We start from the raw sequence: 144,179 nt of genomic DNA on the forward strand, positions 1-144,179 counted from the left end.
CGAAAAGATATTTTACAAAAATTACTTGATGTATTCTATTAACATGGTCAATAATATACAAAAATTCATTCAAACATAAATATATAATATCTTAATAAACATAAATGAATTAACTCAGTTATACAGTTGACTCTTGATTTACTCAGGTGGTGACAATAATTGTAAATTGTTATCATACTTATCGTTTTTTTGCACTTACTGAGAAGTGTAAAGTGATCCGCTATTATTATTATATTTTTATGGATAACGTATTTCTTATCAGTGTGATCAGCCTGAAAATTGAGTAAGAATATTGTATAGTTATGAATATCTACACCGATAAATTGAGAGTCAATTGTATCAATCTGTATTGAATAGTTTCATCCTAGTCGTAGTTTCTTGCGATCATAAGCCTCAACACTTCTCAGCCCCAATTATTCAAACCATTGTCTTTGAATCGCTTCCAATATCACCAGTTTTAATTAAGTGCAATTTTTCATAGTGCTACAAGGGACTTCTACTGATGGAATTAAATATCCTATTTTATAGAATTTAATGAAGATTTATAATAAAAGTGTTTCATTAATCTTTTCTATGCCTCCATGATATTACTAGAATTTTAAAGACACACGTTGAATGTTACTACAATTACTGTAATGTGGTATTATATAATTATTCAAACAGATGTCACTGTGTGTTTAATTTTTTAGATTATGCAAATCAATTGACGGTGGCTAGTAATTTGAGTTTAAAGTCGGGCGAGATAACTCGCTGAAGGCATAGAACCGGTTAATAAAATTAGCTTTCTTTGAACGCTTTTATCATATTCTTGCATATTTATTTTTAACATTGAATTGTATTTTGATATGCTATGCTGATGGTATAGAAAATAATTTTGAATAATTGAGGATTGAAAGAACACAAGTGCACTGTTGACTATGTCGACTTCACAGTTATATATTAAATTCTACATATGCAGCAGTTTTCACCGTTTTATATAGTCCAATGTTAGTAATAAAATGCCGATAACTTTTTATACACAGCAGTTACTTGTTTGAATCTTGGTTTGAATGTGGTGATTTGAAAATTGAGCCAAATAATTTTTTATTTATGTCACTCTTTAAATCCTCGGCACCTCAATTTAATTTTTAAAATTGAATTTTTTATGTATTCAATATTGAGCTTCTGGATGATATGGTCCCTAGTACACTACACTCTCATCTAATTCAATTTTGTCATCAATCAATGAAAATATGTCTGATATTCTTCGTTTAATTTTTAGCACACTGCTTTACATCTAATGGTTATAATGATCCTAATTTATTCTCAATCATTCAATTCTCATATTATGTTTCATGAATATTTTTTTCTTCACTCCGTCGCGTAATAATATTTGATGATTGAAGGGTACAACAAAAGAAATTTTTGCACCATTACATACCTATCTATCTATGCATGAGAAAAGAATCACACACGTAACTGCTTTTATGTATATTTATATAAAAATACTCCCAGCAGCCCGATTTTTGAACGGGCCACTACAAAACTCGCTGCATGACTAATGTAGGATGTGAAATTTTTAGTTTTATAGGAAATATTGTGCATTATACAGCTTTGAACGGTATCGAGCCATGAATAAAAATGAACCATAAGTGCGAGTGAGCAAGCATTCGGCATGCTTATACCTCCGCTCTATGCGTTAGAGTAAGATGGAATTTTTACAGAAGAAACATATCAACACGGAAAAAAAAAACATTTTTATTCATTTTGGTAATGACTTCATATTTAATCAGTACTTACCCGTTAACGTTGCATTATTAAACAATTGATTGTTAAAGTACGTAGCTAATTAATCCTTAGAAGCTAGTTACGTCTCCAATATTACAATATTCAATACAAGAATCTGAACGAAATTTACGATGTATTTTACAACTAAACATGTGTGATTATGATTACATAATCACAATAAATACTTAAATGAGAATTTAAACACAAAATAACACTTTCAACGGTAATTGTTATGTAAAAGATAATAGATGAACAGCCTTCTACAATATTACGTACGACATTAAACATCTGACGTTTACCATAATGTCAAACCGACGATTGCGAGCGGCTCTCCCTTCAAAGCATATGTACTTAAATTCAATATGCACTCCACACTGCCGGTTGAGAAAATATATAATTTCTCGTAGGTACTTTAACTGAAGTAGGTTTGCGCAACAGGTCCATAGTGCTTCGTTCAAAAATCGACCTCCATGAAACTACCAACTATGAAGTTGATTTACTCTACAATGTCACTTTTGCACGTGGATTTTTTTAACCCTTATCTCCCCAAGTTATTCTTGTTTACTAATTATTGTAAATAGTATTTTCTTTATTATTAGTAAGTACTTACCTATTCTGTTTATATTTTTATTTATTTTTAAATAAATACAATAATAATATGAAGTTAAATTTTTTACACCCATGTTTACGAGGTGGAATGCTAGTACCAAACTTTTTGGATCAAATATTTATATTATGATACACAAATGAATTATGTAATATTATGTTTATAAAACTCAATAATGTGAAATGGCAAAAATTTATCTGTCTCCCGATGCTATTGTATTATTACATCATACCAGTGACGAAGGTGTACGGGACGCAGTGAAAATTCGACATAATTAGTCATTGATATACTACTGGATGAACCATATGCTTCTTAAAATGACGCCCGATTTTCAGCGACTCGACCAGTGTTAAAACTTACTGTTTTAATATCAGCGGACTTAACTCGATATAAGCTCACTTAATATTTGTCTCGAAAACGACCTGGCAATAATTATGAGTAAGCCCGATCTAGCTTGCATCTTACGCTAACTAATAGTCAGCGCATGACGACTTGCTCTGTCCGCTCAGACATGAATTTTTGGTAGCTTGCAAGCTTTGGGTTGCAGACACCCTTAGGGTCACTATTCCAAGAACGCAAATTTAGTTTTACAGCCAGGGCAATACTGGTGAAATTCGGGAATCCATGTTAACGGTCTTAACGCATTATACCTACAAGGAAATATTATAAGACGATATTCGTAATATCTTCTTTTGTGGTATATTTTTAAAATGAGACTTGTATGGGAACTCCTCATCTAGTAGTATATCAATGTAATTAGTGCACTCTTAATTTTGTCGTCATACTTATTTATTTTCATTGAACTAAGAAGACTATATATGGTATTGGTTAGTTTTTTTAAATTCAATTACACCCTGCTTAAACCAAACCATAAATAGTAGAGGTGGGCTGTGGAGAAGTGACAAAAATAATGTACATTTTGTCAGTCGTAGTTATTTGTTTTCAGTGAACTAAGAATAAAAATTGCAGATGGTTTTTAAAATATGGTTAAACCCTGCTTATAATAGATAAAATATATTCTTCTATCTATAAAATATCTAAAACTATGCCATTAACTCATACACGGTAGAAGAATATTTTTTATCTAATATCTATTATGATTTGCTTTAGCATTTAATTAAATTTAAAAAACTAACCAATACCACCGGCAAATTGTATTCCTAGTTCAATGAAAACAAATAAGAATGACTGACAAAGTTTAGTATCCACTATTTATCTCGGATATCCAAAACCTACTTCCACCCTTCGCCGCTCCATTATACCATTACTGTGAGTCTATTCTATACACAATGCGGCTATTGACGGCTAAAGTGATAAATATTACCACTTCATCATAATTATGTATTGAGGCCGTTAATTGTTATAATAAGTTAACTGTCGAAACTGTGAAAACTGTCTATCTTGCTATAAAATTTAACACAGCCAAGATAGGGGCTGTTATAGGGCAACATAGCACATTTTGACAATTTAGACGGAACTTATTGTACAATTAACCACCTCAACACACAAATTGTGATAAACTACCGTCGATAGCCGCCTTGTGTATAGAATAGCTTCGCTGGACACCAAATTATACGCCATATGAAATAAAATAAATCCAAATCATTATTTACCATCCTAAAAAAGATTATCACAATAATTAAGTCAATGCAGAGAATCATTTATTCAATTGATTTAAAAAATTAAAGATTTACGAATACCTTTTTTTCTTTTCATTGCAAAATGCAAATCATTCTGTGGTATCACAGAATTTTCATAGATATAATAAGTATCATTTAACTAAGCCATCGTCGACCAAAGCAATAATAAATGTTTAATTTTTTTGTTACAAGTTATTTTCCGGGAGTAGAAAAATGATTTTAAGTTTTTGTAAATATTTTTTTCTATGCTAATGTTATTTATTGTTGATATTTTTATGCAAATTATTAAAAACACTCGATGCCTGTAAATATAAAATTGTGAGTGTTTAAAAACCTATTCAATGTGTAAATAAAAATAATCGATATTATTTTAAGACGGGAAGAATTTTCGCAAACTCATTCACTTTGATGTTTTTGTATAGAGGTTTATTGTTACCTTTATTGTTACTAGTATTTACATGATTTTACGTCTCATTTATTAATAATTGAATATGTTATAGAGTTGACGTAATTTTTTTAAAAAGTTATTACGAGATTGGCTGGTAGATGCAATATTGTGTTGTTGGAATAGGTTTATTAGTGTTTGTATGTGTCAACATTATTCTGTAGTGATTGTTACCGACAAGCAAATAATGTTTTTAACTTTTTTTTTACAATGAAACGCATTCATCTATAATACTTATAATTTTTTAGCAATCTTCTTTTCGGTCGTTGAGCATCCGAGACTTTCCACCCCTCTCGATCCTCTGATTCTCTCAGGGCAAAGTGAAAGCTGCCCAATTAAACTCCTTCACTCGGTAGCTCTTCCTTTGCTTCGCCTTCCTTGAAGGCTACCCAAAACCGCCGGTCTCTTCAGGTTATCTGCCGAACAATATGTCTAAAAAACTGCAAAATGCGCCTCTAACATATTGTCAGTAGGTTATATATAATTAATGCATTTTTAAATTTTAAATTATTACTATTTACAGTAGAAAGTCAAAATTATTAAATTAAATTAACTTTTTTGCTGTTGCAGATACAATTTTCATCCGGTCATTATCAAACAATAATCGTATATAAAAAATATATTTTTAGTATTATGTATGTTACTGAGGTGTTCTAAATTACATTATGTTCCATAACGAAAGCCTCATTATTATAATAGAACCATTTAATCATGAATATGCGCAGATCTGATTTATTCTCCTGCGCAGGATTTAGGCAGGGCTGATGACGTGACTATTGCATCGCCTTCTATCGTTCGGCACTTCTCCGACTATGTCTTGTTTCAAACCAAAATTTTCTTACCTCACAGTAATGTGTTACATTTATAAATCTTATGTATTCATTCAATAAAAAAAAAAGTTTAATTACAAGTTATCATTTGATTTTGTAAAGTATTTTTTTTATTATCCTACAAAACGTTGCTTAATATGTATTTATTATATTATTGTTGTCATTGTTGTTTGATTTGAGGACCTCTAATTATAAAATACCTGCTAAGAATATCGTATAGTATGCAAGTTTCCGACTACCTAGTTGTAATGGAGTTTATTCTGTATTCCGTTACTGGAATCACTTACATATTGACATTCTTACTGTTTAGGAATATCATATTAGCAACTGTGCCTTCCTGTGCTCCCGTGTCTTTTGGAAATATACGGAGTCTTTATACTTAATTTGTATGATTTTCAATATTCGACACTTTTTTGTTTATTCACTATTAAAAATTGTGCTTCCATTCCAATTGTTTTAAGTTACTACCTAGAGCTAGATGAGTTTCCGATGATTTGTTAATAGTGGAATAGATAATAATATGTTTTTTTAAAGGAATTGTTATAGAATTTGTTACATTTGTCGTTTGTGAGATATGTATAAGTATCCAACTCTATTGTTAATTGCTCAAATGTATATGTCCATTAGATTAATAAAGATTCTTCGTGGGAATTGAACATTTTTCTTTCTGTCCACACCCTACTAATGATTTTCTTGTACAGTGAGTTCTCGACTTACTACGAACAAAAAAAATCGTAAAAAATCCATTTTCTTAAGTTTTTACTGGCTGGCGTAAATAAGATGTCGCAATCGATTGCGTCATCTATATTTTTTTTTAAATGTGTATTGGTTGGTTTTTTAAATTCAATTACATCCAGCCTTAAGCAAACCATAATAGTTTTAAAGATAGACTATGGAGAACTGACAAAAATAATGTACTCGTCAAGTCATATTTGTTTTCCTTGAACTAAGAATATAAATTGCAGCTGGTTTTTTAAATTCGATTGAACCTTGCAAAATAAATCAAACTCAATAGATAGAAAATATCTAAAATCATGTATGATTAAAATGGCACAATTCTAGAAAATTTATATATACTTTGAAGAATATTTTTATCCAATATCTATTATGGTTTGTTTTCGGCAGGGTTTAATTGAATTTAAAATACCATCTCCAATATGTATACTTAGTTCAATGAAAATAAATAATTAGTATGACTGACAAAATTTAGTGTGCACTATTTAGGTCAGATCTCCACCCTTCGCCACTGATTGTATACAGGCCCGCCCAAATACCCCGTTTACACGTGCATGGATTTCCTGTTCACAGTACGAAAATGTATAGGTAAACATGTATTATCCTGCAGTTGGCAAGATTGCGTGCATGAATTAAACAAGTTTGGAAGCTTCTGAATTTAATGTGCAAGTAAGATCTGCGCCTGCGCAGTAGAATGATAATGACGAACCTGCCGGTAAAAAAACGAACTACTCATTTTGAGATTAGCCGATTTTCAATACGTCCTGTCAAATAGTACTATAAAATGACAACATCGCGTCTCGCTTAGTCTTGAAGAATGAGATTGGAGAGACAGTCAGCACTTTTAAATGTAAACAGATATTGTCACGATAGTATAAAATAAGCACTATTGCCGACAGTAATTCCATGCACATGTACAGGCGCTATAATGCCGAGTTCTCACATGTAAATTTTTGTTGCACAATATTATATTGATAGTTGAAATGCAAATTAATAGAATGAATGTTTCTACATATCGAGTTAACCAATAATCGTAATCAAAAGTGTAAGTGAATCAGTTGGTTTGTTAAAATTATTTCATTGAGATGGCATACTTGATTCAGAAACTAAAACAATAACGCAACTCGAAACAAGTTTTATGCACCAATGCGAATTGTTATCAATGTTATCAGTGTTATCACTTTGATTGCTGTAAACAACTTATCAAGGCAACCATTTGACTCGAATGATGATTCACGGTTGAATCTACAAATTTTTACAAGGCGTAAGAGACTTGGAAAAAGCCGCTCCCCTTCACCATTCATGAAACCCATGAAAAACAATATAATCAAATTTTAAAAGTTTAATCATCATACTCTCCCAGATATTATAACAATATGACATATTGGTAAATATTCCTACGCCAACAGTATTGTAAAAAATATTATCTAGTTTGAATTTGAAACAAAGATAGCAATGCATCCGGATCGGTATGGGGACAGAATATGGGAAACATTTTATTTTAGTACCTAACTAATATTATAAGAATTACTATGGAATGATCTGGTAAAACAGACGTTTCACGTGTAGTGTATATTATGTTGTATAACTTTGCACTTTTTTGCAGTTTTTACTACACTGATATGCATCTTTGCCTGATTGCCTCGCATAAAATTAGATCAAATGATATTCACTTGTATATATTATACCAGGGGGGGGCAAACTGCGGCCCGCCGGGTATTTCTTTGCGGCCCGCCATCATTAATTGTACTTCTGATTACGAATAACTTTTTTATATATTTTTTAAAAAATATTGACAATAGATTAAAATTTGTTTAGCAATAGTACGCAATCCGTTTTCAAAAGATATTGATAGTGTACCGACAGAGCTACAACTTGAGATTATTGATCTGCAGTGTGACACTGATTTAAGAGAATTGCATCGTCGTGAAGAAATCTCCAAAATTTTCAATCCCTTAATTCAGACAAATTCGACCAACTTAAAGATTATGCAAGAAAAATGTTCGTTATTTTTGGATCAACCTATATATGTGAACAAACATTTTCGATCATGAACCTCAATAAAAATTCTTTACGATCAAATATCTCCGATGCCCATTTACAAGCAGTTTTGAGAATACCAACTACAAAATTAATACCTGAATTTAAAGAAATGTTAAAAAATGTACAACAGTTTCATTCTTCTCATTGATTATTTTGTAACGTTTATTTTTCGTGATAATAAATAGTGTATAACATCTAAAAATGGTATTTTACTTGCGGCCCGCCGCTCATTTTGAATTCTTAAATTTGGCCCTCCATCCAAAAAATTTGCCCCCCCCTGTATTATACAGTACTCTGTCAGTAATCTCTATATATATAAAAATCTCGTGTCACGATGTTTGTGGTCGAACTCCTCCGAAATGGCTCGACCGATTTTTATGAATTTTTTTATGTATATTTATTAGGTATGAGAATAGGTCAACAAGTATATTTCATACCGCTAGGTGATTAGGGTATCTCTATCCAGAAAATTTTTTCTTTTATTTTTTTTTAAATTTATTTTTGTATTTTTTTTAATATTTTGCATCAAAAAATACCTATAACCTCAAATTTTCACCCTCCTACCCCCACCCTCCCATTTTTTAATCGCGATTTTATTATTTTTGTATGAACAAATTTAACCGTCGTTCGTATTTCAAACAGAACGAAATTATTTATGTTGTTGAATGACAGATGGCGCTACGTCCGAGAAGAATTCAAGAGAAGCGTCGCGTCATTTTGACATTTCATTCGGCATATCACAACGCAGTGCGTGCAAAATTTTGTACCATTTATTTTAATTTATCTATTTTTATGTGCGTGTATTACAGTGCATAATGCCATCAAGACGCAAGGGGGGCCATTTGGGCCGTCGAACGAATAAAGCAACAAACATGCAAAATAGTAGAGCAGAAAGAACAGACGAACAAATCCAACAAGATAACAAAAACGTGCGTGTAAGCATGTCGCAATTGCGTGCATCCCAATTACAAGAGGCACGAGCTGAACGAAATCAACAACGACAATTGGAACGGAGCCAAGCGCGCCGGTTCGTAGTTAACACACGCAGAGCAAATGACCGACAACGCCAACAAGTACATCGAACATTTACATCCGTTTCGTTCCTTTGTCTCGCATTCGAGTACGAGCCAGATATTGAATATTCCGCTCATCCGAAAGTGCTGATTGGTGCTATGGACAAAGAATGTCCCCATTGTCATGCGCTCAAATTCAAACATGAGTCAGCCGGGATGTGTTGCGCATCAGGAAAAGTGCAACTACCAGAAATTGAGATACCACCAGAACCATTGAACGGCTTGCTCATCGGCATGGTTCCAGATTCAAACCTGTTCCTGAAGTCCATTCGCACATTCAATTCATGCTTCCAAAAGACTTCGTTCGGAGCAACAGAAATAGTTCACAATACTGCGGCAAATGGTCAACAATTCCATTCTACGTTCAAAATCAAAGGCCAAGTATACCACAAAGTAGGCTCATTGCTGCCAATGCCAAACGAACTACATAAATTTTTACAAATCTACTTCATGGGCGGTGACATCATTCATGTGAATGCACGTTGCGGCTACAATAGCCTCAATTCGCCTAATGCCAGGCGCATCGTCGGCAAACTGGACGCCCTGTTGAATGAGCACAATGAATTATTGAAATTCTTCAAAGCACACATGCACGAATTGCAAAGTGACAATCACGCTATTGTCATCAATCCTGATAAAACACCAGCTGGAGAGCACGTGCGTCGATTCAATGCGCCTGTTGTTGACGACATTGCTGGAATCATGGTTGGCGACCGCATATCGACGCGAGAAATCGTGATTCGAAGAAGGAACAATAATCTGGAGTTCATCGCTGACACACACCGTTCATACGACGCTCTCCAATATCCGCTAATTTTCTGGAAGGGACAAGACGGATTTTGATTAACATTAAACAACGAGATCCTGTCACAGGTAATTCATTCTTTATGAACATCATTACTCATTTTGAATTGAGAAAATGAATGGTTGATGTTTTTTTTGTTTTTATCGGCGGTCATCGTCTACAGCGCTCTATTCCTCTTTCTGTCATATATCCCATCCCCACACACTTACGATACATTCAGTCAGCTAGTATATTATAATATATTATGTAAAAAAATGTTTTTAGAATATATTACATCATTTTCATTCTAGAGCCGGAGTGCTAAGTTATGAAGCGTATACCTACTCTTTCTACATTCCTTTTCATAATAGTTATAATCAATGTTCCGTGTAAGGTGTGCGTGTGTGTGCGCGCACACCTGCCAAGATGTGTCCGCACACATGTTTTCATCCCCCGTACAGTCCTCACACAAAAATATTGTAAAATAAAGTTTCCTTTGCCAGATTTTAATTTTGCTCGAATGCACGAAACCATCTCTCAGACTTCTCGGAAGGCGAAGGTCAAGTGCGACTATCGGGAGCACAAGTGAAATTTTACGTCGAGCGGGATCATTATATCCGTCCCGTTCTATCCCGTGCCAAAGTATACAAAAAGAAGATAAGTATTTTGGTGATCCTGCGATAAATTTAAATTGGATTGGCCCTCTGAAATCGTCGAAATGCCATCTTCAATGCATTGGCATTCGCAAAAAGTAAGAATTGGTGATAAGTATATTTGTTTATTCGGAAACAGATGATTGTGTCTGTGAAAGAAGTGGATTGAATGGAGGTTGTATCTTTTAAAAGGGCATTTAAGTCAAAAAGTACACCGGAATTTGAGAAAAGGTGGACTTTTGAAATTGATCGCTGAGCGTTTAGTATTTAATACATTTATTTTATCAATGAATACTTTTTTCTTTATTTCCATTTTTTATTTACTTAAAAAATTATCGTTGTTAGTGTTATTATTATATAAAATCACTAAAATTAATAAATACCTTAAAAATATAAATGTTAATGAAAAATTGTATGTGTGTTTGTGGGGGGGGGGGGTGTAAATTTAATTTACCGCACAGGGTGGCACCAACCCTGCTCAGATGCGTTGGTGATCTGCACACACAATAGAAAAATTAGAGGGAACGTTGGTTATAATATGACAGTTTTTTTTATTGCTGTTCGGCTGGGAGGATATATGTGATATTTAGGAGGACATTCGATCGCCCTCCTATTTCACATATAATAGGAACATTTATTGTATGTATAATATTATAAACTTTGTGTTTTCTTATGTATATTGAAATATTTTTACAATGCTCAGGGCGAAGACATATAACAGTGCAGTTGCCTCAAAGCAAGTTTTGATTCAAAATGTATTCAATAGGAATTAGGGAGGAAAAAATAAAAGATAATTTTGAAAAATTAAATTTGTTTATTTATATACTCATAGATTTTTTTTTACATCAATGTTTATTAGCATAATTTATATAGATACAGTGACGTCCCGTGTGGGTAGGCAGGTCATGCGTTGCTTAGGGGCAGCATATGAAGGAACGAATATAAATATTACAACTTTTGAGATCAGTGATAGTTTTCCATGAAGCAGGTGATGCGATCGCATCCTTAGAAAGTGCCGACATCTTAGTTATAACAATAATATAAGCATTGAACATACATAATTTTGATAACATTCCTGAGAAAATTTCACCGTTCAGGAAAAAGCCACCAACCCTCAAAAAAGCAGTTTTGAGTTGAGTATGTCACTCGAAGTTATAACCAATAGAAAAAATCTTTTTGAAAAAAGTTAGACACCCGGCGGGAATCGAACCCAAGAGATGCAGGTTCAATTCTTGCGGGGTGGGGTGTCTTACCTTTTTAAAAAAGAGTTTTTCTATTGGTTATAACACATTTTCTCAGAAGTGTTTTCAAAATATGTATGTTCAATACTTAGAATATTACGTTCTTAAATCTTGTGAATTATTCGTTGAATAAAAAAAATAATCAATTAATAGTATAAGCATAAAAAATTCTGGTAACCCATCGAATGTTTATACTGCAATATCCAATGGAGGTTTATCGCAGAAGAACAATTTTCAATGGGGGGCTTCCAAACATGTCAGCACCTCAGACCTTAACATACATAAAATACTTTGTCTGAGAATTCGAGAAATGTTCTAATCTTCGGTAGATGTTTTATCATCATTTTTAAAGATTTTTGTTGGATTTTTCTGTTTAAGATAACCCAAACCGAATAACATATTAAATAGGTAGGCTAAGTAGCTACCTAACAAAGTTGCACACAATTTGAGACTACAACTGGAAACTGACGGCATTCTAAGTCTAGGGACGTCACTGGATAGTTAGATATTTTTCCAAACAGTTACATTGATTACAAATATGAATTAAAATAGATTAGAGATTAAGATATTGCAACCAGTAAAGTTTCCATATATAAATTATAATATAGTAAAGCCTAACAAGATATTATAAATTAATAAGAACATAAAATAAAAAGAAATTGCATACGAAAAATAAAAAAAGAATAATGAAATTTTAACATTTTTATCAAAGGTAACATTTTTATAATATATATTATATACTTATTATTGTTTAATTATTATTGAAATTTATATATGAGTAATCTAAGCTAGAACAGAAAAAGAGAATAGTAAGGAAAGATAAAAGATATACATTTGATATTCGAATAGTATCAAAATTTTGGAGATGGCGTGTTTAAATGAAGCAGGTGAATTATTGAATTGATCAACGGTGGAAAAATAAATTTCATAGTTTAAACAAGAGCGCCAAATAAAGGAGTTTCGTGTAAAATTAATTAGAATCACTATGACTGATATGGTACAAAGCTTGGTTTCGCGTAAATCTTGATGGACAATAAAGACTCTTCCTTTGGAGTATGATAGACAAATAAAATTATTCAATAATACAAAAAAAAGGTAATTTGTTCCTAAGTGGAGCATAGCCATTAACAAAAATATTGTAGATTATTAGAAATTTAAACATTTTGATATACGGTTCGATAGCCATCATAATGACGTAATGTGTTATTATCATTTGTGTTCTTTAACATATGAAGAACCCAAATAAACGCTATTACTAATATAATTACTAAAACAATAGTATAGAGCATAAACTGTCCAGCCGTCTTGTGTAATAGGGACCAATTTGTATCAGGTGTGGGAGGTACATCGTGTGTCATGCGCTTCACTCCACTTAAGATGGCTGCCTGGACTGCTGCACCATATGCCACGACCTCGTCAGGATTGATTGAAACGTTTAGTTTTTTTCCACAGAAATAATTTTGTAACAAGTTTTGTACTTTGGGATTTCTAGTGGAGCCTCCGACGAGCACGATTTCATGGATGGCATTCATGTCAAGTTTGGCATCGTCGAGGGCTTTCTTCACTGGTTCTACCAGACAGTTGTCAAAGTCTGCTCCTCTGTGATAAGTATCACTAGCGGTAGACAGCACCTTGAAGGGGGAACCTTCGTCGATTTTAAGCACGGAAACATCAACTGTGGCAACTCCCAAATTGAATATGAGCACGTTATTCTCACCTTTCAAGTTTTTATCAAATCCGTACGCGAGGGCGGCGGCTATCGGTTCATTGATGATTCGAAGCACGTTAATTCCGGCATTGGCCGCAGCATTTTTCGTTGCTTGACACTGCGACTCGTTGAAATATGCCGGCACTGTTACTACTGCATCTATCACGCTCACTCCCAGATATGCTTCTGCGGTCTGCTTCATCTTCCCCAGCACCATCGAGCTGATTTCCCTGGTGCAAATGTCTTCGTCTCTCCCTTGAACTCCGCTTGCAGTTTTGGTTTGCCATTGTCCGATACCACTTTGAAGGGCCAGTGTTTCATGTCATCTTGGATCTTGGGGTCATCGAACGTGCGACCGATGAGTCTTCTGGCGTTGAAAACTGTGTTTCGGGGATTCATTGCGACCTGATTTTTTGCTGCATCTCCCACCAACCACTCGCTGTCGGTGAAAGCGACATAACAGGGAGTGGTTCTGTTTCCTTGGTCGTTGGCGATGATCTCCACATTTCCATTCTGCAACACTCCCACACATGAGTATGTTGTACCCAGATCTATTCCAATTGCCAGCATTTTGATTGTTGTGAATTTCTACTTTTTATGTCGGGTATACGCCTTACGTATATTATCTATGACGCCTTATACAGGACTAAATCATTCCTTACTTACTTAGGGTATGTGCTTTATATATTTGGGCCACCTAGACGGTTTTTAGCGCCTATCCCCTTCATATGAAGTGCCTATCTGGAGTGAAGCATGATTGTGAGTGAGAGGACCCGGTTTCGGCGGCTTCGCGACCGACCGAGACCAGGTTTGGGATCTGGGTGAAGGAATCTCTAGTAAGTATATTTAAAAAAAAGTATTTCTTCTGAACAAACAACAATAAGGACCACCGCCGCCACAGGCCCCCAACATCTCCCCACCCCACATCTCGCTTCTGTCCGGTTCTGCAGATATCAGCATTCAGTCATGGGGTCTGGCGTTCGTCCAATCCGAATCCAGAGCCGGGGTCATCTTCTTCCGCACCAGATGAGTGCTCCCAGGAAGACTGAGAGAAGGCCAAAAAGCAAAGATCGGCATCCATAATCGCATCTTTATCGTGTGTTACTTCGGGTCTTAGCCCGTTTGCTCATCAAAATTTGAGCCGCAGAGGGGGGGGAAAACTCCGGAGGTGAGCAAGCCCACAACCGGCCAAAAACCCCTCCGCTGTGGTTTTAATCTGTAGGGAGAGAAGAGTTAATAGGTCATCGGGTCATCTTAGGTGGTGATCGGTCTTGGTTGAGTGGCAAGGGATCTGTAATCATAAGGAAAAATACAAGAAGAGAAGAATACGGTGAGTTATTTAGGGGAGGGGGGTATTAGTAGAAGTACCCTCCTTGGTCGGTCAAATTGATAGTGAGCGTGTATGTCGTAATGTAATAAGTCTTTGATTGTCGTGTTGGGATGGTTGTTGATGGAGCTGTAGAATTGCTTCGTGAGCTTGAGGATGTGGGTTTGGAGGGTTTCCAAGTTAAGATCGCTGTGGAGTGTGGTGTTCCTGACGAACCAGGGAGCATTTGTGATTGCTCTGAGAGTTTTGTTCTGTACGATTTGTAGTTTGTTGATAAATTTTAGGCCTGCGAATGCCCGACGGGGCACGCGTAGGTCATGATGGGGCGAACGATAGCTGTGTATAATAGCAAGTTGCTGCGATTGGCGAGTTTGCTCCTATGTCCTATCATGGGTTTGAGCTTGGCTAAGACTATGTCGGCTTGGCGTCTCTTATCGCTAATGTGTTTCGAAAAATTGAGTTCGGTGTCTAACGTTAGACCAAGATATTTGACCGTATTGGTCCAAGGGATTTTAGTCTTATGCATTACCAGGTCTGGAAATTTGCGCTTGCGTTTGGGAGGACGCTTTCTAAAGTTGCGCGTGAAAAATCATTCCATCATATTGCACCTCTTATATAGTAGACCACTATCTAGGTCAGCGGTGGCGTACCGTGGCACTCGAGAGAATTCTGCTGGCCCGCAAATTATTTGTATATAAAATCAATTTTATTCTACATATTATGTTTAATATAATATTATATAGATAAAAAATATTTATTTATTTAATACAATAGGTATGTTGAAAGTTATTCAAATATTATTGCAGCCAGTTATGTTACCTTCAATATTATTTATTACTACATTTGGAAAACCATTATAACAAATTGAAATTAGTATTACATTAGAAACGAAGATAAACATTATTACAACAATAAAAGATTAAAATTACTGTAAAAGAGAGCATTCTGAAAATATCGTACAATAAATTGTATGTGTTTTGGAGAGGTGAAACTTATTGCATGTAAGTATAATAAACAACCAAGGAATACAAAATTACTGGGAACTGGCTTTTTACCGGTGTATGTCATTTTGAGATGGAATATTTGCGTGTAATATTAATAGTTAAACAACGCATTTATATAGATTTTCACCAGTATGTATAATTTTATGTGTTGCGAGGATTTAAATGACCATAATTATATGTAAGTATTTCATTTATTTTGTATTGAGAGTTTGGTTTTATGTTTATTTACATATTTAAGTAAGTATATATCGGAGTAATGAACATCAACGGGTTTTCATCAATTTGTGATTTAAGTGATGGTACATGTTGCTTGTAAAATGTAAAATCGCTTTCATACCTATTTAATTTTCAAAAAGTATATTTCATTTTTGACAGACTTTATTGGGGTAAGGGAGGGGATAACTGGTGAAGCATGCATTACTATAAATGTATAATAATCAATCAGTAATACCAATAAATATAATGATGTTGCTTATTTATAACTTCTATAAAAATAATAGCCGTTGGCACGCCACCGAATGCCACACATGTTTTGTTGGATTTTTATCACGCCGTGGGTCCCAGGTTCGAATCCTGGGTCTGGCAAATACACATATTGTTTTTTTCAATTTGTGTGTGAGTCAGGTTGGGACCTAATAGTCAGGACCTAATAGGTTGAGCAAGTGGCTGACATCCATTTCTCGTAAAAAAACAAAATCTGTTAATACAAACCTCTACTCCGTGGAGGCCCATATGATCCGATTATGATCGGATATGGTCGGAAAAAAAATAATAAAAGGTTTGCCATCGCCGATCTAGGACACTCTAGAATATTCGAGATCAATGGTTCTTATCTTTTTCAAATTCACAGAACAGTATCGATTATAAGAAAAAAATGCATAATAAAAAAATGCATGAACATAAATTATATTAATAAATATAGAAATACTCTAGAATATTCGAGATCAATGGTTCTTATCTTTTTCAAATTCACAGAACACTATCGATTATAAGAAAAAAATGCATAATACCATAATTACCAATATTATGCACAATAAAAAAATGCATGAACATTATATTAATAAATATAAAATCAAAAAAAATGTTATAATTATAAAAACAGTACCTAACTAAAATAATTGTTTTATAAACAAACTAATTTTAAAAAACCGTTTTTCAAATTTTAGACTATTACTATATATTACATAAGTACCTACTGACATTGTAATAATATCTTACTTACGTAAAACCGAGAAAAAATTGCAAATTTCAGTAATATCAGGGCTTGTAGGAGTAGGTAATAATATTATTGTGATCTACCTAGTAATAGCACTACCCTCATTTATTCGCCTATAAGTCTTTAGCGTTTTTAACTCTTATTATAATATATAAACACGTAAATAAACAGATGGAGTGTTTATACATAAAATACTAATAATACCAAATAAAAAAAAGTGAAAATATGACAGAAGTTAAAGAAAAGTTGAAACAATTATATCATTGTCATCAAAATTTATAACATATTTTACCTTTTAAGTGATATAACATTGTGAATGTAAATCATAATGGAGCACGGAGGCATAAAATCGTCTTAAAGTTCATTGTATGTAAATAATTAAGTAACATATAGGTATATTTTAACATACTTAATCAAAAACAGTTTTCGGAATTTATTACATACAAATTAAATTGTAAATAATATAGAACAAATGGAAATTTCGCGAAATGTCAAACTATTTTTTTTAAATGATGCTATCGATCTGAAACCTTCGCCAATAGTTCCTCATGGTTGATTTCCACATAAAAATACGTGTGTCGTCGATCTCGTTTCCGAGATATATTGAGTTTAAATACCAAATTTTCACGTTATCAATTGACAATAATTTCCTTTGAGCGGTACCTAGGTAAGTATATGTTTCATGTGTTGGTCTACATACGCAATATTAATAATTGTTATGCAATAGTTACTTACACAAATAATTGTACCTAATAATGATACTTTAATGATATTTACGTTTGCTATTTTTGATAAATTCAGAATCAAATAGAAATGTCACAACTTTATATAAAATTAAACCGACTCAAAGAAACCGCTCTCGTATTTATTGATAACGTCGTGTCGGCTTATAATGTCATGGGTCCCGGATTCGGTAAATTCACGTATTTGTCAATATGTTTTTGGACCATTGGACCCAGAGTATAATTAATAGGTTGAGCAAGTGGCTAACATCCATTTCTCGTAAAAAATATCTAATAATACAACCACTGTGGAGGTCCATATGATCATCAGGATCGTGAAACATGGTGATGTAATATTATAATGATGAATGACGAATCATTGTTTTGGATTTATATCGTCGTAGGTAATCTTGATTGAACTTATTCTGAAATCGTACCAAGTATGTACCTACCTACCTATCTATCGATTCAATCAGTGTGTACCATGGCCCCCACAAAGGGGGGGGCTGACAGGGCTCTAGCATGGGGGCCCGGGCTCAGAAAGGGTCCGGCGTGTCGAATCGACCAGATACACGAATTCTCTCTAACAGTATAAAAAAGACGCCTGCGGCGCAATTTTCCGTCATTAATATATATATATATATTTAATTATGTGGTTCAAATGTATTAAAAAATAAAAAAAACACTAAATATATAAACCTAAACATATATTTTCAAAAATAATTTTGAAAAAAGAAAGATCATTTTTCATAACATTCCCTAGTGATTGTTTTCCATTTCACAAAATAGTCGACGACAATAATTATTATTCCTTGCGCAACATTTTAAATTATTGTGCAATAAGGGCGCGGTGTCAGTGCTGCCAACCGTACTATAACAATATTAATTATGCTATAGTTTTTTTGTCCGCGGTCTAAGTACTATAATTATTATTATAGTACGCTAAAAATGCTATAATTTCAAAATAAACCATAAAATTGGCGAACAAGAAAAAAAAATATTTCGTATGTTGAATATTGAATGAATTAAAGAAATCCCGGGAGAAAAATTGTAAGCAGGGCTCGAAATGTACCGAAACGCACCGGAGCGCCGTTCCGGTTCATAAATTCCTCAAAATTATCGTTTCATCTCGTGTAAATATTAATTTCACCGTCTGAGCGAGATATGTCATATAATAAAAAAAATCTAACACTTTCATTTTTTAAATACGAACCTATACAATTAGAAAAAAATTTAATATTTTCGTAAAATTATCGTGCGCTCCGGTTCGTAAAATTTTCCATTTCGAGCGCTGATATAGTAGGTACTAATTAATGATAATTTTATATTATTCTATAAGAATCGCGCTTAGCAACCTGAGTTTCACCTTCCGTCATGTTTTATCTTATATAAATGAAAATGACACACCATTGGTAATTTAATTACAAATAATGCTATGTTTACGTTGTTTGGATGACTTGAAACTTTTATTAGATGTAGGTACGGCCTTATGCCCCTTATAGTGGACAAGGTTCAAAATAAATCTTTGAGAATCCTTTAAAGCTGTGTGGATAGTGGATACTATCCATGGTTTTATCCGATTGATTTCTCAAGACGTATGCTTACATACTGTATTCCGAAAGTTAAAATAGAACTAGGTATTTAGGCTACGTACTTTTTCCAACTTATATCTACCCAGTACAAATGAGAACTCTGCCATTATTAGTACTTAGTATTGGTTTTATTATATATTATTTTATAACTTTCTTGATAATCTAAGTTGTTTGTTCTGCCAAGGTGCAATAATTGCTAATGATAATTGGGCAGGAAATAACTATGTTCAACCAAATCGTTTCGGATAATCGTATATTCCACCTGCGTGAGAACGAGTTTATGTGAAGTTGTTTTATAAATTCTTGGTATAGGTAGGCACTTACTGTTTTTTCTAATACTATTTCTTTATTTTTTAAACACTATTTTAATACTATTTCTTTTATGTTTGATATTCTGTGCTCGTATTTAAATGGAATTTGTAAAATTTTCTATAAGTACGTAAATAAATTTTTAATTTGAATCTATAAGGTACTTATGTGGATATGTTGTTTGTTATGACTAATTAATTACAAACTTATCTATCCCAAATGAGACAGTAATATAAGTTATAATCAGTGACGAGTGGTGGTAAAGGTATCATGCACTGGTTATAGTGGTAGATAAAGTAAGAATAAAGAATAATACAATTTTTGACGGTATACTTTGTTAAAAAAAGATTATTTCGCCTGCGGCGCTGACAATCCTTACCAACCTGCCCAATATAGATCCACGTAAGAAGTTTAAAGTTTATTGTTGCATTTTTATATCAAAAGTACGTACGTACGTAAAGAAAGGATTAGCATAAGTACTTAGTTTCGGAAAATTATACAGAGTTCCTGTTCGTGAAATTTTCCATTTCGAGCACTGATATAATGTGTGTTTCAATTTCGTAGAATACTCACACATTCAAAATAATGCTTCAAAATGTAGTGTATTTGGGTAAATCCTATCTGAATACTATTTAATTATCTATTCTGTGGTTCACATATAACTATAAAATAGGACATTTTTTTTAAGTTGTCTAACTTATGATTTATCATTGTTTTGGATATCAAAATGTATATGTAGATAGTAATTGAACTGGTCATTTCGAAAACCCCATAACTAACAGAAATCAAATTTTTCAGGAGATTTAAAAAACCTTGTATTTTTTTTGTTTAGTGACGTACGTTAAAAAACTCATCGAAAGCTGTAGAATAATATATGGAGCATTTGAGTTCTAAATTAAATATGAAATTTTATCTAATTTAACGGCAAAATCTGTTTTAATTTCTTGTAATTGTGTTGTTTTCGAAATGAACATGTGGAATACCGTTATAATTGATAATTAATAATTATTTTCAATTTAAAAATAAAATATTTGATACAGATTATGCAAATTTAGTATTTTAGATAATAAGTTTATCAAAAAATCAATCAATCGTCATTTTCAGTTTCTATGGTTTGCCACTGGAAAATTGTTTCATAAAAAAGGATATATTTTTCAGGAATATACTGCCGAAGTTTTTTTAAGTCATTTAATTTTTGTTGTACTTGATCTTTCTATGAGAGAAGAAGACTCATATGGAGTATTGATCCTATCTTGACGCCGGATTAAGCGTTTTGCAGTACCGAAATCCCTATCATAGGGAAGAAATGAGTGACCCCGCATTGGTACAATATGAACAATACTTTGAAATCTTTTGTGTCAGTCAAAGTAAGAAAAAATCAAAACCACAGTCTGAAAAAATGTACAGTTCTGTAATTTGCTAGAGTACAAATCGATCAATGTAGTCCATCAAAAATGTGCACACTTCATTGGGTCCTTTTTTGCTAGTCCTTCGTGGTAGCAATACAATCCTGCCTTATTTGACTTAAGGTTGTGTATAAAAAAAGAGTTTACCCATAGCTGGCGATAATCAAAAAAATTAGCACAGGAATATTCGGAAGTGAAAGATTTTGCATAATATGCATCGACTATATTATTATAGTCGGTGTACGATAGCTAAGGATAATCCGTGCGAAAACAACATAACTACTGCATTTATGTTATTTTCGAACTGACTTGAAATTTTGACTTGAAATAAAATCGTGTTGCATATTCACAATTTAGTTGTTTTCGAAGAGAATGATAGGTCTACCCTCAATAAACAATAATCCGCAATAAAAGCATTTTGCCATTTTGTATCAATTATGGGGTTTTAGAAATGACCAATTCAATTAATCTTGATTTGATTTGATCATAATCGGTATTATCGATTCAAACATTCTTATTATAAAATCTTTGAATTTACTGATCTCTTAGTCCCTCTGGCCTATAAATAGGCAGTGACGGCCCTAGGTATAGTGCCACCCCTATGCAGTCTCAAGCAGTGTAACCCAACTTTTTGTCTTAATGCTGATGTAAATTATTTCCCTACTATTTTTTATTATTTTAATGGACGCATGCAAAGAAAATCTTATCTATATAACATATCTACTAAAATTTAAAGTAAATGGTAGGCGTAAGCGCCACAGGCAAAAAATTCTCGTCTTTGCAGAATTTATTCTAAAAGGTTGTATTATTCATATAATAGTATTCCTTCCTTAATTTGCCGCCCTCTAAGATGTTCCGCCTCTAAGCAAAGCATGGCCTGCCTGCCCCGTCACTACAATATTATAATATGAATATTTTAAGTTTGTGTTTATTTTAGTTAACTTACCAAGGTATATAAGGTTACATAAGGTTATATAAGGTACTCAATTTTTATAAGTTGTAAAAAGTGCATGTTTTCATAAATTAGTGACTGGTATAACCTACTATAACCTAATAGTTATTATTCCTTTAAAATAAATATTTTTGGCCTTGTCTTGATGAAAGATATAAAATATAATATAAAGTTACAATATCCAGGTTATACATTTGATTTTTAAAGATTACGGAACACTTTATTAATCTGTTCTGTGACCTAGGTCCTAGATCATACTATTATTTGGATTTGGAAAAATTAGACAAAACTCTTTACACAATCACTGCTGACCTTTTAATTACCACATTTAAATAACACGTTAATTATATCTAATGACAAAGTAGGTACTCCAAACGCTAATAACATGTTCAATCGAAATTATTTTCTCCCAAATTAAGTAGGAAGGTAATGACTTGAGTAGTGAGTATTGGCTGTTTCCATGGTGAACGTTGTAGGTATAATAAATTTTGTTTAGGTATTTTAATTGTGTTGTAGAAGTATGGAGTGACGTCCCGTGGGGGTAGGCAGATTGAGCGTCGCTTGGGGACGGCGTTATTCGAAGGGCGGCAAATCGAGGAGAATCATTTGATGTTGTAAAGAAATAGTTTACATATAATAGAAATTTGTTTACATGTTGTACATTAATAGCATAGGCAAAATGATGTGAAAATAATGTGTATTGCTAAATGGCACAAACCAAATGTGTCAGAAATATCCACCAAATAGAACCTCAGACTTCTCGTGATTTGGCTAAGTGTCTAACATAATTACCTATATTTTAATATTTATTTGCTTTTTATAATATGTATAAATTTAATTTTGTATGTATTAGTGGTAGGTATATATTTTGTTAGTAATGTATCCATACAACACATTTCTTAGATATTGGAGTCATGAAAGGATGATAAAAAACACTGTATAAAAAATGGGCGGCATTATGTCTAAGGACGTCACTGGAAGTAGGTTATAATGTTTATATGCATAGCGAAAATAAAGTAAAGAAAAGACAAGTTTCGAAACTTAAAGTTATATATTTACGAAATAAATAATACCTATTTACAATGAAGCACAAAATTACATCTATCTTTAAAACTATAAATTATACAAACGATTATTTACAAGAAACAGTCTTTTTACTTAACAAATAATGACGAGATAATAATATATTATTATAGTAAAGAATTATACATAGTAGGAATTGAATGTGCGATAAAAGCAACAGTTAATGATCTTAATCAACTTCTTCAACTGTGGGACCCTGTCTTGTGGAAGGATATCCCTGATTGGCCTGCTGTGAACATCCGGTAGTGTTGGGTTGCTGCTGGTGTAACTTGGTCATGATGGGACTGCAAGCGGACGTAACTTCTTTTAACTTGTGTTGATATTCGTCCACTTCCGCAAGAGAGTTGGAGTCCAGCCACTTGACTGCCTCTTCACAATGACCCAATGTCTTCTTCTTGTCCTCCTCTGACAGCTTGTCTCCTGCTTCTTCGACGGCCTGCTTCACACCGAAGACATAACCTTCCAGTTGATTTCTTGCACCCACTCTCTTCATTTGCTTTTCATCTTCTTCCCGGTATTTATCAGCCTCAGCCAACATGCGGTCAATGTCTTGTTGAGACAGTCGTCCCTTGTCGTTCTTGATGGTTATCTGTTGACTATTTCCAGAGCTCGTCTCTTTGGCGGACACATTGAGAATTCCATTAGCATCCATGTCGAAAGTTACTTCAATCTTAGGGACGCCTCGTGGTGCAGGTGGAATACCAACCAAATCGAAAGTTCCCAGAAGGTTGTTGTCTCTAGTCATTGCTCGTTCACCTTCAAATACTTGCACGCTGACTCCTGGCTGGTTATCTGAGTATGTTGAGAATGTTTGAGTCTGTTTGCAAGGGATTCTGGCGTTCCTTTCAATGATTTTGGTCATAACACCTCCTGCAGTCTCGATACCGAGGGACAAAGGTGTGACGTCCACTAGAAGTACGTCCTGTATCTTAGAATCCTTCTCACCACTTAGGATAGCTGCCTGGACAGCTGCACCAAACGCCACTGCCTCATCAGGATTGATTGAAAGGTTCAGCTTCTTTCCGCAGAAATAATTTTGTAAAAGATTTTGTATTTTTGGAATTCTAGTAGAACCACCGACGAGGACAACCTCGTGGATGGCGCTCTTGTCAAGTTTGGCATCGTTGAGGGCTTTTTCAACCGGTTCCAATGTACCTCGGAAGAGGTCAGCGCACAACTCTTCAAATCGGGCCCTCGTCACTTTGGTGTAGAAATCGATTCCTTCGAACAGTGCGTCAATTTCAATGGTAGCTTCAGTGCTAGATGAAAGAGTTCTTTTGGCACGTTCAGCAGCAGTTCGCAGTCGTCTCAGCGCTCGTGGACTGCTTCGAATGTCTTTCTTCTGCTTTCTCTTGAATTCATCTGCGAGATGGCTCACCAGACGGTTGTCGAAGTCTTCTCCACCGAGATGAGTGTCTCCGGCGGTAGACCGCACCTCGAAGAGGGAGCCTTCATCAATGGTAAGCACGGAAACGTCAAATGTGCCACCTCCCAAATCGAAGATGAGCACATTCTTTTCGCCTTTGAGATTCTTGTCCAATCCGTATGCGAGGGCGGCGGCTGTCGGTTCATTGATGATTCGAAGCACGTTAATTCCGGCAATGGCCGCAGCGTCTTTTGTAGCTTGGCGCTGCGAGTCGTTGAAGTATGCCGGCACTGTCACCACTGCGTCTTTGACACTCACTCCCAGATAAGCTTCTGCGGTCTGCTTCATCTTCCCCAACACCATCGAGCTGATTTCCTCTGGTGCAAATGTCTTCGTCTCTCCCTTGAACTCCGCTTGCAGCTTGGGTTTGCCATTATCTGATACCACTTTGAAGGGCCAGTGTTTCATGTCATCTTGGATCTTGGGGTCGTCAAACTTGCGACCGATTAGTCTTTTGGCGTCGAAAACTGTATTGCTGGGATTCATTGCCACCTGGTTTTTGGCTGCGTCTCCCACCAGCCTCTCGCTATCGGTGAAGGCGACATAACTGGGAGTTGTTCTGTTTCCTTGGTCGTTGGCGATGATCTCCACATTTCCATTCTGCCACACTCCCACACATGAGTATGTTGTTCCCAGATCTATTCCAATTGCAGGCATTTTGACAGCTTTTGATTCCCTTATTTCAGCTGATTATTTTTAAAAAATCTGTTGAATATCGGATTACTATCGGATAACTCACTTAATATTTTCAATTTTAATTAGTAGGTATTAAATATTTTTAACTGATAATCTAGCACTCTGATTTAAATAACGTTCACTGCTTTGAATATTATTCACTTATTTGACGAATACTTCGCTTTGGCAAGAAATAACTTGTCGTTTTTAGGTTCTCTCACTTTGGATTCTGTTTTGAATATGATTACTTGCCGCTATTCCCCTTGCTTAAATAGCTGGCACGCTATTGGCTGACTTCCAGTACGTTCGCGAAACTTCGGGAATCGGCTTCTAGAACGAGGTAGAAATTAATTGCCACTCAAAAATATTTGATCTTTCAATAATATTCTCGAAAACTCTTTACGTCTTGTAAAGAACTATACATACATTTCAAATTAAACTAATTTAATTTTATACATTGATAATTAATTTAATGATCTTTTATTCTTAGTAACTCTAATATTTGACTTATTTATTCTTCAAGTATCCCACCAGAATATATTTATTTTTACATTAGAAACATTTTTCAATTTGCCGGACTCGAATGTCAAAAAATGAAAAATATAAACAAACACCGACGAATGTGAAATTTAATTTGACTAATTTTTCCCTAACTTCATTTACAATTATATATTTATTCTCAAGTGGCTTAATTGGGTAATATAGCCTTCAAAGTACATTGCCTTTGGGGAAAAAACTGACAACAGACAGTCTTGTATAATCTTTTGGGTAGGTGCCTATCCAATGTTTTAAATTCATTGATTTAACACTGGAACAACCTTTTGACCAATATCAAATCGGTTGCCTTTCATATATCAATTACCTTCGGTTTTTCACAGGACTGATTGGGCGGATTATACGATATCTCCGAAAACTATGAAAATGTTTAATTAGGTATTTATCATAATATGACATAAGTAGGTATTTTATTATACTCAACTAGGGTCCCATTATTATTCTTTAATCTGAGGTTCCCATATTTGATGATGATAAAAAGAGGACATATTTCATAATCAGCAGCGACCCCATAGTCCAATGCCGTACGGATCTCACAATACATACAAATAATTTTCTCAACTCTTGAGTGTTTCTCTGATGTATTTTGCCATTGTCATTGAACCCGTGGTATGCTAATGGCTAGACCCCGAATCACATTTACTAACAGACTAAAATATTATAGGTATTGTCAATCGATTTTACAAAATAGGAGCATAAAATGTTCATAGCAGAAAAAGAGGACATATTACGTACTTCCCGGGTCTTTTCAGATGTTACTATATAAAAAATTCTTTATAATTCCTTAGTAAGAAGCCGGCTTGAGAGTGGGTCGATTGTTTGGGCCCCACTTTTGTTGAAATATGACCTTATGGTGGAGCGAGTTCAAAAGAAATTTTTGAGACTCCTTTATTTGAGGTTATATGGATACTATCCGTGGCTTTATCCAACTGACTTTCTCTAAGGTATGCTTAAATGCTAGAAGATATCAATATTCGGCCACATATTTTTTTTGACTTTTACGTGATGTAAATGAGAACTCTGCCATTCTTGGTAGTATTGACTTGTGTGTCCCCGAGGAGCAGAACTAACCTGCCATTGGTGATGCCAATTGGGAGGGCAATAACAATGTTCAACCAAATCGTTTCTGATGTTGATATATTCCATCTACGTGAGAATGAGTATAGGTGGACGTTGTCTTATAAATTCTTAAAATAGAGTCCAATTAGCTCATTCGATGTGCTTCCATGCTTCCATGCTTTATAATTTATATTTTTTGTATCTAATTTTTTTTTTTAATTTTGTACCTTTTACTTTACATTTCATACTGCTTTTGTGATACTGCATAATATATTTATTTCTTCTTTACACTGTTTCTTTGTTTTTAAATGTTATATTGTGAACGTATTAAATTTGTAATTTGTAATGTTCACGGTATATAAAAAAATAAATAAATTTGAATTTGAATATTCGATAAAAGTGAAAAAAGATATCGGACACGGACATTGACCTCAAAAAAGAGGATGTCTTGGAACCTTATACAAAACGTATATCCACTGTGTGATTGACACAGCTATTTAAGATAAGTGAATCAATTACGAATTAATATAATTTTGACTGTATGTAAGTATGTATGTAAGTAGTGACATACAACCTTAGCATTTTAAAATGTAGACTGTACTGCGCTCCTGTACACCTGGTTCACACAATGAATTGGTTGTAATTGATATTGTAACCATATTTTGTTATATATTATAGGATGGATCAGTTTATGTATTATTAAACCTTCACAGAATTTGAACTCAAATTATATCATTCGTACATAAATACCATTCTTAAATAATGCACGGACCTCCACAGGTCCTTTTCATTCTGTACGATGTTTAGTTGTCATTTGTTCAACCTTTTTGACAGTGATGTAGCCGTCTTATTAGAACGGACTATCTACGGAATAAGGGGTGAGTGGTGTGGCGTTTACGTACTCCTTGATGGGTGCCAAAGCTGCCAAGGAAATATTTCTACATCAATTATTATACAAATAAATAAAAATGAAAATAAGAAAAACAAATATTTCTAAATGTAGCGGGTAAGAGTTGGAGTTTTATCATTTCTTTTTGAATGTGTTCGCAGCCCTGGATTTTCGGTTGCAGAAATTTCTCAAGTATTCTAGAATCGGCTCAGTATTCCAGAATGTCACACATACTTACCTATTCTAGAATGTTTTCCTTTACCTACTCCATGGTTTCCCAAACTATGGATCGCGACCCACCAGTGGGTCGCGAGCGAATATTGAGTAGGCCCTCGCCACTGTATACATGAATTTAAAAAAAAAGGAAGTGATAAATTTGATATTTCATTCAGCTATTTAGAATTCCTAAAAGTTTGATTCTTTGCTTTGGATTTGTAACCCATTTCAAGACGACTTACCAACTAGTATGTCAACAAAAGCAAGTGAAGAACTCATTGATTTATCAGAAGATACGTCACCGAAAAATAGTTTCGATTGTAAAAAGTTAACGAAATTCTGGCTCTCAGTTGCTGATAATTATCCTTGTCTGCTCGATGAAGCTATGAAACTCCTCCTCCTCTTTACTACCTACCTCATATCTATGTGAGGTCGGATTTTCGGCTATGGTTAACATTAAAACTAAATACTGAAATAAATTGGATATATCAAACTCACTGCGATTAAAAGTAACTAAAGTTGAAGTTGATGCTAAAAGTGTAATGAAGAAAAATAAGAAACAAATATATCCTTCCCATTGAAATAACTTTGTAAAAAAACCTTGCAGGTGTAGGTATTTAAGTAATATTTTTTTTTTATTTAAGTTGTGTTTCTTATTTCAACAGTCTTTCATTCATATTGGTGACACATATAAAACATATTTCTTTTACTTAATTTAGAACAAATAAGACAGCATTAAGTAGTTCCACGACTCGCCACTAGGGAATCTGAGCATTACCAATATGTATGCCCTCTTTTCTCTAAGACAGCTAAGAGGTGGGTCCCAAGATTGGAAATTTTTGTTAGATGGATCGGAGCCCAGTCAACTTTGGGAACCACTGACCTACTCTATAATGTTATCTAGCATCTATTCTATAATGTTCTCCAGTATTGTAGAACATAGTTTCTTAACCGGTGGTCCACGAAGATTTTTGGGTGGGCCACAAAAATTTTCTGCAGTTCAAAAATAGTTACCTAGAAACCCAACATTTGAAGTGGGGTTGTATTATATTTCGACAATAGTTTCAAAAATAGTGTAAATATAAATATTTACTATTTTATTCCAATGTTGACGGTCCGCAAAACATTTTTTGATTTTTTTGTGGTCCGCAGATGTAAAAAGGTTATGAAACATTGTTCTAGAACATTGCTTTTCAATTTTCTTCATGTTACAAAAAATACAATCCTCCACCCTGTGGAAGCCCTTAGTATGATCTTATTAGGATAGGACAGGGGTCGGCAGTTTGTCAAGTGAGAAGAGTTTTTGATGGCTTTACTATATCTGGCAAATAGGTACTTACCTACTTATTTTTAATTGAATACATGATTGTAAATTTTCATCCGTTATTCTGCTTCTACGTTTATTTTTTATTTGGTTCATATATGAGAATGTTTGTTGTGAGAATACCAAAAGTTAGTTTTTTTAACGCGTCATAAGTTTCAGGCAAACTATTCCATGTATCAAATATTATTGTTTCTATTTTAGGCAGTTGTTTTATAACTGTCCACTTGTGCTGAGAAATCAAATTGGATTTCTCTCTTTCGAGTTATTCCAAGCGGCTGGACACATCTGTTCTTGCTCCACAGTTCCTTGCTTTAAATCTATTAACTGCATCTGGATTGAACTAGCATCTGTGTCGAACGGTGTCAAGTTTAGTTCATTGACATTTATTTTGAGAGGACGTACGATAAAAGCTAATGTAGTCTTATTTGTTCTGAACTGTTCTTCATTTTTCTAAATACGCTGCTGAAATAAATTGCATCAAAACAAGTGCTTTTTTCGTCACTATACTGAAGTAATTCACCTCTCTCTATATTATTATTGTTGGGATAATGGATCGTTTAGAGGATGTTAAATTATGAACATGGTTTTCTTCATATGATTAACTTTATTATTATCATCATGAATAATAATATACAGAGTAAAAGATTACATTGATTTTGCGACCGTTACAATAGACCTTCGATTATACACTAATGTCACGCCGGACACTCAAGTGAACATTTTACTGTAATTAGTATTAATTAGTATTTAGCATTGACTGACAGCCAGTGCCGTAGTTAAACATATTTATAATATTCTTATATTATTACTTATAATATTTAGTTATGTTATTATATTAGACGGCTATATATATCAACACGCCTCTTAGCCGTTTAATTACTTTTGTACTTGTACATTAGATTAACTTCAGTCTTTGACGATTTTCCAGGAAGCTCGTTTTATCCAATGCTTTGGTAAAGATGTCCGCTATATATATTTTTTGAATCAACTTTTACTATGTCAATCGTCTTGTTTTGGTAATGTTCGTTTACATAATGAAATTGAATTTCAATGTGTTTGGAGTTTTTTGTAAAATTTCCAAACTTTGCAATAGCGACCGCTCCGCTATTGTCCTCGTGAATTTTGATTGGTGTATTTATTTTTAAATCAAAACTTTCGTTACATATATTTCTCACAAATATAACGCATAGTCCGAGTCGACGTAACAATCAATTTTATCGTTCTTTTCGTTTTTGCCATATCTTAATTTTAGATCTTTGGTCTTTAATAAGTATTTTAGAATTCGCATCGCATACTTGTAATGGGTTTTGTCGTAGCAGTTTTGAATTTTCTAACTGATATTTAGAGGCTAATGATTCGATATATTTTGTCTGGCTTAGCTTCATGTTGTTTTGATCTTTATTGTAATCTATATCGATGCCTATATAACTTTTAACCTCATTAAGGTCTTTCATCGTAAATCTTTTCATTAAACTTTTCTTAATTAAGTCAATTTTTAATTTGTCTTTCCCACAGATCAACAGATCGTCTACGAATACCAGGAGATATATTGATTCCTTATTTTCGGTTTTTACATAAAGACAATTATCGTATTCGCTTCTCTTGAAATCTAATTTTTTTACATATTCATCGAATGTTTCGTACCACGCAAGTGGACTTTCTCGCAAACCATATAACGCTTTCTCTAGTTTGCAGACTTTATTTTTTTCTTTTTGATAGCCTTTTGGCTGGTAAATATAAACTTCGCTTTTAACTGGTCCATTGAGAAATGCGGTCTCAACGTCCATCTGGTCAATGAAGAGATTATTCGTTGTGCAATAACTCACAAGAATTTTAAAAGTTAACATTTTTCCCACCGGGGAATAAACGTTTTCCAAGTGTTCACTTTGTTGAAAGCCGCGTACTACTAGACGCGCTTTATATGTATCATCGCTCTTTCTTTTAAATATCCATTTAACATCGATTATTTTCTTATCAGTCGGCTTATCGACTAGACACCATGTTTTGTTTTTATTTAGACAGTTAATTTCTGAATCCATCGCCGCTCGCCAATGGTCAGAGTCTTTTGAGGTTAAAGCTTCCTCATATGTACTTGGCGCATTTGCGTTTATGTAATTAACGTATATACAGTGAGCTATAGGATTTCCGTAACGCTCGACTGTCTTTTTTTCGCGTGCGGATACTCGTCTAGTTTTAACTTTGACCGATTCGCTCGCCTGTTCATTTTCAACAAATACTTCATTATCATTATCATTTTCACGCTCATTTTCACTTTCGCTTAATTCGATCTCCGAGCCCTGCTCATTTAGATCAATGTTTACACGGTTTTGTGATTCGTTACTTCCGTCGAAAGTGTTTTCATTAGTCTGATTTTCTAGGCATATTAGTCTTGTACCTTTTTCGATAACCTGCACATGTCTTGCCTCGATCACCTTATTTTTAACCAAAACTCGGTACCCGAAATGTGCATATCCTACGAGTACTCCGATTTGTGACTTATCGTCCCATTTTTTTCTGTTTATTTCCGGAATTCGGACAAAAACTCTTGAGCCATAAATTTTTAAATGTTTGGCTTTCGGCTTAACCCCGAAAAATATTTCATAAGGCGTTTTATTCTCGCACGTATTTGCGATAGTTCGATTTTTTAAATAGGCAACTGTATTTATTGCCTCGGGCCAATAAATTTTACTTATGCGCGCCTCTTTAATTAAACATCTTGCTATGTCCATTGCTGATCTGTTATAACGTTCAGCGACTCCATTGAGTTCGTGTACGTTTGTCGGACATGGTAAAATTTCGATTCCCTTTTTGTTTGCAAATTCGTATATTTCTCGATTTAAATATTCGGTCCCCTTATCGCATTGCAATCTTTTTATTGATTTCCCGAATTGATTCTCTACAAAGTTAATGTGATTTTTGAGACACTCGGCCGTTTCTGATTTATTTTTTATACAATAAATTTTTGCACATTTGCTGTAATCGTCTATGACAGTCAAAAAGTATTTTTCACCTTTATAGCCCACAATATTGTGCGGACCGTTTAGATCGGTGTGTATTATTTCGTTTATTGCTGTTGTTTTCGCGCGATGATTTTCAAAAGGTAAATTTGCCATTTTACTTTCAATACATGTCGCGCATTTCATTTCTTGTTTTTCAAGATGGTCTGGTAGTCCATCAAGTAACTTATATTTTACTATTTTTTCTAGATATCTAAAGTTTACATGGCCTAACGCTCGATGCCACTTTTCCTTTTTTGTTAATCTCGTTGTATTTGTGAAGGCTTCATTTGGATAATCATTGTATGTACTAATCTTGCTTGAATCTTTAGGAATTTTTACAAAGCTAGTCATGTAGTATAAATCATTTATTTTATTAGCCACTGCTATAAGGTTTCTGGTTTTTTTATCAAAGATTTTGGCGTTTGAATCGCGCGCTACTATTGTGCAATTTTGTGTTATTTTTGAAAAACTTAACAGATTTTTCTTTAAACCTTCTACCAAATAGACGTTTTTTAGTTCTACTAGCTCAACATTATTATGGTTTTTAAAGTAACTTACAATATTTCCCACTTTTGTTGCTCGCAACTTTTTGCCGTCGGGTAGGTTTACGTCGATTGGCTCTTTAAGCTCAACGCAACTTGAATAGAACTTATCGCTTTTCACTAGGTGATCTGTGCACCCGCTATCGAGTAGCCACTTTATTTCACTCTCACTTGTTTCTTCACTGTTTACATTGAGTTTATGATGATTAACTTGAAGAGCCCACGTCTTCAAGTTTTGTTGTGGTTGCTGCTGCTCGATGCCTCTGCCTCGGCTGCCGCCTCGCTGGTATCTTGTGCCTCTGCCTCTCTGATATCCAAATTTCTCGTAATTGTTTTTGTTCGTCGGCTGTTGTGATGTATTGCCGCTGTTTCTGGTGCTGGGCCCATATCCCTGCTGTAGATTGTCGGTTTGATTTGCGAACCAACACTGTTGCTGCTTGTGTCCTTGCTTATTGCATATATAGCACAGGGCTTTTGTTTTTGTTTTTGTATTGAATGTGCTTACATTCGTCTTTTGTGGATTTTCCGTGTTTGTTAGGCTTTTTTCCTTGATTTTCGATTTGACATATTCCATTGTTTGTTTTTCCGCCGGAACTATGTCAATGAAATCACCTATCGCACTATAGCTTAACGGTAGTGCCTTTATTAAATATCTTATTTGCTCTTCTTGTTGAAGAGTACCACCTGCATTTATATATTCATTGCAGGTTTTCTGGAAGTCTAAGAAGAAATCATCGACAGTTGCATAGTTTTTCATTTTAATTTCCTCGATTTTTGACCTGCAGATTATCTGCATCGGCGTTGATTTCGTTGAGTGTATTTCATCTAGTTTTTTCAGCATTGTCAATGTCGTGTCGCAGTTCTTGATAAATTCTAATTGGCTATCTGAAACTGCACTAATTAGAATGGTTTTGGCTTTTAAATCTAGTTTTTTCCATTCCGCATATTTTTCTGTTGTTTCCATTGTTCGGATTGCTGGCGCTTGACACTCGTTGTATTCTAGAATGTTCAGCAATCTGTATTTCCAGCTATTGTAATTCCTTCCTTCGAAGATTGGTATATTTACCTCTGTGATCTTCGTTAGATTTGCCATTTTCGTAATAATAATTTTATTTATTATTTATTTATTTTTCTTTTTTATTGAATTATTTTGCAGCCTTACGCCGCCACTGCGTTTCACTTAACCAAGCGGTCTGTTTTCTGATCCGCTGTGATCGCACTTTTATTATTGTCACCGGGAACCCGCGGTACAATTTACGGAGCACTGGTTTTACGTTTTTAAACCACGTTGCACTAGTTTTATATTTAAACCGCGTTCTGCTACCATGTTGGGATAATGGATCGTTTAGAGGATGTTAAATTATGAACATGGTTTTCTTCATATGATTAACTTTATTATTATCATCATGAATAATAATATACAGAGTAAAAGATTACATTGATTTTGCGACCGTTACAATAGACCTTCGATTATACACTAATGTCACGCCGGACACTCAAGTGAACATTTTACTGTAATTAGTATTAATTAGTATTTAGCATTGACTGACAGCCAGTGCCGTAGTTAAACATATTTATAATATTCTTATATTATTACTTATAATATTTAGTTATGTTATTATATTAGACGGCTATATATATCAACAATTATCTTCGTTGAGAACTTGTAGTTTATTTTCAAAGCACTCTACTCCTTCCAATAATGTATACCTATGCGATGTTTCCTTTCCCTTGCAACAATATATTCAAAGCATTAAGATAAGATGTGAAGTAATGTCGACCATAAAATGTAATTTTTGTAGCCATGTGTCTTCTTCCAATTCCTAATGTTTGATGTTTTTTTCGCGGAGGAACAATTTTATTTCTTCTAAACATGAAGCAAAGCATTTCAGTACATTACCTCTGGAAAGCCAGTGAACCTTATTGTGCAGAAGTAAATCTAGGTACTCGCTATCCATTTCGTCCAAGTGTACCTTAAATTGACGATGATAGAGTGGTTTGGCCAAGATGCTGTTAGTTACTTTGATAACGAAGTTCATTACTGTAACCATTTCTTTGGGAAATGTTTGGGTGCAAAGCGCTTGCTTCTCGATGTGAATATGAGTAGAGTAAAGAGTGGCAGAGAGTATGCCGTATGAGTCTAAGTTTGTTCGGCGGCTCTATCTCATAAACTCATAAGTTATAAGGCTGCTTGAGATAAGGTGAAATTGAAGTTTATGTCTGAAGAGCCGCAAACGTCTATTCAAAGAGCCGCTTATTCCGACCCCTGGGATAGGACATTTAATTCAAATACCTACTGAAATATTTCAACGTTCTCTGGGAAGAGACGAAAATCGTACATTGAGAATCACATTTCTAGAATTTTCTTCACTCTTTAAGAATATCATCAGAATGCTAGAATATTCTCCAGTATTCCAGTAAATTCTGTAGTACATATTCTGGAATATATAAAAAGTAATCTAGTAGACTTGGCAGAGACAGTCAACTATAGACTATAAAAAATTCTATCGTAATATTGAATTCTACCTTGTAAATGCCGTCTCAAAATTATTAATAATCTGGAGTAATTTAAATATTTAAGAAAAGAATTCACTTTTAGGAAAATGGTGCAATCAACCACATTAATAAACTATTTCTTATACGCAACGAATAATTCACAAGATTTGAGAATATAACATTCTTCATATTCAGTATAGATAATTTGAAACCCTCAGTTATATACTTACTAGAAAAAATCTTTTTTTTTTTTAAATACGACGGTCTACGCTTTGAACCTGTAACCACTGGATTCGCACTAATGTGCTTTACTAAATTAAGCTACGGGCGTTCTACTTAATTAAGACATAGTTCTTACATGAAATGATAATTGAATCGTGTTAATGTTGTCTATCAGTTTTTGTGTTTTAAATCAAGGTATCAATTGAGTACCCTATTAGATTACTAATTGACGCCCGGCCACCAGATATTATTTTACCAGTATTATTTTAAATTTCGCATTATGTTTAACTAGTACACTTTTAAATAGTAAGTACATAGCGATATATTTTTCTTTATATTAATTATAAATCTTCATGACTTTTATCCAAATATTACTGTTGCTCTCCAAATATTTTACACTAGTATGTCGAGTGCAGCTCCACTGAACTATTCAACGTATCAGATGATAAGGAAAAGTTGCCCTGCCCTGATGGTGGTCGACCTCCGCTAGGGGATGGCACAATAAGAAGAAATATCAAAGAGAAGGCGTCTTTGTAAATCTATCCTAATTACATCTTACATAGGGGACTGTTTCTCAGTGTCGAATTAATATTATAATATGAGGTTGGGCATTTTCATAAATTCTGAATTAAATAAAAAAATGCTACATTAACACGATGATGTATTTTCGATTGATTTACATCTGAAATGTATATTAATCTATATTCACCATATAATGTGGTCACAATCACACATATGCTTCAATTGGACAATGGATTCTCTCGGTCAACACCTTTTTGCTTTCTGACGTTTTACAAACTAATAATTTTATTATTGTATGTATTAAATTGAAAAACAAAACATTGTAGCTTCAGAAACGAACAAATTATAATGTGAAGACCTTTCTACATTGAAAGGCTTTATCAATTCAAATCCTTGAAATTTCGAGTTGTTTCCCTATAGAACTAGGGTACCTATCAAAATTATAATGTAAGGGGTCCCTCCTAACTAAAATCGCTAACATATACCATAAACATGCATCCCATACAATGTTCTTAAAAAACGAACATTTTTCTTAGTGTTGCTGTCTGAAGTTTTCTGCAAATGATACCTTGGTTCTTTAGTTGAAATGTGTCGCTAAATTTCAAAACCCGCTATAACACTTTTTCATTATTTTGAGAAAATCAATAAAAACTATATGAACTAAAAAGGTTTTTGAATATTACAGTAGTGTTATAGCAGGAATTTTAATTTAGCGACACAAATGTAGTAATTGAGGCATACTGGTATATATTATGTCCTTTTTGATGTGATGATGTGACAATCTGTCACTTTTAGTTTGCATGAAAAAAGGCAATAGAGATGTGTGTGATCAATATGTTATATTTAATCAATTTTAATTGGTTATTATAAATAAGTGTAATTAATTAATAACACTGAATTTTATGACTGGGTATTGTAACTATTATTCAAAAAGTTGAGTAATAAAAGTAAAGCTTATTGAAAATCAATATGTGCGAATAGCATTACCAATCATTATTCTAAAAACAATTGCAATATTATGTACTTAAATGTGTAAGAAATCTGTGTTTTGATTATTTTGTAGGCCATATTGTATGTAAAATAAAACAAATTTATGTAATATTAAATTGTATTTATTTATTATATAAATATTAAACATGTATAACACAAACAATTAAATTATAGGGCTTAATTAAGAAATAAACATGTAGTGAAACAGAGATTCAGTCTTAGACAAGAAAAATAATACGTATTCTTAAATAGGAAAGATTCAATGTCAAGTATAGATTATGCAGTCCCATTAGTGATTGGTGTTTTCAACTCCCCCGTCGCTGTAATAGGAACTGTTCTTTCACCGCCAACTTGAAGTGGAACTCGGCGAGGTGCAGTGATTGTCAACACTCCGTCAGAAGATAGACTGGAGACCACGTCTTCAGATTTATGGTCATCGGGTAGTGCATATTTCCTTACAAAGTGTCTCAAAACATATCCATGTTCATCTTCCTTGTCTTCATGTTTTGCTTCAACGACTATCTGCTTTCCAACCGTCTTCACACTGATTTCTTCCGGGTTGAAATGCTGTACATCTAACGATACTTCAAACTGGTCTTTGTCCACTGCTTTCTTAAATTCAGGATCTTGTTGGGAAGCAGGCTGTGCCAAGGTCTTATGTAGATTCATTTTCTTCTTATTACAATTATGTGAATGTCTTACGACTCTTGGGCATCCATTGATAGCTGCTATTAAAAATTCAGCAGGATCCATTCCCAAGCCAAAATGTTGATCAAACATTGGTTGATGGTTAAACTTAAGTGGAATGAAAGCCATTGTAGTTTTTCGATTAAATTTTTGTTTGAATAATTATTTTTGGAACACTAGAGATGTTTCTCAGTTTGTATCAAAATTGATTCTGCCAGTGAAATGTATTTACGGCGCTTATATAGTGCAACGCCATCTATCGTACAACATATATAGTAAAGCTCTAGAATATTCGCGAATTTTCTAGATGTGAATCACTGACATCTGTCTAAGAATAGTTTAGACTTTTCTAGAAGGCGTATTCAAAATAATTATACTTGGTACGTAACTGTGCTAGATTGTTCTGGAAATTATCCACTGCAGCAGTATAATTTAATGACTTTCTATTTTTAATAATAATTGATGAAAACTGTTTATATATTATATGCTTACATATTATTAAATTGTTTTAGTAGATAGCTAGTCCTTTAGACTTACTATAACTAATATAAATACTAATCTATGCAATTACAAAATGTCCCTAATTATTTACATCCACTATTGATTATTATTATTTTGTAGTAATGCCAAAAAACTAATAAAATTATCGAATTTGCATCAGAAGTATGTATTTTGAATTTTTCAAAAACTATATTATTCTTTATTCAGCATAATATTAAATATTATTAGCTTTATTACTATATTTAAAGCCACAAATAAAATATTAGTCACTCATAGATTATACCGTACGTTATGTCGCCTGGGTCGATCCACTGCTGGATGAAGGTTTCCCTTAGCTCCTTTCACTTTTCTCAGTCCCTAGTTCTTCGCTACCACATACATCCACCGAACTGTATGAGTTTGTCAATCCGGCAGGTTTTAGAGTCGTTTAAGAATATACCAACAATTAATTTCAAGATATTTATTTTAAAATCAAATTAAATCAGATGGAAGAATAATCATATTGTAACTAATTATCTACTAATTGCCAAGTTTCCGTAGTTTTTTTCTGTAGGTATGTAAATAATATTTTTTACTAGTGTTCTAGCTTGCAAAAATTGTTTTAATCATTTTTCCATATTGTAACGATTCTATAACTGTCACCTGTATGCAGAACCCATTAAATGCCGGGAGGCATATAAAGACGTGTATTTCAGTTAGAATTTCAACATGTTTCCAAGAGATAGCAGTGTGTGTACAATATATTAAATTATTTAAAACAATTGACCGGGGCGGGGCTAGTATAATGACTGTAAAGTACAGCGTGTATAGGTACACGGTCTTTTTCTATAGCCAGCCTGTGCGCACGGAATTGTAGAACATGTAAATGCATTTGTGGCATATAATGTTACATAATATAATTTACATGTTACAGATATTATCTGGCTAAGGAGTTTAGAGAATGTCAAGCGTATAGCAATGGCGAAGGGTGGAGATAGGTTGTGAAGATCTGACATAAATAGTGCACACTAAACTTTGTCAGTCGTACTTATTTGTTGTCATTGAACTAGGAATACAAATTGCTGATAGTGCTGGTTTAACTTAACTGCCTACCTCTACTTTTCGCCACTGTCGGATCCAGCGCTCGAAATGGAATAGTTTACGAACCGGAGCGCTCGACAGTAAGTTTTCTGAAGATATTTAACTAGTTATCAAATAGTATGTGTATTTCATAAAAATAAGTTTTTTGGATTTTCTATTATATGACCTATCTAGCTCAGACGGTCAAATTATTTTTTCCACGAGACGGAGCGATAATTTTATCGATTTCACGAACAGGAACGGCGCTCCGGTCCATTTCGAGCCATGGTCGGATCCCTTATTATTTTTATTATCAGCAAGACACCCGCAGCCATGATATAATAGTAAGTTTATAGTTTTTATCGAATGCTGGATGCATATTTTGAATAATATGTTGTTTTTTTGATTTCAACGTCGTTACAGGCTTAAAAAAAGCTTTCACATATTTTCATCAAAGAATCTTTTGAATTTCATGGCATATCTAAAAATGCTAATCGTTTTTCATCATGAAGTTTTTCCACGACAAAAAATGGCGGCTGCAATATTTTGTTTCTTTTTCTGTAAAATGCAGCATTTTTAGTCTGTCTATTCGATTTATACATATTTTGTGTCATTTACCCCCTTTGGACCTTAATAATATGTGTCACCCAGATAGGGGTTGAAAGATCTTCAAATAATATTAGTCTATGGATTCCGCTAACCAAAAAAATAATGGGAGTCTCTGGTAGAGTACAAAATAATATGAAACATAAATCAATGCAACCAAATTAATTATTATAAAGGAAATATAGTATTATGTGTGTTATTCATACTATGTACGGTATTGATTTATTTAGGGCATGGTTTCCCAAACTATGGGTCGCGACAATATTGAGTGGGCCCTCGCCACTGTATACATGAATTCAAAAAAATAGGAAGTGATAAATTTGATATTTCATTCAGCTATTTATAATTCCTAAAAATTGATATAAACTTAAATTACGGTTTATGAAAAAGCTTATGTTGTGGAAAAGTTGTATTGAGAATGGCAAGTATGATTGTTTTGAAACACTTGAAACCTTTATTATTGAAAACCAAGTGCAGCCTAAGATGAACGTACTGTCTGAAATTTCCAGTCATTAACCACCACAATAACTTTGACGACTATTTTGGGGAAGAGATGAAAAAGTTTGATTCGTTGCGTTGGATTTGTAACCCATTTCAAGACGACTTACCAACTAGTATGTCAACAAAAGCAAGTGAAGAACTCATTGATTTATCAGAAGATACGTCACTGAAAAATAGTTTCAATCGTAAACAGTTAACGAAATTCTGGCTCTCAGTTGCTGATAATTATCCTTGCCTATTCGATGAAGCTATGAAAGTCCTCCTCCTCTTTACTGCTTCATATCTATGTGAGGTCGGATTTTCGGCTATGGTTAACATTAAAACTAAATACCGAAAAAAATTGGATATATCAAACTCACTGCAATTAAAAGTAACTAAAGTTGAAGTTGATGCTAAAACTGTAATGAAGAAAAATAATAAGCAAATACATCCTTCCCATTGAAATAACTTTGTAAAAAAACCTTGCAGGTGTAGGTATTTAAGTAATAATTTTTTTTTTATTTAAGCTGTGTTTCTTATTTCAACAGTCTTTCATTCATATTGGTAACACTTATAAAAAATATTTTTTTTATTTCAATTAGAACAAATAAGACAGCATTAAGTAGTTCCACGACTCGCCACTAGGGAATCTGAGCATTACCAATATTTATGTCCTCTTTTCTCTAAGACAGCAAAGAGGTGGGTCCCAAGATTGGAAATTTTTGTTAGATGGGTCAGAGCCCAGTCAACTTTGGGAACCACTGATCTAGGGTATTGATACTTTGAATATACGGTTAGGTTTTCAAGAATATTTCAAAGACAATCACTGATGTTTACGTCGGTACAAGATCCGTCTGAGAAATTGATCAAAAAATTACCTCCTTCAAAATTACTTTCTCCAAAATTAAGTATGTAAGCAATGAGCATTGAACACTTCCTATTTCTATGATAAACATTGTATGAAGATATTTTTTGTACCCATGTATTTTAATTATATTGTGAAATATTATGTTTCTGTAATGCATAGCGGAAAAAAAAAATCAAAGACAATTTTCGAAACTTAAAGTTATATATTTACGAAATAAATAATACCTATTACAATGAAGCACAAAATTACATCTATCTTTAAAAATATAAATTATACAAACGATTATTTACAAGAAACAGTCTTTTTTACTTAACAAATAATGACGAGATAATAATATATTATTATAGTAAAGAAATATACATAGTAGGAATTGAATTTACGATAAATGCAACAATTAAATGATTTTAATCAACTTCTTCAACTGTGGGTCCCTGTCTTGATGAAGGATATCCCTGATTGGCCTGCTGTGAACATCCAGTAGGGTCGGGTTGCTGCTGGTGTAACTTGGTCATGATGGGACTGCAAGCGGACGTAACTTCTTTTAACTTGTGTTCATATTCGTCCACTTCCGCAAGGGAGTTGGAGTCCAGCCACTTGACTGCCTCTTCACAATTACCCAATGTCTTCTTCTTGTCCTCCTCTGACAGCTTGTCTCCTGCTTCTTCGACAGCCTGCTTCACACCGAAGACATAACCTTCCAGTTGATTTCTTGCACCTACTCTCTTCATTTGCTTTTCATCTTCTTCCCGGTATTTGTCAGCCTCGGCCAACATGCGGTCAATGTCTTGTTGAGACAGTCGTCCCTTGTCGTTCTTGATGGTTATCTGTTGACTCTTTCCAGAGCTCGTCTCTTTGGCGGACACATTGAGAATACCATTAGCATCCATGTCGAAAGTTACTTCAATCTTAGGGACGCCTCGTGGTGCAGGTGGAATACCAGCCAAATCGAAAGTTCCCAGAAGGTTGTTGTCTCTAGTCATTGCTCGTTCACCTTCAAACACTTGCACACTGACTCCAGGCTGGTTGTCGGCATAGGTTGAGAATGTTTGCGTTTGTTTGCAAGGGATCCTGGCGTTCCTTTCAATGATTTTGGTCATAACACCTCCTGCAGTCTCGATACCGAGGGACAAAGGTGTGACGTCCACTAGAAGTACGTCCTGTATCTTAGAATCCTTCTCTCCACTTAGGATGGCTGCCTGGACTGCTGCACCATATGCCACGGCCTCGTCAGGGTTAATTGAAAGGTTCAACTTCTTTCCGCAGAAATAATTTTGTAAAAGATTTTGTATCTTTGGAATTCTAGTGGAACCACCGACGAGGACAACCTCGTGAATGGCACTCTTGTCAAATTTGGCATCGTTGAGGGCTTTTTCAACCGGCTCCAATGTACCACGGAAGAGGTCAGCGCACAACTCTTCAAATCGAGCCCTCGTTACTTTGGTGTAGAAATCGATTCCTTCGAACAGTGCGTCGATTTCAATAGTAGCTTCAGTGCTGGATGAAAGGGTTCTCTTAGCACGTTCAGCAGCAGTCCGCAGTCGTCTCAGCGCTCGTGGATTGCTTCGAATGTCTTTCTTCTGCTTTCTCTTGAATTCATCTGCGAGATGGCTCACCAGACGGTTGTCGAAGTCTTCTCCACCAAGATGAGTGTCTCCGGCGGTAGACCGCACCTCGAAGAGGGAGCCTTCATCAATGGTAAGCACGGAAACATCAAATGTGCCACCTCCCAAATCGAAGATGAGCACATTCTTCTCGCCTTTGAGGTTTTTGTCCAATCCGTATGCGAGGGCGGCGGCTGTCGGTTCATTGATGATTCGAAACACGTTAATTCCGGCAATGGCCGCAGCGTCTTTTGTAGCTTGACGCTGCGAGTCGTTGAAGTATGCCGGCACTGTCACCACTGCGTCTTTCACACTCACTCCCAGATACGCTTCTGCGGTCTGCTTCATCTTCCCCAACACCATCGAGCTGATTTCCTCTGGTGCAAATGTCTTCGTCTCTCCCTTGAACTCCGCTTGCAGTTTTGGTTTGCCATTATCTGATACCACTTTGAAGGGCCAGTGTTTCATGTCATCTTGGATCTTGGGGTCGTCGAACTTGCGACCGATTAGTCTTTTGGCGTCGAAAACTGTATTGCTGGGATTCATTGCCACCTGGTTTTTGGCTGCATCTCCCACCAGCCTCTCGCTATCGGTGAAGGCGACATAGCTGGGAGTTGTTCTGTTTCCTTGGTCGTTGGCGATGATCTCCACATTTCCATTCTGCCACACTCCCACACATGAGTATGTTGTTCCCAGATCTATTCCAATTGCAGGCATTTTGACAGCTTTTGATGTTATTTATTTTTTAAATAAACAGTGATGATACTGATGATAGATACAAAATATATTAATTTTTACTTTTAATGTCTTAACGTCTCTTACAATTGTTTTTATTGTGAATTTTAATGTATATAGACTGATAATAACTTTGGTTTATTCGCGTGTAGCTCACGATTATTTTCACTTTGAATTCCGTTTCAAGTATGAATGCTTTTGCCGCGATGTTTGGCGTTTATATAGTCGGGATGCTATTGGTCGATTACCAGCATGTTCGCGAAGCTTCTAGAAAACTTTTCTCGAAGCATCGACGCGTATATTTCCACACTAGAAAATAATGGGCCATTCATGAACTCTCTGGAATCACAAAGTACGATAAGAAATTAGTAAATAACATTACATTACAATTTTTACAAATAATGACAATATTTTCTGCTCTCAATTTTATTAGATTGATACATCATTTTCCCGCATTTTAGATGTTTTATGAACAGGATGGATCACATAAATTAATAGGTAAGTACCTAAATATTTGGGTATTCACACGAAATAATATCGCGTAGGTATAAAAAATTGTTATTAGGTATATTATTATAATATACGTGTTGAATATTATATAGGTATTATTTTGCAGGTGTAATCAAATAAATTCATCTAGCTAGGTACCTACCTACAGTCCTACAATCTTATGTAAAGAACTGTCAAAAATGGAACTACGAACTACTACTATATGGACGCCATTTTGAAAACGTCATTCGTGTCATGTCAGATTCTGTCCAGTTGCGAGTCGTGATTACCTAGTTTTCGACTGTGTTCCTACCATTATTTAGATAAGTTTGTAGGTCTGTACATACTTAATTGCAGAAAAATAGTTTGGATGGTCCATTTTGAAAAATAACTCAGTACCTACATATTATTAAGAACTTATAATGATTTTTTTTATCAATTTTTAAGGCGTAGGAAGGGGGTAGGGTTGAGAAAATCGAGCAGTCGCCACTGATTATCAATGATTACCATATTAGCCACTCCACTCCGCCTATTACTCATAGCTTCTCGTCGTCTCAACTGTGGAATACAGCATGTTTAGAGATGTATATAATATATATCTCTATATAATATATTCCCCATACCCAGACACTCCAGTTTACCTGTGTAACTAAGGGTATTCACCCCACCAAGTTATTGCAAACATACGATAATGATAGTCCACGAGTGGTTATCGTATGCGCGTGGCTTAACGGCCATAATTATTGGGTTCATCAGTGTCCATTTGTATCTTCCGCTCCGCCTTATCTTTTAGACATGCCGTGTGGGAATATTGAAGTAAACATTGGATGCCCCAGATAGTTCCCAGAGATTCTCAAATCTCTTTCTAGGGGACCCGCGAAATATTTCAGAATTCGGAAAAATTATTTGATATACTTACTTGGGCGAGGATATAGATAGGCCGTTAAGATTCGACATAGAAATAGTGTATGACTTTGTCAACCATATTTATTTGCTTTCATCGAACAAAGGATACAATTTGCAGATGGTGCTGGTTGGTTTAAATAAAATTAAACCCTCCATAACATTTGTTTTTCATTGGCTCCACAATCCGACGGGAATCTCAGCTGCCTCATGAAGATGGTTCTTCACATAATTATATAATAATGTATGTACGTCACTTGCTCAACCTATTAGGTACATGCTCTTGTTTCAAACATACATGTGATTTTTTTAGCCAAAAACCTGTGATTTTTCTAGACCTGGGATTCGAATCCGAGATCCTCCACTTTATAAGCCGACACATTATCACTCGGCCATCGCCCTCTCTCTATGAATTCACAAATTTGTTATATGTAACTAATAAAGTGTAATAATAAACAATTATTTTGTGTCGATTTCGATTGCACATTTTATTTGGTCAATCAGATTGTATCTTGAAAATTGACTGACAGTAAAGTTGTCTCCGTTAAAAAACTACACATCTTATAAGTGATCTATTATTTTGTATACCTACCTACTATTTCTTCAGATTTAAGGAGCGGACGATATAATTGCATCTATTCTATCATAGGGGCATTGGCGCGTAGTGGTGAAGAGTGGAGGTAGGCTGTTAGGACGGAGGTAGGATCCGACATAAATAGTGCTTACTAAACTTTGTGTGATAAACATCTACTCTGTGGAGGCCATATGATCCTATTAGAATCGGAAATGGTCGAAATAAAAAAACTTTGTCAGTCAAACGTATTTATTTTCATTGAATTATGACTACAATGTGGAGATAGTATTTGCAGTTTTTTTTTAATTCAATTAAACCCTGCCTAATCCGAGCCTTAGTAGATAACTAGATAATAGTTAAACAATATTCTTTTAGAAAAATATTTTTTATCAATTTATTATGGTTTGGCTTAGGCAGGGCATAATTAATTGAAAAAAAAATAACCAACACCATCTGTAATAATATGTATTCTTACTTCAACGAAAACAATTAATAGTATGACTGAAAAAATGTGCACTAGTTTGTCGGATCGCATATAGCATATCTAAACTATTATGATTTCGTTTAGGCAAGGTTTAATTGAATTTTAAAAACTTACCAGCACCATCTGCAAATTGTATTCTTAGTTCAATGAAAACAAATAAGTGTGACTGACAAAGTTTAGTGTGAACTATTTATGTCGAATCTTAACAGCCTACCTCCACCCCTTGGCACTGCCTAGTGACGTAGGACCCGATGCATTGACTGATTTTGAGCCCCCTACGATAAATACCCCCTACGATACGCCAGTCGCTGATGACACGCTCAACGGTTACCGCCGTTATGCCTCCGATTTAATAAAAACTAGGAGAAACTGTACAAATATACCGCCGTGTATTGTGAAAATATGTAAAAATAATTATGTGAAGAAGAAAAAGAGCCTATGGGACTAATTTACATTCTCCTCCTTGCCCCCCCAATATTAAATTCTGGGTGCGCCACTGTCCAGCATAACAGAGAATTGGTTCATTAAGTTAGTGCACTTGATTAGAACATAATATTATATATTGATAGACAAAATGAACATGTGTTTCAAATTAAAAATTTCTTTATTTTGACATTAGTGAATATTATAAATTATAAATTCAAGACGATCACCATACATACGGTTAAAACAAGAGATTAGCATTATAATTCATGCCCTGCGCCATATTGATAGGAAAGGACTATGTAGTTAATTTCAAACACATTTTATATTTACAATATAATATTTTAGTTTATTAAATCAATTTTTTAAACTAACATCAACATTTTTTCAACATAGACAAATAAATGTTTCACTTTCACACTTTAAAATTTAACCTAGATACCTAAGTATTCAGTCAACATGAACTAACAACTAAATACAGGAACTTAACAAGATTATTATTATTATTAGCTTCTCCGGGTGCCTTTTAATTCTCAGGGACATTTTTGAGAATATTCTGCTCATCCATCACAATTGGTACATCTCTTTCCTGGTTGCCAAGAGTTGGTTTGTTCGGAGCTGAAATAGTCAGGACACCGTCTGATGATAGACTGGATACAACATCTTCAGCCAGATGTCCATCAGGAAGATTGAAAGTCCTTACAAAATGTCTCGAAATAAATCCATCTTCTTGCGTTTTTTCTTCGTGCTTTCCTTCGACAACAATACTATTATCAATTGTTTTTACGCTGATCTCCTGCGGCTTGAAATGTTTGACGTTCATTTCTACAGAAAATGGCTTGTTGGATTTTAATTCTCTGTTTGCGTTTTCGATTAAATTGTTGTTTTCTTCATTGGATGGTTCTTTCCATTCGATGTGCATAGTAGGGCGCACCATGAAAGACGAATTATTCATAATGGCGTCCATTTGTTTCATCATTCTCAAATTTTCCTCCATCCAGTTAGATGGTCTCATTGCACGGAAAACCACAGGGAACAACGACATCTTCGAAATGTGATAAATAAAATATATCCTCCGAGTATACGATCTCAACGTTGATTTATCCTCTCGAGCAAAGCTTCTGATTTTGAATGGCATACGATTGCGCGCCTAGCTTTTATAAATACGTTCAAAATCAGCTTTGCGCATGACAGCTATGTTTACGTCGAGCTTTTTCTACTATGCTCGCGAAAGTTCTCGTTGTTTATTATATTATTGTAGTAGGTACAACACAATATATTATTTCGCAATGTTGTTGCTGTGTGTTAGAAATATTACTAAACAAATATTTGTCAACAGAGTTGTAATCTGTCGACAGAGCTGCGTACCTAACTAAATACCTACAATAAATAAAATTGTTTTCATAATAATATTATATTGAAGAAAAGCCATAGAGTAAAGGCTTTTGTCATGGACAGTGTAGCCAAAATAGCGTTTTTCTTGCAAGATCCAGCATTTTCGAATAGGCGTCTATAGCTTGCAAAATTCGCATCTGGCGTATGGCGTTAAATCCGTCGTTTTTTGACACCGCAAACAACTTAAAATTTCTCATAATAAAGCTATAAATATTGCGGGTCCGTACCCCCTAGAAACGGAAAAAATATAAATTATTTAGACAATTTAAATGTTATTTGTCAGTATTCAGTCTTCTGAACGGATTAACCCCACTCGCCTGATCATCGTTCCTACGACATGGACGCCTGTGACCACTGAAAGACCCGTGGAAATCATAAATAGGTGTAATGCATCCAATTTTTGCTTTAATATTCGAGAAATGCAAAACAGTGCGGATGATACAAACGGACACGTATGATCCAAATAATTATTATGACCATCGACCCTCGCGCATTCGATAATCACTTGTGGATGCGACAGCGTAGGTGAATACCCTCATTTGTGCCTGCAGGCTTGGTGTTTATCACTAGACTAAAAGTGAGGAGTGTCTGGGTATGGGTAATGCACTTGTCAAAATACGCTATTCCGCCGTCAAAGCGTCGAGAAACTGTGGTTAGTAGGCGGAGTAAACATGAAAGTCAGCGGCACCTGGTGGATTTTTCAACCCCACCCCCTCTCGCCGCCTTAAAAATCATTGATAATATATTATGGATGTTCATTTCATAATGGACCCTCCCGCACCTGTTAATATATAATGTTAATTCATTTCTTGACATACGCATACCAACAATATTCTTTTAGTTTACCTATGGTTAATTCCACATACACAGATCTACAAACTTATCTTAAGAATGGATGGGGGAGCCACTGTCGAAAACTACCCAACCAAAACTCGAGAATCTGACATTCGAATGACGTTTTCAAAATGGCGTCCATATGGTAATTCGTAATCCCATTTTTGACCGTTCTTTAGATAAGTTTGTAGGACTGTAGTTATTACGATTCGAAAACAGTATAATTTTATTAAATTTAGGCACTTATCTAACAGAAGATTGTTATACAATATTCCCGATTATACTTACATCTCTATATATATAAAAATCTCGTGTCACGATGTTTGTGGTCGAACTCCTCCGAAATGGCTCGACCGATTTTTATGAATTTTTTTATGTATATTTGTTAGGTATGAGAATAGGTCAACAAGTATATTTCATACCGCTAGGTGATTAGGGTATCTCTATCCAGAATTTTTTTTCTTTCATTTTTTTGAAAATTTCTTTTTGTATTTTTTTTTATTATTTTGCATAAAAAAATACCTATAATCCTAAATTTTCACCCTCCTACACCCACCCTCACATTTTTTAATCGCGATTTTATTATTTTTGTATGAACAAATTTAACCGTCGTTCGTATTTCAAACAGAACGAAATTATTTATGTTGTTGAATGACAGATGGCGCTACGTCCGAGAAGAATTCAAGAGAAGCGTCGCGTCATTTTGACATTTCATTCGGCATATCACAACGCAGTGCGTGCAAAATTTTGTATGATTTATTTTAATTTATCTATTTTTGTGTGCGTGTATTACAGTGCACAATGTCAGCAAGACGCAAGGGGGGCCATTTAGGCCGTCGAACGAATAAAGCAACAAACATGCGAAATAGTAGAGCAGAAAGAACAGACGAACAAATCCAACAAGATAACAAAAACGTGCGTGTGAGCATGTCGCAATTGCGTGCATCTCAATCACAAGAGGCACGAGCTGAACGAAATCAACAACGACAATTGTAACGGAGCCAAGCGCGCCGGTTCGTAGTTAACACACAAAGAGCAAATGACCGACAATGCCAACAAGTACATCGAGCATTTACATCCGCTTCGTTCCTTCGTCTCGCATTCGAGTACGAGCCAGATATTGAATATTCCGCTCATCCGAAAGTGCTGATTGGTGCTATGGACAAAGAATGTCCCCATTGCCATGCTCTCAAATTCAAACATGAGTCAGCCGGGATGTGTTGCTCATCAGGAAAAGTGCAACTACCAGAAATTAAGATACCACCAGAACCATTGAACGGCTTGCTCATCGGCACGGTTCCAGATTCAAACCTGTTCCTGAAGTCCATTCGCATATTCAATTCATACTTCCAAATGACTTCGTTCGGAGCAACAGAAATAGTTCACAATACTGCGGCAAATGGTCAACAATTCCATTCTACGTTCAAAATCAAAGGCCAAGTATACCACAAAGTAGGCTCATTGCTGCCAATGCCAAAGGAACCACATAAATAAATCTACTTCATGGACGGTGAGGACATCAATCGTGTGGATGCACGTTGCGGCTACAATAACCTCAATTCGCCTAATGCCAGGTGCATCGTCGGCAAACTGGACGCCCTATTGAATGAGCACAATGAATTATTGAAATTCTTCAAAGCACACATGCACGAATTGCAAAGTGACAATCACGCTATTGTCATCAATCCTGATAAAACACCAGCTGGAGAGCACGTGCGTCGATGCAATGCGCCTGTTGTTGACAACATTGCTGGAATCATGGTTGGCGACCGCACATCGACGCGAGAAATCGTGATTCGAAGAAGAAACAATAATCTGGAGTTCATCGCTGACACACACCGTTCATACGACCCTCTCCAATATCCGCTAATTTTCTGGAAGGGACAAGACGGATAAGGCATAAACATTAAACAACGAGATCCTATCACAGGTACCTAATTCATTCATTATGAACATCATTACTCATTTTGAACTGAGAAAATGAATGGTTGATGTTTTTTTGTTTTTATCGGCGGTCATCGTCTACAGCGCTCTATTCCTCTTTCTGTCATATATCCCATCCCCACATACTTACGATACATTCGTTATTTTTTATTTAACAACTAAAATATTCACTAGAAATAATTTATATGGCAGAACAACGTTTGCCGGGTCAGCTAGTAATATTATAAAATGCTCATAGAGGAGATCTATATTTTCTTTAATATTATTGTCACAGAAGTTCTAGTACATTCTAGAACACTTTCGAGCTTTGTAGTAAACTACGGAAAGTTCTCACTTTGGTGTTGTCTATCAAGATTCTAGAATCTAAATTCTAGTATCTACTGAATATAACTTCGTATTCTATCCCTTTCTATTAGGCACGCACACAAGGGAGGCGGGGTTTAAACGATTTCTCTATGTGCGCACCTGCTGTACGATAGCTGCTGTAGATATAGATCTATACAGATGGAAACATACATTAAATTTAGTATGATCCACTGAAATGAAATATGTTCATGGAGGAGTAGGTAGGTGATAAATTTACCTACTCAATATTTTTTTTCGACCATGTCCGATCCTAATAAGATCATATGGGCCTCCACAGAGTAGAGGTTTGTTGTATTGACAGATTTTTTTTTTAAGGGAAATGGATGTCAGCCACTTGCTCAACCTATTAGGTCCATACCCTGACTCACACACAAATTGAAAAACAATATGTGTACTTGCCAGACCCAGGATTCGAACCTGGGACTAGAAAGTATTAAAAAGATAGGCTAAAAACGGGAGCGTTTTTGAGTTATGATTTTCTGTCCCACTCAAAAACTCTTTTTGCGTACTTTCCGTATACCCAGAGAGTTAAAATTAATATGGCACAAATTTACTGAAAAATATTAACATTTTACAATATGTGGCTGTGCAATGTAATTTGATGAGGTATGGATTCATGTATCTAAATATTCTAAATGATAATTCATGTGTAGAATTTTATTTTATAATAATGTGTGTTTCCTGACTGATACCCTTAACCTTGGCGCTAGATAAAGGGGCCTGCCAAACATTTTGTTGTTTGTTAATGATTTTATCAATCTGAAACTGTCATTATAAGACTCCTCATAGACGGGTTTCAGATAGGAATAAAAACGATGATGTCTTCAATTTACTTTTCAAGATAATTGAACTTTTTTTGAACTGTTTTTCGCATGTAAGGGAGGGTAGTAGCTCGGGAGGACAGGGCGAGTAAAGTCTGCCAGGAGAGGAAGACCCCTAACAGGGGCTTAGGTCACTAAAGTTGGCCAAGGGACGTAGCCTCACTTCTAAGTTAATTTTATATATATATTTTTTAATATATCTTTATCTTTATCATAAGATATCTTTTTTGTCTGTTTTCTTCATTAGCCTCTTACATTTTTACATCAATATCCTGTCTAGTAAGTATAGTATGTGTACGTATACTTTATATTATTATAAATATTAATATTGTAGAAATTTTGGTGAAATGAAATTATATAAAATTAAACAAAACGTACGTAATTTACATAATTTTTAATAACAATCAGTACCGGCTCAGTCGTCAGTAATCAATTTAGCAAGAAACTAAATTAGATAGGACCTACCTAGATTTTTTTTCTTTTAATTCATTTCATCCATTTCCTATTATAAAACAATAAAAAAAATAATCATTTCGCTTGTACCTACCGTTATTATTATTTGTATCATGCCCCAAAAAACAATTAATAACATAATTTAACCAGGTAAGGTGATTTTTCCAAAGTTTTTTTTTTAGTTCTTCAAGAGTAAAATAAAATGTACATACCATAACAATACGTTTTCCACATTGTTTAATACCAGGGCCAGATTCACCCGTCTAGTACAACATTCTCAACTGATGGACTTAAAACTTTATCAGTTGAAAATATGCTAAGCAGCTAAGCGGATAAAATCAGTTCTGCGTGATATTTTAAAATGTGAAATATATATTGCATAATCTTGCGTTTAGTTTTAATAATTGCAATACCTTTCCTAACCTAACCTAATACTCACCATTAAATATCAGTATACGTCATAATGTGACTTTATGTTACCTTTATATATTATATTATCATGAAGTATCATTTTTTCTGTAAAACACAAATTACTTCCAAGGAGAACCCCATATGTTGGAAACTTTTTATCTAGTGTTCGTTTCATAAAATAGTGAATTTTATTTAGGTACCTAATTTATGGATTTACACGCAATTATATTAGTGATATATCAATAATAAATAAATGTGTTTTAGTTTTCATTTTATTATTTAAATTTTCATTTACGAATTATAATATGATTAATGTTTTCAGTTTTCTGTTTTACAGTAAACAGTAAAAATTAGTGTTTGGAAATAAAATTATGTCTACTAAATTATGTATACATACAACCCAAATAGAAACATATTATTGTGTATGAATATTTTAGGAAATGACATTAGGATATATATTTATAAATCAAAACATAGAAAAATGTTTGAGAACATTTATTTCTAATTTCACATACATGGGAATGACAAAATTGTTTTTAAGAATTAAATGTTAACTTAAAACTAATAGGATCGTAAAAAATACACTAATAATAATTGAATTACAAAGAAACCAGTCTTGAAAGGTAATACACGTTAATTAAAATTAAACTCGAATAATTCCCTGAGCAATCAGATTCGGAGTTGCAGCAGTATTGTTGGGAATCTGCTTATGAGCCTGACCGGTAGCTGTTATCGGCACGACACGTTCGCCTTCCAATTCGCCGCTTCGGTGACGAGGAGCCGTGATACTCAGGACTCCATCAGACGACAAGCTGGAGACCACATCCTCAGGCTTGTGATTCTCAGGGATTCTGTACTTCCTCACGAAGTGTCTCGAGATATATCCATGTTCGTCTTCCTTCTCTTCATGTTTCCCTTCCACGATGATCTCACTTCCGACGGTTTTCACGGAGATTTCATCCGGGGTGAACTGTTGCACATCCAGAGCCACTTGGAATTTTTCCTTATCCATGGTAACTTTGGATCCAGAGTCGTAACGTGCTGTAGAACGGTCCATTGAACGCCACGGTCTGATGTAGTGAGAAGACATCCGCGGGATAGATGCCAAAGCTGATAGGATGTCTTCAGGATCCAATGCCAGCCCGAAATGTTGGTCCAATACTCTTGAAGGGGTCTCGAAGAAAAACGGTGGCATCGACATTGTTATTATATTATTGTTAAAATTTTCACCAGATTATAACAATTAATTCACTTCGTAGTCGACTTCGCTCGTTACGATGTTTTCAGTTTCGTATCAAACTTGATTCTGCCGGTTTATTCTGGCGACCGTGTTTATATAGAGTACACTGCCATCTGTGTGTACTAGTCTATATGATTATTCTAGAAACGCACCGAAACTACTAGAAGCTTGTCGATGATTCCCGGGCTTTGGCGCGAATTATCGATTAGAATGAGTGAAAGAGCTGCATGCACAATACGCAGACAAAACTGTATATAAAACCTTGCTATCTCACTCTGGCTCAGCTGTAATGTAACTGCCAATACAGAGTCTACAAAAATTTATGGAGTTTTTATTATATTTTATACCTTCGATTAACATTACAATGATATTATTTTGTTAAAATATTACGGAATATAATTCGATCGTTCCACATAGCAGTAGCACCTAGCGACAGAATACGAAGCTTGCAATTTAATAAAAAAAATCTGATAATTATTTAAATTGTTTTATTAATTAATCAAAAAGTAGGTACCTGAAAACATTTTAAACCAAATTAAATATTTTTTAAATTCCAACATAATTGTACAATTAAAAACCCTCGTTACTGTTTGCTATGTTCGTTCGTTGAACACCCGATATTTATTATTACAGTACACTCTCAGTAATCCGCCGCTCGATTATCCGACAACTACTATAATCCGCCGTTATTTTTGGACAATCGAATATTATATCAATACCTTAGATTATAGAAAAATATTAATACATTCTCCCTTTCGTTCCTTTGAATACACTTCTTCGCGAATATTCGTTATCGTTCGGGAGGTTTCTCGAAATTCTTTCTCTTGGCGCTATATTTAAAAGCATTGGTCGGCGTCGTGCGGTGTTTATTCCGCGAACAGCTGTCCCGCGATACAGACAAAACCAACGCAATTCGACGCGCGGCACCTGCCATACAGATAAGAAAATGTCAATGCTCCCGTACTTGTTTCCAAACATTGCAAACCCGAGGAGATATCTGGGGGACCCCTTCGGTCTGGACTTGACATCTGAGTATTTCTACGTACCTGGAATGTCGCAGCCTGTCCACGTGTCCGAGTTCTTCAGGCCGGCCGCACGTCAAAATTCGCGCCAAAACAATCATAACAACTCCGGCAAGTTCCAAGTGTGTTTAGACGTGCATCAGTTTGCTCCAAACGAAATCAAAGTGAAAACCGTCGGAAGATACATCGTCATTGAAGCGAAGCATGAAGAAATGCAAGATGATCATGGCTACATTTCAAGACACTTCGTGAGGAAGTATCCAATACCTGAAGGCCACGAAGCGACTGAAGTGACGTCGAGTCTATCGTCTGATGGAATATTGACCATCAACGCTCCGAGGGACCCAATTATATTGCCTGATAAAAATGAAAGGATCGTGCCTATCGTGCAGACAGGACCTGCCAATGCCAGCCAATCTTCGCGGGAGATGAGCGTCGAACATGTGAAGGATACTCTTCATCACAAGAAGGAAGTTCCTGATGATTCCAAAAAACAGGAGAACGGTGTTCCTCTAGCCATAAAATACAACGTTTAAGTTTATCTATACAATTATCAGGTTTACCAAGTATTTTTATTACCTACCTACTTTGTGTGTCGTGAAAATTTAAGTAAACAATAATAGAATAAATATTATTGTTCGTAGGAATACACGTTGGTACAACTGTAGTGTTGTTGGTTTAGAAAAACGAAACTTTTCCAGGATCTTATGTCACGTTTGGTAAAGCCTAGGTACCTCATTGTATTTATTTATGTAATGTGTGCCCAATTGTTATACCTTCATGCCAGCTAGGTAAAACGCCCAGGTACCTTCATAATATTATTTTGTATTGTTAATAAAGATTTTTTTTGAAGACTGAATAAATTTTAAACTATTGTCGTGTTTTATTTAAATCCCTACGTCAATAAATTGCTCTTTATCAAACACAAATATTCTGTACGCAAAAATATATTATAACTGTATTTAAATTGAATGTCAGTATGTAAGAAAATAAACCACGTCTTATTCTGAAAATAATAGAACACAATCAGAAAAAAACAGTAAGTAGTATTAAGGGGGGACATGCTCGTCGAAGGTCAAAATTGAGTTTTTATTGTATATTCAAACCATGATCCTGGACACTCCTTAAACGTTGTAGATGATCTATTTATATACTTTTGAAGCCTTATTATCCTTTATAGTTATTTTAAACATTTGATGACTGCATGAAGTATTTTTGTTACATAAAATAGTATTCTTTTAAACCTCTCGCTCTAATGTTTTAGAATATAGTCATATTTCGGTACATAACTGTGCAGTGGTGTTAAGATATTTTACATTTATTAATTTTTAAACGCATTTATAAAACCATTAGCATAATTTATTACGAGATAATTTTTGTAAAATATTCACGATAAAAAATTATATTGATAATCTCTGTGATCCCAAATTTGACAAGAATTAGGCATTTTATTATTCAAAAAATCGGCAATATTAACACATTTCAAGATGATTCTAAAGATATTTATTATAAGCTATGTCTTTGACCATTCAAGTGTGATAAACATCTTATGAATATTGATTGCTTTATAATAATTATTGACCTAAGAATAAGGTAGTGTTTTTTTGAAATACGCCATTTCTTTTGTCATTCCCCAGTGGTTAAGCTACAACATACGGCCGTAGCCATAAATTAACAAACTATAATTGAAGTAAAGAGTAAAATGATATTGACGCGCGTGTTTGAACATGTACCGTTTAAAAAAAAATAAAAATAAATTCGGTTAGGTACATGTTCAAACACGCGCGTTAACATAATTTTACTCCCTACTTTAATTATAGTTTGTCATTTTATGGCTACGGCCGTATGTTGTAGCTTAACTACTAGGGAATGACAAAAGAAATGGCGTATTTCAAAAAAACACTACCTTATTCTTAGGTCAATAATTATTATAAAGCAATCATTATTCATAAGATTTTTATCACACTTGAATAATCAAAGACATAGCTTATAATAAACATCTTTAGAATCATCTTCAAATGTGTTAATCTTGCCGATTTTTTGAATAATAAAATGCCTAATTCTTGTCAAATTTGGGATCACAGAGATTATCAAAATAATTTTTTATCGTGAATATTTTACAAAAATTATTTCGTAATAAATTATACTAATGGTTTTATAAATGCGTTTAAAAATTAATAAATGTAAAAAATCTTAACACCACTGCACAGTTCTGTACCGAAATATGACTATATTCTAAAACATTAGAGCGAGAGGTTTAAAAGAATACTATTTTATGTAACAAAAATACTTCATGCAGTCATCAAATGTTTAAAATAACTATAAAGGATAATAAGGCTTCAAAATTATATAAATAGATTATCTACAACGTTTAAGGAGTGTCCAGGATCATGGTTTGAAAATACAATAAAAACTCAATTTTGACCTTCGACGAGCATGTCCCCCCTTAAAGTGTCCTAGCTACAACATATTTATAAATAATAATTCATATTAATGTTACGCCGAATGTGCGAAATTGAATATTACATGAAATGGGCAAAATTTTGCCTAAATCATGAAAAATGCAAGCCCGTTGTCTTATTCATGAATTAGACAAAATATCTGGAGAGTGCGTGAAATCGGCAGTAATTTTTCTGCCTACTTCATGTCTTGGACAAATTAGATACTAGCGCTACGGTGGTATTTTTTGCAACTAAACTAAATGTGTGAAATGCTCGTCGATTGGTCAAAATATACGTATATTGTCTATGGTCGAAATAGGTGGTCGCGCTCCGGTGGTATTTTTTGCAACTAACCAAATTTGTGTCAAATGTCATTGATTATAATATAAAAATATACCAATCAATAACTAAAATGACGTTCATGTCCATTTACTATGCGCAAAAAAACTAGAACTATAATATGATAACGGATGAATTTTATTTAAAGGTATTTTCGCGATTTGATTCGTGCTTGGGTATCGTACATGCAATGGTCGATTGTATTGTTGACACTTGTTAGCTAACCTCAAAATGGACATTCAGTTGAATAATTCAGAATTTCAAAACCTAATCTAACCTAACCTAACCTAACCTAAGCCAACCTAACCTAATAATATTATATTATGTCCAATTATAACTAATAAAATCATCCGTATTATATTTACTTTTTCTGCTGTCATGTTGACAGTTTAAGAATTCCATGCCCTGGCGACTTCATGTACTCGGCAGAAAATTTACCTTATTCATGAATAAGGCAACAGGCTTGACTATTACATGAATTAGCCAAAATTTAGCCCATTTCATGTAATAGTCAATTTCGCACATTCGGTGTAACATTAATAATAATTAAAATAAAACACAATGATAAATTTTAATACACAATGTCTGTGTCGAACATGTGTTTTATTTTGATTGATCGCACTAGGTAGGTATTTATCTATTACATAAAATAATATTATTAATACCTAATAATTATTAAAAATTCAAACTGGCGATACCATTATATTTTTGTATATCTACCTAAGTACCTAAATCTGTTTCAAATATTACAAGAAATAATTAGTTAATTGAGTTTTGGACCTGGAAAAAATACATTCAAATACGTGAAAGTGTATTTCGACCATTTACTGATTATGTATTTCATGACATTCACATCCTGAAGCGGGCCCCCAGGCTAGGATCTTTAGCAGCCCCCCCCCCCCTATCGCTACGAATAAAGGCAGTGTGACGTATATTTGTGTACGTAGTGTGTGTGTGTATATTTAGTGTTTTATTATACCTATATTATACATACATTTTAATTATGGAGATGTCGAGTATAAAAAATTAAAATTATATCGTATGTCCACATAATTGTAATAATAATAATATTATTGAAGGACAATAGTGCCGCAGGCGACTTTTTTACTGTTAAAGCAAATCTGTTGTGAGTTTATCTCACTTATCAGGTCGATTCGCCTCGCCGGACCCCACCTGAGCCAGGGCCCACAGGCTAGAGCCCTGTCAGCCCCCCCCTTGTGGGGGCCATGATTGTAGTTATTACCCAATTATAAATATTTCTCAATATTCTGCCCGTTAATTATTATAGCTCGATGACGTTGAGCTACTTTACAATCTGCTTTTTGATGTTCGGCTATTTTCGGCCAGTACACGAGTGTCTAAGAAGGAAACAGCCCGTATTACACGTAGAAAATCGCCAAAGTTACTTTCAATATGAATAAAATTATTATTAAACTACTGCCCACAACAAGATCTCGGCGATAACAGATAGTCGCGTGTAGAAGATTTTTTGTGTTGTCATTTTTTGAGAAAACCAATCTGGCGAAATTAGGTTTTTAATTGATAACAATTCTATTCTCAGTTAGAAGCCCAAATTCGATAATTAACAATAGAAAAATAAATTAAAACAATTTCACCTCCTAATTATTGGTATTACGATAGTTAGGTTAATTAATACTTGGTAATTATTGAGTTTGGAAGGAATAAAATAAATCATTAAACCCACATTAACTGATTATATTGCTGCAGGTATTTTTTAATTAAATAATTAGGAGAATACAAATAATTATGACTTAATACGTAGAAATGAACAAACAGTACACGTATACGTCATATAATAATATCGATGACCCATCACATTTTTTTTATAATTTTCAAATAATGTCTTTTAATTGGTATTTTTAGTAAGGTTGTTATAAAAACGCATACTGTGAAAATCGTTTTAAATCAAAATATAATATATCTACCTATCATGTAGGTACTGTTTTTTCATCACTTTTAAAAAATATTCGGTCACATTAAACAATAATAATTTCTCGTGCTTGCTTTGTAAAGGTTTTTTGTAATACCCCTATCGAGATGGGGTATTCATTGTAAAACTGTAAATGCATACATAACAGACTTTCACACACAGACGCAGTGTTTACACACCTACTATATGCGCACGAAAGTAAAAACTGTGCTTCTGCGCAGACGGCGAGTTTAAAAGCGGGCGAGTCAGCTAATGCGATAGTGATGACGACACACAAAACTTTCCACTCGTCTCGCTCAGAAGCATCTCAGAAGCCAACAAGCTAGCGAGTTGAAGCCACGTGTTGTTATTTGCTAATCTTTTCTCGGTGTTCTTGCGCTAAAAATGAAGTGGAACATACATAATATTGTGGAATTTCTTAACATCTACCATCAGTACCCTGTGCTATGGAATTTGAAAGACAAAGACTATTGCAACACAAAATTTAAAGAAGAAATTTTTAACTGTCTTTTTAGTGAACTTAATGAAAAGCAGTTAATTGGGGGAATGGATGTGAAGCAATTGAAGGCTAAAATTAAATCTATTAAAGATGTGTATAGACATGAATTAAACAAAATTGAAAAAAGTAAGAAAAGTGGCTGTAGTACCGAGGACATTTATTCGCCAAAGCTGGCATGGTTTAACGAAGCAAATTATTTAACAGCGATTTTCGTTAATAGAAACATTAAATCAAATTTGGTGAGTAAAGTATTATATTCATTTTAATGTATATTTATTTACAGATCATTATAAATACAGGGTCTTGTGACTAGCTGTTCTCCTCACTCGCGCACTGCCATCCCATCAGCTGTCAGTGAACGCCAGTGTTGCCATCCTTTCAAAGCGGAATTATAGTACAGAACCTCCTAAATTATAGTATTTGGGGAAAAAATATATAGTACTTACGCGTTGTCATATGTTGAAAATATATAGGTTTTTTGTTTCTCAGAAAAAAATAACCGATAATTTGAGAAACTCCGAGACCCCTTTTTATTTAGGTACCTCTTCCCTTTTTTCCGTTTTTCCTGCTCTGAACAAATGGCAACACGATGACAAACGATGGGCAGAGTATTAATTCAAAAAGAATGAAAAATCGGTCGAACTGATTGTGTCTTTCATTTAATTTAGTCCATCCCTGCGAGTAATGCTTACCCAGAAAGAGTATTTAGTCATATAATAGTTTGTGGACGAAGGCCATGAGGAAATAACATGAATATCGACTTAGTAAAGGCGGAATTGCAAATACGACTTAATAGTGAATCGTGTGCAAAATTTGCGAACTTTTTAAATACGGACTCATTTGCGAAAGAATTGGTGATTGCAGCAAAAAGTGAGAAAAAATATTGGAAAAAAAGATTTAAATTTTTTATTATGTAATATCTATATGTATGTATATATATGATATGTAATAAATTTTCTATAATAGTTAAAAAAATAAATTAAAAAAATTTTCGTACATAAAAAGTTTCCTCAAAAAAATAGGTAATGGCTGACTGATAATGATGCTGATATTCAGTTGTGAGCTATTTGTCCCGGAATCGTCACAGAAAAAGTTGGCAACCCTAGTCGTAAGAGGGCATCGGAATTTCTCGAATTATCCGTTATGTGTGAGAAACAAAAAACTTGCTCAGCCATTTCCACCTACGTCAGGGATGGCGAATCTATGGCACGTGAAATGATTTTGCATGGCACGCGAATGTTTCATTTTGAAGAGAATATAAATTACTGTCTTGTATATATTTAAAAAGTGTATTTTTACAAATAATATATTGTGTAATATATAATATTAAAAAAAAAAATAACGACATAGCCATGCGTACTTTCTTCGGTTTTTCATAGTATGTTTACCAATCGATGCGCAAACGGAAACAACAAAACTCATGCATAAACGACAAAATCGCATTGTATAAAAAATAGCAGGTAAATCCTTTTCAAGAATAATCATTACTTACATAAATTAATTATCGGCAGTCATTCATATATATAAAAACTGCTTGTTATTTTGCGTCAAAAATAATCTCTAAAAATGGAAAACCGTTCAGTGATGGAGAATATAATATGAAAGAAAAATTGTTTAGGTAAATGTTTCCACGACTTCTTTTAGAAACTTTAAAAGAATGAAAAAATATTCAAAGAATAGAAGATATGGATTCAGCTAGAAATACGATGAAAGATAGAATATCAAGAAGTCAATTGTAATTTTTAAACTTTTTAAATAGATTATTAAAAATCTATTGTTTCAGAAAACTTTTTTTTCGCCATGAAAAACTGCTTTGCATGTCAGACAGTCGAAAAATATTATTTGGGAAATTGTGGCACCCGTACGTAAAAAGATTTGCCAACCCTGACCTACGTCGATGTAGATAAAGCAGTAATCGGCATCAACCATAGCAAATAATATGATACTATAAGTTTTTTTGTAATTGAAGTAGGCTAAACCGGAACATGGAGGTCTTTTAATGTGACGTATTCCCGTCGATGGCTCCAAAACATCTAGGAAAATTCCAACGCTAGAAGAATTTCTTTACGATTTCTTTCCATTCATTAACTGTTTTAGGTACCTGCAATCAATAGAAGTAATAAATTAAATTAAAGTAATATTTTAAATAAATTGAAAACAGTAATAGTTTTGTATTCTTTCTAGGATCTGTCACAAAACATTAAAAAAATAGTGCCAGATGAGGGCAGTGAAAGCTGTAGGGAATCTGTTGAGTCCGACAACGACAACAATTGCCCAGAAGAACGCTACAAGAAAAAGTCGCCTGCAAAAATGAGACCACCAACCACGCCAATGAAAAGGGTTAAAACACGATCAGCATCCGAAAAATATCCTTCTAAAATATCAGAAGCGATTCACCAAATTGCACAGAATGCAGCTGATGAGAAGCCGTATGACCATTTCGGAAATTTTGTTGCATCTGAGCTTCGTCAGCTACCACAGCGACAAGCCATCTTACTCCAGCAGGAAATTCAAAACTCTATCATTCGTTCTAAGCTATCCTCTTTGGAGCACGTAGTTTATTTAAACCCAGAACAAGTTGTCGATGGTGCATTTTCACCATCTGACAATTCACTTGCTTCGCATTCTGTCTCTTCAAACGACGATAATGACATTTTCCAAAATATGTAACTATTGAAAAATTTTAATGTGAAGCGAACGATCGATATTTTAACAATGTTAAGATGTAATCATAGATAGCAGATTTTTAAGTTATAAATCAATAATAATATACATTATTATTATGTACTATTTTCATAATACCTATGTCGTTTGCGCTCTTCGATTTGCCGTCCTGTCGTAAGTGCCGCCTTCCGGAAGAATACAACGTACAAATATGCACTTCATAATTATTATATTTCATTATTGCAGTTTCTGTACCTAATTGAATAAAATTATCATTAAAATTAAAACATTTGTTTTTCGGTCTGAATCTGAATCCCACTGAATCATCCACTCTGGTGTTTTTTCACCCCCATAACCCCGCTTGGCGCGTCCCTAGATATTATATTATTATGTACCTACTATTTACCTATTCCATTCCTTTGCCAAGTAAACAAAACGCCTGTTGTACGCATCATTTTCGTCGGATGGCGCCGTATTATATTATTATCTACGGCAGGGGCATTGCTCGATCAATGCACGTTGACTCTGTATTGAACAAGCCGTCGTATAATGTAGCTCAGGGTTAGCGAACCTTTTTACGCATGCGTGCCAAAGTTCCCAAATATTATTTTTCGACTATCGGACGTGCCGAGCAGTTTTTCATGGATTAAAAAAAGAGTTCTTTTAGGAATTCTATTAAAAATGATGATATTCTAGATACTACTCACAAAACATAGCACACATATTATAGCTTTATCACTTTTTTCAATTATTTCATACATTTAGGTCCACCACTTTTGAAACTGTCGTCAGAATTATAAGCTCCACCAAGTTTTGTTTATTATTTGGTACACCCATTTTATGGGTAGAAATGACTTTTTTGTTACTGTTCACATGACCCACAGCTGACGTTGACGGATCTAACGACCTCAAGTGTGAGCTGTGGATGACAGAAGTCGGCCGCAAAGGCCATGATAATTATAAATATTAAATATAGATTTCTATCATAATTATAGTTGTAAGCTTAGGCTTTAAAATAGCGTGTAATTAAGATATCCAAAACTCTGAGAAAAAAGTAGAGGTATGTAAAATGACCGTAGTTTTGTAATTTGATATCCTGTTAGTTTTAAGACATATCTGCGGGTCTCAATTTTTTTTCTCCTGTGAAATTTGACATCTGTCTGACACACTGACACGAATCGATGATATATGGGTGGCCCAAATTCCCAGGAATTATCTATGATCGACGCTGGGAATTAAAATAAAATCAGTTTATCGCCAGGCTCCAACGGACGAACTGCGACAGAACGCAGTGGCTTCATGGATGCTTGTTAAAATCTATATTTTTTCGAGATTTGTGTTACTTAGTTCGCAAAAATTCAATGTTTGTACTCGCTTTATTTAAATTGTTATTTGGTGGTCCCTAATGCCGTGCCCACACTGGCAACCTCATTAAATTTCACGATAATTATCAAAATTTGTTTGACCAAAAATTATTTTAATCGAATTTTAATGAGGTTGCCAGAAATTATGGCAATGTGAAAACGGCTTAAAACTTACGCTGTACAACCCCTCACCCACTGTACAGATTTCTGAATTTTCTTTGTGTTCGTGTTTTTGTAAGATTACTTTGCAAACTTTTACCTATAAACTTTAATGTTCTGCACTTATAGATACTACTTTATAACTTTTGACTTTCCTACATGTGAACCTTGTGAATGTGAATTTTGTGTTTTATTAAGCTGGTATCTCCAGTATTTGTGACATCATCTCCCTACATTAAACGTAATGCTAATTGATGATGCTTGAAGAGTATTTGCCTGCTATTTTTATACAATGCGATCTGTCATTCATTATTATTATAGGTATATTTTTTCTCTTCAAAATAAAATAATCGCGTGCCATGCAAAATCATTTCGCGTGCCATAGGTTCGCTTTTACTGATGTAGCTTGATGTATCTAGGTACTTACATAAAGTAGGTTACTCAGCTTTGTTGCATACGGCTATATTATGTAGGTATAGGTGCGGGAATATCTGCTACGTGCCAGGCTGCACGTCACCCACCCTATATCAATAGGTCGGAGATTCTGAGTCTGCGCACTACCAAGTTTATAATATCATCGTAGGTAACTTAGAATCAGTGCTGCCATCTTTTTCTATGCTGATTATAGTACAAAGGCGTAAAAATTATTGTATTTCTGTAAAAAATATAGTACAGGAACACTTTTCAGCTTAAATCCTTTAAAATTATAGTATTTTACATTTTTTGCAGAATCAAAATTATAGCATTGTACTATAATTATTGTACGGTTGGCAACACTGTTTGGAATCATCATATAATTACTTTTTGGTTGCCAGAGACGAGATATCTCGGTAAATGGCGGAGTACCCGTATAACCAGAGACGAGATACGAGGATGGGTCAATAAGTCCTTAGAAAAGCCAACAGGTGGCGCGACTAGTACTGTAAGCGGTTTGTTTTCATGCAGCGGCACTACCGATTCAGTATGCTGCGAAGTTTCAATCAGATTGGTCGGGTTGTTGTGTGTTTCTCGTACATTTAAAAAAAAAATTTGCTTGTTTACTTTTAATTACGTTAAATTGAGTTTAGAGCTGTTATTAAACATTTTAATATAAAAGGGTTAACAGCAAAGGAAATAAAAAATGAGTTGGATTTAGTTCACGGCACATCTGCTCCTTCACTTGCAACTATTTATAACTGGTTAAATGAATTTAAACGTGGTCGTACATCAACAAAGGATGAACCACGCTCAGGACGTCCTGTAGAGGTGACTACACCAGAAATGATCACTAAAATCCATGATATGGTGTTAAGTGACCGAAGATTAAAGTTGAGTGAGATAATTGAGGTTACAGGGATCTCAAAAGGTAGCGTCATTTCTATTTTACATGACAAATTGGGCATGAAAAAAATTTCTGCAAGATGGGTGCCGCGTTTGCTCACAGTCGACAATAAACGCAATAGGGTGGTGGCCTCTAAAGCCCTGTTGTCGCTCATGCAACGCAATCCGGATGAATTTTTTCGTCGCTTTGTGACTGTAGATGAAACATGGATACACCACTATACTCCCGAGACGAAAGAACAGTCAAAGCAGTGGATTGCGAAAGGCGAACCATGTCCAAAGAAGGCGAAAACCGTAAAATCAGCTGGTAAGGTTATGGCTACTGTATTTTGGGATGCACGTGGAATTATTTTCGTTGACTATTTGGAAAAAGGAAAAACAATAACAGGGAATTATTATGCATCTTTATTGGACCAGCTAAAAAACAAAATTGAAGAAAAACGGCCTCATTTAAACAGGAAAAAAATCCTCTTTCATCAGGACAATGCCCGTGTTCACACATGTTTACGATCAATGGCTAAAATTGAAGAATTGAAGTTCGAATTGGTCGACCACCCACCGTATTCGCCAGATTTAGCCCCCAGTGACTTTTTCCTTTTCCCAAACTTAAAAAAATGGCTAAGTGGACAACGTTTTTTTTCAAATGAAGAAGTCATCGATCGGACAAATGCTTATTTTGAGGACCTTCCGAAAACTTATTTTTCTGACGGTTTAAAAAAAATTGAGAAACGTCTAACCAAGTGTATTGAGCTCCAAGGAGATTATGTTGAGAAATAAAAAAAAAAAAATAATAAAAACTGTTTTAATGCTTTTTTCTAAGGAATTATTGACCCACCCTCGTATCTTGGAAGTACTTTTGGCGTCGTATTCTTGCGCCGTATTGACTTTTATTGACAATTTGGTAAAAACGGAACATACATTGACATCTGACATTGAAGTTCTCAAAAATGTTTTATAAAGTTTCTAAATACTTTTCTGCGATTTATCGGTAAATTTCGAAAACTGTTTCAGCTGATAGTATACAGATGTCATATGTAGGGCTGCCATTTGACTTTTAAAGTATTCATTATTTCAATCGATTGTTTTGAATGCGCAGGATTCTATTTTGCTCAATTTTTGTGTGTTTTTCGTTCTATTTTCAAATATTATTACGAAAATATTTGTTATTACCTGTTTGCGTTATATTTGTTGCGATTTTATCAGTGTTCTGCTAGTGATATCGGTCTCTTTTCATTAACGTAAAAAAAATTACCTATTCATTTATGCTATGTGTTTGTGAATCAGTGCTGCCTAGTCAAAATTTTTAATTTCAGTAGAATGTGTAAAAAAAAATCAGTAGATTCGACAAAATATCAGTAGATTTCTGTTTTAGGAAAAATATTTCGCCACGGGCCGCAGGTTCCCAATTTTTCATAGTCGGCTTGTTTTTTTTAGGAGAAATATTTCGCCGCGGGCCGCAGGTTCCCTAATTTTCAAATTTTTGTGGACTTTTGTAGAATGAAGAAATATCAGTAGATTCAGTAGGTATATTGCCAAAAATATCAAAAAATATCAGTAGACATGGCAACACTGTTGTGAATGTTGCTATTTTTTAGTAATTCGTATTAAGTTTCGGTACTTGTTCTATATAATAATAACATTTATTTATTTACGATATTCCTCTAAAAATGGATGCAGAAGACTTATTGAGTGAGTTACAAGATCTTGGAATTACATTAGAGTCAGATGACAGCGATGTAGAAATGGATGAATCAGAAGGCATTCCTCAAAACTTTGATCAGTCTGCTGGACAATCTTCAGATTTTCAATGGCAGACTGGTGATTTTACTCCGAACATACATCAGTTTGATTGTTCATTATCAGGTGCAAAACTTGGTGATCAAGAAATGACAGAGTTGGATTTTTTTTTAAATTTTATGGACACTACATTGGTCACAGGGCTCGAAATGGACCGGAACGCACAGGAGTGCCGTTCCAGTTCATAAAATCCACAAAATTATCGCTCCGTCTCGTGGAAATATTAATTTGACCGTCTGAGCTAGATATTTCATATTATAAAAAAATAACACTTATTTTTATAAATCACATTTACAATTAATGTAGTACAGTATAATATAGTTGTTATTTTCGTAAAATTATCGAGCGCTCCGGCTCGTAAAATTTTCCATTTCGAGCGCTGATTGGTCAATTTTATAGTCAATGCAACAAATAAACAATTTCTATATGTCAAAAGCCAATGCGAGACATTATCATGGAGGTTGGTGCAATGGAAGGAGACTTCCTTGAATGAGATGTATTTATTCCTCGGAGTGTGCATGCTGATGGCTGTTAATTCAAGAAACAGACTAGTTGACCGTTGGTCTACCGATCCCTTTTTATACAGCCCGATTTATTCAGAAACCATGTCGAGGAATAGATTTCAGCTCATTCTTAGAATGTTGCATTTTTGTGACAATAAGGAGCAGGTTCCTGGTGATCATCTTTTCAAAATCCGTTTTGTAGTTGACCATTTAAAAAAAATGTTCAAAGATGCGTTATACCCCTACATGAATTTGTGTATAGACGAAAGCTTGCTTTTGTTCAAAGGGCGTTTAATTTTAAGACAATGTATGCCATCTAAAGCAAGCCGTTTCGGTATAAAAAATCCTATCTATGATTAAATCTGAACATTGTTAAAATATCGATCGTTCGCTTCACATTAAAATTTTCAATAGTTACATATTTTGGAAAATGTCAATATCGTCGTTTGAAGAGACAGAATGCGAAGCAAGTGAATGGTCAGAAGATGGTGAAAATGCACCTTCGACAACTTGTTCTGGGTTTAAATAAACTACGTGCTCCAAAGAGGATAGCTTAGAACGAATGATAGAGTTTTGAATTTCCTGCTGGAGTAAGATGGCTTGTCGCTGTGGTAGCTGACGAAGCTCAGATGCAACAAAATTTCCGAAATGGTCATAAGGCTTCTCATCAGCTGCATTCTGTGCAATTTGGTGAATCGCTTCTGATATTTTAGAAGGATATTTTTCGGATGCTGATCGTGTTTTAACCCTTTTCATTGGCGTGGTTGGTGGTCTCATTTTGGCAGGCGACTTTTTCTTGTAGCGTTCTTCTGGGCAATTGTTGTCGTTGTCGGACTCAACAGATTCCCTACAGCTTTCACTGCCCTCATCTGGCACTATTTTTTTAATGTTTTGTGACAGATCCTAGAAATAATACAAAACTATTACTGTTTTCAATTTATTTAAAATATTACTTTAATTTAATTTATTACTTCTATTGATTGCAGGTACCTAAAACAGTTAATGAATGGAAAGAAATCGTAAAGAAATTCTTCTAGCGTTGGAATTTTCCTAGAGGTTTTGGAGCCATCGACGGGACACGTCATCATTAAAAGACCTCCATGTTCCGGTTTAGCCTACTTCAATTACAAAAAAACTTATAGTATCATATTATTTGCTATGGTTGATGCCGATTACTGCTTTATCTACATCGACGTAGGTCAGGGTTGGCAAATCTTTTTACGTACGGGTGCCACAATTTCCCAAATAATATTTTTCGACTGTCTGACATGCCAAGCAGTTTTTCATTGCAAAAAAAAAGTTTTCTGAAATAATAGATTTTTAATAATCTATTTAAAAAGTTTAAAAATTACAATTGAGTTCTTGATATTCTATCTTTCATCGTATTTCTAGCTGAATCCATATCTTTTATTCTTTGAATATTTTTTCATTCTTTTCAAGTTTCTAAAAGAAGTCGTGGAAACATTTACCTAAACAATTTTTCTTTCATATTATATTCTCCATCACTGAACGGTTTTCCATTTTTAGAGATTATTTTTGACGCAAAATAACATGCAGTTTTTATATACCTATATGAATGAATGCCGATAATTAATTTATGTAAGTAATGATTATTCTTGAAAAGGATTTTCCTGCTATTTTTTATACAATGCGATTTTGTCGTTTATGCATGAGTTTTGTTGTTTCCGTTTGCGCATCGATTGGTAAGCATACTATGAAAAACCGAAGAAAATACGCATGGCTATATCGTCATTATTTTTTTAAATATTATATATTATTACCTAATATATTATTTGTAGAAATACACTTTTTAAATATATACAAGATAGTAATTTCTTTTCTCTTCAAAATGAAACATTCGCGTGCCATGCAAAATCATTTCACGTGCCATAGGTCGCCATCCCTGACGTAGGTGGAAATGACTGAGCAGGTTTTTTGTTTCTCACACATAACGGAGAATTCGAGAAATTCCGATGCCCTTCTTTATTTAAACACCTCTTACGACTAGGGTTGCCAACTTTTTCTGTGACGATTCCGGGACAAATAGCTCAAAACTGAATATCAGCATCATTATCAGTCAGCCATTACCTATTTTTTTGAGGAAACTTTTTATGTACGAAAATTTTTTAAAATTGTTAAACTATTATAGAAACTTTATTACATATATATACAATATATACATACATATAGATATTACATAATAAAAAAATTAAATCTTTTATTCCAAAAAAATTTCTCACTTTTTGCTGCAATCACCAATTCTTTCGCAAGCAAGACCGTATTTAATAAATTCGCAAATTTTGCACACGATTCACTATTAAGTCGTATTTGCAATTCCGCCTTTACTAAGTCGATATTCATGTTATTCCCTCCTGGTCTTCGGTCACAAACTATTCTCTTTCTGGGTAAGCATTACTCGCAGGGATGGACAAAATGAAAGACACAATTTTCATCAGCTCGACCGATTTTTCATGCTTTTTGAATTAATACGCTGCCCATCGTTTGTCATCGTTTTGCTCTTTGTTCAGAGCAGGAAAAACCAATCGAAGTTCTATTTATTCATTATTATAACGCATCGATGTCAATTATGATTTGTAATATATTTTGGAAAATGGATAATTGCTCCCATGTCAATTCAAAAATTCTTTATTTTTCATTTTAACGTACGTTAGAAGAACGTTCAACGGAATTACACGATGTCAATTTTGGAATAGTTTTCTCTTAATTTCCGGGGCAATTTAGTATTCATCATGGATCAGGGACAGCGATTTCAATTCTGGGACAATCCCGGCCAATCCGGGATGGTTGGCAACCCTACTTACGACCTGAAAATGCTAACCGGCGAATTCAATTAATTCCATTTTAAATCAAGTCAAGGACTTTTTTAACCTTTTTTGAGCTTTTTACACCAATTCATAGTAGGAAATATCAAAATTTTAGTTTTTTTGGAATATTTTTAAATGTCGAAATTAAATCGTTAACATGAAAATTCATTTTTACCGATATTCAAAATTGTGATATTTTGGACGTACTATACTTTTTCAATAGTACGCGGACCAAAATGATAGTACAAGTACTATAATTATAGTATTTTGTACTATAATTTTAGTCTCCGTACTATGTACGATATAAAACAGATATAGTACGCCCAAAATACTGGTAATTTTGAATATCGGGAAAAATATGTAAAAAGCTCTAAAATTTCGATATTTCCGTTCGACAAATTGGTGCAAAGTATTATAATTTCGCAATATAAGAAGATTTGGAGAACTTTGAAAAAAAATTGCTCGAAAAACGTAAAAAAATCCCTTGACTTTAGTTTATAATTTTCTTGAATTCGTCGGTAAGCATTTTTGGTCGGAAGAGGTACCTAAATAAAAGGGGGTCTCGGAGTTTCTCAAATTCTCGGTTATTTTTTTTTGAGAAACAAAAAACCTATACATTTTCAACAGATGCCAACGCGTACTATATTTTTTCCCCAAATACTATAATTTTGAAGGCTCTGTACTATAATTCTACTTTGAAAAGGTGGCAGCACTGACTGGTGTTCACTGACAGCTGATGGGATGGCAGCGCGCGAGGGAGGAGAACGGTAGTCACAAGACCCTGCGTTTGTAATGATCTGTAAGTAAATATACATTAAAATGAATATAATACTTTACTCACCAAATTTGATTTAATGTTTCTATTAGCCAAAACCTCTGTCAAATAATTTGCTTCGTTAAACCATGCCAGCTTTGGCGAATAGATGTCCTTGGTACTACAGCCACTGTTCTTACTTTTTTCAATTTTGTTTAATTCCTGTCTATACACATCTTTAATGGATTTAATTTTAGCCTTCAATTGCTTCACATCCATTCCCCCAATTAACTGCTTATCATTAAGTTCACTAAAAAGACAGTTGAAAATTTCTTCTTTAAATTTTGTGTTGCAATAGTCTTTGTCTTTCAAATTCCATAGCACAGGGTACTGATGGTAGATGTTAAGAAATTCCACAATATTATGTATGTTTCACTTCATTTTTAGCGCAAGAACACCGAGAAAAGATTAGCAAATAACAACACGTGGCTTCAACTCGCTAGCTTGTTGGCTTCTGAGCGAGACGAGTGGAAAGTTTTGTGTGTCGTCATCACTATCGCATTAGCTGACTCGCCCGCTTTTAAACTCGCCGTCTGCGCAGAAGCATATTTTTTACTTTCGTGCGCATATAGTAGGTGTGTAAACACTGCGTCTGTGTGTGAAAGTCTGTTATGTATGCATTTACAGTTTTACAATGAATACCCCATCTCGATCGGGGTAGGTATTACAAAAAACCTTTACAAAGCAAGCACGAGAAGTTAATATTGATTAATGTGACCGAATATTAAAATTTTAAAAGTGATCAAAAAACAGTAAGTACCTACCTACATGATAGGTAGATATATATTTTGATTTAAAATGATTTTCACAGTGTACGTTTTTATAACAACTTTACTAAAAATACCAATTAACAGACGTTATTCGAATATTATAAAAAATGTGATTGGGTTATCGATATTATTATATGGCGTATATGTAGTATACTGTTCACTTCTACGTAATAAGTCATAATTATTTGTGTTCTCCTAATTATTTAATTAAAAAATACATGCAGTAATATAATCAGTTAATGTGGGTTTAATGATTATTTATTCCTTCCAAACTCAATAATTACCTAGTATTAATTAACATAACTATCATAATACTAATAATTAGGAGGTGAAATTGTTTTAATTTATTTTTCTATTGTTAATTATCGAATTTAGGCTTCTAAGTGAATTACTGAGAATAGAATTGTTATAAATTAAAAACCTAATTTTGCCAGATTGGGTTTCTCCAAAAATGACAACACAAAAAATCTTCTACACGCGATTATCTGTTATCGCCGAGATCTTGTTGTGAACAGTAGTTTAATAATTTATTCATATTGAAAGTAACTTTGACCATTTTCTACGTGCAATACGGGCTGTTTCCCTTAGACACTCGTGTACTGGCCGAAAATAGCCGAACATCAAAAAGCAGATTGTAAAGTAGCTCAATGTCATCGAGCAGCTATAATAATTAACGGACAGAATACTGAGAAATATTTATAATTGGGTAATAACTACAATCATGGCCCCCACAAGGGGGGGCTGACAGGGCTCTAGCCTGTGGGTCGTGGCTCAGGAGGGGCCCGGCGAGGCGAATCGACCTGATAAGTGAGATAAACACACCACAGATTTGCTTAACACTAAAAAAGTCGCCTGCGGCGCTATTGTCCTTCAGTAATATTATTATTACAATTATGTGTTTGTACGATATATTTTAAATTTTTTATACTCAACATCTCCATAATTCAAATGTATGTATAATATAGGTACAATAAAACACTAAATATACACATTAATTTTACCGCATACACCATTTTGACTACGCTACTTTAGAGTGTTTACTGTCACACTGCCTTTATTCTTAGCGATAGGTAGGGGGGCCTGAGGATGTGGGGGCCATGAACTACATAATCAGTAAATGGTCGAAATAGTATTTTTTCAAGTCCAAAACTCAATTAAGTACCTAATTATTTCTTGTAATATTTGAAACAGATGTAGGTAGGTAGATATACAAAAATATAATGGTATCGCCAGTTTGACTGCAACCAAAATAAAACATTATAGTGTTTTATTATTATTATGAATTATTATTTATAAATATGGTGTAGCTAGGACACTTAATACTACTGTTTTCTTTTTTATTTTAATACAACTGTGATTCTATTATTTTCAGAATAATATGTGGTTTATTTTCTTACATACTGATATTCAATTTAAATACAGTTAATAATATATTTTTGCGAACCGAATATTTGTGTTTGATAAAGAGCAATTTATTGACGTTGGGATTTAAATAAAACAAGATAATAGTTTAAAATTTATTCAGTCTTTCAAAAAAATCTTCATTAACAATAAAAAATAATATTATGAAGGTACCTGGGTGTCTTACCTAAGCTGGCATGAATAGAAATGAAAGTAGGTATAACAATTGGGTACACATTACATAAATAAATACAATGAGGCATCACCATATGTGAGATAAAATCCTGGAAAAGTTTTGTTTTTCTAAACCAACAACACTACAGTAATTGTACCCACGTGTATTCCTACACTATAAAAATAAAATTTATTTTATTTCATCCTGTCTCAAAAAATGATTTATATACACCGATCATACAATCAATAGCACAAAATCATTAAATTTAATATAGTTTTACATAAAATTTGCAATTTTCAAGATACTTATTATAATATCAAACAAAATACACTATGCTGGCACACATAAACATTCATTAAACAATTCCTTAGAAATATTATATAGACTAATTATACGCACAAAATATGAAATTTAATATAGGTTTACATAAAATTTGCAAATTTTCAAGACACTTATTATAATAACACACAAGAATTCTGAATATGTTACGACTAGTCCAGTAGTAGGGGTTGCGGTGAGTGCCACCTCCATGCTGTTGCCGGAGTAGTTGATGCACCGTTGGGGTACCGATGTTGGGCCAACGATGGAATCCAGAATTTCCTGAGGTATCTGAGAATTAAATGTTATCATAAGTAAACATGCGACGGGTGAATCCTTTTATACTGTTAATCAATATAGAATTTTATGAATGACCTACCCCAGGGAAACTGCCCTGTCTACCTTGCTCCGCAGTAACTGTAGTTGGCTGGATTAGAGTCATAATTCGCTCCTGGAGAGCGGACAGTCAGATTCTAGAGGGCAGGCCGCCTCCCGTCTTCCTCTGGGAGATAAGGATTTTGGCCATTTTGGCCCATGTGTTGAGCCTCGTGTCTTGCCATACCTGTAAACAATAATAATTAAAATTTTTCAATTTCAACAATATTACTAACGATACACGGCAGTGACATTTGGGATGCGTTCAAAATACGTGGTTTAATTTATGAAAACAGCTGATAATCGAAGAATTAATTATTAAACATATTTCTTACTTGAACTTGCTATCTATAGCTACCTATGGTGGATTTATGTGGTGTGTGTGTGTAATATATTTAAATCAATAATAATTTCTACCGATACTAGTAATAAATAGTACATCACCTTTTTCCACTGTAGAGCATTCAACTGCTCCGACAGTTCTTTCCACAACCTCCCATGTTGAGGCTGGTGAACTGCCTGGTAAGCCTTCTTGCGACGAGGTCAGGATGCACTAAGGAAAATAGGGTAATTTTATAGTATTCCATATCATTCCGGTTAAGCTGGTTTGAGTTACAGTAGGTTATGACTTGGTTTTTAGTCTCAAAAAACGAGGTCATTACACAATTCGCCATCACAAATTAAACACTTTTAACCATACAATTATGTCATAATAATGATACAGGCTATGTCTCGAACTATGTTAACTCCACATGTTGGCATAATTTTAGTAGGCTACATTTCTTACGAGTATACGAGATATGTTTACAATATATCCAAATTGAATAAAAACTTTTATGTACTTACTTTCCATGAAGTCCACGAACAGCTCCATCTGACACCTATTGGCCATTGACATTTTGTTAATTCTGTAAAGGAATAAATAAATACACTTTTAGTATGATTCCTACATATTATTTTATAAAAGAGACACAGTATATCTGAAATAAAATCTGACTTACCAACGTATCTGTTCTTATAAAAGTTTTTGCGCGCGCGAAATAGCCGCCAGATGAGGGCATAGACAAAAATATAATGCATGTAAATGCATCATAAATGTACACCCGATTTTTGGCAATTATTAGGTTGAATTATTGGACACAGGGCGAAGCAGTACGCTTCCGCGGAAGCGTCAGAGAACACACTATCCCATTATGACTACTCACTTCGACCATGCTTCATTCAGGGATTGGCCTCCAGTACTGGTTTAATCAGGGACTGTACAGTGACTGAGATGAGCGGGATTAAATTTATATAGACCTCCACACTCTCGGCATGTCTTATGAGGGTGAACGATGTAGGGGATGGCCACTCCTAACTTCAGTGCCAATATATATCATTAGGTATTTTACAATATTATACATAATGGTTGAAAGGGTTTAATAATTGATTTGCAAATAGACATTTCCAATTATTCAAGTTTGACATGAATACAGAAGTTATTTTGTATATCTATAACCAGAGTGAGTAATATTTTCAACTTTAAATTGAATACTTCTTTATATCCTTAAAAAACCATGAAAAATGTTTAAAATTATCCAAATTCGATACAAATAGCATTATTATTTTACTAAATTTACAAATATAAAAATATTTACAGTCGAACTTGGTTATTACGAGGAAGATGGGACCGACTGAATTTGCTCATTACAAGCGTTACTCATTATATCAGAAAATAGGTATTTTTAAATGGGCGGTCACATAACACAAAAAGTCGAAAATAAAAAATCTGAAAACCATCGTTAAATTCCCCGAAACAAGCATGGCATTCATAAGCTACAAAAGAAGTTGTTTGTTATAATGAGCGCTGGTAGGTACATACGGACTTCACAAACCGTGGATTTTTCAACCATATGCGTGGATAATTTTTCATTATTGTCGGCGAAAACACCAATTAGGTAGGTACTTAGACACTTAACTAGTGTCATAAACGTAATCCGACCCCGGCGACATCATTTCCGATCAAAGTTTATTGCTTAGGGTCGAAATGTTTTTAAACGATCGACGCATTAACTGTATTTCAGCTCGGTATATCCGATAAGTTGCTCGTTATAACAGTGAATAAATGTATGGAGAAAATCATAAACCAAAATGTCAATGAATGTTTCCTCATTACATCCAAGATCGTAATAACCGAGTTTGACTGTACTAATATTAGAAATTGGAAAAAGTTCTGTTGTACCTAGCAATTAATGTTCAATGCAGTTAATAATAATATAGGTATATTTTATTATGATTTAATCCATGAATGGAAATATTACATAAAACTATATTATGAATTATTTATTAGTACCTACTATTAATTATTATAGATTTTCGTCCATGAATGTTTTTTCTAGAAAAATCTATTTAAAAATAGGTACCTATACTAAAATAGAATAATTTCTAGAAAAATCTAGTGAAAACTGTTTTAAACAGTTAGTCATTTTTAACGAGTCTTCTAGAAAAGTCTACGCTGTTCTTACACAGATGTCAGTAATTCACATATAGAAAATTTTACTAGGTACTTACTAAAAGATCTAATAAATTCAAATATATTATATTATTATGAGCTTTCCATCAATAAAAATATGAACTTTATAAAAAGTCATTAATCATACTGCTGCATTGAATAATTTCTAGAACAGTCTAGCACAGCTATTGAATACGCCTTCTAGAAACGTCTAAACTATTCCTACACAGATGTCAGTTATTCACATCTAGAATATTCGTGAATATTCTATAGCTTTACCGTATACGTTATTAGATGGCGTTGTACTATATAAGCGCCCTAAATATATTTCATTGGCAGAATCAATTTTGATACAAACTGAGAAACATCTCTAGTGTTCCAAAAATAGTTATTCAAACAAAACTTGAATCATATAATTAAGATGGCTTTCATTCCACTCGTGTTTAACCATCAACCAAAGTTTGATCAACATTTTGGCTTGGGTGTGGATCCTGCTGAATTTTTAATAGCAGCTATCAATGGATGCCCAAGAGTGGCAAGACATTCACATAATTGTAATAAGAGGAAAATGAATCTACACAATACCTTGGCACGGTCTGCCTGTCAACAAGACCCTGGAATCAGAGTAGCAGTGGACAAAGATCAGTTTCAAGTATCATTGGATGTACAGCATTTCAGCCCAGAAGAAATCAGTGTGAAGATGGTTGGAAAGCAAATAGTCGTTGAAGCAAAACATGAAGACAAAGAAGATGGACATGGATATGTTTCGAGACACTTTGTAAGGAAATATGCACTACCCGATGACCATAAATCAGAAGACGTGGTCTCCAGTCTATCTTCTGATGGAGTATTGACCATCACTGCACCTCGCCGAATTCCTCTTCAAGTTGACGGTGAAAGAACAGTTCCCATTACAGCGACGGGAGAGTTGAAAACACCAATTGCCAATGGGACTGAATAAACAATGGTTGACATTGAATCTTTCCTATTTAAGAATATGTATTATTTTTTTTTGTCTAAGACTGAATCTCTGTGTTTCTTTATATGTTAATTTCTTATTTATTAAGCCCTATGATTTAATTGTTTGTGTTTTACATTTATATAATATTCATTTATAATAAATAAATACAGTATTATAATATCACATAAATTTGTTTTATTTTACTATGTCAGTAATTATTTTATTACTATTCAAAGCAGTCAAATGTTACATACATGCCTACAAAATAATCAAAACAGATTTCTTACACATAATATAATATAATAATGCAATACAAATTTACAATAATATTCACACAGATTGTTTTTCAAGAAGTTTTACTTTTATTACTCAACTAATTGTATCACGCCCACAATGACTGAGCGGTTTACGGTCGTCTTATAATGTTGTGGGTCCCAGGTTCAAATCCTGGGTCTGGCAAATACATATATTGTTTTTCAACTTGTGTTTGGAGTCAGAGTATGGACCTAATCTGACATCCATTTTTCGTAAAAACAAAAATCTGTTAACACAAACCTCCCATAATATGGTCTTATTAGGATTGGATATGGTCAAAGAAAAACATATTGATGTTCTCTACTGTCTTTTTCCATGCAAGATTAATGTTAAGCCATGCCACATCATTGTGTAAAAAGGACATTAAATATACCATTAGGTATGCTCAGTGACGTCCCGTGGGGGTAGGCAGATTGAGCATCGCTTGGGGGCGGCAGTTACCCGAACGGCGGCAAATTGAGGAGAATCATTAAGTATATATATAAATAGCTACATAAACTTAGTAATAACGGAAACATCCTTCCATTAAAAAAAATCAGATAACTGGTTGGAAACAAAGTGTATCAATAATTACTATTAAAGGTTTAATAGGACTGTAATTTTTTTGTCGGGTTGGCGATGTCCAGTTTACTTCCGTTGTCTTTGGACGTCGCGTCCTTGATAATCACCAATGACATGCGCAGACTTGTGAATTACTGAAATATAGGTAGGTTTGCCAGTCACTCGCGAGTTTTGGAAGTTGTTACGTGTATTTTAAAATGTACCTGAAACCGTGGACTTGCTATATTTTTTATCTATTGAAGCAGAGATGGCATTTTAATTAGATTTTGTGGTATAAGTCTTGTTAGTAATGAATCCATACAACACATTTCTTAGATATTGGTGTCATGAAAGGATGATAAAAAATGGGGCGGCATTTTGGCGCTGCCTAGGGGCGGAGTCTTGTCTTGGGACGTCACTGGGTATGCTTCAGTTACTGCATTTCTACTAAACTATATCTGCAGTCTTATTCCAACCTCCGGTGAGTTTGCAGTCAGCAATACAATCCATGCTGGATGAAAACAATACCTCGATTCCAACATGGCAAAACCAGGTTATTTTGAAGTATCAATACTTCGATACTTCAACATCCGGAATCCGGTAGTGTTCAAATAAAATACTATGGTTACGTGTTTACGATAATGTCGTTTATCACATGTCATATAACTTGTAAACTTTATGAATATTTGTAAAATAGATAAACAACACTGATGTTTTTTTGTATTTCTACCTACCGAATCCCTAAGAGGAATCGTTTGCAGCATATTTCAGACTGATAGCAACACTAACAAAAAGTTAGGTTTTTAAGAACATTCTATATGATGCATGTTTATAGTTGAATTGGTTGATCACACAATTTTCCTAAAGGTGATTTCTTTTTTTAATTAATATTTAAATTACTTAAATTTAATAATTTTGAGACATCATTTACATGGTAGAGTTTCATTTTACGATAGTACTTTTTGTAGTCTATATCTGTCTGACTGTCTAGTCTTCTAGTTTATTTTTTATATATTCCAGAATATGTACTATAGAACTCTCTTGAATACTGGAGAGTATTCTAGCATACTGACGACATTCTTAAAGAGTGGAGAAAATTCTAGAAGAATGATTCTCAAAGTACAACCTTGATGCTCTTTCCAAAAGCAAAGTTGCTGTTTTATTATTTTATTCCTGTCTTTTCTAGTCTTTAGTTTTGGTTACAAACAACCAAAAGAGAGTAAATATTTTTTTAAATGTGGGCACCTGTAATATGAAAAAAATTGAAAAGTAATGAGCGGAGAATATTATAGAATATATGCTAGGAACATTCTAGAGTAGGTAAAGGAAAACATTCAAGAATACTTGTGAAATTCTGGAATACTGAGCAGCCGATTCTAGAATACTTGACCAATTTCTGCAACTGAAACTCCTAAAATCCAAGGCTGCAAACTCGTTCAAAAAGAAAATGACAAAAGTTCAACTCTTATGTTGTCACCTCCGAAAGGGGGGGGGGGTGTAGACTGATCGCTGAACCCCCCCCTGATGATGTAATGTCAGTCACGGTGATATCGTCTGCTTCTTCCGGGGACATGCTTATGTTGATTGACAACGCGAAAGTACAGGCGAAAACGGCATTTTATTGTTCGGAATACAGTTACAGTAAAGTACAGCGTACAAAATATTTAGCAAAAATATTAAAAAAATAAATTTAAAATGGCGGGGACGTCGGCGAGCGTGGTGCCGGCCGACGTCACCCTCGAGAGTTCGAAAACCGACTGACAAATATGACAATCAACCTTTTTGGAGAGCAGGTCAACTCTAGGCAAGAATAAAATAAAACCTACAAATTCTGTCACTGAAAAATGACAAAAACACTCTCTGGTATATGTACTTGGCTGGTAGGTAGGTACCTTGGGTCTCCTATTTCTGAGAATTTCTGCTCACCACAGAATTAGTCAACCAGACCTTTTTTAGGTATCTGCTTTGAAAAGGGCTGTATTTCTTTGCTAGGTAGGTACATATTTTGAAATATTTGAACTAGGTACAAAAAATTCATATTTTTTCAAAATAATCTCAAATCAGATATTCTAGGTGTTAGGTACATTGTATGGCTGGGAACTTTGCTTCCAATATTTATATAGGTAAGTGTACGAATTTAATACCTATTGGTCAAAATTTATTTATTTATTTGAAAAAGACACGTTGAGTACATAACAAATTATTAATTCAGGACGTTCACAACATGAAATTTACAATAAAAATTACAAGTAATCAGTTAGGAAAATCAGGAAAAACAAAGTGGAGGAAAAAAAGAAAGCAAAAATAGTTTTATACAAAAGAAATAAAATTTAAGAAAACAACAATAATTCAAAAAGTACAAATTAAACAATAAAATAGAATTTAAAAAACAGAATATATAATGGATCGCCGAAAATATCTACATCTCTAGGGAGTGCATTGACCAACCGCACAGCCCTCGCTATTGGTGCCTGGTGAGCCTGAGATGAGGAAACAGCTTTCACCCAAAATAGGTCATGGCTGCGACCACGCATGTAATTGACGGGTCTGTAAAAATTTAAATTTTCTAGAATATCGGGATTGCAAATGATACCACGTGAGAGCAGGGAAAAATGCTTTAAGAGCAGAAGTGACCTACGAGCTTCAAGTGAATGAAAGGCGAGCATGCCTTGAAGAAAGTTAGTCGGAAAATACTCGTTTGAGAAGGTGTCAAAAGGAAAATAATTATAAACTTTAAAATAGAGATGGCGAAGAATTTTTTTCTGAACACGCTCTAAAACAAGCTTATAGGAAACTTCATAAGGACTCCAGATGATGGAGCCATACTCAAGAATACTCCGTACTAACGACACATAGAGGATGTAGGTAATAATATTAAAAAATGATAGGTATTAATAATTACTATTTTTGGCATGTAGAGTATCGTGCTGACAATTGTTTTAAGTTATATAGGTAACTACAAAATCGTTTGCTATTGATTGGCTTTAAAATTACAGCTTGCTTCTAAGTATTTTTTTAAAATTGACTAAGAATAAAATTTATAATGACACTAGATTTTACTTGGCTTGCTTATAGAATCAATGTAGGTATAAAAAAATGCAGGATTTTATTTATATTAAGGGCTAGACTGATTCTATTAAATTTTGTAGAACTTGCAAAAGGGTGACTATAAATTTTCATACATCTAAGCTTACGGGCTAGAAATTTGCCTCGCAGTCGATCTGTTCATGTTTGCATGAATCAGCCCAATGATGATTCAGGCCTCATGGCCTTGGATCCTCTGAGGATGCCATGGTTTAGGCGGTATCAATGTCTACCGCTACGTTTGGATATTTTTATTTTTTCTATTCTTAAAAACATTTTAATTTTCAAAAAACACGTTATTTCATTGCATTTTTTTAAAATGACTTCTACTTCGCTAAAATACCATAAATCACGATTCAGACTCGACTCCACTACCAAAATCTATCGACTGCCAAGATAAATAAATTACAGATTATGTTTTACACAAAAACCATAATACTTACATGATTTCATCTTAGAAATATTAAAATTTATTTGTATAATTTGTGTAAAAATGTTTCGTTGGCAGCTTTGGCACCCATCAAGGAGTAGGTAAAGGCCACAGCATTCACCTCGTATTCCATAGATCGCCGATTTAATAATACGGCTGTGTTACGTCAATGTCATATAGGTTGAACGAATGACAACTAATCATCGTAAAGATGTCTGTTGGAAAGGACCTGTGGAGGTCCGTGCATCATTTAAGAATGATTTTTATCGTAGGAATGATATAATTCAAGTTCAAATTTATTTATTGAATTCAATTTGCCTGGATGCAGGAAATAGTGAAAATCAAACATTTTTAATCAAATTTTGATTTATTTTGTTGAAATTACTTAATAATAGACGTAGGTATCATTTTATGATGTTACTTATATAGAGTTTGATATATTTTTTTACTTAATTTGATAAATAAAATCGTGAATAGTGACCAGTTCGATAGGTATGAGGTGTCCGAGACAGTAAAAACCATATAATGGCTCTCCATCTCCTGGAGATATCTTGATGGCCATTATATTATTTAGCTCCAGTTTTAGACTAATTTAGCCTAATAATACGGAAAAAAACTATATTTTACATGTTTTCTTGATTCCACTGAATTACAATTAAAACAAATAGAAGAATTTAATACTTAATTAAAAATATTTAAAAGATTTATTTGAATTAAATGAATAATAAATGAGTCATGTACTTCTATCAATTTTAGTAATCAGTATGCCTTTTTATGAGGTCCAGCAAAATTAAACTTATCTCCAAATGGTTAATAATAAATAAACAAACAATCCATGCTAAAATTTATAACATAATATGGTTAGAATAACATAAATTAAAGCCAATATAGTATTCTGTGAACCAGATGTACAGGAGCCAGTCCACCACACATTTCAAAATGCTGAGGTTGTGTGTCACTATTTTGTTGAGAATGATGCGCAGCTTATTGTAATATAAATGTCCACAATTGTAATTTAGTAGGTAAGTACAATAAATAAATTATTATAAAATCAAAATTACATCATAAATTATTTATAATTGACTCGTTTATCAAAGAAACAGCTGTAGCCACACTTTAGATACTTCCCTATACATTGTGTATAACTATAATAATGTCATATTAATATGGTGAATAGTACAACATTATCATACTTTTCGAAGCTATTGTAACGTTCAATCCGTCCTGTAAAAGTGGAAGGTACCTAATAATTTATCTATGAAGGCAATCGATCCGATACTACAGTCAAAAAGTACAAGTTGTTCCAGTATTAAATCAATTGAATTCATAAAATTAACAGATTATGTACCACAATCGATAGAGTACTTGCATAAGACACTCGTGAAGAAATAAATTGTAAATGGAAAACGACTGGTTGTTCGGGAAAAGTCAGTGAAATTAAATCCCCACGCTTCGTTCGGCGTTTGTTTGTTTACAATTTTCAAGTTTTGACATTTCGATTCGACAAATTGAAAAATGTTCCCAATATAAAAAAAATATTTTCTGGTGGGATACCTGACGAATATAAACCAATTACTGGAGTTATTTAGAGTAAAGGATCGTTAAATTAATTTAAAACTGATATGAAATTTAATCATTTTAATTTTAAAGGTACCATAGTTCTTTTAAGACGTAAAAAGTTTTCGAGAATATTCTTGAATGATCAAATATTTTCAAATGGCAACCAATTTTTCTACCATGTTCTAGAAACCGAATCTCGAAGTTTCGCGAAGTTACTGGAAGCCAGCCAATAGCGTGCCAGCTATTTAAGCAAGGGGAATAGCGGCAAGTAATCATATTCAAAACAGAATTCAAAGTGAGAGAACCTAAAAACGACAAGTTATTTCTTGCCAAAGCGAAGTATTCGTCAAATAAGTGGATAATATTCAAAGCAGTGAACGTTATTTAAATCAGAGTGCTTGATTATCAGTTTAAAATATTTAATACCTACTAATTAAAACTGAAAATATTAAGCGAGTTGTTCGAGCTAACGGATTATCAACCTACACAGTAAAATCCGATATTCAACAGATTTTTCAAAAATAATCAGCTGAAATAAGGGAATCAAAAGCTGTCAAAATGCCTGCAATTGGTATAGATTTGGGAACAACATACTCGTGTGTGGGTGTGTGGCAGAATGGAAATGTGGAGATCATCGCCAACGACCAAGGAAACAGAACCACTCCCAGTTATGTCGCCTTCACAGATAGCGAGAGGCTGGTGGGAGACGCAGCCAAAAACCAGGTAGCAATGAATCCCAGCAACACTGTTTTTGACGCCAAAAGACTAATCGGTCGCAAGTTCGACGATCCCAAAATCCAAGATGACATGAAACACTGGCCCTTCAAAGTGGTATCAGACAATGGCAAACCAAAACTGCAAGCTGAGTTTAAGGGAGAGACGAAGACATTTGCACCAGAGGAAATCAGCTCGATGGTGTTGGGGAAGATGAAGCAGACCGCAGAAGCGTATCTGGGAGTGAGTGTGAAAGACGCAGTGGTGACAGTGCCGGCATACTTCAACGACTCGCAGCGTCAAGCTACAAAAGACGCTGCGGCCATTGCCGGAATTAACGTGCTTCGAATCATCAATGAACCGACAGCCGCCGCCCTCGCATACGGATTGGACAAGAATCTCAAAGGCGAGAAGAATGTGCTCATCTTCGATTTGGGAGGTGGCACATTTGACGTTTCCGTACTTACCATTGATGAAGGCTCCCTCTTCGAGGTGCGGTCCACCGCCGGAGACACTCATCTCGGAGGAGAAGACTTCGACAACCGTCTGGTGAGCCATCTCGCAGATGAATTCAAGAGAAAGCAGAAGAAAGACATTCGAAGCAATCCACGGGCGCTGAGACGACTACGGACTGCTGCTGAACGTGCCAAGAGAACCCTTTCATCCAGCACTGAAGCTACTATTGAAATCGACGCACTATTCGAAGGAATCGATTTCTATACCAAAGTGACGAGGGCCCGATTTGAAGAGTTGTGCGCTGACCTCTTCCGTGGTACATTAGAACCGGTTGAAAAAGCCCTCAACGATGCCAAACTTAACAAGAGCGCCATTCACGAGGTTGTCCTCGTCGGTGGTTCCACTAGAATTCCAAAGATACAAAACCTGTTACAAAATTATTTCTGCGGAAAGAAGCTAAACCTTTCGATTAACCCTGATGAGGCTGTGGCGTTTGGTGCAGCCGTCCAGGCAGCTATCCTAAGTGGTGAGAAGGATTCCAAGATACAGGACGTACTTCTAGTGGACGTCACACCGTTGTCGCTCGGTATTGAGACTGCAGGAGGTGTGATGACCAAAATCATTGAAAGGAACGCCAGGATCCCTTGCAAACAAACACAAACATTCTCAACCTATGCCGACAACCAGCCCGGAGTCAGTGTGCAAGTGTTTGAAGGTGAACGAGCAATGACTAGAGACAACAACCTTCTGGGAACTTTCGATTTGGCTGGTATTCCACCCGCACCACGAGGCGTCCCTAAGATTGAAGTAACTTTCGACATGGATGCTAATGGTATTCTCAATGTGTCCGCCAAAGAGACGAGCTCTGGAAAGAGTCAACAGATAACCATCAAGAACGACAAAGGCCGACTGTCTCAACAAGACATCGACCGCATGTTGGCTGAGGCTGATAAATACCGGGAAGAAGATGAAAAGCAAATGAAGAGAGTGGGTGCAAGAAATCAACTGGAAGGTTATGTCTTCGGCGTCAAGCAGGCTGTCGAAGAAGCAGGAGGCAAACTGTCAGAGGAGGACAAGAAGAAGACATTGGGTCACTGTGAAGAGGCAGTCAAGTGGCTGGACTCCAACTCTCTTGCGGAAGTGGATGAATATGAACACAAGTTAAAAGAAGTTACGTCTGCTTGCAGTCCCATCATGACCAAGTTACACCAGCAGCAACCCAACCCTACCGGATGTTCACAGCAGGCCAATCACGGATATCCTTCCTCAAGACAGGGTCCTACAGTTGAAGAAGTTGATTAAAATCATTTAATCGTTGCATTTATTGTAAATTCGATTCCTGCTATGTATAATTCTTTACTACTCGTATAACAACATTATTATCTTGTCATTATTTTTTAAGTTAAAAAGACTGTCTCTTGTACATTATTATCTTGTCATTATTTTTTAAGTTAAAAAGACTGTCTCTTGTAAATATAATTTATATTTTAAGATAGATGTAATTTTGTGCTTCGTGTTTAATGTAATATGTATTATTAAATTTATTTCGTAAATATATTATAACTTTATGTTTCGAAAATTGTCTTTTCATTATTTTCTTTTCGCTATGCATTATAGAAACATAATATTTCCACAACACAATCAAAATACATTTAAACAAAATTTCTTTATAAAATGTTCACCGTGGAAATAGGGAGTGTTCAATGCTCATTACCTACCTACTTAATTTGGGAGAAAGTAATTTTGAGGGAGGTAACTTTTTAATCGATTTCTCGGCCGGATCTTGTAAGTAAATGTCAGCGATTCTAACCATATAGTCAAAGTATCAATACCATGGCCCCCACACCCTGAAGCTGGCCCCCAGGCCACAATATTTGGTAGGCCCCCCTACCTATCACTAAGATTAAAGGTAGTACGGCGCTCTACAGTAACGATTTCTAAATTGTGTTCGAGGTAAAATTATGAGTAGGTATTTAGTATATTTTTTAGCAATTTTCTATTACATCCACTTGAGTTATTGAATTGTCAATTGGCAATTGAACATTTGAAGCAAATCAGCGCCGCAGGAGACTTTTTTACTAGTAGGGTCATTTTGTGATGTGTGTTTATCTCACTTATCTGGTTGACACACAACGTTGGGGCTCCTCTTGAGCCCGGGCCCCCAGGCTAGAGCCCTGTCAGCCCCCCCTTGTCGGGGCCATGATCAATGCCCTAAATAAAAATAAAATCTATGATTTCATCATTCAACAATACAGGGCCAGAATAATTTATTTTAGAATTTAGATGAAAAAAAAAAGAATAATAATTGCTGTTCAATAGTTATTATGAACCTAGTTCTAGTAAATGTGTAATGAAAATAGTGTAAATAAATTGATTGCATATTAAATTTTTGAGTTGTGTGTATAATACAGAGCGTTGGAGCGGAGCTCGGAACTCTGTAGCAATGGGGTTTTATCCGGAGCACCGAAAATTTGTGGTGCTCCACTGCTCCGGATGTTTTTTTATTATTAAATTTTCCACCTAAAATCCAATGAAAATAGTATATTTTGACACTTTGCAACACTGAAATTATTTGAAATATGGCAACACTGCCGAGTGATAAGCTACCGCATTTTTTTGACAGAAGAGGCAAATAATGAGAGACGATTTGCTGCCGGTTTTTTTCATAGAATTAATAATGAAAATCACGATTATTTTAAAACTACTTATTTTTTTACAATAATACTTATTAAAACTTTTTAACCGGAGCGGAGCCGGAGCAAGTATTAGGTACTGTAGCGGAGCAACTGAAAAAAGAGTCCGCTCCAACGCTCTGGTATATAATACAATTATGACGTATATAGGTGCTTTATTAAATTTCTATTACTTATATTGAATTTGTTTGCATTGATTTATGCTCCACATTATTTTGTACTACCGACACCAAACTCCTTAGTTTTTTTTGGTCTGTGGGACTCGGGAACTATAGACTAATATACTTTGCGGAACTTTTGAAGCACTTCGAACCCCTATCTTGTTGACATATATTATTAAGGTCCAACAGGGTAAACGACACAAAATATGTAGAAATTCCATAAGCAGACTAAAAATGCTGCATTCTACTGAAAAAAAAATTGCAATCGCCATTTTTTGTCGTGGAAAAAATTCATGACCAAAAACGATTAGCATTATTTTTAGATCTGCCATGTACTTAATCCAAAAGATTCTTTCATGAAAACATGTGAAAGCTTTATTTAGGTCTGTTGGAGAAAAACAATGGTGAAATCGAAAAAACATCCGAGATTGGGAATTTTTTTGGGAGCATCGACAAAAAAAACTCATATTTTTTCTATATATGCATAAAAAAATCCCGCATTCCATAAAAACTATAAGCTTACCATTATATCATGGCTGCGGGTGTCTTGTGGATAATAAAAATAATAACGAATCCCACAGTGGCGAAGGGTGGAATTAGGCTGTTAGACAGAAATCATCATTTATGGCACTACAATCCTTGGCGGGTCTTGACCTCCTTCAAAAACTTCCTCCATCTTGGACGATCCAACGCCGACACTCTAGTTGCTTTGACCGAGCATTCTTATCTCCTGTGGCGCAGTCCCGTCTTAACTTCGACAGAAATAGTGCACACTAAACTTTGTCAGTCATACGTATTTATTTTCATCGAACTTATAGCACCTGTACACGTGCATGGATTTACTTGCACCAATAGTGAGTATTTTAAACTATCGTGAAAATAACTGTTTACACGTAAAAGTGCTGACTGTCTCTCCAATCTCATTCTTCACGAGTAAGCGAGATGCGATATTGTCATTTTATGGATCTATTTGGGTCGTAATGTACATTTTTTTGATATGACCGCTATCGCTTATCATACTTATTGTCAACAGTAAATCCATGCACGTGTAAAGGGAGTACTAGACTACAAATTGCAGATAGTGTTGATTAGTTTTCAAAATTCAATTAAACCTTGTGTTCAACAAACCATAATAAATAATAGTCAAATCTCAACTAGTCATCTATCTGTAAAATGTCTATATTTTTTATCTTATATGGTTTGGTTAGGCAGGGTTGAATTTTAAAAAACTATCCAGCACCATCTGTAATAATATGTATTTTTAATTCAAAGAAAACAAATAAGTATGACTGAAAAAATGTGCACAATTTTTGTTGGATCGCCCAAGCATACCAAAACTATGATGGTTTGGTAAAGCAGGGCTTAAAATCCAGAAATGTCCACAGAAAAACTAAGATCCGGCTTTATAAAACCGTCATACACACAGTCATTGCATACGGGTGCGAGTCATGGACGCTAAATATGAAAGCAGCTGAAATGGTGGACTGCTTTGAGAGAATGATCCTGAGGCGGATATACGGACCCATGAATGATGGTGAGGAGTGGGGAATTAGGTACAACACGGAACTATACCGCTTATACCAAGATTCAAAACTCTCCACCTTCATAAAATTCCAGAGGCGAAACTGGGCAGGTCATGTCCAGCGCATGCCTGAGTCATGGATACCAAAGAAGATCCTCGAAGGAAACCCAGGGGGAAAAGGCCAGTGGGAAAGCCACGCACACGATGGGGTGATAACATTACAAAAGATGCCAACCAGATGCTAAAAATCCGGAACTGGAAAGACGTGTGGAGGAGGCCAGGGCTTGACTTGAGCTGTAGCGCCATCAAAGAAGAAAGCAGGGTTTAATTGATTCTTAAAAACTAACCAGCACCTTTTGGAATTCGTATTCTTAGTTCAACGACAATGAAAAGTTTAGTGTGCACTGGATACTGGACCTTAACAACCTACTTCCACCCTTCAGTACTGGCTATGCCCTGACACCCAATAAACTCCTTAGCCAGATGTATGCCACAAATGCGTTTACATGTTCTACAATTCCGCGCAATTACCATGTATCTATACACGCTGTAATAATTTAATATAGTGTACACATACTGCTATCTCTTGGAATCATGTTGAAATACTTGACTGAAATAGAAGTCTTTATATGATTATACCGAAAAAGATATGTTTATAAGGTTGTATTTTTTCATAAAAACTGTACCGCCATGTTAATACCTCAATCAAAATCTTTACTATATTGAAAAATGATAGATTACAATTTTTGCAAGCTGGAACACTTTAGTAAAACAATTACAATTAACATATTCTACAGGAAGAAATATGGAAACCGTGCAGCGCTGCCCAGGGCCCTCCCCTGGATGCAGTGCCAATAACTAATAAATAATTATTTACAATATTAAGCACAAAATGATTCTTCCATCTGATTTTATTTGATTTCAAAATAAATATCTCAAAATTAATTGTTAGTATATTCCCAAACGATCAGAGTGACATTCTAAAACCTGCTGGGTTGACGAAATCATAGAGTTTGGTTGATGTATGTGGTAGCGAAGAACTAGTGACCGAGAAAAGTGGAAGGAGCTAGGGGAAGCCTTCACCCAGCAGTGAATCGACCCAAGCGATAACGTATAGAGTAACTATGAAGAGTGACTAATATTTTCTTTGTAACTTTAAATGTTTTATTTACCTGTAAAAAACATAGATATTATAGTAAATTAGGGACCTTTTGTAATTGCATAGATTGGTATTTAGTCATGATGTCCAAAGGATTAGGTACCTACTTAAAAATCTATATATAAAATGGGGGATCATATTATATGCATTCAACAGAGAACCTAGTGGAAAAATACGAAGTTTGCAATTTGAGAATTCTTTTTGATAGTTTACAATTTCAACTGTATAATAAATATGTATCTGAAAACATTAAGGGCTTGCGCAGACAGAGAGCGGTCAGGCGGTCTGCGTTCCGCGTTCGGAGTTCTTTGTACTGTATGGACTTCATACTGTATGGGTACACAGCCGGCGGTCAGACCGCGCCGGTCAATTGGAACGCTAGTGTTTTAGAGTTCTATTCCCGGAATTATAAAGAACGCCGTACCTCCCGTCCAGTCCCGTCATAGGAATTTGAGCAGTCAAACAACATAGAACGAAACCACACGGGGGAGTGAGTACGCAACAGCGGTGCTTTCTCACTTCCACTCGCAGTCGGAATATAGCGGTCTCGCATTATGCAGCGCCTGTGTCACTACAACGTTTGTACACAAATGGAACGCTTATTGTTGACCGCCACCTGTCTGCTGTCCCTGAACGCTAGCGGTCAACGGTCGGTTGAACGCAGAACTCCGACCGCTCTCTGTCTGCGCAAGCCCTAAAAAAAATTAAAGTCAAAGATAAACTTACAATTATAAAAAAAATGTGAATTTGGTACATAGGTTACGTTATTATTACATTATTTTTATATATTTATTATTAAAATTTAGTTTATTAAGTTTTCAATTTTTCACGGTTTAGATTTTTGACTAATTTATAGTTTTAATAATTTTTATATCTATTTTAAAAAACATCGATTTTATAAAAAATATAAAAGTGTATAACTTGAAATCCTTTTTATTTATATGAAATTTTATTTAGGTATGGTCCCAATATTTAAGCTCGATTTCAATCAAAAAAAAAAAATTTGCTGAAGTGAATAATTTCTAGAATAATCTAGCACAGTTATAATTATGACGTTTTGAACACACCTTCTAGAATCGTCTAAACTATTCTTACACAGATGTCAGTGTTTCACATCTAGAAAATTCGCGAATATTCTCGAGCTTTACCGCCTATGTTACTAGATGGCGTTGTACTATATAAGCGCCGTAAATCCATTTCACTGGCACAATCAATTTTGATTCAAACAGAGACGTATCTCTAGTGTTCCAAAAATAGTTGTTCAAACGAGAAACTAAAATCGAAAAACTACGATGGCTTTCATTCCTCTTCAGTTCAATCATCAACCAATGTTCGATCAACATTTTGGCTTGGGATTGGATCCTGCTGAATTTTTAATAGCAGCTATCAATGGATGCCCTAGAGTGGCAAGACATTCACATAATTGTAATAAGAGGAAAATGAATCTACATAAGACCTTGGCACAGCCTGCTTCCCAACAAGATCCTGAATTTAAAAAAGCAGCGGTCAAAGACCAGTTTCAAGTATCTTTGGATGTACAGCATTTCAACCCAGAAGAAATCAGTGTGAAAACGGTTGGAAAGCAGATAGTCGTTGAAGCAAAACATGAAGACAAGGAAGATGAACATGGATATGTTTCAAGACACTTTGTAAGGAAATATACACTACCCGATGACCATAAATCAGAAGACGTGGTCTCCAGTCTATCTTCTGATGGAGTGTTGACCATCACTGCACCTCGCCGAATTCCACTTCATGTTGACGGTGAAAGAACAGTTCCCATTACAGCGACAGGGGAGTTGAAAACACCAATCACTAATGGGACTACATAAACGATAGTTGTCATTGAATCTTTCCTATTTAAGAATACCTATCATTTTTCTTGTCTAAGACTGAATCTCTGTGTTTCACTATAAATATGTTTATTTTATAATTAAGCCCTATGATTTAATTATTCGTGTTTTACATGTTTAATATTTATATAATAAATAAATACAGTATTATAATATTACATAAATTTGTTTTATTTTACTATGTCTATCAGGAATTTTTTTTATACTATTCAAACAAGTCGAATGTTACATACTGATACCGCCTAAACCATGGCATCCTCAGAGGATCCAAGGCCATGAGGCCTGATTCATGCAAACATGAACAGATCGACTGCGAGGCAAATTTCTAGCCCGTAAGTAAATAGTAATTATTAATATCATTTTTTTTAATATTATTACCTACATTAGCCTTCATCCAATTTTGACCAATAGGTATTAAATTCGTACACTTACCTACATAAATATTGAAAGCAAAGTTCCCAGCCATACAATGTACCTAGCACCTAGAATATCTGATTTGAGATTACTTTGAAAAAATATGTATTTGTACCTAGTTCAAATATTTCAAAATATGTACCTACCTAGCAAAAAAATACAGCCCTTTTCAAAGCAGGTACCTAAAAAAGGTCTGGCTGCATAGACTATAGATACATCTAGACGCCACCCGTTGCATTGCTAAATGAAGCTACGTGCCGTGCGTTTGGTTTGTGGGCGAGCGAACGCATTCGCCTACAAATGTTCGAGACCATAGAACATTTCGCTAGTGCTCGCCCAAAGTGCTCGCACTAGACGCTCAGAATTAAAATATAATTTTCTATTTTTTACGTTATATAGTATTTTTAAGCGGTCAAAATGCAACCATTAGGTAAAGATATCCATAATTTAAGTTATTTTAAAGAAACACTAGGTCACTGATATTAAAATAAATAATAATATACAAATAAATTGTCACGAACATGTATCAACTTACCTATGAAACGTAATACCATCTTCTTGCTTATCAGTACGGCTACCATATTTTAATACAACACGCAGAACCACCTTTCCTACTTAATTAACTAAAAATATATACCACTGACTTTATGTTTAACACAAAAAATAGCAAATTTAGCAACACGAACTCGCAGATCATCGATGCTACATGAAGCGATTCACCACGATTTGCCAGCGATACTTTTGGAAACTGACTCAAAAATATGTAGACCTTTTATCTTACTCTAGCGCGTATCGCAGAGATTATAAGGGTTTTAAGGGATATACTTTCTCACTCGCACTCATGCATCGTTTTTGTTCAGGCCTTGTCTGGCTGACTATTTCTGTGGTGAGCGAAATTCTCAGAAATAAGCCAGGTACATAATATGCAGAGTGTTTTTGTCATTTTTCAGTGACAGAATTTGTTTTATTTTATTCTTGCCTAGAGTTGACCTGCTCTCCAAAAAGGGATTATTCATTCGGTTTTTGGTCTCTGCGGACGTCGGCTGTGGCGCCGCGCTCCCGGCGTCACCGCCATTTTAAATTTATTTATTTTTTTAAAAAATATTTTTGAATATTTCCTACGCTGTAGTCAAGCCCTCCGCAATAGCCGATTTTAGTGAGTAATGTTTTACCAAGTGCATAGCCAACACGCCAGTGTTGCCATAATATAATTTATAAAAACATTGCTTGTAAAATTATAACATTGGAATAAATATTCGATATCTGGTAACACTAGACACGCACACTGTCACACATATTTTCGAATAACCCAGAAAAGGGTCGCGGTGGAAGCGTGAAGGGGGCGAGGCCAGTGCGTGAAAAAGTTCGTCATGTTTTGAAGGACAAACACATGCAATAACTCCATCTATATTTTTCTATAATCTAAGGCTGTAGTACTTTGTACCTAACTGTATTCCGAACAATAAAACGCCGTTTTCGCCAATATTTCCGCGTTGTCAATCAACATAAGCATGTCCCCGAAAGAAGCCAGCAGACGATATCACCATGACAATGACCCATTCATCATCAGGGGGGGTCCAGCGCACTCATCTCACACCCCCCCCTTTTCGGAGGTGACAATACATTATGCCTACAAAATAATCAACGATTTCTTACATAATTATGTATTTAAATAATAATGCAATTTTTTTAGAATAATAATTGGTAATGCTAATTGCAGATTGATTTTCAATAAGTTTTACTTTTATTACCCAACTATTTGAATAATAGTTATAGTAACCGGTAATAAAATTCAGTGTTATTAATTAATTAGGTACACTTAATCATAACCAATTAAAATTGATTAAATAAAACGTATCGATGTTCTCTATTGTCTTTTACCATGCAAGATAAATGTTAAACAATGTCACATCATTGTGTAAAAAGGACACATTATACCAGTATGCCTCAGTTACTACATTTCTACTTACTCTATTAACTATATCTGCATCTTTATTGCAACCTACAGCGAGTTCGCAGCTTGCAATAACAATTCACGCTGGATGACGTCGCATTCCAGACCACAATACCTCGATTCGACCATGGTAAAAATGGGTTTTTTTGAAGTATCAACACTTTTTGACCAATACTTCTATACTTTGACATCCGGTATTTGTAAATTAGATAGACAACACTCATGTTTTTTTATATTTCTATCTGGAGTCCGTAGACAAGGAACCAATTACAGCAAATTTCAGACCTATAGCAACACTAAAAAAAAAGTTGTTTTTTTAAGAACATTATATGGGACGCATGTTTATGGTTTATGTTGGCGATTTTGTTAGTCTCACATTATTATTTGTTCGTTTCTGAATCTACAAGGTTTTTTTTCAAACTAATAGATAAAATTATTAGTTTGTAAAACGTAAAATATTTATGCCCAGGTTGGTCGAGTGGCTTATAATGTTGTAGGTCCTAGGTCTGGCAAATACACATATTGTTTTTCAATTTATGGCTGGAGTCAGGGTATGGACCTAATAGGTTGAGCAAGTGGCTAAGATTCATTTCTCATAAAAACAAAAATCTGTTTATACAAACCTTCACCCTGTGGAGGGCCATATATGCTCTTATTAAGATCGGACATGGTAAAAAACAAAACCGTCAGAAAGTAAATGCTTGAACTAAGAATATCCATTGTCCCATTGAACCGATATGTGAGATTGTGACCACATAATATGTTGAATAAACATTTAACATACATTTTAGACATAAATCGACCGAAAATACATCATTGTCAGGATTTATGAAAATGCCTGAACCTCATATCATAATATCAATTCGACACTGATGTAATGCACTCAGAAATAGCCCCCTTCCATGATGTAACTATGATAGATTTACAAAAACGCCTTCTCTTTGACATGCTTCTTATCGTGCCCTCCCCTGGCAAAGGTCGACCACCATCAGGGAGTTCTTCGCCTGCCACCAGGAACAGTTCAGTGGAGCTGCACTCGACGTACTAGTGTGAAATATTCAGAGAGCAACAGTAATATTTGAATAAATGTCACAAAGATTTATAATTAATATACTTAATGAAAAATGTTTCGCTACTTACTATTTAAAAGTGTACAAGTTAAACATGAATAAATGCGAAATTTTAAATTGCCTCTGGTGGCCAGGCATCGATTAGTGATTAGGCCACTCAATTGATATCTTGATTTAAAACACAAAAACCGATAAGACAACATTAACACAATTTGATTATCATTTCAAGTAAGAACTACTAGTTAACTTCATCGTAATTAAGTAGAACATTTGTAGCTTAATTTAGTAAAGCACATTAGCGCGAATCCAGTGATTAGGTACAGGTTCAAAACGTAAGGCGTCATATTTTTTCAAAAAACGAGTTTTTCTAGTAAGTTAACTGAGATATTTTCAAATTATCTATATTCAATATAAAGAATGTTATATTATTCTCAAATCACGTGAATTATCCTTCGAATAAAACAAATAGTTTATTAATGCGGTCGATTGCACCATTTTCCAAAAAATGATTTTTCTTCTTAAATATTTAAATTACTCCTGATTATTAATAATTTCGAGACGGCATTTACAAGGTAGAATTCAATTTTACGACAGTATTTTTTCTAGTCTATAGTTGACTGTCTCTGTCACGTCTACCAGAATATTTTTTATATATTCCAGGATATGTACTACAGAATTTTCTGGAATACTGGAGAATATCCTAGCATACTGATGACATTCTAAGAGTGTAGAAAATTCTAGAAGAGTGATTATCAAAGTACGATCTTGGTATCTTTTTTTAGAACTTTGAAATATTTCAGTAGGTATTTGAAATAAATCTACTGATATTTTTTAAACAAATGACAGTGAGGTAAAGTCGCTGTTTTATTATTTTATTCCTGTCTCATCTAGTCCCGTTTGTCACCAAAAGAGTCATAAATGTTTTTTTAAATTTGGGAACCTGTAAAATGAAGAAAATTGATAAGTACCTAATGTTCTAGAATACTGAAGAACATTTTAGAATATATGCTAGAGAACATTCTAGAGTAGATGAAGGAAAACATTCTAGAATGGGTGAGCAATTTCTGCAACCAAAACTTTTAAAATCCAGGGCTGGGAACTCGTTCAAAAAGAAAATGACAGGTCTACCCACTACGTTTACATGTATATTTATTTTTCAGTAAGTAGTAATATTTCCTTGGCAACTTTGGCACCCATCAAGGAGTACTTAAAAGCCACACCACTCACCCCTTACTCCGTGGATCGCTCGTTCTAATAACACAGCTACGTCACTGTCAAATTGGTTGAACAAATGACAACTAATCATCGTAAAGATGTCTGTAGAAAAAGACCTGTGGAGGTCTGTGCATCATTTACGAATGGTATTTATTGTATGAATGATATAATTTGAGTTCAAAAGTATGTAAAATAAAACGATCCAATCTATAACATAATAATATGATTAGAATATAAATTAAAGCCTATTCATTGTGTGAACCAGATGTACAGGAGCGCAGTAGAGTCTACATTTTAAAATAAGTACTAAGGTTGTATGTCACTACTTTGTTGAAAATTATGTGTAGCTCGCTGTAATAATATGACCATAAAATGTAATTTAGTACAATAAATAAATTACATTACAATCAAAATTATATTAATTCGTTTATCTTATGCGTCAATTACATTGAGCTACTTGACGAGCTGCTTGTTGGCGAATTTATAATCTGCCTGTAAAGTCGCCTAGTGTCATCATCGAACAAGCTAACAAGCAGATTGTAAACAGTCTACTGAGAAAAGTTGAAAGCCGGTCAACTTTACACGCTACACGCCGTTTATCGAATAATGCGTAATATGTCTTTTTTCCCGCTATGAACATTTTATGCTCCTATTTTGTACAATCGATTGATAATATCGTCACCGTTCAGGCAAAAGTCACCAACCCTGAAAATGGCAGTTTTGAGTTGAGTATGTCACCCGAAGCGTAAAATTATGTTCTTTAAGATGCAAAACTCACCTCGGTACATTAGTTAGTAAAATTTTGCTTAAATCCGAATTATTTGTTTTTCACTAAATGACTTTCGATAAAATCTTAACAAGCAAAAGTCATTATAGGTGAATAGACATTATTGACTCTATAAAAAAAAAATCCTTCGTTATAAATATACAAGCAAAAGTCACTATACTATGGATGGTGAGTTTTACTGATGCTTCTTTTGGCTAACATTGTTCAGATTATTAACAAGCAAAAGTCACCAAACCATAATTTGAGCTACCTTGCCTCCTTTAAAACCTTCCAGATGTTTTAATTAGCATCAAAAAGTAAAAGTACCTTAAAGAAATTATTAAGAAGACATGAGAAAATAATTTAATGTAGATAAAACCTTAAAAACATTAAAATCTGATTTTTCCTGCATTTTCAAACTTTCAAATTGCGATATCTCAAAACTATGTTTTTAGGGTTGGTGACTTTTGCCTGAACGGTGACGATATAATATTTTAGTCTGTTAGTAAATATGATTCGGGGTCTAGCCATTGGCATACCACGGGTTCAATGACAATGGCAAAATATATCACAGAAACACTCAGAGTTGTGAAAATTGTGTGTATGTATTGTGATATCACTGGGAATCGAACCCGGAGACGACATAAGGCATTGGACAATGAGGTCGCTGCTGATTATGAAATATGTCCTCTTTTTATTATTACACAAACATGGGAACCCTAGTTGTGTATAATAAAATAATATCATAATGAATGATTAAACATTTTCATACTTCTCGGAGGTATTGTATTCTCCGTCCAATCCGTCCGGTGAAATGCGGAAGGCAATTTATCTGATACTAGGAAGTCAAAAAGTTGTTCCAGTATTACTTAATTCAATTGAATTTAAATTTTAAAACATTGGATAAGGAGATTATGTCATACAATACTGTCATCAGTTTTATTAGAAATGCACTATAAGGCAATATTATTAAGCCACTGATTCTGCGACCAAATATATAATTGTAAATGAAGTCAGGGAAAATCAGTCAAATTAATATTTCCCATGGTTCGATGTTTGTTTGTTGATTTTATATTTTTCATTTTTGACATTTCGTGTTCGACAAATTGAAAAATGTTTCCAATGTAAAAATAAATATTTTCTGGTGGGATACTTGAAGAATAAATAAATCAAAAATTAGAGTTACTACGAATAAACGATCGTTAAATTAATTTAAACGGATAAAATGAAATTAATTTAATTTAAAATGTATGTACAGTGCTTTAAAAGACGTAAAGAGTTTTCGAGAATATTCTTGACAGATCAAATATTTTCGAGTGGCAATTAATTTCTACCTCGTTCTAGAAGCCGATTCCCGAAGTATCGCGAACGTACTGGAAGTCAGCCAATAGCGTGCCAGCTATTTAAGCAAGGAGAATAGCGGCAAGTAATCATATTCAAAACAGAATCCAAAGTGAGATAACCAAAGTGAGAAAACGACAAGTTATTTGCCAAAGCAAAGTATTCCTCAAACAAGTGGATAATATTCAAAACAGTGAACATTATTTAAATCAGAGTGCTTGATTATCAGTTAAAAATATTTAATACCTACTAATTAAAATTGAAAATATTAAGTGAGTTGTTCGAGCTAACAGATTATCAACCTACACAGTAAAATCCGATATTCAACAGATTTTTCAAAAATAATCAGCTGAAATAAAGGAATCAAAAGCTGTCAAAATGCCTGCAATTGGTATAGATCTGGGAACAACATACTCATGTGTGGGTGTGTGGCAGAATGGAAATGTGGAGATCATCGCCAACGACCAAGGAAACAGAACCACTCCCAGTTATGTCGCCTTCACTGACAGCGAGAGGCTGGTGGGAGACGCAGCCAAAAACCAGGTGGCAATGAATCCCAGCAATACAGTTTTCGACGCCAAAAGACTCATCGGTCGCAAGTTCGACGACCCCAAGATCCAAGATGACATGAAACACTGGCCCTTCAAAGTGGTATCAGATAATGGCAAACCAAAACTGCAAGCGGAGTTCAAGGGAGAGACGAAGACATTTGCACCAGAGGAAATCAGCTCGATGGTGTTGGGGAAGATGAAGCAGACCGCAGAAGCTTATCTGGGAGTGAGTGTGAAAGACGCAGTGGTGACAGTGCCGGCATACTTCAACGACTCGCAGCGTCAAGCTACAAAAGACGCTGCGGCCATTGCCGGAATTAACGTGCTTCGAATTATCAATGAACCGACAGCCGCCGCCCTCGCATACGGATTGGACAAGAATCTCAAAGGCGAGAAGAATGTGCTCATCTTCGATTTGGGAGGTGGCACATTTGACGTTTCCGTGCTTACCATTGATGAGGGCTCCCTCTTCGAGGTGCGGTCCACCGCTGGAGACACTCATCTCGGAGGAGAAGACTTCGACAACCGTCTGGTTAGCCATCTCGCTGATGAATTCAAGAGAAAGCAGAAGAAAGACATTCGAGGCAATCCACGAGCGCTGAGACGACTGCGGACTGCTGCTGAACGTGCCAAAAGAACTCTTTCATCCAGCACTGAAGCTACTATTGAAATCGACGCACTATTCGAAGGAATCGATTTCTATACCAAAGTGACGAGGGCCCGATTTGAAGAGTTGTGCGCTGACCTCTTCCGTGGTACATTGGAACCGGTTGAAAAGGCCCTCAATGATGCCAAACTTGACAAGAGCGCCATCCACGAGGTTGTCCTCGTCGGTGGTTCCACTAGAATCCCAAAGATACAAAATCTTTTACAAAATTATTTCTGCGGAAAGAAGCTGAACCTTTCGATCAATCCTGACGAGGCTGTGGCGTTTGGTGCAGCCGTCCAGGCAGCTATCCTAAGTGGTGAGAAGGATTCTAAGATACAGGACGTACTTCTAGTGGACGTCACACCTTTGTCCCTCGGTATCGAAACTGCAGGAGGTGTTATGACCAAAATCATTGAAAGGAACGCCAGGATCCCTTGCAAACAAACGCAAACATTCTCAACCTATGCCGACAACCAGCCCGGAGTCAGTGTGCAAGTGTTTGAAGGTGAACGAGCAATGACTAGAGACAACAACCTTCTGGGAACTTTCAATTTGGCAGGTATTCCACCTGCACCACGAGGCGTCCCTAAGATTGAAGTAACTTTCGACATGGATGCTAATGGTATTCTCAATGTGTCCGCCAAAGAGACGAGCTCTGGAAAGAGTCAACAGATAACCATCAAGAACGACAAGGGACGACTGTCTCAACAAGACATTGACCGCATGTTGGCTGAGGCTGATAAATACCGGGAAGAAGATGAAAAGCAAATGAAGAGAGTCTGCGCCAGAAATCAACTGGAAGGTTATATCTTCGGCGTCAAGCAGGCTGTCGAAGAAGCAGGAGGCAAACTGTCAGAGGAGGATAAGAAGAAGACATTGGGTCACTGTGAAGAGGCAGTCAAGTGGCTGGACTCCAACTCTCTTGCGGAAGTGGATGAATATGAACACAAGTTAAAAGAAGTTACGTCCGCTTGCAGTCCCATCATGACCAAGTTACACCAGCAGCAACCCAACCCTGCCGGATGTTCACAGCAGGCTAACCAGGGATATCCTTCATCAAGACAGGGACCCACAGTTGAAGAAGTTGATTAAAACCATTATACTTTTGCATTTATTGTAAATAAATTTTATTCCTACTACCAATGTATCTATATCAATGTATATAGCTTTAATTATGTACCGTGTACATCTTATTTTATCATTATTTGTTTACATCTAGATATTCGTGTTAATTATTATCAAACTATGTATTTATGTTTATTATATTATAATACTATTTGTCTCGTAAATATAATATCTATTTAACGTTTTAAAAACTTGTTTTTCTTTATTTTTTACTCAATGCATTGTGACAACTTGATTACCTATATTATGAACAATATGTTTAATCTAAACACTCAGACGTCTTATATCATAATATACATCAGTGGCGAAAGGTGGAAGTAGGGTGTTAAGATTCGACATAAATAGTGCACACTAAACTTTGTCAGTCAAACTTATTTGTTTTCATTGAATTAAGAATACAATGTGTAGATAGTGTAGTTAGTTTTTAAAATTCGATTAAACTCTGCCTAATCTAAGCCATAGAAGCCATTACATATTTAAAATGAATACGTGTATTAATTAAGGCTCTAAGTACCAAAAACAAAAAAACTGACATTTTTATAGAAAAGTGTTCTACATACTAACGCCAATAACTTCAGCTATGGTCTAAGTGCCTCAAGCAAGTCAAAAAAATACAGCAACATATTTAAACCTGTCGACGTTGTAAGTCCGTTGGCCTGTTTTATTTATAATGGTGTAAATAGCACTACAGTGGTCAACTTCATTCAATATAAAATGGCTGACGATGGTGTGTTGACACTTGCGACTTCCTAATACCTAAAATTATAGAAGCTGCCGTGATTGCTTCACACTGTAAAACCACATTTTTCAAAAGGTATGCTTCATGAAATTTTACTGCAATGACTCGGTATTTTGTATCTACAGGCAATACTACTTTTTGGTACTTAGAGCCTTAATTAATACACGTATTCAAATGATGCCATTAAACCAAACATAATTTTATAGAATATAGAAGAATATTTTTTATCGATTATGGTTTGGTAATACCTAAATAAAAAACTAAATAAAAACTAACCAATACCATCTGTAGTACTGAAAAAGTTTGCAATAGTTTTGTCGAGTCGCCCATAACACACCTCAACTATTATTGTTTGTTTAGACAGGGTTTAATTATTGAATTTTAAAAACTAACCGACACCATCTGCAAATTGTATTCTTAGTAAAATATGTATGATTTACAAAGTTTAGTGTGCACTATGTATGTCAAATCCGTACTACTCCCATCCCTCGCCACTGATATAGATACATCTTAGCCAGAGAAACAGGTGGTATTCATTATAATTAAAAGGAGAAATCAACAATGTTGATTTATCTGGGTAATCAATTTATTAGATATATAAAAGAGGATGTGGAAGAAATCCGACTCGTTGAAGTGACCAGATGGAGGTTACCAGAGGCCTTCTCTCTCCGAATATCTCTAAGCTGCAAAGTGCAGGACGAAATGATGAGGGCTTTTATAAAGGGGAAATGGAGTCATTAGAAGTTACAATCCACGACCCTCAGCAGTGAAAATAACAATAGTGAAGAAGATATAAATACGGTTTGCTGTAATTAAATATGACTCTAAATGCCAGCCATTGTACATATATATACCTACTGTGTTTTGTTTCAAATTTGATGTAAATTCAATACATATTACATTTTAAATTAAAGGTAGCTATAATAGCTGGTAGGTATATAATTAATCAAGTTTCATTGAATTCATTGCATTCAGATTATACATATCCGCTAGCATTTTTAGTTTATTGGATCCGTAGATCAGAAAACTTCTCATCTCCATGGTATCATGGAATTATTTTAATTCCTTGCTTAGTTTGCTGAGACTTTACGTTCTTAGAATGTGCCATCGACCAATTGTATTGATACCGTCACTCTACTTTTTAAAATAATAATCCAAACATACTAGATTCCAAAAATTATTTTATTATTAATATTCCAAAATGTAATTTTAGCCTCTGTTGTTTTATAATTGCATTAATTTTAAACGCTTTTATCGTAATCTCAAACGCAAACCATACATTATTAGCATACTATACCACAATTTACACAGATGTCGTAAGATTTGATTTGCTTATTTGTGTGTAATATGATTACAAGTTTTAAATATAGATGGCAGTTATAAGATAACAAACATTTAAAAATTATTGATATAAAATATTTTTCTCTCGAAACTATTATTACTGAACGAAAATAAAAAAAAATAGAAAAATCTCCATGAAACAAAATAATATTATTGAATTCGAGAATTCTCGAATTTTAAGAAATGAAAAAATCAAGAAATCACAAGCACTAACGGCTAACCATATCGAGTCTCAGGTCTCTAGATTGTGGTCCAAGTATTCCAAGTAGGTATCTCATCATGGCCCCCACAAGGGGGGGGGGGGGGGCTGACAGGGCTCTAGCCTAGGGGCCCGGGCTCAGGGGAGGCCGGCGTGGCGGGTCAATTAGATATTTAAGATAAACACATCACAAATTTGCTCTAATAGTAGGTTAAAAAAGTCGCCTGCGGTGCTATTTCACGAGAGAGGATTTTACATTTAAAAAATGAAGTTGTTAGATTAATTTTGATTGTTTTGTGACTACTACATAATTCAAGTAGATGTATTAAAACTACAAAAATCCCTAAAAATAAACTGAATGCCCTTACTTTTACCTCTAACACAATTTTGAAAACGCTTCTGTTGTGCGTCACACATGCCATTAAACTTAGCGATAGGTAGGGGGCCAGTTTTAGGATGTGGGGGCCATGTATCTCATTATGAGAAATACACTCTTAGCTATCATTACATGATTGTTATAATATGTTAGATATAATATTGTACTAATTTCATAGTATTATGATCGAAGATCTACCGATGTATACCAGGTCATGCAAATCGGACGTAAATATGAAAAATTGCAAATAAATAAAACCGCAATATGGCCAGAAATGCCAAACCCCAGAGCCCAAGGTCCGAAAAATCAAATTAAAAACACTTTTGCACATATTATGGAAAAGATGGGCGAACTTGAACCCCACACATCGTGTCGTCGTACTCCCAGTAGGCCTCCTTAAAACTGGAAGGATAGCTGGACTACAATAATTCGAAAACATCTGAACTGTCTGTCTGAACATCTATCTAAAACAGAACAGAACAGAGAGTTAGTATAATATACATCAATCATAGATTAAACAAATACTCATACAATATTAATGTAGGTAGTATGCGAAGTTTACTGAAATCATTCTATAGAGTGGCATCATGAGCGATTCACAACCGTGTTGGAATTTTAATGCTAGCAAAACTGCGAATGGCTTTTGCCACTATCTGTATAATAATTCCAGTCTACCTAATGTGTAGAGATTTGTTATTCAATTCAATTTTTTTTTTTAACATATTGTGTACATTACAAATAATAAGTTTAAGACGTTCACAACATGACATTTAGAAACAAAGAAATATAAAACAGTATTACATAAAAAAAGAGATAGATCAGTAGATAAATTAGATAGGTACAAGGAAGTACACCGGATGAGTTAAGCAGACCATATTTTAAGAATTTATAAAACATCGTCCACCTAAACTCATTCTCACGTAGGTGGAATTATCACCTATCTCAGATGAGTTGCAGGCGCCAAAGACAAAACAGTTTGTAATTTTAATTCACTTCAATTCACACGATAGTTTATTTTTTTATTTTTTCATCAATGAGTAAGCATTTTTGAAATTTCCTAAACTCTATACAATTTTATTAGGATATGTATGTTGTCAGACTGTCAAGTGAGTAAATCAAACGTTTGTCGTGTATAATTCACTCCATTTATATTATGAAGACGTAATTCACTGGACTTATAAAATACAATACTTAATCAATGTCTGGACAGAAGAGCTATTAATAATATTGATGGTCCTGATGCATCCTTTGATAGGACTTCCAGTGGCGTGCATTATCAGTATATATTGCAATAGGGCCTAATGTTAAATGTGCCGCATGGCCGTGCCAAAGTTGGTTACCGTCCAGTTACCAACCAAAAATTGCCGTCCCTAACAAAAATATATACTTATACATATTAATGGCGGTAAAAAACATAATAATATGTACTATATTGTATCTCAATTTATCTGTAGCGAATGACAGAAAACATAAATGTAAAACAAGACAGGAAGAAAATGTAGATATTAAATGCAATAATTTGAAAGAAAAGGTACACGTAAATGCAAATTCTAAATTTAAAAAATGAACTGCTAGAATACTCTCATAATAGTTGACAGATGCTTACAGTGCACTACTAGTATACCGAGTATAATAATATAAAACAACGACATTACAATTAATTTGTGACAGATTGACGGAAAGGTATAGAAACGCTCGACAATATCAGGAGACTCTACAAAGAATCGATCAGGCTGATGCAACAACTCACAGACAAGTAATAATTGAGTCTGCAACACCAGAACAAAGTCAGTAAAATAGAGCTTACACGTGAACGTATGAGAAAAAGGTAGAGAGGGAGAACACTTATAAGAATATTGACAGGTGGCACTGCCACCTGATAATATTTGCTATTGCATTTATATTAAATATTACGAAAATTAGTTCGTATATTTTTTAAACGTCAATGTTTAATAACTTATCAATAATTCACGTGGCAAAAATGTCCCTTAAAAATTATATGGCTTGCAGAAACGTTTTATGTATTTATGTTGGAATACTGACCCGTTCCATTGAGGCTTTGATAGAATGCTTTTACATATGTTTGTATACAACTGTCGTCAGGGCTCGAAATGGACTGGAACGCACCGGAGCGCCGTTCCGGTTCACGAAATCCCCAAAATTATCGCTCCGTTTCGTGGAAAAATCAATTTGACCATCTTAGCTAGATAGGCGATATAACAAGGAATCTAACGCATTTATTTTTATAAAATATACATAAACTTAGATAACTACGTCAATATTTTCGATAAATTATTGAGCGCTCCGGTTCGTAAAATTTTACATTTCGAGCGCTGACTGTCGTACCTAGATCTAAATAGGATTATTATTGGTATGTATTTATAATATGTATACTTTGCGTTCATTCTTCAATTCGCCACCCATTGGTAAGTTAATTAATTAACCTTCGCAATAGTATTTCATAGTTTTAGTAATGTAACGTAATATGAAACATATTTTCCCCCATTCTTTAAAGAGCCTACACACATCACTGGAAGTATTCATAGTATGTGTGGATTGTATTTTTTGTGTATCACAATCCATTGCGTGCCTTCGGTAGGTATAAGTATTTCTAGAAGAGAATTGAATATATGTAATAAAATATGTACACAACGAGTTCGGTGCATTTTTTTGATCATGTCATCATGGACACTAATGGATTGACAAAAATACGGCACGTCGGCTCATACCAAAGAGTTTGGACTGTAATTTGATCGAGTCTTATGGAGTTTTTGAAGTAAAATCGGCTGAAGGAAAATATTAATATAATACCATAATTCGTCGTAAAATCAGTATCTGGGTAGTAAGAACACTAAAAGGTGTTCGATTCTGAGAAAAGATAACTAACCTGAAGAATATCGTTTGTTTAACCTTAACGCGTGCATGCTGCCTGTGCTCTTGTATGGCTGTGAGGCATGGCATCTTACTAAGCTTCAAGGGTCTCGGCTTTTGAGCTTTGAGAATCGATGTCTCCGCCGAATCTTAGGGAGAGCGAGAGCGTAAAGAGCGAGATAGAATACGATAATAATTACATGTTGAGAATTGAAATGTGGCGAAGTTAATACTAATTTCCGACAGTAGCGGTACGGTTGCCCCTTCAACCCAACACTAAGCTCCGCAGGAGTCCACAGTAAAACTCGTTGAGCTTAGCACATAAAGAGACGTGGTTCACACGACATGTAGGTATACTGAATTACCCCAATGTGTTATTTTGGACCAATAAAAATAACAGAAATGTGTTACCGTGTTAACTAGTTAGAATAGCGCCCTGCCTGAATAGTTAAAATCTCTTAAATTATTAACGTTCATAACATGGTTTGTCCGTACTTACCTAATATGTTTTATAAGAAAATAAACGAAATTGAGATATTTTGTCAAGTCACCCCACTTAGTTTTTTTTTCTGTACAGAGCTGCATAACAAAATGATGCCGATACAAAATAATCACGATGATAAAATAAGGGCGTACATTTTTGTAAACCAAATATGTGAGTTTTATTTTATTATTAGTAGAATGAATTTCACACAATGCATCTCTTGGAGTTATTGTATGGAGGATCATTCTTTGGTTTGTTACTGTCCCCACACGTTACCTATATAGTTTTGGAACATAAAGTTTTTTTCAACACATACGAAAACAATTTGAAAAGATTGTACAATGTTATTCATCAAGTAAAATCATCGCTGACAAGCATCATTTTTGTCAAAATTTCAGTCATTGACGTCAATGGCTTCACCAAACTACACCCTGTATTAATCGGGCGTATCTCGTGACACCCCGGTTTTACCATCACTGTCATATAACGTCCCAAGGCTTCGCCGACAGCCGTCTCAATATTCACCCTGACTTGATTTCAACCAGCAGCAGCAGCGCATCATCTGCGTAGGCGATGATACTGCAGTCGGTTGGAAGCGAGATCTTAAGCAGATCATCGAAGAAGACGTTCCAGAGAAGAGGCCCGAAAATTCAGATCCGACGCGATGTTAAAGTTTAGCAACCACCAGAATCGTACACTTTCAGAAATAAGCAAATTAACGGCCACACAGATCAAAGCCTAGTTGGATTGGATGAAACTTGGGAACTCACCAGCGTTGAAGATTGTTGAATCAATTTTCGTTCCTTAACAAACTTTTAAAATTACCCTTGTTTACTGGATATTTTTTTATCCACTTATTAGTTAGATTGGTTAGTATTTTAAAGTTACTTCATTTCTACCTTGATGTAAGAGAAAAATTACATTTGTCAGAAGAAGATTATTTTATGCAGATATAAATTTTATACGTGAAAGTGTTATTTTATAGAATTATACGGAGAATTTTGTATCGTGTATCTTGTAAGTCTAAATACTGAGACAGAAAAATGTCAAAATGCCTAACAAACCCCTTGTGAGGCAGGCGATATTGTAAACAGTATGAATAATTAGTATTATTTTATTAGAGATTGAATGATGGTCGCTCCAGTGGCGTACAAAAAACCACGTGCGGTCATACAATGACCAAACAATGTACTCCAAATAACATAACAATTAAACGTTGATTCACGTGCCCAGGTTTTTTTGTTATCTCAATATCCTTTTACTTTCAATGCTCACTATTTGAATACTGCGGGTTTAATGAAACTTCAAACGAGCGTATAATATCAGACACTGAAAGATCCACTTTATTTAAACAGTTTTACAGAATGAAAACAAACCAAATAAAAACAAATTTAAAGAAACACGTCGTTTATTCAGATATTGAAATTCTAAAACGTGAATTTAACCGCGTCTCCACTGACTAGAACTGTTTTTATCAGTACGTCATCACTATGGGGGACTGGCAAGACTCTAGCCTGGGGGCCTGGGCTCAGGAGGGGCCCAGCGTGGCGAGTCGACCAGATAAGTGAGGTAAACTCACATCACAAATTTGCTTTAATAGCAAAAAAAGTCACCTGTGGTGCTATTTTCCTTCGTTAATGTTATTATTTAAAATTATGTGGTTGTATGATACAATTTTTAATTGTGTATCTATACTCGACAACTCCATAATTTAAATGGATGTAAGTATTAAAATATTAAAAAACACACTAAATATACACATTCGTTTTACCGCGTACACCATATGGAAAACACTACTGTAGAGAGTCACGCTGCATTTATCCTTAGCGATATGTAGGGAAGCCCGCCAAAGATCTTAGCCTGAGGGCCCGCTTCAGGATGTGCAGGAAATATTATGATGATATTTATTATTGATCTATTGTTTTGTTTTAACAACAAAACCTACATATTAAAGTATGTCACTCATTTAATGCTGAGTGGTATGATTGCTACATTTTTTTTTTTTTTTTTTTTAATATTTTCACTACTCAGTTCCCATGGGCCATCGACCAAAATCCATACCGTAATCGACGGGTTGGACAATGTCCATTGCATTATATTGTGTTTATGCCATTATATTATATAATTATCTTTCCTTCATTCCTCGACGTTTTGCCATTATTGAGATGACATTATCAAGAGATATAAAGACGTGTTTGAATGACTGAGAGTGTAGAAAAATGTTACGGTTACCGTGTTCTCGGAATTCAACCAACCAACTGTCACCGATCATCGAATGAATGTTAGAAAAATTAGAATTATTCTATTTTGGTCACGACCCAAATTACATTTCACGACCGGGGACAATCGGCGTGATAATTATTATGCCAGTGTAATTTGGACTTTAGTAAACACAAAATAATTACAAGATAAAAAGAACTTTTTATGTACAACGTTTTTAAAATTTCTGTTGAATTATTATGCTCAATATGCTCAAACTTGTACTTGATATGAAGTAAATAAAAAAACAAACAAAAAAACAAATGTAGAATACTGAAATTTCATTTCGATTTCCATAGTAACGCACGTATATATTAGTAGTTTAGTAGGACCACCCCCTTAGCAACTAATTACTTTTACTTTTTACGGATTTTTCTGAAGTAACTTTCCATACAAAACAGAATTAACTGAAAATGAATTCAATTTTGCTTAATGATGGCTAAAAATATTAAAAGAATGCATTGGCACAGTGTTCTGATTAATTCTAAAAGTTTCAAATGTCTAGCTAGTCGGGAATTTAGTTAAAATCGATTGCAAGATTTGTACTGGACAAAAAACCACCGGACAAACAAGAATACGAGCTAATAAAATCGTTGTCAATGGTATAATAAACGAAAGAAGAATACCAGATAAAAGCCTTAATTCCAAATATCTACACATATGGCACTTCTTATTATGTTGTAGTATTCCATTGTGGAGCTTGGAATATTTCATTTGGTTAACTACATAATATTATCATCCCTTACCTTTGCTTTGGGAATGAAAGTATATCCACCTGCATCATTGTAATGTAGGGCCTCGTTCAAACATTTTTCAAACCAAACAAAATGCTTCCCATTGTGAGTTTGAATTCAACAATTTTATATAATACAAACTTAGAGGCCATTATTGACAATAATGGTTCAGAATGACACACTAAAAAAGACACATTTGTTATGTTTAATTTGATATAATTTATTTACACATTTAAATATAAAAAATACATGGACAGTATTAAATCCAAGAAGGTGAAAATTACTGTTAGGTACTATTTGTTTATTTATTTTTATTAGGTAAGTAGGTACCCACCTACTTCAAATCAAGCCTGAATCATTAGTCGACTGAACATGAGTTACTCCTTCCAAGCCATCGGCATGTTCGTTGTATAGGCTCCAACATTTGAAGACATATAAGTTCCACCATGCACCATCATCGATTCGGGCAATCGATGAAGTGTTATTTTTATATGGAGCAATCCGTGTGTGTGTTTTTAAAAAAATATTTGATAGAAGAAGAAGTAATACATTTAATATAATATAATATAATATAATATAATATAATATAATATAATATAATATAATATAATATAATATAATATAATATAATATAATATAATATAATATAATATAATATAATATAATATAATATAATATAATATAATATAATATAATATAATATAATATAATATAATATAATATAATATAATATAATATAATATAATATAATATAATATAATATAATATAATATAATATAATATAATATAATATAATATAATATAATATAATATAATATAATATAATATAATATAATATAATATAATATAAGCATATATAATCTTTGTAACACTACAACCTAGAGGCACAATGACAGTAGTGTATTTAACAGTAGAAGTTTAGTGAAACAATCACAAATACACAGGCTTTAAGAAAATCACATAAATATATTGTGTCCTCACCGGGATCGAACCCGGAGCTACCGGATGAAAGGCCGAAGCCTTACCCACTGCACCACGAGAGCCGTACATAGGTATCGATATATTCTACTGAAATAAGGTAAAGGTCGTACATTGAAAATCATCTTGACTGGGTATATTCATAAATCAAAACTGGGCGCATTGTTGCAACTCTCTTCCGTGCCCGTAGGACAGTGACGTGCGCGGTTAGCTGAAACGAATCAAAAATCAACTCCTGCACATGTGACGGACGATGTGACATTATAGTAGTAGGTATACCTGTTTGGTAGTATTGAGTGAAATTTTTTGTTTGCGACGCTAGCCGTGTTTTCAAACTAAAATGTCGCATTCGGGCTGTGTCCGGAGGTACATTAAATTACATGTGTTTTGTGAATACCAACAAAATCACGAGTTTAGATGTGCGACTTAATATGGCTGTTTGCAGTAGACACGGTGTGATCCTACATGTCTGCGTCCTCCGCAAAATATTCCCATATCCAAACCGCCATAGAAAGTTTTACTTCGATTGGTACTTCATATGTGGTTCCGTTTAGCCGTCGTAATGAGCGGCGAGCCTAACCTAGGAGAACGTTACTGTCAGAAAAAGCTAATGTCATATTATTCAAAAATTAATGACAATAATGAAGAGATATTTTACATACATAGATGGAATTGAATTGTTCCACGGTTAATTCAAACGATGTTGAGCTGTTATTTATTTAAAAAAAAATAATGACATAATAAATTAACGTACCTATCCACTAATACGTTCAATAAGATTTGTTGTACCTATTAAAAGAGTTTCAAATATGCGCAGTCACATTGAAAGGGTTAATAGCCTTCCCTTAACACCTGACGACCGCACGATAAACACATTATTATTTTGCGGAAATAATATTAATAATGTCATGAAATATTTTCCGTGCCAAAGATCTCTCTCGCTCTCGACAATAATTATTTATCTATTGACAAGTTTAACCATCACAAAATTGTACAATATGTTGTGAACGTCTTGTGCATGGTACACTTGTGTTAATTTTGTTTATTATTAGGACCCTATTTTTTTCTCTATTCAGAGAAAGCATACGGCACGCTTGTATGCGTTAGAGTAAGATAGAATTTCTACGGCTGAATTAAATATTTTTTGTACACGTCGCTGGTAAATATTGATTTGAATGACTAGTCATTTAAAAACTGCGAACACGTGTTGCTGAAATTTACTTTGTGTTAAATGTAATGTTAGTGGTAATCGTTTTTAGTTTTAGTAGACAATGTGATCCTTAACTATGTTGTGTTTAAATTTGGTAGCTGTACTGAGAAGCAACATGATGGTATAACGTTTTGTAGTTAAGTTAATAATTTTAAAATTGAGGTTCTATTGTGCGTTATACGGAAGAAACACGGCTTCATTTTGCCGAACAATACCCACTCTCTTTACATTATTACTCTGAGGGCAAACCGTATCCTCGGGTTTATCAGGTACCAATTACAAGGGCCGTGACACTAACCCCCGTTTCAGACGGGACACCGGTGTCGCGCTCGTATATAATAAGGAGGCCTTTGTATTCGAATAAAAGGGCCTTTGTATTATGTTTATGAACGCCCGGAGCTAATGAGTCAACGCATAATTTCGCGATATAAATTAGAACATAAAACTGGCTGCGGTCATAAGAACATGTGTATCAGCGGCTTGAGAATGTAGCGGCCGACGGAAAAGTGTACCGGACACGCTTTGACTTATTAGCTCGGGGCGTTCATAAACATAATACATAGGCCCTTTTATTCGAATACAAAGACCTCATTATTATATACGAGCGCGACACCGGTGTCCCGTCTAAAACGGGCCTATTACATGCCATCTCCAGAGAAATTCTCTATGTTATTTGTTTTAATTTTTATTGTTTTTTAAATGCGAAACGTTACATGTAGATATTACAACTCATTATTTTCCATTTAATGGCATGTTGTGAACGTCTTCAATTAATAATTTGTTATGTCCATTAGGTATATGTTTAAAAAAAAAAATTTTTTCCATCCGTCTGAATTTCATCACAAAAATAAATATTATCCTTGACAAAAGAATTACCACTCGGGTCCTCAGGAAGTTAGTGGTAGTTTAACCCTTCAACATAATAATAATATATATAATATATTCAGGGCGTAGGTATGTTTGTTGTAATGATCTAAACGAATCGCCCTTTATTGGCCCATCCGATCAGACTAGTTATTTGTGCATTTACATCTCTATGGTTCCACGATTTACAAAATTTGCATCATCATTGATGTGAATCGTATTAGTTCCTTATTGAAACATCAAGTTAATATCCCAACCTACTATTTACAATAATCATCAGCCACGCGATCATGGTTTCTTTTTCTTTAACGTTTCATAAAGTCAAAATATAAAAATCATTCATACCTACTAATATTACATACAATACATTATAATAGGCTTAAGCATTGGACTATAACACCGTGGGTCCCAGGTTCAAATCCTGGGTCTGGCAAGTACACATAATATTGTTTTTCAATTTGTGTGTGAGTCAGGGTATGGACCTATTGGTAGAGCAAGTGGCTAACATCCATTTCTCATAAAAACATAAATCTGTTACTACAAACCTGCACTCTGTGGAGGCCCTGGGAGTTCCTAGCAGGTAGGAATGATAATAAGCTGTAACGCAATATGTGCCAGAATTCGAAACTCCTTCCTTACCTTCTCACAACTTCTTGGGTTGAACCGAGCAGGCCATGTCCAATGCACGATACGGATACCAAAAATGGTCCTCGCTGGAAACCCACGTCATCTAGTAGGTATATGCAGCCGAGCAGGGAACAAAAAATTAACGGGAACTGGCTTACCCTACTCCTGAATTCGATTGTGGAAAAATATGGAATACACACTCGTTATAAAGAATAGTATGTTATTATCAACCTCGTGATACTTCCCGTGTGAGTTGCGTGGTGGGTTTTATTATATTGATGTTTTAGATTCATGTGAAAAATCGATAATCCAGGGAATAGATTTTTCCCACCTACCTCGGTAAACCAAGAATCAGCAGGAGGTACTTAAAAATAAAAGTAAAATAAGCACTTTGTCCATTTTATAAAAATTGATGATCCCTGAATTCTTGTACCAGTCATCTTGGTGGTCCATAATTTTAATCTTAATGCTTATTTAACGAGTGGGTGACTCCTTGTCTTGATAAAAGAGACAGTTTAATATTTGTGGTAGGCACGTTTGATATATCTTAATTAGATAATGAATCAATTACTTACAACGGTTTTTGTTAGATGTCTTCAATATAACCATGTTTACCTTATTATAAATCAGACATTTAGCATGTGGACAGACTCAATGTAAAGTTTGGGACTGGACACATTTTAATTTATGGATGATTTGACAATACTAACGTTACTTTGATAATTTTTAACTTCACGGTACTGTGCAACGTCATATTATAAAACGAGTAGTTAGATAAAATAATGAATCGTAAAGGCGTGTGAGATAATATATTATGGTGCGTGTCCGGAAACTTGTACGTATGCAGTTCGCCGTGAAATGTTGTATCGGAAATATATGGTCGTATATTAAAGACTGTCCAACCTCTTTGGGTCGTATTATAGTACTGACATAAAATTCATGTCTAAATAAAACACGGTTCTTTTCGGTTTACACTTTACAAGGAAGCCAGCAGAAAATATATTTTGAAAATAGCCGACTTACTAGATTCTTTGTTAGGTTAGGTTAGATTTTCATTCATGAATAGGTACATGAATTTTGCCAAATCAGCTATGAAAATTGAATTAATGTTCATATTGAATCTATTAAAATTGTAGACGGTATAGTATACGGTCATCTCTTTCCGATAAGAAAGCTCACGGCGAACTGTGCCACGGTGAAACGTTTCACGTACAATTTAGATGTAACCATTATGGTGATGAGAGTTATTTTACCTGAATATGCTCGGTCGCTCTTGGTCATTCAGCAATAGTATTATAGGTCGATTACGCATTTTCTCCCCCAATTAAGCAAATTCCACATACAATTAGAGTAATTAGACAATGAATAGTTGTCTTAAAAAAAACGAATTTATTTCATCCAGAAGATTAATAAATTTTAAAATAAAATGATAAGGAAGCACATATAATTATTATGTAATTCTGTAAAAATGCTTCAACTGCACACAGTCTTCCTTTTCATCGTATGGTGGTAAATTGTTATCCATTGTCGAAAATTGTTGACAATTAACGATAGGAACTTGTCACATGTCCTCATTTCCTTCATTACGTAGAGGTCGATTTTATGAACATTTTAAATGTCATTTGCACAAAAATTCTCAAAAAAGGTAAGAATCTACGTATTTTCCCACTGCAGCTCATTTACTGTCCCAATTATGCGATGTAAATTACTGTTAATTCCTTGGTTTGGTTTCCGTTCCTTAAAATTTGGCCCAAATAAACGGCTGCCCTAATTAAGCGGAATCGTCTGTATTATATTTTTCAAATGAGACTCCTTACTCTTTTTACTTATATCTGAAGTTGGATATTTTGTGGTTCATACCCAGGCCTATGCATTGTGTAGTTAGTTGTCTAGCATCAATTTGACTCAGTCATTGTTTTGCTTCCTATACTAATATCCATTTTCATGGATTAGCGTTCATAATTTGTTTCCTAGAATGAGTCTTTGAAATAGTCACCCCAATTAATTATAATATATTAATATAATTATACAATTATAATATATTATACAATTATAATATATATATTATTACAATTATACAATTATAATATATTAATATAATATATTAATACAATTATTAATTATAATATATAATTAATAATTGATAAAAATAAGTTCTCTTGTTAAAGCTTAATAAAATTCAAGAGCGCGTTAAAATTTCTGTGTAAACTGCGTTAGGTAACTACTTATTTTTTTCATTCTAGTCTAGTAACTCTAGATCAGTGCTCCGCAACCGGTGTGCCGTGGCACACTGGTGTGCCGCGAGACGATGCTAGGTGTGCCGGGATGCAATAGCCAAATTTGCGTACATGGCTAGTAATATATTTGAGCACCTGCATGAACTTAATAAAACAATGCAAGGTCAGAATGACAATATCTTGACGTTCTCTGATAAATTAAAAGAATTCAAAAATAAACTCGAACTTCGGCAGAAGGAGTTAAGACAAGGATCTCTACAAATGGTCCATAGGAACTAACAGACCACCATTGAAAACAAGCAATCAATTTTGGATCCGTCTCAAAAACATTTAACTTTGCTGCAAAATGAATTTCATCAGTACTTTCATACAATCAATGCGACTGGAGACGAAACCCTTTTGCAACCAATGCCGAAAATCCTATAGAAGCACTTTTCCTATAAATTCGAGAAGAATTTATTGAATTGATAAATGACGGGACGCTAAAACTGAACTTCGCCGATGTTCCATTGGCTGTTTTCTGGATTTCGCTTAATAAAAAATATCCTCGGATTTCAGACAAGGCTATCGCAGTTCAGTTCCCATTGTAGAGTCAAAAAAAGTTCCCTGCGCTGCTATTTCACTACGTTAGCATTAATATTTTAAAACATCTGATTGTAGGATATAATTATTATTATTGTGTCAAATACTCGACAAATAATTATTCCTAACCCGACAACTAACTATAATTATATTAATATAATATAACCATACAAAAAATCGGTAAACATAAAATCAATACCATTAATTTTACCTCGAACACTATTTGAAAAACGCTATTTTATAGTATCACGCTGTCTTTAACATTAGCAATAGGTAGGGGGTCTCGCCAAAGATCTCAGGATGTGGGGTCCATGTTTTGGTATATAAATTGTTTTACGTGTGGTGTGCTGCGGAATTATGGGAAGACCTTTGGTGTGCCGTGGGTGGGAAAAGGTTGCGGAGCACTGCTCTAGATAATGGTTTTTTTCTGAAATTCATGCCGATAGTGTTATTGTTATGTTTACGGCTCATCTTAAACTTAAAAAATATGCAACTACATATTATGGCAGTGGTGGCACGCGAGATGATTTTGTATGGCACGCGTTTGAAGAAAAAAATACCTATAATAATAATCAATGACATCGCATTATATAAAAAATAGCAGGCAAATACTCTTCAAGTACCTATAAGCATTTCGTTTAATTTAAATATATAATTGCTTACGTCTGTCCATAGACTTTATACGTCACATATAATATTATCGTACTAACCTCATCAGGCGGCGAGAAATGCCGCGCCATGAACCTCTAATTTTGATCGAGTTACAATGCTTGAGACCACTGTAGCGAAAGAATGCCTCATCTGATCGGAGCAATTCTGGTGTCAATTTGTGCGTAAATAAATAACCAAACTAAATAATGCATTAACAAACAATTTCATTTCTACCCACAAAAAATGACTGCACCAAATAACGAAAAAAAGTGAAACTAGTAGTAGTAATTCTGGCAGACAGTTTCGAAATTGGTGGACCGAAATATATGGCGGAATTGAAAAAAGTGATAATGCTATAAATGTGTGCTATGTTCTGTGAGTGGTAACTAGAACATCAACAATTTTTTAATAGAATTTTTAAAAACTGTTTTTCCCATAACTACTCGGCACGTCAAACAGTTGAAAAATAATATTTGGGAAATTTTGGCACGCGTACGTTCGCCAACCTTTTACTATGGGATACACTTAGTCTACCTATTTATTTTAAAGTGAGTAATGGATAACTGAAAAAATATTACATGGACAGTAAAACTTATGGGACATGTAGTATTTATAATTTACAAATAATATGCAATTAGTATAATTATATACTTACACTTTATTTCAAATATTACCTTATATACATTATTTGTTTCGAATTATCTGTAAGACATGACAGAAAACATAATATGAAAATGTGTAAGAGAGAGCAGTGAGACAGGTAGGTACAATACAAGACAAGACATATTAAACATACACGTATAAATGCAAATTCTAAATTTGAAAGATCGGACAAATCGTTTTAATCGTGTAGCGAACGAAAACAAATGATACTCTCATAATAGTTTGACAGATGCTTCCAGTGCGGTAATAGCATCTTTAGCCATATCCGCCCCTTAGCTGGAGCATATGGACACCACGCGGCGCCTCCAAGAATCCCTGTCGCTCGCCAGTCTTCTTGCTTCGTTCCAGGTCAGACCAGCATCCCGTAGCTCCGCCTTATACACTCTGTACACTATACACTCTTTACAGAGTGTGGTAATAGCATAGTATCGAGAAATTGGCGTGTTATAAGGATAAGGTGCTGCAACATACTTTTTTTTTATTTTTCTAGATGCCTTTATGGACACCTCGCATTTACTATCGAGGTTTCTTAAGGACTTTGGCACACAAACTACTCTACTTGATGCTAGTCAAATGAAAATTGTGCCGGCTGAGAGAATATGCCCTATTGAAAACTATTCTTCTACCCGCATCGGGTATTGCTAATTTGAATTCGGCCAGGGCCTATGAAACCGCCTTGCAAAAACCCTGGAAATTCATTGTAGCGCAAGGCGGTGGTGATTTTGATGAATATTTTATTGTATTCATTGGGAACTGAGGACTGCGAATTGTAGTCTAGTTTTTTTCCCGTGGTAAAAGTAATGTCGCATAGGACTGATATTCTGAGCATATACTTATCCTATCTTATATGATTGCAGCCACTGGATCTGAAAGGCATGAATCATCATTACATGTCACCATTTATTATTTTTATGCTTTTTATTACATCAATACGCGTAACCTTAGAAATATACACAGTCAATCAAAAAATGTAAAAAATATGAATTTGGAAGAGCTCAGCTAATCAGCTAAGCGTCACCGCTGGATAAATAAACGAGTTTAGCGATGGCGTGTTCGGCAGTCAGAAGACTCTATGAAGAATCTGCCAGGTTAATGCAGCAGCTCACAGACAAATTATTGAATCTGGAACACCACACAATGACAGTAAGACAAAACAAATACGTACACGTATGAGAATAAAATTTTGATAGGTGGTACTGCCACCTGGTAATATTGTCGTTGGTATTGTATGCATTTTATAAAAATAAGTGTGTTAGATTTTTTGTTATACGGCTATCTAGCTCAGAGGGTCAAATATTTTTTCCGGCGCTCCGGTTCACTCCGGTCCATATCGAGCCCTGTATGAACATTAGATACGTGTTTATAATCGATTGTGTCTTTTCTCAACTAGTATTTTTAAGGTAAGAACTAAATAATTGCTTTGTATGATCTTTGCCATTGATAGATACTTTGTTGGTACCTACGAAGACAATAATAAATACAATTTAAATCTTCTCTGCGGGAGTTCATGATTAACAGTCGGCGGTGAAAGGGTTACGCTTTATCAAACAATTAAACTTCAGAGTCAAAGAGATTAAGCCATTATGACAATTAAAAACTTTCAAACAAAGCGAGTATCATTGAGACTTCTATGATCTATGGCCCTTTCGATGTCGATCAATTAAAATTGACTTTTATCCTTATAATGTTCTTAGAAGATTAATTTAATATTGTAGTAATATGTCTAATAATTGTAATATTTTTGGTTACTTATGTCGTGGGGCAGTGGTAATCAAAGTGTAGGTACGCGGGACCCTGAAAAAATACAATTGCTGACGTAAAGGCTCATTTAGACGAGTCACTGAATTGAACCGGGGGAATTGAATCCAGGCATTCACTTTTTGTTTACACGTGTCATCGAAAGTGAAATACTCAATTCATTCCAAAATGGCGTCAAGTTAAATTGCGACGCAGGTTGGAATTAAAACGATTTGTGATTATTTGTTATATGAATGTAGTCATTGAGAAAAAAGCAATAAGAAAAAGAGGCGTTGGTGGATAAAACCATGGGTAATGCGATGTAATATCATGGGAGCATCAGTAGGGCTGCTAACTGAATGGACTGCAGAAGATCAAGATATGTACAAAATTCATTTGAGAATGTCGGAATAATAATATTATTCAATTTTGTTTCTACGTGCTCCTCTCCCACGGGCACTCTTCACTTAAAGTCATGCAAATTCAGTCAAAGCACATTTGAGCGTATGGTGACCTCAGTCTTGGGCAACTGCTCCTGAGACATTCCCAATAGGTAATTAAAAAAATATGCTACACACCAAACCGATTGGTGATACGGCCGATTAAGACCGGATGTAGTGCTATGAATTAGTGGGGGTATTCACAAAACACTCGTAACCTAATGAAACAGCCACTTCTGCATACTGTTAGTTGAAAAAAGCAGCTGGTGTCGCAAGCGACAGATTTCGCTCGACAGGGATGTAAGTACCTACATATAATTCCAAAATGTCGCACTCGCGTATGTGCAGAAGGGGCTTTTTCATTCACTGTCCCTGTCCCAGCAAGGCCTCGCATATGCGCACAGAAGACATTTGCAAAATTTCGCCCGATTACGATTTATGAATATATCCCGGATGTGACGATTTTCAATGTGCGACAGCACTTAGGGTACCGTGACATTAAAAAGTTTGGAAAGACTTTAAAAGAGTATGTAGGATTAATTGATGGATGATTTAATTAAGTTAATTAATACATTATCAAAATATTTAATTGCGTTGTCATGTCAGCATTATCAATTTGCGATCGATAGTAATGGAGAAAACATTCAGAATAGTCAGTTAATTTAAGTAATTCTTATTTGAATAACTGGTAAAAGTTCTTGATACTCTTAAAAAGTAAATTTTACTTAAAGACAATTATACATTGTCATATGACATAGCGTCTTTATAGAACCTACCTACTCGTACTTAAAATAAATTGAACCCAAGCATAGAATATTTTGTGAACATTATTAATAATTGTATTTAATGCACAAATATTGTCAAGTGGAAAATAATATAATAAGTGATTTTGGTACTTATTACCTTATATAATATATTTGTCTTGAGTTAACGCATGAGAGAAAACATATTTGGTATATTAATGTGTAAAAGAGAGCGAAACAGGGAGAATACGTATTAAATGGGTTAAGGTAAAAGAAAAGAAACACGTAAACGCAAATTCTAAATTTGAAAAATAAACTGTCATGAAAATAGGGGAATCGTTTATTTTAATAAGGTCGTGTCAGATTGACGGAATGGTGTAAATAATTATATGACCAGTAGTGCTTAAAAAGTGGCCCAAAATTGGATGTCCAGAAAGCGTTTCAAGAACGGCCGCTGTAGCCATAATATGTAGATCTCGAAATAATCGGATCGCAGCTCAAATCCACAAGATCGCTCCATATCGTAAAAAAATGTTTTTTGACCGTCTGTGTTACGCAGGCATATACCTAATAAAAAAATCTAACACTTATTTTTATAAAGATTTTGGAAAATTATCAACGGCTCCGGTTTGTAAAATTTTCCATTTCGAGCGCTGATTAAAAGTTGCCTACTCCAATATACCACGTGTAAATACGTAACATACCACAGGTATCCTGGTAGTTACCGCCATTGTGAAACGTGATTTTCTAACATTAACCTGCGTCTTTTCATAATATTATGCTCAAATGTCACCTGTCAAAACAGGCAATTTATCAAAATGCCCGAAATGCTTTGTTATCGCCAACATTTGACATGGCGCAGTAAGAGCTACAAAGAAAAATCAAAACATTTTCAAAATTACATTATAGTAACGAATATGTACCTACATACATACATTGCATGCGTACAATATTACATTTAATACGATGTAGGTAATTAATCTTCTTTATAAGTGACCCTTGGTGGGAAAATTCACACCATCTTCATGATTGTCAGCCGCTGTCAATTAGCGTTAAAACATCCGCCTGGCGATCGGAAGGCCCCTGGTTCATCACGGTGAAAGTTTATTATTTTAATGCATATTGTGTGCCTGTTAATTTCAAAGGTTATTTCGTAATTTTGATAGATTGTGACTAGTAAAATGATGGTGGAAAGGTCAAGGTTCGATTCGATATAATATAGCGCCATCGACGAAGAGAAATATCAAGACCTGAACAAAAACGAACAATAAGTGCGAGTGAGAAAGCATTCCGCAAGCTTATATCTCCGCAATGTGAATTAGAGTAACATAGAATTTCTACGGCTGAATTAAATATTTTTTCTACACGTCGCCGGTAATTAATATTGATTTGGATGACTATACTCATTTCACCCACGATGGCCGCGTGGCTTAAGCATCGGCATATAGCGTTGTGGGTCCCAGGTTCGAATCGTGTGTCTGGCAAGTACACAATATATTGTTTTTCAATTTGTGTATGAGTCAGAGTATGGACCTAATAGGTTGAGCAAGTGACTGACTTCCATTTCTCGTAAAAACAAAATCTGTTAAAACAAACGTCCACTCTATGAAGGCCCATGTTATGATTTTATTATGATCGGACATCGCCGAAAGAAAGAAAAAAGAAAGAATATGTACTCATTTAAAAACTGCGAGCACGTATTGCTGAAATTTATTGTTTTTGTGTTAAATATAAAGTTAGTGGTAATTATTTTTAGTTAATTTAGTAGAAAATATGTTTAAGGGGGAGAGGGGAGTTAACGACGAAAAATCTAAAACTTAATAAACTAAATTTTAATAATAAATATGACCATAACATATAATGTAATAATAAGATGTGACCCTGCAACGAATTCACGTCTTATTACATTGTTTTACAATTGAAGATCTTGGCATAAAAACAGCAAATGTCACAAAACACTTTTTTTTCAGGAGAGGGTAAAAACATAATATCTTGGTTGTCAAAAAAAAATTTATTAATCTGACAATGAGAAATTATAGAAAAACCGTATATGCACTATATGAATGTAAAAAAAATATTAAATTTATTTCGGTTAAATAGATATTTAAAAAAGAATGAGTGTGACATTTGCTGTTTTTACACAATTTTTGGACATTTGTTGTTTTTATTGCAAAATTGAAATGATCGAAATGTAAATAGTATGACTAAAACTATAATTTTATTAAATAAAATAAAAAATATATATTTCTGTTAATTTTTAATCATAATACAACTTTTAATAAGGTTTGGACATATTATTTACCAATTAACAAACGACTTCAATGTTTCTAAAAAATCAAGAATTAAATAATTGAAAAAATGTTTTAATCATGTGCGGGTTTATACTGATTAGCTTCATATTATTATTGTTGATTTAATTTAATAAAACACATTTTTTAGTATCTACTTATTCCACTTTTATTAAATAAATCTGGACCGGTTTCGTCCGCCTCTGTTTTTCTGCCAACTGTTTTCAACAGTTGAAAATGTCCCTCTAAGGCGGACGAAACCTATTCAGATTTATTTATTAAAAGTAGAATAAGTACTAAAATAATGTGTTTTTTTAAATTAAATCATTAACACAATGGATTTCCACCATGAATTGATAGTTAACACGAAAAAAGAAAACCGATTAGCCTCGTCTGACACCATCACTATCAGCAAGTTAAACGATACATTTATTGGGTTTTGTAAATATTTAACTACGAGTAATTTAAAAATATTTTTTTATTTAGCTCCTTTCAATGGAACTAATCCACTATATGTTGTTTCAAATGCAATCGTGACTTGCATTTGATTTTTATTCACTACATTGAATCTATCCCACAGCCTAGAGAGAAACTGAAATGTTCGCAAAGCACTTCTCCCTTACTAGCCTGGTCTAGTTTGTACATTATAACTAGCCTACAAATTTTTACCGAAAAATGCCAAAGTTTTAACCTATATTTCATATTAAAAAAATCTTTTTCTCCGGTCTCTAGATTTTATAATGAAGGGCCCAGAATTTTCCTTATTGCATCCAACTGAACAATAATGAAAGTCACCGTTATTTGGTAAAAACGTTGCATGGTTTTGTTATTTTTTCTCTTTCGAGACGTTTCAGATATCTATGCTAGTAATATCTATGATAAAATATAAAAACAATCATTAGAAAACGTTATAAAAAGCAATGATTAAACGAATCAAGGATTATTTGACAGCTCAGACACTAAATTGTATGGAATGTATACTAACATTACTAACGCCGCCTGGTGATAAAAGTGTAGAACTACTGGACCTTTGCTGTTTTTACACAAAAATGCCTGGACTATTGCGGTTTTTAGAAAAGTGGCATATTTTTGAGAGCAGATTTGAGGGACTTATGATTTTTTTTTTAAATATATCTTTGCACAGTTGTATGTAATCATACACAGGGAATATAGAAATGCAATAAAATGAAAATGGAAAAAAGTGGACATTTGATGTTTTTATGCCAAGATCTTCAATTGTAAGTTTATCTTTAAATTAAAAAAAAATAAAAAATCTTTTTAATGTTTTCAGATACATATTTATTAATTAATACAGTTGAAATTGTAAATTATCAAAAAAAATCTCAAATTGCAAGCTTCGTATTTTTCCGCTATGTTCTCTGCTGGCATGCCTCTCCCCCTTAACGATGTTGTGTTTAAATTTCGTAGCCTTACTGAGAAGCAACATATTATATAACGTTTCATATTTAAGTTAAAATAAAATTGAGGTTCTACTGTGCGTTATATGCAAGAAACACGGCTTCATTTTGCCGAACAATACCCACTCTCTTTATATTAATACTCTGAGAGAAATATATTATTATATTCAATAGTGTAGTGGGGCCAGGGTACACCGTCGGCGCTTCGGTATTTCTTCACTTTACACTAAGTTACATTCAATGGTTTTGGATCACCTTACCTAATATAGAAAATTACGTCGCTGTGCGTAAAAATGCGAAATGCGATTAATCAGTTCAATTTACAAGTAATTATAGAAAAAAATATTGGTCGTTACCTTCTCGGTGCGTTGATATTTTTTGCCTTTTGATACTTTTATTGTTGTCATTGCTATTAAAAATTCATTATAATGATGTGAATCAAACTTTTTACATGTCTCAATAATGTATCAGATACATATAATTCGGAAACACCCCAGAAATCTATCTACCTACTGTATCAGAAAAACTCGAGACTCGAATTCAGACCAATGCGGTTGATAATTATTGCCAATTGGTAAATATCTCGAACGCATAGTTATTAGTTAATTTCGTAGTGGTTAGGTATGGTATGATGCAATATGTAAATTTATTTTACTAAAGTGAGTAAGTTTCTGAGGTGTTTCCGAATGATGTATGTTCAATAAAGAATGCTGCATACTTGAACTTTGTGAATTGAATAAAAAATAATTTATTAAGTAATAAAATGATATTCACATATATTCATAAGATTTAATAATGTAGAATTCTTTATTGACAATAATTAATATACATATATAATACAGAAAAGCTTGATACACATAAGTATAAAAATATTAGAATAATCCTAGAAACAATTTTAGACTGAATGGGACACGACTAGAGTTGGGTTTCGGAAATTTCCCGACGGGAATTCTCGAGAAATTTTCGAGATTTTCATTCCCGAATCTCGAGAATTGAAATTTTTGACATTTCGGGAAATCCCGGATCTCGAGAATCTTTCCTCGGGAATCGGGATTTCTTTATTATCAAATATTAATTGAAAAACCGATTTTCTATATGAAAAAAGTAGACGGAAAACACAAAACGTTCAAAGACTGATCGGGGCATTTAACACAATTAAGCCAACGTCGATTCAAAATGAACGCAATTTTTGCAATATCAGGAAATTTTGTGTCCCGAAAACGTACGCGATTGTCAGACGTAGCGATTGACAATCTGTGTTTTTTGAAACTCTATTTTAATAAGTAATGTCTCGAATTATTTTTGTTTTTCTACATCTATTTTGTTTGTCTTCTTACATAAATAAAAAAAATCATATTGTTTTGGAATTTGTTTGTTTTTACACTGATTTTAGGATTTTTACAGGTTTTCTTTAAAATTTCCCGATATCTCGAGAATTCTTTTCTGGAAATCCCGAATCTCGAGAATTCAAAATTTCATCATTTCGGGAAATCCCGAATCTCGAGATTGAGATTTTCTCGGGAAATACCCAACTCTAGACACGACCACACATCTAATATGAGAGCCCTTAACACAAAGTAACCTAATAATGGGAATATTTGGTGCCACCGATTGGACGCCAGGACAATTGGAATAAAGACATTTGGGCGCCGCACATATAGATGATTTATTAAACGATGGATTTTGATTTGCCATTACTATAATGAATACAAATTGTGTATAGAATATTAATTTAACCGTTTTGTATGCATTTCTATTTAAGATATTGATAAAGTAACCAATAAATTATTAATTATAGTTGATATTGACCGATATTAGATTTATTTTTAATATTCGATTTATATTATGCAGTTATTATTAATATTATTACTATTCTATGTCAGTTGAACAGAACAAAGCTGGGATGGAGTGCTTTCGGACGTCTGAATAGTATCTTCAAGTGACCTACCATTATGTCTTAAGCGTCGGGTGTTCAACCAATGTATGGCTGCGAGACGTGGACCCTCAACACGAGAGATGTCCAAAGGCTAAGAGTCGCACAGCGAGGCATGGAGAGGTGTATGTTGGGCATCACGCGAAAGGACCGTAAGAGAAACAGGCATGTTAGGAAATGTTAGAATGTTAGACAAACGTGTTAGGAAGCAGACATGAGTACGCGATGTAATAGACGTTGCCAAACAGCTGAAATGGGCGGGGCACATTGTTCGCCGAAAGGACGGCCGCTGGACAATTACCGTCTTCCAGTGGTACCCAAGGGGCACGAAACGGCCACAGGGTCGCCCTAAAAGCCGCTGTATTGACGAATTGGTAAAGTTCGGCGGAAATACGTGGCAACGAACGACACAGGACCGAGAGAGTTGGAAGAAGCTTGGGGAGGCCTTCATCCAGCAGTGGATTGACCCCGGCTGATGATGATTGATGATGATGTCAGCTAAAAAAAAATGTTTTTAGAAAAATAGGCATTTTTTAAATGTCAACAATTCTGATTGCGTATACAATATATATATATAGGTACAGCAACATTGCCTTGTTAATCATAGTAAGGTTATTCCATTATGAACAACTTTTTCGTCGCTAGTTAGATTAACATTACGTCGATATTCTAGCATCTGAGCCAAGAATTCTTAATAGTGATTTATTTGTTAGCTTTCCTACAATCAAGAAACCATCATCAACTCCATTCTCATTAATCATCACCGTGGCACAAGAATTTAATTGAGGATGCGTCAGAAAGGATTAAAACCAACAACCGTTTTGTCTGCAGTTAAACACTACACTTATCCTTTCAGAAGGGTGCCCACACGTCGCGCGCTTATCGGCGGCTCTCGCGCGATAATCACACGGTGGCGGCGTGAAGGTTACGCCTAGAGCAGCGTTTCCCAATTAAATTGAGACACGGAACCCTTTTAGATTTTGTTCAACATAACAAAACCAATTAAACATGTTTATGCGTGGTACCTACACAAAAAATCGGCGTGTGTGTGTGTTGAGTACTTACGATTGAAACTTTTTTGTTTTGGTATCATTTTAATTATCGTCAATAATATTTTTAATGTTTGCTTTAAGCAGGGTTTAATTGAATTTTAAAAACTAATCAATACCATATGCAATTTGTATTCATGAAAACAAATAAGAATGACTGTCAAAGATTAGTGAGCACTATTTATGTCGGATCTCTACAGCCTACTCGCCACTGTCTCCAGGGTATTGGAGATCTGATACGACTGGCCGAGGATATAACGGTGTATCTTAGACTATAAATACATCTAAACGCCACCCATTGCATTGCTAAATGAAGCTGCGTGCCGTGCGTTTGGTTTGTGGGCGAGCGAACGCATTCGTATTCAAATGCTCGAGACCATAGACCATTTCGCTAGGGCTCGCCCAAAGTGCTCGCACTAGACGCTCAGAATTAAAATATATTTTTTTACGTTATACAGAATTTTTAAGCGGTCAAAATGCAACCATTAGGTAAAAATATTCATAATTTAAGTTATTTTAAAGAAACACGGTCACTTGATATATATATTCTAATAAATCATCACGAACATGTGTCAACTAACCCATGAAACGTAATAACATCTTCTTGCTTATCAGTACGGCTACCACATTTTAATACAACACACAGAACCATCTTTTCTACTTAATTAACTAAAAATATTTACCACTGACTTTATGCTTAACACAAAAAATAGCAATTTTAGCAACACGGTTATCGACGCTTAGTTAAGCAATAAGGTAAGATTTGGCGGCTACACCGTAGCAAACCATCTCCCACATCTGTAAACCTTTTATCTTACTCTAGCGCGTGTCGCAGAGATTATAAGGGTGCCGAATACTTTCTCACTCGCACTTATGCATCGTTTTTGTTCATGCCTTGCGGTGTATGTACTGCAAGCAGTAACGCCCCTTGACAAAATGCCGCCCCTAGGCAGCGCTAAAATGCCGTCCCATTTTTATACAGTATTTTTATCATCCTTTCATGACTATCTAAATAATTTGTTGTATAGATACATTACTAGCAAAATACATACCACTAAGTCTAATTTAAATGCCATCTCTGCTTCAATAGAGAATTTGCGAGTCCACGGTTTCAGACACATTGAAAAATACACCTAACTTCTAAAACTCGCGTGTGACTGGCAAAAATATTTGGATGAATTTTAAATTAGGTAAGTATGTACCTACCTATAATTTGAAAATCTGCACATAATGACGTAACCTTCAAGGACAACGGAACTAAACTAGACATCACGAACCCGAAAAAAATACAGTCCTGTTAAACCTTGTATGTTAATTAATGGCTACGTTTTGTTTCCAACCGGTGTGCTGTTTTTTTTTAAATGTTCCGTTATTACTAAGTTCAGGAAGGCATTTCTAGATATATCTACCTATTAATTGATTCTCCTCGATTTGCCGCCCTTCGAGTAAATGCCGCCCCCAAGCGACGCTCAATCTGCCTACCCCCACGGTACGTCACTGACTGCAAGTTGGTCGCCAAACTTCGATAGAAGACTGTTCAAAGAGAATGTAGAATGTAAAATTGTAAAAATGTATGTAAAATTATGTAGATATAAAGTATATTAAATAAAACTGGCCTGTCTAGAATGGCGTTATAAGTTATCAAATCGTAACATTTACTTCAATGAATCTGGGTTTTACATATTTTTATAAAATTTACACGATTCAAGTAATCTTTAACAAGTCATTTGACGAAAGCCGTGTACACGTCGGCGAGAGAAATAGTACAGGTGAATCAGTCGTGAGATCGAAGTGTGAGCTTCTCACCTGACGGACTTAAAACAATAAATCAAGATTTCCGCCCTTGGCCGCTCGACGGTTAAATAATAATTACATGTTTACACTTCTGTCGAGTTGTGAATGTATCTCAGAGTTGAAATTACAGCACGTCAGGTGTGTAGCGCCCTTTGTAACAACTACTCGCGTACTCATGATAATTGAGCTTTATTAGATTCGTGGAGAAATTCATTACCTAGTATGATCCTGAGTATGATGCGTTGCGTCAGATAAAATGGTAATATCATTACATCGCCCGCACGATCCGCACAACGCAACGGGATTGATAATTGCATGAATAATTGCATTACGATTGACAAAGCAGACTAAAACGATTATTAATTGAGGTGCTGAGAATCGAAAGGGTCCAAATGCATAAGTAAGCAGGTTCTGTAAGTGAGGTCTGCATTATTACTATTTAAAAAAACGGTGTTTCAGGAAAATCAGACTAAAACATTTAAATTATAGGTACCTAGGAATACGTTGCTATGGCAATAATAACATTTACGAGAAATTTTAGGGAATGTATTTCATTGTTAGGAATTAGGACTAATTACACTTATTAAGTTTTTATAGAAAGCAGTTAGGTACCATATTTAAATCACATTTCACGCTAATAACATCATATTTTTTATTACTTTTCCCGAGATTTTATGAGCGAGTCAAGCCGGATTGCCGTCTGTATGACGTGTGTACGGTCCATAGTACACGGATCGATTTGACCCATATTTGACCATTAATAATGCGGGCAGTTACGACCACTAATTTGAAGGTAGCGTCGCTAGCCAAATACCATAGTCTATATTTCCCATAATTTTAATATGGGAGATCCGCACACGTAGCATAGTGTCAAAAAGGCCAACGTTCAAGACTTTTGACCAAGTGAAGGAAACTACGGGCCTGTCACAAGACTCACCATTAAAGGCAGGCCGTGACACGAAACTGTAAAGTTGGATGGTAGCGCTAGTTATTGTTCAAGCTTCAAATGCAATATGGTTAAATTTACCGTTTATAGAGAATAATGATTATTACATATTGAAATAAATGGTGATACTTTCAAAGAAATATTCAATCGAAAATCTTAATTGCGAACAGTTTACCGCATTGCATTCGAAAATAAAAAAAATTACCAGCACTATCGCCGTAAATCGTAATTCAGTGCCATGGCCTAAATACCTAACCGGCCTTGGCCTGTCAATAGATGTATATATAGTCTAAGGTCAATACGTTCAGTTGCGCAGACGGCGGAATGCAGGGATCGCTGAATATTTAAAAGTAAAATTGAGAGACATAGATTTTAGATTAAGTTAATTATACAGACAAGTGTTTTTTAATACAACGTATTCTGGACTAAATAATTTTATAAGCGTTGATAGTGAAGAACTCAGTATGGACAACGATAATTGAATAATTACTATCGCTGAATTGTGAGAATATGTGGGAGTATAATGACTTAAAAAATAATCGAACTTGAATGTCAATAAATTTTCCTTATATAGGCCATTATAATGGCGAGTGGTGGGTTTTGAAAACAAACGACCGTATATACCTACAGTCGTGGAACGAATACATATTGCGAACTGTGCTGACTGAATGAGCTGCATCCATCATAAGCTGCATCGCTGTATAAAATCGAGAATTGAAATACGGTGACATGTAAATTGAAACTAAGTATATGGTCAGCACACGCGATCAGGTACCGCTGCAGAATATAGACATAGGACAGCATACATATGAAGTGGTGGACAAGTTCACGTATCTCGGATCCAGCCTAAATACCCAAAATAAGACAGCAGAGGAGATAAAAATCCGCATTATCTCCGGGAATAAATGTTGGCATGCCTGCAAGCGACTGGTGGGGTCGAAAATTCTAGGCCGAAGTAGTAAACTTCTAATATATAAAACAATTATAAGGCCAGTGGTCTCTTATGGCTGAGAGACTTGGTGCTTAACTCAAAACGAGGAAAATAAATTAGCTGTCTTCGAGCGCAAAATACTCCGAAAAATCTTTGAACCCACGTTGGAAAATGGGAACTGCAGAATAAAAATGAACCACGAGTTGGAAGAGCTGATTGAACAGCAAACAATCATAAGATACTGTAAGTCCCAGAGACTACGATGGGCGGGACATGTGGAGAGAATGCCTGAAGCTAGAGCGCCAAGGATCATGACAAAGTGGCTACCCCAACGGAAGAGACCCAGAGGCTGTCCAAGAAGGAGATGGGCTGACGCCGTAGAAGTGGACTGGCTTCATATAGGAAGACCCGGTAACTGGAGAAGGGTGGCGTGAGACCGGAGTGCCGTGGAAGAAGAAGCACAGTCCACCATAATCTGTCTTACCGGAAAAAGATTTCCGTATATTATTAAGTTAATATCATTCATGTCTAAATAAAACTTAAAACAGATTTCCGAATATGTTGCGATACACCAGTGGCAAAACTCACGGTAATTTTTCTTTGTCAACTTCAATCGCGTTTAGCGATAGTGTGTCCTGGCTCCAAGATTACTGGACTTTGTTTCTCTTCATCCATCTTCCACTAATATACCATAATTAGAATAGAATCTCTGCAAATTCATTAAGTTTTTTAATGATTAATACAAATTTATTTCATTCGTAAACAGATAAATATATTGCAATAAGAGTTATGATTTCAAATCTACATTCATCATTCGAAAAATATATACCTAATAATAATTATGCAATATATGTAGGTACCCAGTTAAAAATTAAATCTACCTACATTGCAAGAATATTGAGATATATTTGACATAATATTCTCTAAAATATATATGTACCTACTGGGTTTTTTTATAATCATGTGTAGTATAGGTATAGTGTATATATACCAGTGGTGAAGTGTGGAGATAGGCTGTGGAGATTCGACATAAATAGTGCACACTAAACTTTGTCAGTCAAACTTATTTGTTTTCATTGAACTAAGAATACTAATTGTATTGGTTTGTTTTTAAAATTCAATAAAAACCCTGCCTAGACCAAACCATGCTTTAGGTAGGGTTCAATTGAATTTAAAAAAATCAACCAATAAGTGTTAGGTACTGACAAAGTTTAGTGAGCACTATTTATTTAGAATTTCCACAGTCTACCTCTACATTTCGCCAATGATGTATATCAATGCCACCAATGTATTGCACTGATCTCAGCTGGAATATTCAACAATGCCACGAAGTGTTTTATTGACTAAAAATGTAGGTAAGTTAATATTGTCCTGTCTCCATTATTGGATTGTGACTGCTCAAATATTATATACCTACTTACAATATTTACAATAATCAATACATGCCCCGCCACTATTGCAATTTTTCCGCGAGATTGGTCTCAATATATATATATATATATTCACATTATGACATGACGTGTGCCGTGTGCCTTTCTTATATAAAATAACATGGAAAAACCTCCGAAAAATATGTACCTACTAACAAACCCACATGGCTAGCCCATCCAGTTGGCCAAAGCAGCTGATATCCCGATGCATATTATTTAGTCTTAAATAATTGATTTTGAATAATATAATATACGTTGGCAGTGTTTAATTACCATTTGATAATGTCTTAATATACCAATTTAAAAAGACATTACTACGTTACCCAATTGCAATGACAGCAATAAGTTTTTTTTTTGTTTAGTATAAGAGCAAAGCAACTGATGTCATTGATTACACTTTGATTTAAATTGGTTTTAATCGGTCTTTTTAAAGCAATTAAAAAGATTTTAACTTTTCGCTAAGTACGTAGCTTACAGATACACACACAAGAGGGGGGTTTCGTGTCCGGAACCCTAGGAACGGAAAAAATACTAATTATTGAAGTGAATGGCATATTACTTCTTTTTGCTCTTCGTCAGGACCTCGTGAATGAGGATCGTGACCCGTATAGCTTGGTTGTCGGACAGCCATCTCAACGGGCTGGCCCCAACTCTTATCGGCATTCTACGATACGTAATGGCACTCATGAATTGGTGCCATTTGGAGCATCCAATGATGGCTTTGATATTCTGCTGCGGCATGTCTAAAAGACGAAACAGCGAACAGTTAATCCTAAGTCCTAATTATGACCGATAAGCCATGCGTATTCCATAACCAATATTGTAGTAGATGCGACAGCTAGGAATAGCTCGTAGATGAGCATCCTTAGGTGTAGCTAGAGTTGGGTATTTCCCGAGAAAATCTCTATCTCGAGATTCGGGATTTCCAGAAAACAATTCTCGAGAATCCTCGAGATATCGGGAAATTTTAAAAATCCTTAAATCAGTGTAAAAACAGACAAATTTAAAAAAAAATATGATTTTTTTGTGTAATTTATGTAAGACAAATAAAATTAGTAGGAAAACAAAAATAATTCAAATCATTACCTACTTATTAAAATGAAATTTCAAAAAACGCAGACTGTCAATCGCTGCGTCTGACAATCGCGTACGCTTTTGAGACACAAAATTCCAAAAATGTTGCAAAAATTGCACTCATTTTGAGCGACGTTGGATTAATTGTGCTAAATGCCCCGATCAGTCTTTGAACGATTTGTGTTTTCTGTCCAATTTTTTCATATGTAAAATCATTTTTTCAATTAATATTTGATAATAAAGAAATCCCGAATCCCGAGAAAAGATTCTCGAGATACGGAATTTCCCGAAATGTTAAAAATTTCAATTCTCGAGCTTCGGGATGGAAAATCTCGAAATTTTCTCGAGAATTCCCGAAACCCAACTCTAGTTGTAGCCGCAGGTCAGGTGTTTATCGCTAGACTCAAATTGCGGAGTCGCTGTCTATGGAGAATGTACCCGGAAAAGTGCAGGGGTCAGTGGTTGAAGCGACGAGAAGAAATAGTGGGATTTTATATCAGCTTCGTTCAGCGAGAAAATGCGTAGCATAATTTTATTGCTTTGTCTCTGTTGACTAATTTTATTGATGGATGTCCGAAGTAAGCATAGATTTTTATGGAAAAAAAATATTACCTTTGTACTCCCGTTTGTAATTCTATAATGATGAATAATTAATTATATTGTGTGGATCCTCTGATCTTCACATGTAGAAATGTGCAGTTAATGCTGCCCGCCCATGGCGAACCACAAGTCGCAACCATTTTCTCCCTCTGTACACCACGTAACACACAATCCACCGTATTACTCCTACAATCACTTTCCACCGTAGCGGATACTTGAGATAGGTACATACAATATACCTAAGTATAGAATTATTTTACAAACCAAGTCCCAAAAAGACCAACCATGAAATGCCAACGTATTATTTGTGGTATTAAAAATATACCTTGCACTGTACCTACTTTATAACGTTGGTATAATAATAATTCTCCTTTCTCATTCACAGTGATAAATCTCTGCGACAAAAGGACTTATAGAAATTTATATGTGGAGCTAAACAATGAGACGATACGGTACTGTCCAGGATGGTACAGTGTAACGGTGGACATATTAAGGGGTTTATCTCCGCACACGAAGTATAAAGAAAGGTGTTAAGGTACTTAACACGATTTATTTTATTCGAAAAAGTACTTTATATAAATAAGTAAGAAGTGGTAAGATACGAATAAAAAAGTTACGTGACTCACAGTTACGTAGATATTCATTATAAAAATTGAGATCACTCGTTACTTGGACTGTGCATTTTGGATACATATCTATGTAAAAACTAACAAAGCGTTATGGTACCATAATTATTTCATTGTTATTTGAGGCTAGTTATTATCCACTGCAGAACAAAGGCTTCCCTAAGCCTTCCAACACTGTCATTTACGTGAACCAGAATGCCAAAGATTGATTTCAGAATTTTCCACGTGACATGTAACACACCAGAAAATTCCATTAGAAATAAATAAGTAACATTTTGTTCAAAAACAAAAAGTCATTGCGAAACAACATCACAGAACAAGACACATTAATGGTCGCAGTGGAACCGGCGTGACATCAATCCATGTACTTAATAATTCCTTCCGGTTTGGCCTGTTCAATGGCTGAAACTTCTCCGGGGAAGGTAGACATATTACATGACTCCACGATATGCTGCGTGATCTGATTCTCACCACATTCGCAAAGTGGGGACTCTTTCAAGCCTTATTTATGCATCATAATATAAATAAGTCATGGGCCCCCACAAAGGAGGTGCTGACAGGGCTTTAGCTTGGGGATCCGGCGTGGCGAGTGGGCTAGATAAGTGAGCTAAACACACATCATAATTTTGCTCTACTATTAACTAAAAGTCGCCTGCGGCGCTATTTTCCTCCAAGGATATTGACATTTTAAAATATGTGATTGTGCTATGAAATTTTTGATTATTGTGTGTTGATACTTAACAACTCCACAATTCAAGTGGATGCATTAAATACCTAATAAAAAATCACTACACATAGGTACATTGATTACCCACCCTTAATTTTACCTGGAACATCATTTGGAAAACAATACTGTAGACTTGTAGAGAGTCAGACTGCCTTTAACATTTGCGATAGGTAGAGGGGCCCGCCAAGGATTCTGGCCTGGGGGCCCACTGCAGAATGTGGGGGCCATTATATAAGCACATCTGGAATGCCCATACCGGATTCCGTTCATCCACGAATTTGCGTGGAAGCCTAAAGCCTGGAAGCTCGTCCAGCGGATCCACAATTGAACGGAAGTTTAACACGTCGGATGCCAGCTAGTCACGTCGCCAGACATCCTCCGGTTCGCCCTCAGTGTGATGCAGCTGCTTTCCTGCACTCCAAAAAGGATTCCTCGAGTGAAGACGCTTCGTGAGTGAGATGTTATGTCTGCATAGAGCGGGAGTTTTTCAATCCTAACAAAAATGTGCAGTATGGTTTCTACTTTAAAACGCTTTTTAAAAATTGTTTCAATCTAATAATATATTTACGGTATGTATGTACCTACCTAACTGTTACAATTGACCACAAAATCGGGGAAACCTTTAATTGTATCTAGACACATTGTAAATACAATAATTGGTATTAAATATAATACAAGTTTATACCTAAGTAATTCAAGAAAAAAAAATATTAGAAATATAATAACTGTGATTTAACATCACGGGATAATGGATTGTTATGAGGGATCGTAACATTTCTCTCCATCTAGAAGTTGTGTTCGAAATATCTAGTCTCGAGAATTCCCGAGAAATAATGAGAACAAATGATTATCATTTATCGAGTTTTTTAACATAAATTTAGAGAATCCAGTTTCTCTATATATTTCCTGCTCACAGATGATCAATAATATGCTTATTATACTATAAATATCACTAACAGTGGAAAAAATTCCAACGTTTACACAGCACAGCATATTATACTCACCTTTTTATCAAGTGCCTTTCGATTGAATATTCATTGACAAGGACCTGACTATAGCAAGAGTATTATATTGTTAGTATAACTATAACACCTTTGAAAAAATACACAGAATAAACAAAGGTCGTGTCTCACGAAAGAACAAAAGAACGTATCTCGTCTTGAGACAACAAAAAATAAATTTACAGTGGCACATTATAAATTGAACACACAAATTCTCCAGCAATTAGGTGAGTAGTTATATCTTACCCATACTTACCCTTTATGCTACTTGATACTTTATATATAGATATAATTTAATGTAGATTCATAGTAAAAGCTTGCATATTACTAAGGAAATAAACTAAATAATATGTACTATATAGGAATGTCATGACATGAGTGACATGATTAAGTGTGTTTTGTCCATTGTAGGAAAATGTGCCTCCCTTGCTTATTTACAAGGTCGACTATATTTAGGCCGCAGCACTGAATTGCGAATCACGATCGTAGTGCTAGTTAATAATTAGCTTCGAATGCAATGCGGTAACCTGTTTTATTTAAATTATTTAAACTTATTTCAATATGCAACATTTTCTCATTTCAACATTTTCTACAAACAGTTTACCATATTGCTTTCGAAGTGGGCCATGGTTTCTCCATTTTTGATAACATGACAACTAAAATATAAATGCCACAATCATAGTACCTATTCAGTTGACACTGATGCATTGACCAATGAAACATCCTCAACTATAACGATGACATGCTAAAATGTATGTTTATGTCCCGTAAATCAAAATTGCGCTGTAATCTAAAAAAAAAAACCCGTTCTAGCGACAAGCCGAGAAAGCGAGTTTGAAGTGCGATACTTTTAACCGATAGGTTGTGTTTTTTTAGGGATAAAAATGCCTTGCGGACAATCATCGTTTATAAGGGATGTTCGTTGTTACTGTCCAACAAGAAGATTTAGGCAATAGCCGGAAGTCGCTGTCGTCGACTAAATAGGAGGAGCTTGTTCGTTCACAGTTTTATCACGTGGACAACTCGTCGCTGACCGGACGTCGCTATAATCGAAGTGCGGTTAAAAATGAGAGGAGCTTGTTAGTTCACAGTTTTAACACGTAGCCAAGAAGATCTTGCTGTACAGTGTATTGTTCCAACTGCATCCGTTATTAGTTTAATATCAGATAGGTTGCTACGTTGATAGTATGTGTGACATATTGTGTTCGGGACAGAGTTGAATAATACACAGTCGATGGCGTTTCGTATCGTTTACAATGTTTATATTACGGCGCACATTAACTTGTTTTGTTGTTTCACAGCAAAAATATGGTGTTATATTATATCGCTAATGTTTACATGAATCTTTTAACTTGATAATTCAGCGAAAGGATGGAGCACCTCGTAACCTCTACACAGGAACGAGGTTTCTAGACAACTGCCAGATTGGTGTTTACGCTTCACCACTGTCTATGCCCCAAACATGATATATACAAGTGCATGGAATTACTGTCGGCAATCGTTCTTATTTTAAACTAATAACTGTTTACACGTAAAAGCGCTGACTGTCTCTCCAATCTAATTCTTCAAGAGTAAGCGAGACGCGTGGTTGTCATTCTAACAGGTCGTATTGAAAAATGGTTAAGCTCAAAATGAGTAGTTCGTTTTCTTACCGGCATGTTCGCCCCTATCGCTCTACTGCGCAGGCGCATAATATATGTTTACCCATACATTTTCTTACTGTGCACAGTAAATCTATGCACGTGTAAACGGGGTATGAGGATAGATAGACAATGGTGTGGCAGTTGTAGAGTTGGGTAAAACCTCTACACGTTCTGTACTGATATTTGCACGTATCAAAAATAGAAAATAGTGTCGAAATTTTTCTTCTGCTATGACAGCCTTTCGTATAGTGTAGTTACTCATCAGTCATCACATCGCCATTACTAAATAGGCTCCTTTGAATATGCCGCATATTTCAATAGCAAGTGATGTTATAAAAATCTCATTTAGGTTCCACGTTATTGAATATTCTTGTGGTGTGTATCATCATTGATCCAACTTTCACGACGGTGTTGTGTTACGCGCGTAAGTCGGTGAACAATCGACGGGCAGCGTCTTCGGGCGATGCGGTGTGTTGTCAATCACTGCGTAACTTGCCATGCGTCGTTATGGTTGTGAAGAATCTCCCACTCATTATGATTTGATGCGTTTGGACATACATATACGATTTTCTAGTAGGCTAGCAAACTCCCGGTCCTAGGGTCAGATGCAGAGATGTCTCCATTAAAAAAGACCGATGCTTAGTCATACTCTTGTACGTGAGTAGCATGCAGGTTGGAATCGTGATCATATCCCGAGAAAATCGCTCAGAAAAATATTTTTTCTCAACATATACCTAATGGGAATGCAGTATTGTTCGAGCTGCGAGAACGATGATGATTTTGATAAAAAAAGTTTCCCCCTCCCGCTTTTTTCATCTCTATGTATCACTGGCGAAGGGTGGAGGTAGGCTGTTAAGATCCGCAATAAATAGTAAACATTAAACTTTGTTGGTAATACGTATTTGTTTTTATTGAATTAAGACTACAACTTACATATGGTATTGGTTAGTTTTTAAAAATCTATTAAACCCTGCCTATACCAAACCATAGTAGTTTTGGTATATTTTGGGCGATACGAAAAATTTTTACATTTATAATTATTATTTGTTTTCGTTCTGTTAAGAATACAATATATTGTTGGTTCATTTTTTTAAATTCAGTAAGCCCTGCCACACCAAACTATAATAGAAAAAAATATTATTCTATAAAATATTTATGTATGATTTTAATTACATAATTTTTGATATTTTATAGATAGACGAGTATTTTTTGACTATTATCTATTATGGCTTGGTTTCGCAGGTTTTAATTAAATTTTTAAAACTAATCAACACCATTTGAAAATTGTAGTCTTATTTCAATGAAAACAAATAAAGTTTACACACTGACACTTACAAACTGACGAAGTTTATTGTGCACTACTTAACAGCCTACCTCCATCCTTCGGCACTGCTATGAACGGTTAACGGTTAATTTAACGGTTAACGGTTAACATGCCCATTATTAAGAGTGAATTGTAGTTAACTTTTGAACGATATAACAAAATAATATAATATTATGAACTGAGAGAACTGAAAATTGAACAAAGAAAAATTCAAATAAATATTGAATACCTACACAAAAGGGCTTCCAACACAAGTAGTTCATACAGTGTGCAGCGTACGACTGGAGTATACAAATGGAGATATTTAACATGTAGACTTAGACTTTCGTCATTGAGTCCAGACTCCATGCGAATGACTGAATCACTGTGATGTGCAACTGTCTCTTCCTGATTGACAGAATATGATGTTCCGGCATCAATGCTGAAAAAATTCTGAAAAAATACATTAGTTTTAATTATAAAGCTAAATAATTATGTCTATGTATGGAAATACTTTGTTTTTAAGATTTCGGTTTCATGTATGAACAACATAATAATATACATATTAACAAACCTGAGTTGGAATTGCATCTTTATACAATCGACGAAGCCCACCCTTTGTAAAGAATAAGTATTCATTTAAAAAATGATTACTGCATACAGTGGCTCCTTTTGTGGGAAACCAATATGGATCTTGCCTCGACTTTCTTGTTATATCAATCCATCTTTTTTGATTAACATCATCTCTAGGGAATCTAAAAAATAAAAACAACTTATAACAACATACTTATGGTGATACGAATCCGATAAATAAGTGATAAATGATATTTAAAAACTACCGCTATATTTTATACACCAGCAGCCGTAGCTGATTTATTCATACAACAGATAAGCTTGAATACGAAATATTCAAATATGTGTATAATATCGTAAAATGTGCAATATTATTTTAAAACCGATGAAATCAAAAATCACAAATCTGGCAACATTTTTACCCACACTTGCAGAATTCTGGCGTGTACGCGACATAGATTCGACGAAATGTAATCATGCAAGAAAATAATTTCAGATTACAGAATAATATAGAATAATCACTGTTTATGAAGTACTTACAAGTGGAAAGTAATCCCATGTTTCTTTTTTTGGTTCCTAGATGTGTTTTGACATCGTTTTATAGCACAAGACGGCATATTTTCCGATTTTCGTGTAGATGTTGTCGGTACACTGTCAGTTTATCGACTGACTGCCGTTTTCGCGGCGTGTTGGCTATGCACTTGCTAAAACATGACTCACTAAAATCGCCTATTGCGGAGGGCTTGCATGTAGATAGATAAATATACGAATTATTAGAGGGATTAGTCGAGAGAAGATGGAGTAGTATGGTCGCGCACAAACACAACCAATACTCATAGCCACTGGCGGAGACCGTATTATTTCCTATAAGTACTGTATATCCGGGATGTTTAAAATGCTTGGGGACGTTCTACAGAATTGGCCTTGAGAATTGAAAATATGATTTTTTAACATGTGGTCTGCATGTGGTCCATAATATCTGGTCTACTAGTTAATATAAAAAGATCGTGTCAACGTTGTTTGTGTCAATAAATTTGCTCTATCTATGACTCGATCCGACTCATATTTCATATTTATTTCATCAGGGCTGTCGAAGACATAAATCATAAATATTTATAATTTTAAATTTTTATTTATAATATATATTATTTAAGTTTTGTGCATCTAATGCCAGGTCCACACTGGCAACAAGTTAAGTTGCTGGCAACCTCGTTAGATTTTACGATAATTATGATGATATCGTAAAATTTCTTAAGCAATTATGGTAAGTATCGTAAAATTTTATGAGGTTGCCAGCAACTTGTTGCCAGTGTGGAAATGGCTTAATATCCACTGTGGTTCACGTAGTGGCATGGACCTGGGGTTAACTAATTCAGGAAGTCAACACCCATGATAGAATTTTTTCCAGTTTTGGTTGCATTATATTCCAAAACTCTTCTGTAAAAATCGTTTACGATTTTATAAATGGAAATTTCTCGGTGTACATAGTAAACAAACCTACGAATAAAAAAAGACAAGAAGGAACATACTGATTCATCGCAGTAAAATCTGGCAATCAAATTCGCCATTTTGAAAAGCGACGATTTTGCGTAAACAAATATCACGTGGTCTGTACGTGTGCGGCAAACTTCGAATGTGTTTGTAATTTTGTGTATTTTATGTTTGTGTATCACGCATTGTCGGCCATATTTGCCGGCCTTTCTGATTGCCGTGATTTGTACACATCTTCCTTCCTGTCTTTTTTTATTCGTAGAAACAAACAGTATTTTTTATTAGTTATATGAAGTTGGCCTTGAATCTGTAATAAAATAATACACAATTAAAAGATTTTGAAATAGAAAAAAACACATTTCCAAGCTTTCAGCCGTGCTCACTCATGAATGTCATTCGTCATTTAGATAAGTAGGTATATACACATTTTGATGTTATCTTGCAAAGTGCGAATGTAATGTTTTCAAATAATTGATATGGATTAATTATACCATCGTATTATTTTCTCGAAATCATAAAAATACTATAATAGTATTTGACTATCAACCTATGTTCAATTTGAATTGGGTTATAATAATAATATACCCGTATAGTATGTTATATAGTATGTTTGCTACAAAATCCACCAAAGTTATCAGTACTTACTTGCACAGGTTTGATTAAAAACTATGATGAAATTAACATTTTAAAAATATTATATTACATAATATTATTTTGACAGCCCTGTTTTCTGATCGGCGTATATCTTGCAGGTGTTTATAAAATAATAATAATGCTCAGCGGCAGACAATATCAAAAATAATAATAATGTTTCTTGAAATAAAATCTCCGATGATTAGTGATTTTTGCGAAAAGGTCGATTTAAATAAACGCACTTACGACGCCGAGGTCCTTTTCATACTAAATTATATTTGAATGTCGAGCTCTTCAGCGGCCCCTTAATGTCACCGAGAGTTTCACAAGTTCAAATATTTTCTTTTCTCTCTGAATGCTTTCTTTAAGCACTTCCTTTTAAGTCAAGTGTGCCTCCGTATCAGGATAGTAGAGTGAGCACGTAAAATCTTTTCTTTTCGACACGTTTTATGCGCCATGAAGGTGGCCCTGTATATTTACAGCTGTAAATACATTACAGGTGGAGATGGGGATCTTAAAACCATAGCTAGTAGTTGCATCTCCACACTCGGATAATCTGCGTCTGATTCAGTCAACAACACGGCCATTGGTGAATGCTCAACATATTAGTATAGTCGTTGCGTACTGTCGCACTCATAAGTGGTTATCGTGTGCGCCTACTAAAACGTCTGGTCGCTACATTTTCGGAACTACAAGGAGGCAGTACGCGATATAGTGGGGAAAACGCAGCGATCAGACATTTTTTAGTGCGCACAGCGTTAGTGAGAGCCAGTGACGTCCCTATACAAAATGCGCCCCATTTTTTATATAGTATTTTTTTATCATTTTTTCATGACTTCAATATCGAAGAAATGTGTTGTATGGATACATCACTAACAAAATATTACATACCAAACATACAAAATTAAATCTATACATATTTTTCCTCATTTTTTGACGTCGGAAATACTGTGACTTCTTACATGTCAATCTAATGATCTCTATCTTTGCGATACAAAGACTTTGGCATAATCAAATCGATCTCTGGTCACCAAGAACGTCGAAGGGCAACGGAAGTAAACTAGACATCGCAAACCCGACAAAAAAATGCAGTCCTGTTAAACCTTGTATGTTAATTAATACATTTTATTTCCAACCAGTGAGCTGATTTTTTAATGGAAAGATATTTTCGCTATTACTATGTTTAGGTAGCTATTTCTATAGCTATACCAAATGATTCTCCTCGATTTTCTGCCCTTCCAGTAACTGCCACCCCCAAGTGACGCTCAATCTGCCTAACCCCACGGGACGTCACTGG

The 144,179-nt window shown here is 34.7% G+C and overlaps 5 protein-coding genes and 6 pseudogenes across 8 annotated transcripts; 5 read left to right on the forward strand and 6 right to left on the reverse strand.

The window, feature by feature from the left end:
• Positions 1 to 11,027: 11,027 nt before the first annotated feature.
• On the reverse strand, positions 11,028 to 14,096 carry LOC147074436 (heat shock protein 68 pseudogene; annotated as a pseudogene).
• A 9,210-nt stretch (positions 14,097 to 23,306) lies between these two features.
• LOC147074437 (heat shock protein 70 B2 pseudogene) lies at positions 23,307 to 25,220 on the reverse strand (annotated as a pseudogene).
• Positions 25,221 to 37,241: 12,021 nt separating this feature from the next.
• LOC147074438 (protein lethal(2)essential for life-like) lies at positions 37,242 to 37,929 on the reverse strand. The gene has a single exon (XM_085943567.1). It carries the CDS (start codon positions 37,866 to 37,868, stop codon positions 37,329 to 37,331), a length of 540 nt encoding a protein of 179 aa, XP_085799693.1. The 5' UTR covers positions 37,869 to 37,929; the 3' UTR covers positions 37,242 to 37,328.
• Positions 37,930 to 41,582: 3,653 nt separating this feature from the next.
• On the reverse strand, positions 41,583 to 43,571 carry LOC147074439 (heat shock protein 70 B2-like). The gene has a single exon (XM_085943385.1). It carries the CDS (start codon positions 43,569 to 43,571, stop codon positions 41,658 to 41,660), a length of 1,914 nt encoding a protein of 637 aa, XP_085799511.1. The 3' UTR covers positions 41,583 to 41,657.
• A 3,417-nt stretch (positions 43,572 to 46,988) lies between these two features.
• On the reverse strand, positions 46,989 to 47,459 carry LOC147074440 (heat shock protein 26-like). Its single transcript, XM_085943961.1, has one exon. It carries the CDS (start codon positions 47,457 to 47,459, stop codon positions 46,989 to 46,991), a length of 471 nt encoding a protein of 156 aa, XP_085800087.1.
• A 5,707-nt stretch (positions 47,460 to 53,166) lies between these two features.
• Positions 53,167 to 54,198, reverse strand: LOC147074441 (protein lethal(2)essential for life pseudogene; annotated as a pseudogene). Its single transcript, XR_015070192.1, has one exon. The product of XR_015070192.1 is annotated as a protein lethal(2)essential for life pseudogene (transcript).
• A 560-nt stretch (positions 54,199 to 54,758) lies between these two features.
• Positions 54,759 to 55,822, forward strand: LOC147074442 (protein lethal(2)essential for life-like). Its single transcript, XM_085943512.1, has one exon. The coding sequence runs from the start codon at positions 54,873 to 54,875 to the stop codon at positions 55,482 to 55,484; it is 612 nt and encodes a 203-aa protein (XP_085799638.1). The 5' UTR covers positions 54,759 to 54,872; the 3' UTR covers positions 55,485 to 55,822.
• A 21,678-nt stretch (positions 55,823 to 77,500) lies between these two features.
• LOC147074443 (protein lethal(2)essential for life pseudogene) lies at positions 77,501 to 78,567 on the forward strand (annotated as a pseudogene).
• A 461-nt stretch (positions 78,568 to 79,028) lies between these two features.
• LOC147074444 (heat shock protein 70 B2 pseudogene) lies at positions 79,029 to 101,654 on the forward strand (annotated as a pseudogene). Of its 2 annotated transcripts, none has more exons than XR_015070183.1 (2): positions 79,029 to 79,136; positions 79,307 to 79,667. The product of XR_015070183.1 is annotated as a heat shock protein 70 B2 pseudogene, transcript variant X2 (transcript). The 2 variants fall into 2 exon arrangements; XR_015070182.1 differs by lacking the exon at positions 79,307 to 79,667 and adding an exon at positions 99,366 to 101,654 and having other exon boundaries at positions 79,042 to 79,136.
• LOC147074445 (heat shock protein 70 B2 pseudogene) lies at positions 84,603 to 86,584 on the forward strand (annotated as a pseudogene).
• LOC147074446 (protein lethal(2)essential for life-like) lies at positions 91,980 to 92,682 on the forward strand. Its single transcript, XM_085943364.1, has one exon. The coding sequence runs from the start codon at positions 92,042 to 92,044 to the stop codon at positions 92,579 to 92,581; it is 540 nt and encodes a 179-aa protein (XP_085799490.1). The 5' UTR covers positions 91,980 to 92,041; the 3' UTR covers positions 92,582 to 92,682.
• Positions 101,655 to 144,179: the final 42,525 nt, after the last annotated feature.

This window comes from Rhyacophila brunnea, unplaced genomic scaffold, assembly GCF_057557595.1.
Source record: "Rhyacophila brunnea isolate RB1 unplaced genomic scaffold, BYU_Rbru_1.0 scaffold_16, whole genome shotgun sequence".
Taxonomy (NCBI): domain Eukaryota; kingdom Metazoa; phylum Arthropoda; class Insecta; order Trichoptera; family Rhyacophilidae; genus Rhyacophila; species Rhyacophila brunnea.

Bases quoted from the DNA above. Each gene is read 5' to 3' on its own strand.
- LOC147074438 (XM_085943567.1), bottom strand. From the start codon at position 37,868: ATGGCTTTCATTCCACTTAAGTTTAACCATCAACCAATGTTTGATCAA.
- LOC147074442 (XM_085943512.1), top strand. From the start codon at position 54,873: ATGTCAATGCTCCCGTACTTGTTTCCAAACATTGCAAACCCGAGGAGA.
- LOC147074440 (XM_085943961.1), bottom strand. From the start codon at position 47,459: ATGGAGGAAAATTTGAGAATGATGAAACAAATGGACGCCATTATGAAT.
- LOC147074446 (XM_085943364.1), top strand. From the start codon at position 92,042: ATGGCTTTCATTCCTCTTCAGTTCAATCATCAACCAATGTTCGATCAA.
- LOC147074439 (XM_085943385.1), bottom strand. From the start codon at position 43,571: ATGCCTGCAATTGGAATAGATCTGGGAACAACATACTCATGTGTGGGA.